Source organism: Oncorhynchus keta, chromosome 11 (genome assembly GCF_023373465.1).
Source record: "Oncorhynchus keta strain PuntledgeMale-10-30-2019 chromosome 11, Oket_V2, whole genome shotgun sequence".
Taxonomy (NCBI): Eukaryota; Metazoa; Chordata; class Actinopteri; order Salmoniformes; family Salmonidae; genus Oncorhynchus; species Oncorhynchus keta.
Window position 1 is genome coordinate 34,228,066 of NC_068431.1, and position 119,795 is coordinate 34,347,860.

A 119,795-nucleotide genomic window follows, 5' to 3' on the forward strand; every position below is an offset into this window, starting at 1 on the left:
TACTTGAGAGTCTAATTGCGGCGAGCTATACACTGCTCCAGCTGATGCTTGGTATTGTGCATGGTGATATTAGGCGTGGTGCGGCTGCTCGGCCATAGAAACCCATTTCATTAAGCTCCTGAAGAACAGTTATTGCGCTGACATAGCTTCCAGAGGCAGTTTGGAACTCATTAGTGAGTGCAGCAACCGAGGAAGGACGATTTTTCTGTGCTCTGCGCTTAATAAGCACTCAACGGTTACATTCTGGGAGTTTGTGTGGCCTACCACTTCCCAGCTGAGCTGTTGTTGCTCCTAGCCGTTTTCACTTCACAATAACAGCACTTACAGTTGACCAGTGAAGCTCTGGCAGGGCAAAATTTGGTGGCATCCAATGACGGTGCCACGTCACTGAGCTCTTTAGGAAACCATTCTACTGCCAATATTTGTCTATGGAGATTGCATGGCGGTGTGCTCAATTTTATACACCTGTCAGCAAAGGGTGTGACTGAAATAGCTGGATCCACCAATTTGAAGTGGTGTCCACATACTTTTGTATATATAGTATGTAAATATTGTGAGACATGCATGTTTAAAATTCACAAATGATTCAATAGCATACTTTTGTTTATGTTGATAAGTCAACCTGTGCAGTTTTGACCAAAGAAACAATGCAGCAAAATCATTTTAACTGTACATCCATCTCTGTAAACAGCTTCCTCTATGTTTAGTTTTTTTTACACTTAAAGAAAGGAACAACTAATGTTGACGTAAGACAAAGTGGCTCTTGGTTCTTGTAAATGCTATCATCCTCCATCAATGTGCTCTTGTTCCAGGGATGTATTTTGGGGAAAATGTAACATAGGCATTTCGGTGACAGCGTTCAAGGTCTCTAGTCCACATAGGCCTTCATAATAAGAATCGGCATACCATGTGTGTAGACTATCCACTATCCTTCACCACCAGGACTGTGAGGTGATCAGCACCTCCCCTCTCCAGTCTTGTAGCTGAACATATGCTGTATTGTGTTGGCCTGGTGACCTGGAACCCCTCAGCTTGCGTGACGGGCCTCCAGGCCAAGGTGGGTGCTTCCAGGAGTTGGCCCTGGATTGGGTTGACAAAGGTGGTCAAGTTGATGAAGTGGGCGACCGACTGTGGCCCAGTTCCATCACCACCTGGCTCCACCGTCTCGGCTGTGAGCTCGGTGGGCCGGTCGTGTAGCATTGCGGAGCCAGTGACTGCGTCAAAGGTGACAGTGAGGATGGAGCTGTCTAGGGTGAGGGGCCGGTGGTCACTTGCCGTCAGGTGGCTGGGCTGCAGGCTGGTGAACTGGGAAGGGGCATGGGAGGTGATGGGGGTCACTGTGATGTTGGTACAGGAGGCTGAGGACACCAGTCACATTGGGTCAGATCATACACTACTAACAGTATGATAGGCTCACACAATCTACACATGTTGTTGTGGATAACATGGAAAATTCAAAAACTCCACTTATCCACGACCAAAATACTATAAGACATTTATCACAGACAGGTGGACCCAATTGTAATGAGTAGAATCTCTAACCTCATATAACTGCTAACATTGATGATCAGACTAACACATGTCCAGTGTGGCCCACCCACCTGTTGGATACTCTGCACAGCAGAGCTGGTCTCATCTCCAACTATGGTGGTGGTGTACTCTACTCTTTTGCCTGTGAAGTCAGCGTACTCGTCAGAATCAGGCAGCTCCGGGTCCTCCAGCTGTTTCTGCGTCTTCCTGGGCAGCCGGGGGGTCTGCTGGGGCCTCTCCCCAGAAAGTGCCTCCTTCTCTAGGCGTCGAGTGGGCTGCAAAGGAGGGTATGAGAACCAACAGTATTGAAGGTTCAATGCAGCCGTTTGTATCGCAATGTCAAATCAATACTGGGTAACAATAAAGTACCTTACTGTGATTGTTTTCAACTAAAAGTGTCAAAGGGAGTAGATCAGCTTTAATAGTGCAGATAGATTGTAGTTTCCATCAATGTAATTGTCTGCATCATTTCCAATCCCCATATATTAAAAAAAAAAAAAAAACAATATCTCTACATATATATATATATATATATATATATATATACACACTGCTCAAAAAAATAAAGGGAACACTAAAATAACACATCCTAGATCTGAATGAATGAAATATTATTTTTAAATACTTTTTTCTTTACATAGTTAAATGTGCTGACAACAAAATCACACAAAAATTATCAATGGAAATCACATGTATCAACCCATGGAGGTTTGGATTTGGAGTCACACTCCAAAAAATAACTAATGGCAGTCAGGCTACCTCTGGCGAGCACATGGAGGGCTGTGCGGCCCCCCAAAGAAATGCCACCCCACACCATGACTGACCCACCGCCAAACCGGTCATGCTGGAGGATGTTGCAGGCAGCAGAACATTCTCCACGGTGTCTCCAGACTGTCACATGTGCAGAACCTGCTTTCATCTGTGAAGAGCACAGTGCGCCAGTGGCGAATTTGCCAATCTTGGTGTTCTCTTTCAAATGAAAAACGTCCTGCACGGTGTTGGGCTGTAAGCACAACCCCCACCTGTGGATGTCGGGCCCTCATACCACCCTCATGGAGTCTGTTTCTGACCGTTTGAGCAGACACATGCACATTTGTGGCCTGCTGGAGGTCATTTTGCAGGGCTCTGGCAGTGCTCCTCCTGCTCCTCCTTGCACAAAGGCGGAGGTATCGGTCCTGCTGCTGGGTTGTTGCCCTCCTACGGCCTCCTCCACGTCTCCTGGTAGCGCCTCCATGCTCTGGACACTCCGCTGACAGACACAGCAAACCTTCTTGCCACAGCTCGCATTGATGTGCCATCCTGGATGAGCTGCACTACCTAGCCACTTGTGTGGGTTGTAGACTCCGTCTCATGCTAAAACTAGAGTGAAACTACCGCCAGCATTCAAAAGTGACCAAAACATCAGCCAGGAAGCATAGGAACTGAGAAGTGGTCTGTGGTCCCCACCTGCAGAACCACTCCTTTATTGGGGGTGTCTTGCTAATTGCCTATAATTTCCACCTGTTGTCTATTCCATTTGCACAATAGCATGTGAAATGTATTGTCAATCAGTGTTGCTTCCTAAGTGGACAGTTTGATTGACTTGGAGTTACATTGTGTTGTTTAAGTGTTCCCTTTATTTTTTTTGAGTAGTATATATATATATATATATATATACATATATATACATATATATATACCCCCACACACACACAGTTAAAGTCATATGTTTACAAAAACTAGTTTTTCAACCACTCCACAAATTTCTTGTTAACAAATTATAGTTTTGGCAAGTCGGTTAAGACATCTACTTTGTGCACAAGACAAGTCATTTTTCCAACAATTGTTTATAGACAGATTATTTCACAATTCCAATGGGTCAGAGGTTTACATACACTAAGTTGACTGTGCCTTTAAACAGCTTGGAAATTCCAGAAAATTATGTCATGGCTTTAGAAGCTTCTGATAGGCTAATTGACATCATTTCAGTGTATTGGAGGTGTACCTGTGGATATATTTCAAGGCCTACCTTCAAACTCAGTGCCTCTTTGCTTGTCATCATGGGAAAGTCAAAAGAAATCAGCCAAGACCTCAGAAAAAAACATTGTAGACCTCCACAAGTCTGGTTCATCCTTGGGAGCAATTTCGAAACACCTGATGGTACCACATTCATCTGTACAAACAATAGTACGCAAGTATAAACACCATGGGACCGCAAGTATAAACACCAGGAGACACGTTGTCTCCTAGAGATGAACGTACTTTGGTGCGAAAAGTGCAATTCAATCCCAGAACAAGAGCAAAGGACCCTGTGAAGATGCTGGAGGAAACAGGTACAAAAGTATCTATATCCACAGTAAAAACGAGTCCCATATCGACATAACCTGAAAGGCCACTCAGCAAGGAAGAAGCCACTGCTCCAAAACCACCATAAAAAAGCCAGACTACGGTTAGCAACTGCACATGGGGACAAAGACGGTACTTTTTGGAGAAATGTCCTCTGGTCTGATGAAACAAAAATAGAACTGTTTGGCCATAATGACCATCGTTATGTTGGCATCATGAGGTAGGATAATTATGTGGATATATTGAAGCAACATCTCAAGACGTCAGTCTTAAAGTTTGGTCGCAAATGGGTCTTCCAAATGGACAATGACCCCAAGCATACTTCCAAAGTTGTGGTAAAATGGCTTAAGGACCACAAAGTCAAGGTATTGGAGTGGCCATCACAAAGCCCTGACCTCAAACCTATTGAACATTTGTGGGCAGACCTGAAAAAGCGTGTGCGAGCAAGGAGGCCTACAAACCTGACTCAGTTACTCCAGGTCTGTCATGAGGAAGGACCAAAATTCACCCAACTTATTGTGGGAAGCTCGTGGAAGGCTACCCGAAACTTTTGACCCAAGTTACACAATTTAAAGGCAATGCTACCAAATACTGATTGAGTGTATGTACACTTCTGACCCACTGGGAATGTGATGAAAGAAATAAAAGTTGAAATAAATAATTCTCTACTATTATCCTGTCATTTCACATTCTTAAAATGAACTGACCTAAGACAGGGAATTGTTACTAGGATTAAATGTCAGGAATTGTGAAAAACTGAGTTTAAATGTAGTTGGCTAAGGTGTATGTAAACTTCGACTTCAACTGTAGATGTGATCTCCATATAAACACTGCATTACATAAGCATTTAATTGCATAAAATAGGTGTGGCCCCAACTTTAATACATAACCTTTTTTTAATAGGGCTAACAAGCATTTTTTCACAGCTTGAAAGAGAACAGCACACTTCGGTGGTTATTCAGACAATATTTATTGCTCAAAATGATAAACCTGATATGTCAATAATTCATTAGTCATAATCCCTGCATGGCATTGACTGACATTCAATATAATCAGTCAACCAGGTTCTGTGCATTTCACAGAGCCAATGCCAATATTAAATGGCAGGAAGCAGTTTGATCAAACACAGGCCCACTGCCGAGTGAAATGCATAATCTTGCACTTGTCAGTAGCCATGTTATAGGCTGAGAAACAAGTTAGCATGGTTAAAACTTCCCACATTCTTTTTACATGGTTTTTAGAGGACTTCGGGCATCAGCAAACGCCTCAATCTGCAAGATCGCTCTAAAAGGGCACTTATTTACTAAAACAGGGAGCAGTCAGGCCATTGGAAACTCTACCAGCAGCCCATGTCAATATTTGACCCACAACTTTTCAAACAGCAAGAGATTGGTACCAGACATCAGCCTAGGCATTTAACACACCTGCCCATTTTGTTCAATGCCCATCCTGGGCAATTTCTTTCCCTCATTAGGGAAAGGCCCTCATTACTAGCTAACTAACAATTTTGCACTACATTTTGACAGGCCCAATTGGCAAAAAAACAGACCAGGCCATCTGGCATTTGCCCAAACTGCCCTATGGTCCACCACTTCAAATATAACCCATACAGTACATACAGGAGATAACTTCATTAATGTGGTTGTTCTAGATCAACATAAATGGCATGCATGTTTTTCCAGGAACCAGATGCCCCAGTGTAATCAGTCAGTCATACATGGATATGATTTTTTATTTTATTTTTAAATCAGGGCTCCTTGATTATTCTGTTTTCATATGGGTTGTTGAGAGGCTGAAATCGAACTGGCCCCTCTCTCATCTCAAAGCCTTTCAAGCCATATAGCAACATTCACAAGTCCTCTGAAAACACCAGCTGATAGGCATAGAAAGCACAGCCAGGGATAGCAAGGCCAGGGTCACACAGGCCCCAGGTCATTCTAAGACTGTTCATACCTGAAAAATGGACCATTTCCAAGAGGTTAACCCTACCACTACAATTTGTCTCTGCTACACTAGTAGAAGAGCTGTTCTCCTGTCTTTTCAAAAGTATTTTAAACAGTAGGGCATCTGACTACTACGTCCATCTTGAGTACTGCCATCATGTCGGTAAGAGTATAGCAGTCCTCTCAGGAGGTTCATTTGCTGAGAAGAAAAACAGTAGTTAACAAAGGGAATTCATCTCGAAGACAACATTCATTTAATTTACCGGTTTAAGAAAAATAACAGTACAATCATTAGCTAAGTAAAAGCCCAAAGCAGTGAAACCATTCAGATTTCCCAAACTTTCCTCATCACCCTTTTCAGTTAAGATAATGTTTAAAGCTCCGATACATGTCATTTTTAAAACAAAAAACAGCAAAAACAAGTAATTCAGTGGAAATGCATGTGTGCATCAACACTGCATTTTAGTGAACACTGCAATAAGTATGCCTTGGGGTAGTATCACTTTCTTTCCCTCGCTCAGCATATGAGATCATTGGGGTTCTAGTTACCACTTCACCAACCCCAGACAGTTGTTGTGTAAAGAGGGCATCTTTAGGTCAGAAGACCACAGGAAACAGCATATCATTTTAAAACACTGCAATAGCTTATAAAAGAAAAGTGATAATACAAAAAATTCAAAAATGTTAATATATAAAAAATAAATTCATCTTCTCCATGATGTCGCTGCACTGTTTTGAAATAGTGTTTATAGTGGACAATACAAAACTCAATGAACTATATATTAAAAATTAATTTTGATCTTCCCAAAATTGTTTCAGTGTCAGATAACGGATGAATGACATTTACCTCTTTCGATGTGTTATTTACAGAACTGTCATAACTGTTATGTCTGAAATATTTAGTCTAGCATATGATTTTCACAGTAGCTCTGAGGTTTGTATGTGAATTTATTTTAGATAAGATGTCTTGTATTACAATGTTAGGCTTTATCATCTCCCACTAGTATCAACCTTACAGTGGAACAGACTGGTTCCCTTGACAACACATCAAACACCTATCTCAATCACATAGGGCCTACAGTACACAAGCTGCTTCTATACACTGACTGAAGAAACAATAGGAATGTGCTCTTTCTATGACAGACTGACCTGGTGAATCAAGTTGAAAGCTATGAACCCTTATTTCTATCACTTGTTCAATCTAATTCAATCAGTTTAGATGAAGAAGCAGAGACCAGTTAAAGAAGGATTTTTAAGCTTTGAGACAATTGAGACATGCATTGTGTATGTGTGCCATTCAGAAGGTGAATGGGCAAGACGAAAAACTTAAGTGCCTTTGAACAGGGTATCGTAGTAGGTGCCATACGCACCGGTTTGTGTCAAGAACTGCAACGCTGCTGGGTGTTTCTTGTTCAAAAGTTTCCTGTGTGTATCAAAAATGCTCAACCACCCAAAGAACATCCAGCCAACTTGACAACTGTGGGAAGCAATGGAGTAAACACGGGCCAGCATCCCTGTGGAACGCTTTCGACACCTTGCAGAGTCCATGTCCCGACGAATTGAGGCTGTTCTGAGTGCAAAAAATATGATATTGGTGGAGTTGTCAACACCATTCTTCACTCCTTTGGTCCACCTTCCATTAGATCCCATCAGGTTGCCCTTACTACCCTCTGATTGGACAAGGGTCCAGGTTGGCCACCAGTAGTTCTTCTCGTGGTTTAGAAGGCCATACATACAGAATGTTTCAATAATGATGTAAACAAACGGTAAACTTAAATCAAACAAAAAAATGATCTCATGAAACGGCATGAAGGTGAAAGTTATTCAAATTAGCATCACCCAAACAGATAAACTTCCTGTCAAATATGTCTGCTTCAAAAAAAGGTGAGGGTGAAGGAAGAGCAGGAGGAAGGGAGATAAAGATAAAGTTTTCCCAACCAGTAGTGTATGATTCACGGATCGGGAAGTGGGATCTCTCAGTCAGTGCAAGGTGGTAGGGGTGGAGGCGGCATGGGGAGCTGGAGGACTAGAGGGGAAGAAGCGAGTGGTAGGGGTGGTGGAGTGGGGGGCTGGAGGACTAGAGGGGAAGAAGCAGGTGTTAAGGGTGTTGGAGTGGGGGGCTGGAGGACTAGATGAGGAGATGAAGCGGGTTGGGGGTGGTAGAGGGGGCTGGAGGAAGAAGCAGGTGGTAAGGGTGGTGGAGTGGGGGGCTGGAGGACTAGAGGAGGGGAAGAAGCTGGTGGTAAGGGTGTTGAGTGGGGGGCTGGAGGACTAGAGGAGGGGAAGAAGCGGGTTGTAGGGGTGGTGGAGTGGGGTGTTGGAGGACTAGAGGAGGGGAAGAAGCAGGTGGTAAGGGTGGTGGAGTGGGGGGCTGGAGGACTAGAGGGGAAGAAGCAGGTGGTAAGGGTGGTGGAGTGGGGGGCTGGAGGACTAGAGGAGGGGAAGAAGCAGGTGGTAAGGGTGGTGGAGTGGGGGGCTGGAGGACTAGAGGAGGGGAAGAGGCAGGTGGTAAGGGTGTTGGAGTGGGGGGCTGGAGGACTAGAGGAGGGGAAGAGGCGGGTTGTAGGGGTGGTGGAGTGGGGTGTTGGAGGACTAGAGGAGGGGAAGAAGCAGGTGGTAAGGGTGGTGGAGTGGGGGGCTGGAGGACTAGAGGGGAAGAAGCGGGTGGTGGAGTAGGGGGCTGGAGACCTAGAGGAGGGGAAGAGGCAGGTGGTAAGGGTGGTGGAGTGGGGGCTGGAGGACTAGATGAGGAGAAGAAGCGGGTTGTAGGGGTGGTGGAGTGGGGTGCTGGAGGACTAGAGGAGGGGAAGAAGCAGGTGGTAAGGGTGGTGGAGTGGGGGCTGGAGGACAAGAGGGGGAAGAAGCAGGTGGTGGAGTGGGGGGCTGGAGACCTAGAGGAGGGGAAGAGGCAGGTGGTAAGGGTGGTGGAGTGGGGGGGGGCTGGAGGTGGTGGAGTGGGGGGCTAGGACTAGAGGAGGGGAAGAGGAGGTGGGTGGGGGCTGGAGGACTAGAGGAGGGGAAGAGGCAGGTGGTAAGGGTGGTGGAGTGGGGGCTGGAGGACTAGAGGAGGGGAAGAGGCAGGTGGTAAGGGTGGTGGGTGGGGGCTGGAGGACTAGAGGAGGGGAAGAGGCAGGTGGTAAGGGTGGTGGAGTGGGGGGCTGGAGGACTAGAGGAGGGGAAGAGGCAGGTGGTAAGGGTGGTGGAGTGGGGGCTGGAGGACTAGAGGAGGGGAAGAGGCAGGTGGTAGGGGTGGTGGAGTGGGGGCTGGAGGACTAGAGGAGGGGAAGAAGCTGGTGGTAAGGGGGTGTTGGAGTGGGGGGCTGGAGGACTAGATGAGGAGAAGAAGCGGGTTGTAGGGGTGGTGGAGTGGGGGGCTGGAGGACTAGAGGAGGGGAAGAAGCAGGTGGTAAGGGTGGTGGAGTGGGGGGCTGGAGGACTAGAGGAGGGGAAGAGGCAGGTGGTAAGGGTGGTGGAGTGGGGGGCTGGAGGACTAGAGGAGGGGAAGAGGCAGGTGGTAAGGGTGGTGGAGTGGGGGGCTGGAGGACTAGAGGAGGGGAAGAGGCAGGTGGTAAGGGTGGTGGAGTGGGGGGCTGGAGGACTAGAGGAGGGGAAGAGGCAGGTGGTAAGGGTGGTGGAGTGGGGTGCTGGAGGACTAGATGAGGGGAAGAAGTGGGTGGTAGGGGTGTTGGAGTGGGGGGCTGGAGGACTAAAGAAGGGATTAGAGGTGGTAGGAGTGGCGGCGTGGGGGGCTGGAGGACTAAAGAAGGGGTTAGAGGTGGCGTGGGGTGCTCCAGAACTATTGGAGGGAGAGTCAGGCTGGGTGTTGTTCCTCCAGGGTGGGAGTGGATGTCTGGGTTGTGGAGCCGTTGGCTTTGCTCTTGCTCTTGGGCAGCAGCTTGCGGTTCAACATCCGGCTGAATGTGGCTGTGCGTTTCTCTCGGTCCACCGTCACAGGTTGCTCCAGGTACACCAAGTCGTTGTGCGACTGGCTCATACCCGGGTCCTTGCACTGGCGGCGCCGGCGGAAGAACAGCTTGGCACTCTTTTGTAGGAAGCCGCCTCCTGGTGGGAGGAAGAGGAGAAAACAAGACGAGGTTGTCGTAAATTAATATAATTCAACAATAACTGAAATTGTGTCATCTACATGGCCGCGGGAAGTAGTTTGGGGATGGGGTTGCTGTGTTTTGGGGGTGGCAAAGTGGGGTGTAGAAATACATCCACCAGTTGAAGCTCATTTACTGTACTTCGCCAAATAACATTTTAGAGTTTTAAAATTGTGTAGAAGAGCAAAAACAAAATGTCTCCCAGACATTACCACCCCAATATGAGCTTTATATTTGGTTTCAAGGTCTGCGGAATAGCCTGTACAACGTACTACTCAAACTCATCATACATGCTGTAGCCTACATTGACTCATTCATCCTACTTGTGGAGCAGTGCATACACTGCAAAATGACAGATGCAAAATACACGCTATCAATGCCCACTAAATACCGACATCAATGTGAAAGTAACCAGAGCATAAAACAGCTGACGCGAATGCAAACTAAGCCAGATAAATCCTATACATGCACTGAAATAAAAGGCACACATAGGAATGACTTAGCCTACAACCGGGAAGGACAAACAGACAAACAAACTCGACCAAGGAATGAAGAAAAATCTACACAGTAAGGACGTGCCTGTGATTCAGCACCGCTGAATGGACAGCGCCTCGGTATAGGTAGGTATAGTGGAGCTCCATGGGGTGTGGCTGAACGGACAGTGTCTCTGTCTAGTACCCAGCTAGAATAAGGCTATTCAGTTTGTGGGCAGTTAGACATTAACTGGGCACAGTCGAGTAGCCTACAATGCTTATATGAAAACCATCAGAGTGACAGGTGGAAATGCATTATACCAGAGGCAGGCAGGCTAAAGGTAGGGATGCAGGCAAAGGATGATGATGTTGGTCTACATCAAGAAGAAAATAAGTTAGCCCAACTAGGTAATCATTAATTATTTACAATTCCTCAATTATCGTTCTGTCACTGCAAGACAATGCAGATTTGTTATAGCCTACAAGTGTTAATGTCTTTGAAGCCAAAAAGACATACAATGCATTCGGAAAGTATTCAGACCGCTGGACTTTTTCCACATTTTGTTATGTTACAACCTTCTTCTAAAATTGATTAAAATGGTTGTTTCCCCCTTCATAAATCTACAAACAATACCCCATAATTACAAAGCAAAAACTGGTTTAAACATTTTTGGAAATGTATTAAGAATAAAAAGGCTTCAAACATTTCAGGCTTCAAACAAAGATATAAAACTGTATTTTTTTGTGAATAATCAACAACAAGTGGGACACAATCATGAAGTGGAACGACATTTATTGGATATTTCTAACTTTTTTAACAAATCAAAAACTGAAAAATTGGGCGTGCAAAATTATTCAGCCCCTTTACTTTCACTTTGCAGCAAACTTTTGCTCTACAGAAGTTCAGTGAGGATCTCTGAATGATCCAATGTTGACCTAAATTACTAATGATGATAAATACAATCCACCTGTGTGTAATCAAGTCTCCCATAAATGCACCTGCACTGTGATAGTCTCAGAGGTCCGTTAAAGGCGATGGAGCATTTGAAGAACAAGAACACACCAGTTCTTTCCGAGATTCTGTTGGATTCAGGTTTGGACTTTGATTTGGATACTAAACCTGGATTTCCCAAGCTTTAAACATCCCAAGGAGCACTTTGCTTTATGATTTTGAAATGGATTGTCTCAGACCACTGCAAAGACAAGACCTGGCCGTCCCTCTCAAACTTTGCAGACTCCATACAAGGAAGACTTCAGAATGGTCCAAGAGGCCCATGATCTTCTGGATGAACTGCAGAGATCTACAGCTGAGGTGGGAGACTCTGTCCATAGGACAACAATCAGTCGTATATTACACAAATCTGGCCTTTATGGAAGAGTGGCAAGAAGAAAGCCATTTCTTAAAGATATCCAAAAAAGTGTTGTTTAAAGTTTGCCACAAGTTCCATTTTGGTTTCACACCAAACATGTGGAAGAAGGTGCTTTGGTCAGATGAAACCAAAATTGAACTTTTTGGCAACAATGCAAAACGTTATTTTGGCGTAAAAGAAATCTCATCACCCTGAACACACTCTCCCCACTGTCAAACATGGTGGTGGCAGCATCATGGTTTGGGACTACTTTTCTTCAGCAGGGACAGGGAAGATGGTTAAAATTGATGGGAAGATGGATGGGCCAAATCAGGACCATTCTGGAAGAAAACCTGATGGAGTCTGAAAAGACCTGAGACTGGGATTTGGAGATTTGTCTTCCACCAAGACAATGATCCAAAACATAAAGCAAAATCTCCAATGGAATGGTTCAAAAATAAACATATCCAGGTGTTAGAATGGCCAAGTCAAAGTCCAGACCGAATCAAATCAGAATCTGTGGAAAGAACTGGTGTGTTCCTTGTTCTTCAAATGCTCTCCATCCAACCTCACTGAGCTCTGAGCTGTTTTGCAGGAGGAATGGGAAAAATTTCAGTCTTTATTTATCATCAAAATTTGGTAGACATATCATTCAGAGACTTCAGCTGTAATCTGGAGCAAAAGTTTGCGCTACAAAGTATTAACTTATGGGGGCTGAATAATTTTGCACGCCCATTTTTTCAGTTTTTGATTTGTTAAAAAAGTTTGAAATATCCAATAAATGTCGTTCCACTTCATGATTGTGTCCCACTTGTTGTTGATTCTTCACAAAAAAATACAGTTTTATATCTTTATGTTTGAAGCCTGAAATGTGGCAAAAGGTCGCAAAGTTCAAGGGGGCCGAATACTTTCGCAAGGCACTGTACATAAGTATTCAGACCCGATTACCGCCTCGATTCTTCTTGGGTTTGACGCTACAAGCTTGGCAAACCTGTATTTGGGGAATTTCTCCCAATCTTCTCAAGCTCTGTCAGGGTGGATGGGGAGCGTTGCTTCACAGCTATTTTCAGGTCTCTCCAGAGATGTTTGATCGGGTTCAAGTCCGGGCTCTGGCTGGGCCACTCATGGACATTCAGAGACTTGTCCTGAATCCACTCCTGCGTGGTCTAGGCTGTATGCTTAGGGTTGTTGTCTTGTTGGAAGGCGAAACTTCGTCTCAGTCTGAGGTCCTGAGCAGGTTTCCAAGGATTTCTTTGTACTTTGCTCTGTTCATCTTTCGCTCGATCCTGACTCGTCTCCCAGTCCTTGAAAAACATCCCCACAGCAAGTTGCTGCCACCATCATGCTTCACCGTAGGGATGGTGCCACATTTCCTCCAGACGTGCCGCTTAGCATTCAGGACAAAAAGTTCAATCTTGGTTTCATCAGACCAGAGAATCTTGTTTTCATGGTCTGAGAGTCTGAAGGTGACTTTTGGCAAACTCCAAGCAGGCTGTCACGGGCCTTTTCCTGAGGAGTGGCTTCCGTCTGGCCATTCTATCATAAAGGCCTGATTGGTGGAGTGCTGCAGAGATGGGAGAACCTTCCAGAAGGACAACCATCTCCACATAGGAACTCTGGAGCTCTGTCAGAGGGACCATCTGATTCTTGGCCACCTCCCTGACCAAGGACCTTATCCCTCGATTGCTAAGTTAAGCCGGGTGGCCAGCTCTAGGAAGAGTCTCATCGTCACTCAATGCCCAAGTTAACCTCCACTGTACTCACATCCTACCATACCCTTGTCTGTATATTAGGACTTGAATCTATTCTTCCACGCCCAGAAACCTGCTCCTTTTACTCTCTGTTCCGAACATACTAGACGACCAGTTCTTATAGTCTTTAGCCGTACCCTTATCCTACTTCTCCTCTGTTCCTCTGGTTATGTAGAGGTTAACCCAGGCCCTGCAGCACCTAGCTCCACTCCCATTCCCCAGGTGATCTAATTTGTTGACTTCTGTAACTGTAAAAGCCTTGGTATCATGCATGTTAACACTAAGCCTCCTCCCCAAGTTTGTTTTATTCACTGCTTTAGCACTCTCTGCCAACCCAGATGTCCTAGCCATGCTTGAATCCTGGCTTAGGAAGGCCATGAAAAATCCTGAAATTTCCATCCCTAACAATAACATTTTCCAACAAGATAGAACTGCCAAATGGGGCGGAGTTGCAATCTACTGCAGAGATAGCTTGCAGAGTCCTGTCATACTATCCAGGTCTATGCCCAAACAATTCGAGCTTCTACTTTTAAAAAATTCACCTTTCCAGAAACAAGTCTCTCACCGTTGCCGCTTGTTAAAGACCACCTTCAGCCCTCAGCTTTGCCCTGGACACCATATGTGAATTGACTGCCCCCCATCCATCTTCAGAGTTCGTACTGTGATGAGACAAACTGGGACATGCTTAACACCCCGGCCGACCTACAATCTAAGCTAGATGCCCTCAATCTCACACAAATCATCAAGGAACCTATCAGGTACAACCCTAAATCCGTAACCATGAGCACCCTTGTTAGATATCATCCTGACCAACTTGCCTTCTAAATACACCTCTGCTGTCTTCAACCAGGATCTTTGTGATCCTTGCCTGTGTGTGTAATGGGTCCGCGGTCAAACAACCACCCCTCATCACTGTCAAACACTCCCTAAAATATTTCAGCAAACAGGCCTTTCTAATCGACCTGGCCCAGGTATCCTGGAAGGATACTGACCTCATCCTGTCAGTAGAGGATGCCTGGTTGCTTTTTAAAAGTGATTTCCTCTCCATCTTAAATAAGCATGCCCCATTCAAAAAAATGTAGAACTAAGAACAGATATAGCCTTTCGTTCACCCCAGACTTGACAGCCCTTGACCAGCACAATATCATCCTGTGGTGTTCTGCATTAGCATCGAATAGCACACGCAATATGCAACTTTTCAGGGAAGTCAGGAACCAATATACTCAGTCAGTTAGGAAAGCTAAGGCTAGCTTTTCAAACAGAAATTTTCAACCTGTAGCACAAATTTCAAAAGGATTTGGGACACTGTAAAGTCCATGGAGAATAAGAGCACCTCCTCCCAGCTGCCCACTGCACTGAGGATAGGAAACATTGTCACCACCGATAAATCTACAATAATTGATCATTTCATTAAGCGTTTTTCTATGGCTGGCCATGGCTACCCATACCCCGGCCAACATCTCAGCACCCCCCTGTAGCAACTTGCACAACCCAGCACCACCGCTTCTCCTTCATCCAAATCCTGACAGCTGATGTTCTGAAAAAGCTATAACACCTGGATCCCTACCAAATCAGCTGGGCTAGACAATCTGGACCCTCTCTTTCAAAAATTATCCGCTAAAATTGTTGCAACCCTTATTACTAGCCTGTTCAACCTCTCATATCGTCTGAGATCCCCAAAGATTGGAAAACTGGGAGAGACACTCTTGACCTAAACTGTTATAGACCTATATCCATCCTGCCCTGCCAGTCAAGTTAACAAACAGATCACCTACTATTTCGAATCCCACCGCAACTTCTCCACTATGCAATCTGGTTTCCGAGCTGGTCATGGGTGCACCTTGAAAATAAAAGAGTCGCACACTCTTGGAGCTCAGATGCAAAAAATGTAATACCAACGTTTCGACAGCCAAGCTGTCTTCATCAGGGTATAATCACAAACACTGCGGGATGACTCGTTTATATAGTGTCAAAAGACACAGGTGTCTGTAATCATGGCCAGGAGTGGGCTAATATCATTGGTTAATAATCAAATATTAAAATGTCATTCAAAGAACAGCATACAAACAAATGGATAGCATACGATCATAGATTAATTTGACTATACAAGTTTACACACAAAATTACAATGGCAAAGTCACAATAATCACAAGAATGGCTTCAGATCAAAGTCTACGTTGAGACCGAAGAGCGCAAAGGTCTTTAAATTAAAGATCCAGGCAGCCTCTCGTTTTAACAATAAATTATCAAGGTCACCCCCTCTCCCAGGGAGGGTGACATGTTCGATGCCAATATAACGCAGAGACGAAATCGAGTGGCCTGCCTCCAAGAATGGGTGCACCTCAGCCACGCTCAAGGTCCTAAACGATGTCATAACCACCATCGATAAAAGACAGTACTGTGCAGCCGTCTTCATCGACCTGGCCAAGGCTTTCGAATCTGTCAATCATCACATTCTTATTGGCAGAATCAATAGCATTGGCTCTCAAATGACTGCCTCGCCTGGTTCAACAACTACGTCTCAGAGTTCAGTGTGTCAAATCGGAGGGCCTGTTGTCCGGACCTCTGGCAGTCTATGGGGGTGCCACAGGGTTCAATTCTCTGGCCGACTCTTTTCTCTGTATATATCAATGATGTCGCTCTTGCTGCTGGTGATTAGCTGAGCCACCTCTACGCAGACGACACCATTCTGTATACATCTGGACCTTCTTTGGACACTATGCTAACAAACCTCCAAACGAGCTTCAATGCCATACAACACTCCTTTCGAGGCCTCCGACTGCTTTAAAAATGCAAGTAAAACTAAGTGCAAGCTCTTCAACCGATTGCTGCCCGCACTCTCCCGCCCGACTAGCATCACTACTCTGGACGGTTCTGAATATGTGGACAGCTACAAATACCTAGGTGTCTGGTTACACTGTAAACTCTCCTTCCAGACTGATATCAAGCATCTCAAATCCAAAATTAAATCTAGAATTGTCTTATTTCGCAAACAAAGTCTCCTTCACTCATGCTGCCAAACATTCCCTCGTAAAACTGACTATCCTACCCATCCTTGACTTCGGTGATGTCATTTACAAAATAGCCTACAACACTACTCAGTAAATTGGATGCAGTCTATCACAGTGCCACCCATTTTGTTACTAAAGCCCCATATACTACCCACCACTGCGACCTGTACGCTCTCGTTGGCTGGCCCTCAATACATATTCATCGCAAAACCCACTGGCTCCAGGACATCTATAGGTCTATGCTAGGTAATGCCCCGCCTTATCTCAGCTCACTGGTCACCATAGCAACACCCACCCATAGTACGAGCTCCAGCAGGTATATTTCACTGGTCATCCCCAAAGCCAACACTTCCTTTGGCCGCCTTTCCTTCCACTTCTCTGCTGCCAATGACTGGAACAGATTGCAAAAATCACTGAAGCTGGAGTCTTATATCTCCCTTTCTAACTTTAAGCATCAGCTGTCAGAGCAGCTTACTGATCACTGTACCTGTACACAGCCAATCTGTAATTAGCACACCCAACTACCTCATCCCCATATTATTACTCACACTCTTGTGGGGGAGGAGCTGTAAGTTACTGTGAGCGAGTTGTGACGGCCCTGAATTTTTCTGAACCGTCTCAGTGCAGCTCCTTCCAATAGGGCGCTTTCCCTTTAATTCCCAATTAAATAGCCAGCATCAGCTGCGCAAAAGTGGGGTTGTGATGGAGACGTGAATGCGGATGTGTTCAACCCTCAGTTCCGAAGCTTCTCTATTCCGTTGTTTTGTTGCCGTTTAAACGTGTGTTTAGAGTTTACCAGGATCGGATCCACTCTTTGCGTCCCTGGACTACACCTCTCTGTTCTTCGTGGCCTTTTCCGCTGGAGATTTATTGGCGGATTGGATTGTCTGACTGACCGACTGACTAAAACCTTTTTGTATACGGTATTTCATTTGTTTTGATGTCATGTATAAGGTGATGATTTATGTAGTTAGTTGTAGTTGAGGACTTAGAGTTGATATGCGTTAAAAGTTCTGTGGTAAAATAATTGTTATATTGATTGTATGATTAATACTGGGTTTACGCTACACTTGAATGAACGGACAAACATTGCGTGACAAAAGTCACTTGAGTTCACTGAACTCCTTTACCGGGCTGGACTCTTTTTAGGCCCGAGGTACAGGACATTTCTGGAGGAACCAGAACTCATTGTGATATTATTATATGTGTGTGTGTAATCATTGGTGTTGCTAATACAACCCACGCAAAAGAATATAGTTGTTTTTGAAGTTCTTTCCAATGTTTTAAAGGTTTATGAAAAGTTTATTTCCATCCTGACTTTTACAAGTCCTTTGTATTGGTGTAGACTTGACGGACCAGATGGGACTCATTCCACCCAAACTAAAAGGAGAAACCAATGTTTTCTCTGGTAGGCACAACCTACCTGGCACCCCTATAAATAATAACCTCAAGTCAAAACCGTTACAGAGTGAAACGGGAAGAAGTGAGGAGGGAGAGGAACCAACCAAGCAAGCCAACTTGTGTTAAAGTAGACTAATAGCTGCCATAGCGAGGTTATTTATCATCAAATATGATTACATAGCACCCGTCTTGACTGCATCATACCGGGAGACGCTAATTAAGCTCCCTCTCTCTCCTTTTTCAACATTTTGTTACGATACAGACTTATTCTAAAATGGATTGTTTTTTAAATGGTCATCAATCTACACACAATACCCCATAATGACAAAGTGAAAAAAGGTTTAGAAATGTTGCTAATTGATAAAAAAATAAAAATACCTTGTGAAAATAAGTACGGTATTTAGACCCTTTGCTATGAGAGTCTAAATTGAGCTCAGGTGCATCCTATTTCCATTAATCATCCTTGAGATGTTTCTACAACTTGGAGTCCACCTGTGGTACAATCAATTGATTGGACATGATATGGAAAGGCACACACCTGTCTATATAAGTCCCACATGCATGTCAGAGCAAAAACCAAGCAATGAGGCCGAAGGAATTGTCTGTTGAGCTCCGAGACAGGATTGTGTCAAGGCACAGATCTGGACAAGGGTATCCAAAATGTCTGCAGCATTGAAGGTCCCCAAGAATACAGTGGCCTCCATCATTCTTAAATTGAAGTTTGGAACCACCAAGACTCTGCTGGCCACCCAGCAAAACTGAGCAATCAGGGAAGAAGGGCCTTGGTCAGGGAGGTGACCAAGAACCTGATGGTCACTGACAGAGCGCCAGAGTTCCTCGGTAGATATGGGAGAACCTTCCAGAAGGACAACCATCTCTGCATCACTCCACCAAACAGACAGAAGCCACTCCTCGGGAAAAGGCACATGACAGCCCACATGGAGTTTGCCAAAAGGCACCTAAAGGACTCTCAGACCATGAGAAATAAGAATCTCTGGTCTGATGAAACCAAGGTTGACCTCTTTGGCCTGAATGCCAAGTGTCACATCTGGAGGAAACCTGGCACCATCCCTACAGTAAAGCATGGTGGTGGCAGCATCAAACTGTGGAGATCTTTTTCCGTGGCATGAACTGGAAGACTAGTCAGGCTCGAGATAAAGATGAACAGAGCAAAGTACAGAGAGATCCTTGATGACTGGGGCGAAGTTTCACCTTCCAACAGGACAACGATCCTAAACACATAGCCAAGACAGCGCAGGAGTGGCTTCGGGACAAGTCTCTGAATGTCCATGAGTGGCCCAGTCAGAGCCCGGACTTGAACCTGATCTAATATCTCTGGAGTGACCTGAAAATAGTTGTACAGCGATGCTCCCCATCAAACCTGACAGAGTTTGAGAGGATCTGCAGAGAATGGGAGTAACTTCCCAAATACAGGTTTGCCAAGCTTGTAGTGTCATACCCAAAAAGAATTGAGGCTGTATTGCTACCAAAGGTCTGAATACTTACACAAATGTGCTATTTTATTTATTTACTTTTTATGCGAAAAAAATAAAAAGCTGTGTTTGCTTTGTCATTGTGTGTAGATTTATGAAAGAAAAAAAGATTTAACTTTTTATGGCTGCAGGGGCAGTATTGAGTAGCTTGGATGAAAAGGTGCCCATTGTAAACGGCCAGCTCCTCAGTCTCAGTTGCTAATATATGCATATTATTATTAGTATTGGATAGAAAACACTTAAGTTTCTAAAACTGTTTGAATTATGTCTGTGAGTATAACAGAACTCATATTGCAGGCAAAAACCTGAGAAATTCCACTTCCTGTTTGTATTTTTTCTGGGGGTGGCAGATTTTCAACCAAGCTCTCATTTAAATTACAGCGAGATATGGATGAGTTTTCACTTCCTACGCCTTCCACTAGATGTCAACAGTCAATAGAACGTTGTCTGATGACTAATGTGAAGGGGGGTCGAATGAGACAGGAAATAGTCACCACTGCCACGATTTGACCATGCTTTCACCATGCGCGTTCACAGAGGAAGGACCTGCATTCCACCGGTCATCTGAAGTCATTCTAATTCTCCTGTTGGAATGTTATTCAAGATATATGTAAACAACATTCTAAAGATTGATTGAGTACACCGTTTTACATGTTTCTACTGACTGTTACGGAACTTTTGGACATTTCGTCACATTATAGTGGACGCGCTTTCTGACTTTGGAATTGTTTACCAAACGCGCTAACCAAAGTAGCTAATTGGACATAAATAACAGACATTTTTGAACAAATCAAGCATTTATTGTGGACCTGGGATTCCTAGGACTGCATTCTGATGAAGTTCATCAAAGGTAAGGAAACATTTATCATGTATTTTACTCCAACATGGCGGCTAATTTGGCTACTGTTCTGAGCTCCGTCTCAGATTATTGCATGGGTTGCTTTTTCCGTAAACTTTTTTTTAAATCTGACACAGCGGTTGCATTAAGGAGAGGTATATCTATAATTCCATGTGTATAACTTGTATTATCATCTACATTTATGATGAGTATTTCTGTTGAAACGATGTGGCTATGCAAAATCACTTGATGTTTTTGGAACTAGTGAATCTAATACACCAATGTAAACTGATTTTTGATATAAATATGAACTTTATCAAACAAAACATGCATGTATTGTGTAACATGAAGTCCCATGAGTGTCATCTGATGAAGATAATTCAAGGTTAGTGATTCATTTTCTCTCTATTTCTGCTTTTTGTGAATGCTATATTTCGCTGGAAAATGGCTGTGCTTGTGGTTTGGTGGAGACCTAACATAATCGTTTGTGGTGCTTTTGCTGAAAAGCATATTTGAAATCGGACACTTTGGTGGGATTAACAACAAGATTAACTTTAAAATGATATAAGACATGTATGTTTTAGGAATTGTAATTATGAGATTTCTGTGGTTTGAATTTGGCGCCCTCTATTTTCACTGGTAGTTGTCATATCGATCCCGTTAGCGGGATTGCAGCCATAACAAGTTAATACATTTTTAAATAAGGCTGTAACGTAACAAAATGTGGAACAGGTCAAGGGGTCTGAATACTTTCTGAATGCACTGTAGTTCCAAGTTGGCTAGACTTGAAATATAAATATTAGCGTGAATGTGCATTATGCACGGTTCTGGTTAAATTTGTAACAAAAAAACACATTTTAATAGACAGACTTGAAAGCCAAATCAGTGATTATTGCAAAAAAAGGATATAATTTCACAAACCGGAAATTCTTTAGATCATTGAAAATGCAGTGTATTTGACCTTTAATTGTACAACAAAGCTTATTTAGAGAAAACATTATTTTTTTAAGTGATATATTGTGAATCGTTAAGATATGTATTTTAGGCCATATTGCCTAGCCCCAACTCTGGTCTTGAAAAATAGCACCGACCTTGATCGAAGTGCACCTAAAACTGCTCCTACAATGCAGCTTGGAGCTGTTGCAGCCTAAAAGATGTTATACCATCTGAAAGAAAATGTGAATGTCACATTTCATAGATGGATAGCATGCTAGTCTAGTCACTACTGTACCAAGCTACTAACAGCTGCTTGTGAGGTAACTTACTCTTCAGGAAAACATTTCTGGTTAGCAATGGTATCCTCTTTAAGATGGCAAAGAATAAAGAGACAAGGGAAGGGTGGAGATAGGAGGAAGGAAAAATGAGAAGACTGGAGTGGTGACCAGGATCATAAGGACTTGAGTGATATGCCCGGTACAATATTTTAGGAGAGAATAAGGCTAAAAATAGACAACAATAAGATCTTAAAGATTTGCCACAGTGCCGGCATAGGGCACCATCCCATAAACTCTCACCTCTGCTCTTTTTGGAGCCTGACTCTGAGATGCAGATGGACATGGAGGTTTTATCTGCATCTCTGTCTGTGTCCTCTTCTGCTTGGCTCTCCCAGTCCTCCGGGGCCTGCTGGGCTTGAGCCTGGACAACTCCACTGGGGCCCTCCTGGGGTTCTGACCACGCCTCCGGGAGGTTGCTACTGGCTCCTACTACTGAAGCAGTCGCCACAGAAATCTCCTGAGAACCCTGCTCCGACATGGAGGCATCCATCGCAGCAGCGTAGCCCACCATCAATGCCATCTCATCATCCTGAGAAAGAGGGGTCTAGGAAATGGAGTACAGAATAGAAAACCCACTCTTAACATTTCAAAAAGAAGAGCTGAAGAGCCTCTAAGAGGTAGAGAGTAGCCTAGCGGTTAGAGCTTTGGGCCAGTAACCAAAAGGTTGCTAGTCTGAAACCCCGAACCAACGTGAAAAAAAAATGTTGCTCTGCCCTTGAGCAAGGCACTTAACTAATTGCTCCAGGGTCACCATCAATAATGGCTGATCCCTGATTGTGACCACAATCTTTGTGGATATGCAAAAAACATTTGCATTCCACACTTGTGCAGGTTACCCACTTGCTAATGCAGTGAAAATGGGCAAATATAAGCATCCCCTATTTGACCTTTGGAGTGTACTGCCGAGCTGCTCCGTATGGTATGCCTTTGAGTTCAAATGTCTTTGGGTTTCAGAAAATCCCGAACCAAATCTTACGTATTATTATGGTACCTTGGCCACTCCTGAGATGATGATGGTGCTCTTCTTGACCGGGGACTTGAGCTTCTGCTTGGCTGACTCGTGGAGCTGGCGGATGGCGGCCTCTGCCACGGGATCGGACCCATTGAGCATAAGCAGCTCTGTGTCGGAGGAGGACAGGGCCTTACTCCCCATCGTCCCCAGCATGGATGGCTGCTCTGACACCCTCCGAGACGACAGCTTGGACTTGGTGCCGCTGGGAGGCTTCAAGGGGGTCTCTGAAAACATACAAGATCACTTGGATAAGATCCTTATCATTTTATTGACATTAATACCGGTAATTGCATTCTATACATTTTATTTAAAATAAGCTGAGTCAAAATAAGCTGAGCCCATCTCCTGTAAGCAACATCTCATAGTAATGCCTAGACAAGAGGCAGTCATGTGTTGAAAAAAAAGTCCAAAAGCCTCAACATCAAAGCCCCAGAGAATAGTTGTCGATAGTATGTGGACAAGGAGGACTATATTACCTCCAAATTATTGCCATACATTTACATTTTAGTCATTTAGCAGACCCTCTTAGACAGAGCGACTTACAGGAGCAATTCAGGTTAAGTGCCTTGCTCAAGGGCACATGAACAGATTTTCCATCTAGTTGGCCCAGGATTCGAACCAGCGACCTTTCAGTAATTGGCCCAAAGCTCTTAACCTCTAGGCTACCTGCTGTCATACTTTTGGGGTTCCATCTTAAACGTTAATTGTATTGTTAAAGACTCAATACGTACGCTGGGTGGGATTTTTGCTCAGTCCAGGCAGTAGTGGTCGAGCTGGTTTACTCTTTACTGCAGTGATTGTGGTGACCACAGTACCGCAGGGCATGACCGTGCGGTCCATTTCCACTCTCTTAGTGAGGGCTGGAGTAGGGGGCTGCCACGACCGCACCTCGCTAGGTTCCAAGTAGGTAAACTTGGGGACGAGAGAAAGGATGGAATGACATGATTCATTGTGTAAAACGGTAAGGTATTGGATATGAATTAAGAAGTTAAAATGTCCAAAGCAGATATTGATATTTCTATATCAAATCATTTCTGGGTAACAATTAAGTAACTTACTATGAATCTTTTCAATAAAATGGCCAAACACAAACAAAAATAGCTTTTTAGCTAAGAACAATTTGACTAGCAAGAATTTTGCTAAAACGGTCTGGGAGTGAGGAGCGGAAAACTAGCTGTTACTGGCAGAGAGGTTTGGAACGCTTTCTTATTGGTCTGTTAACCAACTTACCACCTGGTGATGTCACCAGGCAGGTCAAAACTCCATCCTACCAAAACAGGCTGACATTTCAGGTGGTCTTTTTCACAGCTCTTACAGTAAAAGGGCATTATCATAATTGTCACAATATTATTCCTACCGCAGTGTGAATATATATATAAAAAACACACTAGGCCTTAAAAAAGGTAGTTATCTTGCCTCAGCAGTAAGTGACCCAGTCACTTGGTCTTTGGATATGAGGGGAAATGTTTGCTGTCCTTTGGGTTGCTTCTTCACCAGATGAAAAGGCACAGACACTTGACCCATTAAGGAGTCTGTCAGGAAGACAACACATCCCAATCAGTTTGCTATAACAAGACTTCATACACACAGTTGAAGTCGGAAGTTTACATACACTTAGGTTGGAGTCATTAAAACTTGTTTTTCAACCACTCCAAATTTCTTGTTAACAAACTAATGTTTTGTCAAGTCGTTTAGGACATCTACTTTGTGCACAAGACACAAGTAATGTTTCCAACAATTGTTTACAGACATTTCACTTACAATTCACTGTATCACAATTCCAGTGGGTCAGAAGTTTACATACACTAAGTTGACTGTGCCTTTAAACAGCTTGGAAAATTCCAGAAAATTATGTCATGGCTTTAGAAGCTTCTGATTGACATCATTTGAGTCAATTGGAGGTGTACCTGTGGATGTATTTCAAGGTCTACCTTCAAACTCAGTGCCTCTTTGCTTGACATCATAGGAAAATCAAAAGAAATCAGCCAAGACCTCAGAAAATTGCTAGCCAGCTAGCCCCCGAATAGCAGCACTGTAGAAACTATTACACTCAACGGAACGACTTGATTAGTGTAGTGTCAACAACGCAGCCACTGCCAGCTAGTCTACAAAGTCAACAACGCAGCCACTGCCAGCTAGCCTACTTCAGCAGTACTGTATCATTTTAATCATTTTAGTCAATAAGATTCTTGCTACGTAAGCTTAACTTTCTGAACATTCGAGACGTGTAGTCCACTTGTCATTCCAATCTCCTTGCATTAGCGTAGCCTCTTCTGTAGCCTGTCAACTATGTGTCTGTCTATCCCTGTTCTCTCCTCTCTGCACAGACCATACAAACGCTCCACACCGCGTGGCCGCGGCCACCTAATCTGGTGGTCCCAGCGCGCACGACCCACGTGGAGTTCCAGGTCTCCGGTAGCCTCTGGAACTGCCGATCTGCGGCCAACAAGGCAGAGTTCATCTCAGCCTATGCCTCCCTCCAGTCCCTCGACTTCTTGGCACTGACGGAAACATGGATCACCACAGATAACACTGCTACTCCTACTGCTCTCTCTTCGTCCGCCCACGTGTTCTCGCACACCCCGAGAGCTTCTGGTCAGCAGGGTGGTGGCACCGGGATCCTCATCTCTCCCAAGTGGTCATTCTCTCTTTCTCCCTTACCCATCTGTCTATCGCCTCCTTTGAATTCCATGCTGTCAGTTACCAGCCCTTTCAAGCTTAACATCCTTATCATTTATCGCCCTCCAGGTCCCCTCGGAGAGTTCATCAATGAGCTTGATGCCTTGATAAGCTCCTTTCCTGAGGACGGCTCACCTCTCACAGTTCTGGGCGACTTTAACCTCCCCACGTCTACCTTTGACTCATTCCTCTCTGCCTCCTTCTTTCCACTCCTCTCCTCTTTTGACCTCACCCTCTCACCTTCCCCCTACTCACAAGGCAGGCAATACGCTCGACCTCATCTTTACTAGATGCTGTTCTTCCACTAACCTCATTGCAACTCCCCTCCAAGTCTCCGACCACTACCTTGTATCCTTTTCCCTCTCGCTCTCATCCAACACTTCCCACACTGCCCCTACTCGGATGGTATCGCGCCGTCCCAACCTTCGCTCTCTCTCCCCCGCTACCCTCTCCTCTTCCATCCTATCATCTCTTCCCTCTGCTCAAACCTTCTCCAACCTATCTCCTGATTCTGCCTCCTCAACCCTCCTCTCCTCCCTTTCTGCATCCTTTGACTCTCTATGTCCCCTATCCTCCAGGCCGGCTCGGTCCTCCCCTCCCGCTCCGTGGCTCGACGACTCATTGCGAGCTCACAGAACAGGGCTCCGGGCAGCCGAGCGGAAATGGAGGAAAACTCGCCTCCCTGCGGACCTGGCATCCTTTCGCTCCCTCCTCTCTACATTTTCCTCCTCTGTCTCTGCTGATAAAGCCACTTTCTACCACTCTAAATTCCAAGCATCTGCCTCTAACCCTAGGAAGCTCTTTGCCACCTTCTCCTCCCTCCTGAATCCTCCCCCCCCCTCCCTCTCTGCAGATGACTTACATTTACATTTAAGTCATTTAGCAGACGCTCTTATCCAGAGCGACTTACAAATTGGTGCATTCACCTTATGATATCCAGTGGAACAGCCACTTTACAATAGTGCATCTAAATATTTTAGGGGGGTGAGAAGGATTACTTATCCTATCCTAGGTATTCCTTAAAGAGGTGGGGTTTCAGGTGTCTCCGGAAGGTGGTGATTGACTACTCTGTCCTGGCGTCGTGAGGGAGTTTGTTCCACCATTGGGGGGCCAGAGCAGCGAACAGTTTTGACTGGGCTGAGCGGGAACTGTACTTCCTCAGTGGTAGGGAGGCGAGCAGGCCAGAGGTGGATGAACGCAGTGCCCTTGTTTGGGTGTAGGGCCTGATCAGAGCCTGGAGGTACTGAGGTGCCGTTCCCCTCACAGCTCCGTAGGCAAGCACTTCGTCAACCATTTTGAAAAGAAGGTCGACGACATCCGATCCTCGTTTGCTAAGTCAAACGACACCGCTGGTTCTGCTCACACTGCCCTACCCTATGCTCTGACCTCTTTCTCCCCTCTCTCTCCAGATGAAATCTCGCGTCTTGTGACGGCCGGCCGCCCAACAACCTGCCCGCTTGACCCTATCCCCTCCTCTCTTCTCCAGACCATTTCCGGAGACCTTCTCCCTTACCTCACCTCGCTCATCAACTCATCCCTGACTGCTGGCTACGTCCCTTCCGTCTTCAAGAGAGCGAGAGTTGCACCCCTTCTGAAAAAACCTACACTCGTTCCCTCCGATGTCAACAACTACAGACCAGTATCCCTTCTTTCTTTTCTCTCCAAAACTCTTGAACGTGCCGTCCTTGGCCAGCTCTCCCGCTACCTCTCTCAGAATGACCTTCTTGATCCAAATCAGTCAGGTTTCAAGACTAGTCATTCAACTGAGACTGCTCTTTTCTGTATCACGGAGGCGCTCCGCACTGCTAAAGCTAACTCTCTCTCCTCTGCTCTCATCCTTCTAGACCTATCGGCTGCCTTCGATACTGTGAACCATCAGATCCTCCTCTCCACCCTCTCCGAGTTGGGCATCTCCGGCGCGGCCCACGCTTGGATTGCGTCCTACCTGACAGGTCGCTCCTACCAGGTGGCGTGGCGAGAATCTGTCTCCTCACCACGCGCTCTCACCACTGGTGTCCCCCAGGGCTCTGTTCTAGGCCCTCTCCTATTCTCGCTATACACCAAGTCACTTGGCTCTGTCATAACCTCACATGGCCTCTCCTATCATTGCTATGCAGACGACACACAATTAATCTTCTCCTTTCCCCCTTCTGATGACCAGGTGGCGAATCGCATCTCTGCATGTCTGGCAGACATATCAGTGTGGATGACGGATCACCACCTCAAGCTGAACCTCGGCAAGACGGAGCTGCTCTTCCTCCCGGGGAAGGACTGCCCATTCCATGATCTCGCCATCACGGTTGACAACTCCATTGTGTCCTCCTCCCAGAGCGCTAAGAACCTTGGCGTGATCCTGGACAACACCCTGTCGTTCTCAACTAACATCAAGGCGGTGGCCCGTTCCTGTAGGTTCATGCTCTACAACATCCGCAGAGTACGACCCTGCCTCACACAGGAAGCGGCGCAGGTCCTAATCCAGGCACTTGTCATCTCCCGTCTGGATTACTGCAACTCGCTGTTGGCTGGGCTCCCTGCCTGTGCCATTAAACCCCTACAACTCATCCAGAACGCCGCAGCCCGTCTGGTGTTCAACCTTCCCAAGTTCTCTCACGTCACCCCGCTCCTCCGCTCTCTCCACTGGCTTCCAGTTGAAGCTCGCATCCGCTACAAGACCATGGTGCTTGCCTACGGAGCTGTGAGGGGAACGGCACCTCAGTACCTCCAGGCTCTGATCAGGCCCTACACCCAAACAAGGGCACTGCGTTCATCCACCTCTGGCCTGCTCGCCTCCCTACCACTGAGGACACCATCCCAATCGTGAAGCATGGGGGTGGCAGCATCATGTTGTGGGGGTGCTTTGCTGCAGGAGGGACTTGTGCACTTCACAAAATAGATAGCATACTTCCAAAGTTGTGGCAAAATAGCTTAAGTACAACAAAGTCAAGGTATTGGAGTGGCCATCACAAAGCCCTGACCTCAATTCTATAGAAAATTTGTGGAAGGAACTGAAAATGCTACCAAATACTAATTGAGCATATGCAAACTTCTGACCCAGTGGGAATGTGATGAAAGAAATAAAAGCTGAAATAAATAATTATCTCTACTATTATTCTGACATTTCACATTCTTAAAATAAAGTGGTGATCTAACTGACCTAAGACAGGGAATTTTTACTAGGATTAAATGTCAGTAATTGTGAAAAACTGAGTTTAAATGTATGTAAACTTCCGACTTCAACTGTATAATTTCTCACAAACAACAATTAAGTCAGTGTATGAGTAAAATAACAACATTTTAAGGCTCAGACATATTTTTATGTTGATAAAAAGCTTCAATTGTTCTTAAATTCAAATATTGTGGGTGTGCATCAGATATACTATTAGTATCCTGCCCCTGTGACTAAATTTAGAGATACAAAACAAATATATACTTACTCTCCTGAGGTTTCCCATCATCCAGCAGCTGAATATTGAGCTCTTTTGATCGTCCATTCAGCTCACTTGGTGAGAAAAAGAGGAACATTTACAAAACTGAGGACGAGCAACAGGAAGACTGAGGGAGGGAGAGGGACTGTGGGTTGGATATTATGCGACTGAGTGGCAAGTGTTTACTAAGAGATTGAGCTCACATGACACTATAATGTCTACTAGCTTCATTTTTTATTTCCATATAAAAAGGGCTCTGTAAAGACTCTCTGGCAGCAGCAGTAGCAGTGGATCTCGAGTCTGGACTCACAAGATGAAGGGCTGGTCCCAGGCTGGGCTGGCTGTGTTTTGTAGGACTGAAGTGGAGAGTTTCTGTGGAGGGTCGTCTAGCTGCAGCACACACAGGGGATTCATACTGCCTGCGAAGTGCAAACAACAGAAGAGGAGTTCAACAGAAATGCACAGCCCCATACAAATCAAACATTGGGGTTGATTGGTACAGTACACTGACAACCCAAGTCATGAGCATTATAATGTTTGAACATTAGATTAAGTTGACGTTCAAGTAATTGTTGGAAAACTAAATAAAATTGTTTATTTTACCTTTAATTAACTAGGCAAGTCAGTTAAGAACAAATTCTTATTTTCAATGACGGCCTAGGAACAGTGGGTGAACTGCCTTGTTCGCGTTGAGAGAATGCCAAGACTGTGCAAAGCTGTCATCAAGACAAAGGGTGGCTACTTTGAAGAATCTGTCATGTAAAATATATTTTTATTTGTTTAACACTTTTTTGGTTACAACATTATTCCATAGTGTTGAGGTCTTCACTATGATTCTACAATTTAGAAAATTGTACAAATAAAGAAAAAACCTTGAATGAGTAGGTGTGTCCAAACTTTTGACTGGTACTGTATATATTTTGGGACATGTATTCAACCCCATATGTTAGGCACTAAACTATATCCATACATATACACTTCCATGAATTTTTTAAAAACTGGTCTTGTTCCCAGTCGTGAAAATTTCCATAGGGTCATAATGGTTTGTAGGCCAAACCGTATGGACACTACAGATGTTTTCGTGAGAAGACCGATTTTCGGGATGTCTCATGGTCTGAAAAACAGATTTAGCTCTGCCACCTTTCACCGCAGATGCGGAAGGGAGATATTGGTGGGTGAGGTAGATTGAGAAGCACCAAAAAACAGATCTCTCTGGCTGAAACAGATGGACTGATGTTTTTTTATTGTGATGTAAATTAGATTTTCTCAGGGCTGCCAGAAATTGCAGAAGGGTTAATAGCAAGATAGTTACTTGTAGTGACAGTACATTTACATTGAGTGTACAAAACATTAGGAACACTTGCTCTTTCCATGATAGACTGGCCAGGTGAATCCAGGTGAAAGCTAAGATACCTTATTGATGTCACTTAAAAATCCACTTCAAATCAATCAATTAAAGAGGAGACAAGTTAGAGGGATTTTTAAACCTGGAAACAATTGAAACATGGATTGCGTACATGTGCCATTCAGAGGGTGAATGGGCATGACAAAATATTTAAGTGCCTTTGAACAGGGTATGGTAGTAGGTACCAGGCAGGTTTGAATGCGTCAAGAACGGCAACGCTGCTGGGTTTATCCAGCCAACTTGACACAACTGTGGGAAGAATTCAAATCAACATCATCCATGTGGAACGCTTTTGACACCTTGTAGAGTCCATGCACGGACGAATTGAGGCTGTTCTAATGAAAAAGCAGGGTGAAACTTAATATTAGAAATATCAGTGTACATGTCAATGGCTGAGATAAAGTCAGTCTGGCTATCAGGCTTGTAACTGAATGAATAATGTATCAACTGGTGGAGACACAAGTTGCCCTGGCTATTGCATAGCTGCTGCCTCCTTGGCTTTATGCCACACTGCACATTTCAACAATAAACCCTATCAGCATAGTTGTCCTCTTAGCTTTAATGAAAAAGAAGCAACCGGGGAGAGAAGTGCTGAACACTACACATCTAATTATCAACAGTAATGTATACAGGGAGAGACGCTCTTCTCTCTCCCTGCTGTGGATGATGATCTGCAGCTCTGACAGCCCTGCTACTGTAGGCGAGTTTGGAACCACATTGAGTAGGCTTCAATGGGTTCAACTGATGTCAGAAAATAACAAGTCTCAGAGGCTCCTTGAGGTCCATGCTACTGTTATCTCTGCTGGCAGCCACCTCAACATGAGGCACATGTTGCGCTGTAGCAACACTTCATTGTTTTGCCCATGTTTTCATGGTTGAACCAGGTTATGATCCAGTTGTGTCCCTCACCTGCAGCACCGTCCTCCTGCTCCTTACATGTCACCCGGATATTCTTCACCAGCAGCTTCCAGTCGTGAGCGCGGGGGGGCTTGGGCGGTGATGTCACCTGCTTACAGGCCCCCTAGAGAAGCGGACAGAGAACATGCCGATATTAGGCAATACCATATATATTGGAGAGAAGTGTAGAGCTACAGGGTGTGCATGCTTTTGTTCCAGCCCAGCATTAATACACCTGACTAAGGAACGCATGGTGTGGAGACTAAGCAACCTAACTATGTTGATATACAGCACTTCTGCATATCAGGCAATCTATCAATAGAGAGGTATAGAAATGGCCAACAGGTGACAGGAGCACAATGTGCTGACAGGGTGCATTTGTTGTTGTAGGTCTTCGACAGGATGACACAGGAGGGAAAATGTATTCATGTCCAGTCTTGTCAAAATGTTCCCGTACTGTCCTGATTCTGCAAAAGTTCTATAAACCCGGAACTTTCCTGCCCCCTCCCGATAAAAATCCCTCCCTCCCGAACTTGTTCTCAACTGGCCTACCTGGTTAAATAAAGGTGAAATTAAAAAAATGGGTCTTCCAAATGGACAATGACCCCAAGCATACTTCCAATGATGTGGCAAAATGGCGTAAGAACAACAAAGTCAAGGTATTGGAGTGGCAATCACAAAGCCCTGACCTCAATCCCATAGAAAATGTGTGGTTTGCGAGCAAGGAGGCATACAAACCTGACTCCGAAACACAAGCTCTGTCAGAAGGAATGGGCCAAAATTCACCCAACTTATTGTGGGAAGCTTGTGGAAGGCTACCTGAAACGTTTGACCCAAGTTAAACCATTTAAAGGCCATGCTTCCATATACTAATTGAGTGTATGTAAACTTCTGACCCATTGGGAATGTGATGAAAGAAATAAAAGCTGAAATAAATCACTCTACTATTATTCTGACATTTCACATTCTTAAAAGAAAGTGGTGATCCTGACTGACCCAAGACAGAGAATTTTTACTAGAACTAAATGTCAGGAATTGTGAAAAACTGTGTGTAAATGTATTTGGCTACGGTGTGTAAACTTCCGACTTCAACTGTACATAGACATGGAACATTAGTTACTTTAATAATGTTTACTCATTTCATATGTATATACTGTATTATATTATTTTTTCATATTATATATAATGCCACTCCGACATTGCTGGCTACAACTGGAATGGGTTGATGGAAGGGGAAAATGACCATAGATTTTACATTTCATTTTTATTAAGTAAACTATAATAGTTTTTTTCTTTTCCATTTTCACACATTGCATATTTCTACCCCCTAAAAAAAAAAAAAAACAGTTTATAACTATTCCTGTACTGCCTGTTCCTTTGGTCTGTCGATCCTGTCCTGACCCACGGGAGTCCTGTTCCAGTGTCAAACTGTAATGTCTTCCTCTCACCTTGACCTCTGTGGCCTGAGCAGGCCTGCAACTCAGCATCACGGAGGGATGCGCCGCACACAGCAGCTGTCTCAGCACGTCCTTTACTGCAGCCACACTTGGGCCTGTGGCATTGTCCTGACAGACAAATGGATCAACACTCCACCATCACATCACTAGCAATCATCTCCATTACAGTTTGACTTGTCAGGACTGATCATTTTTGGAAAGATCATAAAAAACATGTTGAGGTTTGCAGTTTACCCTCAGGAAGTATTGAAGATCTCAGTTTTTCAAATGTTTGCCTTATATATATTTTATACCACAGACTGTGGGTTATGGGCCATACCTGTGTGAAGCTGGGGCTGAGCTGCAGGTCCCATGTCTCCAGATGGGACACCCCCCAGCCCACCCAGACCTCTCCTTCAGCCTCCCTTATCTGCAAATCCAACTGGGGAACAGAGGGCAACAGAAAGGCCATGAGCAACAACACAGTTGTTATATTATCCCAAATACACGCTTCACCCCGGCAGAGTGAAAGCCAAAACAATGAGCTGTAATTGAGCAGTCCACCATAGAGAGAAAAAGAGAGTAAGGGAGAGAGAAGGAGAGTGAGCGAATGTGGGAGAGAGACAGACAGAGGGCTATGTGCTAGTGGGAGAGAGGACTGTGTGCTAGTGACTGGGCCATCCTGTCCCAGCATGCCTAGAATCCACTCTGACTGTACAGCCAACTCATTTTCATCAGTAAAAATAGGTTTTGGTCATACTGGAAAAAGTGTAGGCCTTAGTGTTACATAAAGCACAGTACAAATGGAGTCAAGTAATGGTGAGTAAAATACAGCAACCATATTTTGCCAGAAGCACTACTATTTCCATGGGAGATGTATCATCCATGTGTGGGAAAATGTTAACAAACACAGTATCATTATAGTAATGGGAAATGAATATAGCCTAGTGTCTTATGGTTTAGGAAAAAATACCTGAGAACAAAAGGATTCCATTTATAGTAGCCCATCACGTCAGTCACATGAAATGCCCCACTGCAATGATACTACAGTTGTGTTACAACTGTGTGGTTACACATAGCCAAAGTGCACTAAGCTGCAAAACCACAGAGCGTGTGAGTGAGGCAGAAAGAGAAACACACTGGCTCAATATACTGTTCAAATACATCTTTCACAATCACTCATAACAAGAACAGGGACCATTCTAGTGTCAGTCAGTCGCAATGTGAAAAAGGATGAACATATTTCAAAAGGCCTGCCCCAGGACTTTTCCAGAACAAACTGAAGGAGGGAGTATGAAAAAAAAAATAACAATAGCCTCCCTCTACCCCTCCCAAAAACAACAACCAATCCAAAACCCTAACAAAAGGTGTCCTGACCAAACCAAACCTTGTCCTGGCTTTAGATTTTTTTCCTCTCACTGGACTTGTATTTATGACAGGATCAGGCCCACAATGAGGCCACCAGATTTTATTTAAAAAAATAGCTTTAATTTAATTGGGTTAACTTCAACAGCCACTTACTAGCCGTGCATTTGCAACCGCTTAACAACTAGCTCAATAACTTAAGACGGGATGGAAGCTTATAGAGCTTTATGTAATATACCCACAACACACACTCCGGTTGTCTTTCTCACTTTCATGATGTTCAATATGAAATCACAAGTAGTACTAGGCTACAGCAAGCAACCTAGAGTGAATAACCAGCAGAGGGAAAGGCTAGATCGCTAAACATTATGGGTGAGCCCGAGTCGGAGATTTGACTTTAAATCGTGCCCAGTTTCAGGCGATGCTAATAAAATGGATGTATCAAGCCATCTATCTCTACCTTGTTTAACATGAAAGAGGGAACATTTCTCAACATCACTTTTTAGGTGAGAAATTATTCTTACTTTCTCTCTTCTCCAATGACAAAAGTGGAGGTAGTAGAAAAAATGGGGCACCTTTACCAAGAATTTTCTCCTATACCTCCTCCAGTATTTTACATTAGACAGACAGTGATTTAAATAAGGTATCCAGGACATCTAGGCCCTCGCCATTTAATCCGATTCTCATAGCAGCAGCAAAGCTACACTGAAGTGTGTCATGTTCAATAAATCACAGAGCTTCCTCCATTAAGACAACACAGGGAGAGAACCAGGAGCCCCCCTCTCTTCCTCACTCTACCTTTGTTTGTCTAAAGCATCACCCCAATAGAGATGGGATGGGAAAGATGTTAGCTGCAGATGTAGTGGACATAACTGTTGTGTTCCTTTACCTGCAGTTCAAGTGCCGATATCTTCACGCTGTACCTACAGGGCTCTCCTGGAGACATAGCTGATGTTGATGCACTGAGGGAGAACTGAAGTTTGTCCCCGACAACCTTGCATTGTGCAGCCTTGGGGAAGACAAGACAGCATACAGTTACAATAGTACCGTACAATAATCAAGGTTACACAAAAAATACTATTTGAGGTAAAAAAGGTGCTTGATGCTAAACATGCCCAACCATAATTGTGGTATTCTTGCAAAGTACATACATGGTTCACATTCAGACTTTTTACCTGGTTTTCCTCAATGTGTGCGTGTTCATTTTTTATTACTAGTTCAGTGTGTGACAACAATCAACTTGAAAGCTACAAACATGAAGTATGTCATCATACTACCCATTTCTCCCAGCAGGACCCTCCTCATCATCACTTACCTCATCTCCTTAGTGTTGATCTGTACTGGGCTGGCTATAAGGAGACAGCTACTAAGCTTCTTACTGCACACTCACTAATGCAGGCAGGTCAAGGATAAGCCTTTGTTTACCAAAGTCTCTAAAAACAAAGAAGCAGCATCTGGATCTTGCATATTACAGAAAATCCTAAACAAAAAAATTGACCAGGTATTTAAAGGTGCAATGTGTAGAAATCCCTTTGACATTTCCTGGTTGCTAAAATTCTAATAGCTCTCAGAATTTCAGTTTTTGACAAAACAAACAAGTGCAGAGAATGATTGTACCATCTAAACCGCTGTGAAATATGTTTTCAATAACCAAAAATATTGTATTTTCAGTCGTTTGATATGGGTGAACAAAACCGAAAATGTAAAAGCTGCAAAAACCAAACGTAACAATGGTAATCATAGAAATAGCACACACAGAACAGATATACTGCATTTTAGACTTGCTTTCAATGAAAAGGACAGATCTATAACTCACGTCTAGGTGAATTTGGTCAGGTCGCCAATTGCAGCATATTGCAGCTTAAATAACAGACTAGTCCATCTGAAAAACCCTGCTTTGCTTTCCTTTTCCATACAAAATCTGCTAATGGTGAAAATATTATTGATTTACTGAGAATGTATAAAAAGTGAGAATTCTCTTCACCTTTTTAGAAGAGGCGCTGGTTATATGAGGATCCCATAAACTTGGAGCTGGAGAGGAGGTCATAAAAATGTGCTATTGGCTCTGGCCAGACAATTTAAGGAGAGGAGGAAAATGTCTGGAAGTGCCAGTGAAGCTAATGGACATTGTGTGAATCAGAATATTGGCCACTGCGGACCTGAAATGAAGTTAAAAGGCTGCAGCACCAATAGAGCACTGCCATTTACATTGAATTACAGTGGAAGATTCGATTGACTATAGAGGCCGGTTATGACATTAGGGCACATTGATTAGGAAATGGCAACAGCATAAATGCTTTCTTTACTAACTGTAGTTAGTGTTTAAGAGGCCTCCACTGTCAAACTAAAAACAACTGCAAAACTATTTCAGTGGCTGTAGGCGGAGGACGACGCTGCACTGGGTTCAACAATGACCCAATTGATCCAAATTCCTCCTCTTACCTCAAACTTGATTTTAAATCAGGAAAATAAGCATTTAGAAACAACAATGAACATATCTGAACTATACGGAATCATGTACTGAGCTTTTCATTCTGTGTGCAATTTGTTGCTAGCCATTCGATGAGAGCCAGTCTGAGACACATGGATTTTATCTTACCTTCTGACCAGCAGATTTTTTAAAGCTGGACACTTGGCCAACCACCAGCTCTGATGACTGAAGACTCTCCTCTTCAAATGTTAGTTGCACTGGGCTCTGTGTGAGTTAGGAGTACCTGGGTCAGGTGGTGGTCAGCAAAAAACTATACCCCAACAACTAACATTATCTCAACATTAAAAGAGTCACAGAACAGGTTACAAATGGATCATGTTTACAATTTGGTATGAGATGAAAAGGTTACGAGGAACAGTAGCAAGGTACAGGAATCAAGATTGTTGACACTGGATTCTGTGAAGGTGATTTCTTCTACTACGAGGCTCATCTGTGTGCTCAGGTCTTGTTTCATTTAATGCAGATCCTGTATTCATATGTTGTTTGTTCTGGTATAGAGGATTATTTCTAACGTCTGTCACTGCCTTTCCTATTCATTTATTTAGCTACAGGCAACTTGTGTAAATCCATAGTAATTTGGAAAGTTAAATAAACTAGTGTATGGGTCATGGGACTCACCCCAGACTTCCTCGATTCGTCATTCAACGCTCTGCACCAAGCAACTCTCCATTGACTTTTCCAGCTTTTCAGTGACAGCGCCCATCCCAACAGAGCGTCCGCTTCCTCCGAAACCGCATTGTTTTGCTCAGGCTTCTGTATCCGTAGATCGTCGTAAAAATACTGTATTAGATACAGTATCAATGTAATGCTGGATGCAATGAACAGTGTTACCATGCAAAGCCACTGCAAGTCTCCCAAAACAGAATTTGAAAGGGGACTTTCTGGGTCAGTCATCCTCAGCAACTGACTTAAATAGCTAGCTAGCTATTTATTTAACTAATGACAATTGTCTCTTAAAAGTAAGACCAGCACAAAAACATGGTCTGATGCGCTTTTGAATTAAGTCCCCGTCATTCAAGACAATTAAGTTAGCTAACGTTTGCCATCTAACTGAGTTATGTATCCAGCAATATTAGCAATGAGAGCAAGTCTTGTCAACAAGTTCAACCACTGAACAAGAAACTCTATGCTATGTTAGCCTCTTATCTGGTCAATAATATCGTGGTTACTGATGGAGGCTCAACATCCAACTAAAATATCCCAAGATGAGTAACTATAGACTTCAAGGAAGTAGTTCATCCTTGCTAACGTTAGCTATCTTGTTTGAAAACTGCAGTAGAAAGCTAGGTAGCTAACAAGAAAACAATATAAATGGTTTCCTTAAAGTTAATGCAAGTAACTTAGCTACCTACTAAATAACGGAGCATTTTGAGTAAGTTAGACCAAGCAAGTTCGAGCAAGCTCCACTCATCTCTAACGTTAGCTGCACACCATTGTATGTCTGTGTTTGCTAGCTAGCCCCTAGCATTGCTAGCCAACAACAGTAAGTCAGCTAACTACACATAACGACAAGATTTTCATAAAAATTGGCTAGGTAGCATCAGACCTTTCTCTCATTTAGATTACAAGTCAACGGGAGCTAATTTAGCAAGTTATCTCGCTAGCTAATATCACGTAGTCCCAAATGTAATGTCAATTAATCGTTTCTGGCGTCCATGGCGTAAAGCCAAGTGAAAGTTATTCGTGGCTTCAAACGACGAAACACATTTATTATTTTGTGAAGTCCTTATCTATAAAGCCCCATCACACGCTTGAAGACCATCTCCGATACCGTCAATGACCGAAATCGAAAAATTGCAAATGTCATGTGATGTGGCATGAACTGCTATTCCCAGAGTGCATAGCGATATCTTAAAGTGTCAATGTGCGCATTGCTTTCATCAATACTCTAGTGGGTTTTCCCAAACTTTCAATTTTATCTTCAAATACATTTTAATTTCTAAGAAAATCCGCGTTTTTTGTGTAGAAATAACTGCAATTACATAGCTTTTATTGTATCTTATACACGTGTTGTTACATTGCTGGGGTATAAGAAAGGATACACGGTTCGGATTGGTCCACAGTTTTCCCAACGTGTTTACAGAAGTAGTTCCTCCCCTTTTTAGTAGGACAACGAAATTGCAGTTTGTGTGTCAGCATGTTGTTATTAATAAATACTTATAAAGAACATAGCTTGCAACAACACATTTTCTACACGTTGCAATATTCAACAAGTCAGTCTAAAAGTAACGTGTTCTCTTGTTAACCATCGAGCTTGCCACAGGAAACTAACGTTTGTTGCGTTAGTAGCTAGTTAGCTACTTACAATAACTAGCAATAACGTTAGCTAGTTAGCTTGTGTTGATGTTTAGCCCAGTTTTATGGAACGTGAACAACAGTTGAAGGGTGTGCTGGAATAGCGAATTCCCCCATATATTCCATCTGCCTCTGGGGAAGCAGATCACCATGAACTGCCGTTCGGAGGCTCTAGAAGTGTCGGTGGAGGGAAGACAGGTGGACGAGGCCATGTTGGCTCTGTTGCACACTATCTTACTGCATCGCAGCACTGGGAAATTTCACTACAAGAAAGAGGGCACCTACTCCATTGGTACTGTTGGCACACAGGACATTGACTGCGACTTTATTGATTTCAGTTTTGTTCGTGTTTCTTCCGATGAGCTTGATAGGGCCATCAGGAAAGCAGTAGGAGAATTCAAGGTAGGCCTATATGATGACGGATTGTTTGTTGAAATGTATAGATATTATCCACTAAAACGTATAGCTAAATATATGAGTTATGTATAACTATACTTGTAATTTATTGGTTTCCATTGACCTCTGGAATCTATATTGTGCTTTACAGGATGCCATGGGCAATGGGACGGATGGAATGGGACAAATCTCACTGGAGTTCTACCAGAAAAAAAAGTCCCGCTGGCCTTTCTCTGATGAGTGTATTCCCTGGGAGGTCTGGAGCATCAAGGTCAATGTCGTCAACCTGGCCAACGAGCAGGAGAGACAGATCTGCCGGGAGAAAGTGGGTGAGAAGCTGGGTGAGAAGGTGATCAACATCGTGGAGGTGATCAACCGGCACGAGTACCTACCCAAGATGCCCACCCAGTCGGAAGTGGACAATGTGTTCGACACCAGCCTCAAAGATGTCCAGCCTTACCTGTACAAAATCACTTTTCAGATCACTGATACGCTGGGCACCTCAGTGAGCACCACCATGAGAAGGCTAATAAAAGACACCTTAGCACTGTGAAGTCACCTCAAAATGATGTGCATCTTAAAACATGGCTGTGGGTAGCCTGGTTCCAAATCGTTTGGGCTGCCTTGTCAACTCTTATGGTTGTGACCATAGGATGACCATAGAAGTTGGCAAGAAAACACAGACAGATCTGGGACCAGGCTAAATTGTGGGCTTTATTGACTATGGGATGTAATTGCTTCATTGACATGGGCATTTGCAGGCCCTTGGGACTTAACTATTTTTTTAGTACGCATGAAGTACAACCACCCAATGTCTAATCAGAAAGTAAAATCAGTTTATTTTTTATTGTTTTTTATTTTACCTTTATTTAACCAGGTAGGCTAGTTGAGAACAAATTCTCATTTACAACTGTGACCTGGCCAAGATAAAGCAAAGCAGTGCGACACAAACAACATGATTACACATGGAATAAACAAACACAGTCAACACAATAGAAAAAGTCTATACAGTGTGTGCAAATGAGGTAAGCAGTGTGTGCACATTTGTAAGCAGTCATTTTACAATCCTGGTTATAAATGCCTACTCTTTCTCTAAATGCCTTTGTCAACACTGAAACATGACCTTTCACATCCGATAGTACAGAATATAACATTGTCAAGTATCATTTTTGCATTTAGGTTTTTTGTATGAACAAAGTGCTACAAGTAACATGTCTGTCTGAAACAGGTTTTCATTTAATAACTGCTTCATGGAAGTTTTAATTATCTTTTCAAGTAATTGTAAAGTAATTTTCTGATTTATGTTTGACATTTGCTTCTAAGAAAATGATGTGAAGAAAGATGTTTCACTTTTGAAAATAAAATGTATCACCTGAATTAATTTCACATTCCTAATTGTTATTTTAGAAAACCACCTGCTACTGTGCTTACTGATGTTAAGGACAAGACATCGGTCGTTCGTGGTGGGTTGCCATCCTATTGCCTCTGACCACAGAACCTCGTTAATCATTTTATGTTAATTTCCTGACTACACGTTGAATCGCCACACTTTATTGACACCCAGCAGGTGATTTTAAACACATACCAACTTCTCCTGAAAACCTTCACATGATTCAAGGGTGTTAGTTTCTTATTAACGCAATCCAAACAGTATACACACTCAATACCAAGGCAGCTACCGCAATATCACTCTTTATTACAGAAAGAATTCAAGCACAAAAACTGTAGAAAAAAACACAAAATGGCTGCCTTTTATGTAAAGCAACAATAATGCAACCCATACAAATATGCATTATTGCAGAAATAGCAGAATAATACTAAAGATATGTATTTTCATAAACAAACTAATTATAGAAACAAAATTAAAGGTTATACAAACACTCCCATATACACAAAATTATATTCAATTTCTTTGAACTCAATTTATTTTTTTAAGATCTTCCAGAAAAATTCTGAGCACAAATATAAATAGATTGTTTTAACCTAACCACAGAAGTTAAACATCACAAAGTTATATCTTTCAAATCTGAATATCAATATGTGGTTATTGCGGTATCAGTGTACAAATGATAAAAACATTTATCATCAATAATTAAATCCTCTTTTCCAGATGTACTGTAATTAACAAGCCATCACAATCACAGCAACCCAAAAACATTGGACTGTTATAAAGGAACTATTTTCCAAATCCCACTTTTTCCCCTAGGGCAAGTCTTGCTTTCACGTTCTTACATTTTTTAAACCTTTATTGGCTCTTGGTTGTAAATCATTCAAAATATCCAAGTAAAAAAAAGTTGTTAATCTGCAACGATTTATTGTGCTTAGTTTTAACAGAACATTTGTCAATTGTCTCAGGATGCATATGCTAAGACCATGCTATCAATTCACACGATTACTTATGTAATTATCATACAAACTATTTCAGACTTCATCATACTGGTATTGAGCTGTCACAGAGCAGTGATACAATACCCATGTCTTTGGTCATTCAAATTAATTCTTCTGTATGTATTACTATACAAGTTTCTTTTGTATTTTTGTACCAAATTAATCATTTAAAAAACTACAACAAAATCTATCATACATCACGCCCAGAAAGTAAACAAAACTCCTTTCCCAATAAAGTACATATTTTCCTTGTTTTTTTACACAATAATCCATTCATGATGATCTGTAATTTATTTTGTGATATTTAAAATTAAAATAGAAATAAAGATTATTTATTTTCGCAGAATCTACAAAAAGTGTCAGTTAAAATACTGCATGTTTTTCCAGTTCTTATCCCCTTGCTAATCTATCTCCTCTTTGGTTTTGTTTACTTGTATAATCTACACAAAATATCACTAAGGCAATGACAAAATCTGAATAAAGAAGAATTAATATGAATAGTCAATATGAAAACCATAGTTTTATGGTACAAAACAGATTATAGCTGAAATGTTAATGGGATGCAGAGGATCTAAAATAAAGATTCATATAACAATGATTCATCGATGTAATTTGACCAATATGCGCAACGTTAATAGTGAACAGAATTGCAAAGTGCATATCAATAAACATGATGCCTGAGGCCACTAATATCATATTCATATATCATATTCATAATCGTCACGCATCAATCAACACAAATTCACAATGTAAGCAAAAGCACTTAACTGATCTTTAATTGTATAGTACAGCAATTCCTAAATCAAAAGAGTTTTAATAGGTAAGGATGAGTCAAAGGTGGTTATCTGAAATATATTTATGCAGTACTAACGATGTCAAAAGCCAAGTAACATTTGTAAGGAGCTGATGACGATGCAAATAGCAATTCATTGCACACATTCACTTTCACACCTTTACACCAACACACATGGCCACTGGAAAATATAACATGAAGGAAAGCAAACTACCAACAGCAATAGATACATTCAAAATCTCTCGTGTAGACAGAGTTGTATTTGATATTTTACGATGCTGTGAGCATAAAGTATCATCTCAGAGGCTCAAAACAGAGCACTGGTGTCCTAGTGAGACACATTCAAATGTGGCTATGGCTCTGCTCATGGCTCCAAAGACTAAAGGCAGTTTTGAATGTCCTGTGGCAGAGCTTACACATGTACTGCCTCTTAAACGTGAGGGCAGAGAGAGTGGGAGCATGGTAAAAAAAGGTTTCTGATTCCTGAGGGGTGAGAGGATTATCCACACTATCCGTCTTGGGTAGGGGGCTACTGTATGATCTGTCCATCTCCGGCCTCTTGGTCCTGGGCATTGACGACGAACTTACAGGCTTCTCCTCCTCCTTAGTTACCACAGATTTAGTTACCACAGATTTAGCTACCACTGGCTCTGCCTCCATTGGTTTAGGTGGAGAAACTTGTGGGGCAGGACGTCCAGTTGCTTGTGTGACCGCAAGTGGTGGTGAGGGGGAGGGAGACGAAGGGCGCCTATCATCGACCTCTCTCACTCCAGGTTCATCGGAGGTGGACATGTGGGACTGGAAGTGGCTCCAAAGACGAAAGTTGGTCCTGAAGGCCTTATTGCAGATGTGACAGATGAAGGGTTTGATGTGGCACAGCAGCTCCTGGTGGCGCTCCAGGTCTTTGTGGCCACCGAAGAGCTTGCCACATTTTTCACATGGCCAAACACCTGGCTCCTCGGGCTCAATGGAGGCCCCAGATGTCATGTCCTCCCTCTCGCTCACAGGCTCCTCAATGGGCTCCTCCTTCACTGTCAGCTCGCCATGATGGTCGTTCTTATGCTGGCTAACGCTCAAGTCCTCTGGCACGAATGATGAAGAATCCTCTGAGTCGAACATAGGCGGACCTGAAGAGTCACTGTAGATGATGTCCTCTCTGAAGCTCCCCGCTCCCACAGACTCCTGTGTATGGAGCGGCCTTCCGAGGTGGTCAGATACTTCTCCATTGATCTCCTCCTGGTGGCTCAGCTGTTCCTTAACAGTCATAATGTTGTGGTTATGAACCTCCACCTGGTGTCTCCATATGCTAAAGGAGGACTTGAAGGTCCGCATGCACTCCAGGCAGGTCAGTTTCTTGTACTTGCAGTGTGCTTCGTGCTCTTTTTTAACCGCTGGGCTGGAGAATCGGAGGCCACAGTACGGGCACACGGTTGCATGTCGACAGCCCCTCTCATGGTCTCCCTGCTCAAAGTGAGAGGACAGCTTCTCATTGCAGAGCCTGCAGGAGTAAACCTCTGTGTCTGTGTTCTCTCTCTGACCGGGCTGGTCCTGGTCCTTTTGGTAGAGACTGCTCTCTCTCTCAGTCTCTTGGTTGGCTCTCTCTGCAGGGTGTGTCTTCAAATGCTGCTTGAACTGAGACAGAAACAAAAATGTTTTCCCACAGTAAGGGCATATCATATTTGACCTGGACCTCAGGCCACCTTTTTTGGCAAACACCTGAGACTGTGAACCCTGCTTATTCCTCCTCAGCTTCATGAGCAAGGCTTTCTTTATTTCTCTCTCTCGCACAATATCAATCAGCTTCCTCTGAAACTTTTCATCCAGCTGGAACGAGCTGGAGGATGCAGGGTTTTGTACCACTCCATGCTGGGTTTGGCAGTGGGTCCAGACTTTGAAGTTGGTGTGGAAGCGTTTGTGGCAGATGTCACAAGCATATGGCTTATCTGGGTTGTGATACATGTTAACATGGCGGTGCAGTCCAGCTTTGGATCTGAACACTTTTAAACAGTTCCAGCATTTAAACATCTTGCTCTGCCTGGGCTCATCAGTCCAGTCTCCATCATTGTCGTCCATGTTGGAGTTGTGAGGTACAGATTCTGACATGTTATTTTCATCTTCACGTGGGAAATCATGTTTGTTCACACCTTTGGACTTTTTGAATGGGTACCTTCTGTTGTCTCTTCTCACCTTTCTCTTTCCAGGGAGATTATAACATGGCTTAGTAGGGCCTTGGTCAAAATTAATTTCAATGTCTTTTAGGTTTACTGGTAGAGAATCCCCTACTGTGATTCTAATGATCTCTGAGGGGTCAGACAGTGGGCTGCTAGGTTCTGTCTTCACATGGAACACCTCTCCCTGAGTTTCTTCTTCATCATCATACCTACTGTGGTGCCTTGACCTGAGAAGAAGTGGCGGAACCACTTTCACACTGTGTTTGTGCTCACTCTGAGTCCCTTCCTCTGTCTTTGCCACCATCTTAACAACAGACTGTTCTCGGCCTTGCAGCTTATTGAGCTCCAGAGTTGGGGAGAAGACTGGGACGGGACTGTCCATGGATAATGACCTGCGCAGCAGGCTTTTTATGAGTGGGCCACTCCTGTCAATGGTCTGGCTAGGCTCCCCTGCCGAGCCCTGAAAATTTGATGTGGGTCTGTAGAGCTTCTGCTCCTCCTCCTCTTCTTTAGTGCTTAGATCAGACTCAGTCTGTAACATGACTGTTGGAGATTCACTGAAGGAGACTGAGGTGGTGAGCTGGGGCCTTACTGATGACCCTGTGCGTGATGATGTCTTCCCCTTTAAGATGGAGGCATATGAACTGATGGACTTGCTATCAGAACCCTCACTAGTTACTTCAGCTGATTTTCTGGGATTGGATGCAGTGTTCCTGGATGATTCATTTGGATTCCTCTGTCCTGAGGGCTCTCCTTGATAATTTGAACTGTAGCGACTGGGGCCGGGAGAATCACCACCTCGGTTCTGGCGCATAATGACACTCCTCGGCTGGCTGTCGTGGTCATCTTCCTCTGAGAAGGACAACCTTTTTCTGGAGACGCAGTAGGACACATGCGGCCTTGTTGACATGATGTTGGTTAGAAAGGGGATTCCTAGACTGTATCCCATCTCCTGGATGGCTGCCAGGCTGCCTCTGTCCACGAAGAGGGAGGATGAGTATATGTAATTCAGCACTACCTCAAAGGCCTCAGGCTCACAGAAGTCCAACTGTATCACTTTGTGGGTGTCAGACAGCCTCCGTGTGAACAGGGATTGGAAATACTCACTGCTGGCAGCTAGCACACTCCTGTGGGCTTGGTACCTCTGATCCCCAACAACCAAGACTGTGTCACAGAGCTGCCCCTTCAGGCGCTGCTCATTAAGCATCCCCAGGATTGAGAGGCCATGGGAGGGATTACTATAGTGCACCAGACTCTCCATTCTGACTGAAAGGCAAGAAAAAAATTAGGATTTTAATTTTAAGACCCTTAGTTTGACTAACATTTTTCATGTTGCCAGTGGTTTGCAAATGTTTGCACCTAATGGTGAATCTGTGCCAAATCTTTGGCAGCATTAATATTTATTGCCACAAGTGGTAAAGAGTTCGCCAGAATTTTTTTTCTGGTAGACAATTCTCTCAAGATTCAATTTGAATCTATGGCATAACTTGTTGCAAAAAGTTCCAAGACCAGTAACCGTCGATTACATAATCAACGGGATTAGAAACATCTGTTGAAAAATGGAAACCAAGCCATCTTAGCTAGCTACCAAAGTTGTCCTGTGAGTGTCTAACTTATTAATTAAACTTCCTAGTGAATAAACTTCAACATTTTATTTGGTAAAATGACACCTACTTAGCAATGCCATGTTTTATGGGATAGAGTGAAACACATTTTGTTGATACGAGTTTCAATCTCAGTGCCACTGACTGGCTAGTGCTGAGCTAGCTAACGTTAGCTATCCTATTTTTGCACAATTAATGTGATAGGTAGCTAAACTATCTAACTAATGATTTGCCTAAACATTTATATTTTGGGGTGTCTTAATACCAATATGCATGCCAATATGCTAGTGTCACAGTTCAGTAGCATGTTAGTTAGCACAACTGCTAAGGTAGCAACAATATGAGTTGATTTGACAATAATGCAACATTTACTTTTGCAGATGGATACCCTCTCCTGACCAGTAGTGTTGTAGAGGCAGAGAGGAGGATGCATCAACACCCTGGGAATATGTTTGCAGTGCAATCACTCATAACACTTTTTTGAGTGATAAATTAGTATTGTCTTTAAGATTGATAAGGTAAGCAAATGCATGTATTCCCAAATGTAGCCCATACATTAATTCTTTGTAACAATCAGATCTTTCATTGCTTCAAACTAGCTGAAGGTAACTCATCTTGATCATGCTGTTCCTTCTCCTGTTCTAGAAACAATCAGTTACAAGGCAAAAATACAGATTGAGGCCTTCAATCAAACTGAGGACAGAGAAATATTTGTGCACCAGACAGGCCAAGACTTCTTGCATGCATGACTTTGAGATGTTAGTTACACTTTACAAAATGCTGGGTTGTTTGGATGACTCAATTGCTGGGTTGCAGGCATTGGGTCAATAGTTGGGTTGTTTTCTGTAAAAACAGCAAGGTTGGGTCGTTGGTACTGGGTTATTAAGGTTGGGTTATGGCAGTGCTGATTTTAGCATGTAAATCTTGGTGGGGCAAACTCAACCAATTTTTTTAGATGCATGTCAGCAAATCCCCTGTGCAATGCAACACTAAAAAAATACATTATAGATAGTTGACCCAGCCAGTGGGATAAGTCCAGCATAATGTGAGCAAGTGTCAAGACGTGGCAACTAACAAGTCCTCTAGTGCGACTTCGTGAGTGGAAAACGGCTAATGTTATTTAGACAAACTAAGGGTGTTTTGGCAGAGTGAACTGTGAAAACGATAAGTAACAAGCGTTACAAATTATGAATTTGATGGTTAAATTTGAGTGTTGTCGCAGAATATAGCTAAATGTGCGTTCATTGAATCAGATTCATTACAAAACCCTCTGAAAATTCCAACAACCTTAATGATGAATGATTGTTAGATGTTTTCTGATTGTTTCAGTACATGCATTCAACAAGCTTTGGACGAAGAACTTCCACAAAGCCGCCATCTCCAAAGTTCACTCAAAAAGGCAATAGTCCTGAACAGGGTATGATTTAGTTTTGTTTTAATTATTTAGATTTTGTTAATGATTTTTGAAACTTCCATTGGTTAAAATCTATTGCTCAGTTATCACTTGGCTCATGTAAATAATTCTGTTGTTGCCCCTTTAAACATCCTAAGGTCAACATCCTCACCCATAGTGTTCACATTTCTCTCATGCATGTGTTGTAGCTACATAAAATATTAAATAAACAATTTATTTGGCAAATTATCTAATTTGCATATTCATACTGAGTTTGCAGCAATCAGAAAGTTCATCACAAGTTTCACAGAATTGATCGCCAGAAGTTAACAAATTGCCGCAAATTTACCGTAACAGTCTGCCACAAAACCCATTGCTGCAATTTTGCGACAATTTGGCCAAAGACTTGACACAACTGTTTGCCAGAAGCCTGATTTTATTTTTTTCGGTAAGAGGTATTTTGCTATGCAGTCTGTGCCAACAATTTATTAGTGAACATTTGCCTAGTTTTGTGAATCCTTCATTTTCAATTTTAGAATACCAAAACACGTATTCTGTAAATCATGAAGAGTACTGAATTAGACTATCCAATCTTTTTTAGATCAGCAACTGGTAGGTTAGTGTATCTTTCTGTGCTATGAGCGCAAATAACATGACGCATGCGCATTTATAGGTTCTATTTAGATTACATCATGTCTTTAATCAGAAGACATGGCGGGGGGCATATTTAGAAGGAACGCAGCCAGCGTTCATTCCATTGCACACAGCTATCAATTCCATATGATTACACAAACATGTTTGGTACATTCCATGCCAGAAAAGTTCAGAACGCTGCGCCCATAGAATGTGTCTGAGGAAAAGCCAGGGGGAGCAAGCATTAGATAATAAGCGAGACGTGGCTAAAATTCCTGATGACACAAATATTCAGCCGAAACTGGTTTAAGAACTCTGCCAAGTATCCTCTCCGTGATGGACTAAATAGGTTAATTACATCTAAAACAATGACGCGGTATATGGTCTGTTTGTTACCGTTGCTGGTGGTGAAATCACGTAATCACTTTGTGTTAATGTTTCCGAAAGAGAAACGTAAAGAAACAGAATAAAACCACAGTGCTCGAGAAACGAGTGTGTGGTCACTGTGTGCGCACACACCCACTACTGTATTTTCTCCCTGGTTAGTTAAAGCGCAGACGCAGCATCTACAGGAGCAGACACAGAGCAGTTACTCGTGGGGTTTAGAAAAGACGAAGAAACCACCTCAGAGTTACGTCAGGAAAAAAAGCTTTTCTCCAAACAAGAGTCCAATGTGGAGCACTAGCGCAAGACAATCTCAACCAAAGTAGTTTCATGGCTTTCTAAACTTACCCCTATGTATTCGTTCTGTTTCCACGCAGCACACTAAAGACTTTATATCAGAATTATGTTGAGTGTGTGGTAGTCGTGATTCCATCCATCTTGAATTTGACGTCATCCCACTCCAGGGATGAGGTCATCGCATAGAACGCTCGTCACGTGCGCTGTGAGCTGATAGGCTGCTTTATACCATGTAGGCGGGAGTGTTGGATATGACAGGCAGATTTAACCATCTTAAAGTGACAGGCCATATTTTCGTTCTTGGCCATATGAACATGCCCTTGGGAAGCAACACCAATTCACATTCAATAAAAAAAACATTCATATTGCTATCAGGTCAACATCGTTGTCTCAGTTGCAAAATATCAATATTCTGTTCTTTAAAACATAGGTGGATACTGTTAAATTACAGAATTAAATGCAGAATGTATTTTTCTCTTATTGTTAATATTATTTTTTATGTTGTATCTAAATGAAGACAATCGAAGCACGGGGTAATATCTGCATTTGACATTGGTGGATGAATGCGTTTCTCTGAAACCAGATCCACTGTCCCACTGAAACTAATTAAAGACATGTGATTAAAAATGTAATTATGGCACCTCTGCTCTCTCTCATTACAGATACCCAGAGGACGCCTGTTGCTCTGTTTGTCCGACCACATCCTGGAAAGTCTTCATTTAGTACCGTACCTCACAAGCGGATAATCCAAGGAACGTGTGGCACTGCTATTGCCTCATTTTAACATGTATGTACAATCTGTGTGTATATGCGAAGACTTTAAGGTATGCAAATAAACTGGATAGAACAAGCTGCACCTGAGTGGGGGGACACTATGATTGTGGTTCTGCAGTTAGGGCCAGTCCCATAATCTGTGGAACTAAGTGATGTGATGACACCTGTTAATGGTTGTTGTGTCACTCAGGTTGAGCCACCCCTCTTCTTTGAGAGCACCCTCCCTCCCTCACCTCCCTCCAGCACAGCCTGTATGAAAAGAAGAGTTTCTGGGTGAAATTGGATCTGTTATATTCCTGTGAAATTTGAGGTGCATGGTTGTGGGTGGGAATTTCCCAATGCTAGTGTGCAGACTCCTGTAGAGATCCACGCATCCCAGAACACTTGCGTGATACAGGAATTTCTGGGATAGTAAAATCCCAATTATGCATTAGTACAGTTCAGGAAATTTCCGGGTGGTGCACATCATGTAAATTCTTAAATGCCACAGGCGCATGCCTTTCTACCTCATGTGTTGCAAGTGAAGCACAGTGAAAAGAAGCCATATCTCTGTGGCTACTTATTTATCCTGTTTTTAGGTTTGTATCAATTTATAAGCATGGTTTCTATAGATAGCATGTTTATCTAAACTGATGAGTTTTTCTGGTTATTTTGATGTATAATTTAAGTGTTTTGACCAAGTGAAAAACAAGTGAGATTTTCTCATTCATGAGTGTAGCCAAGCTAGCTAACTTTGTCTATAAATCAGTGAGAACAAGATCCTGTCTCAGATTATTTTTATTTCTGTTGGAACGTTTGTACATATGAACAACACTAATGATATGTACAGTTGACGTCGGAAGTTTACATACACTTAGGATGGAGTCATTAAAACTCGTTTTTCAACCACTCCACAACTTTCTTGTTAACAAACTATAGTTTTGGCAAGTTGGTTAGGACATCTACTTTGTGCATGACACAAGTCCTTTTTCCAACAATTGTTTACAGACAGATTATTTCACTTATAATTCACTGTATCACAATTCCAGTGGGTCAGAAGTTTACATATACTTAGTTGGCTGTGCCTTTTAAACAGCTTAGAAAGTTCCATAAAATGATGTCATGGCTTTAGAAGCTTCTGATAGGCTAATTGACATAATTTGAGTCAATTGGAGGTGTACCTGTGGATGTATTTCAAGGTCTACCTTCAAACTCAGTGCCTCTGCTTGACATCATGGGAAAAGAAAAGAAAGAAAGAAAGAAAGCCGGCTAAAAATGTTTCGACCTCCACAAGTCTGTTTCATCCGGATCGCCCGAACAGGGAGAGGAACGGTGGACACTCTCTCCATCTGCCCATTACTCTCGGGGTGAAAACCCGAGGTAAGGCTGACCGAGACCCCCAAATGTTCCATGAACGCCTTCCACACCCTGGACGTGAACTGGGGACCCCGATCAGAAACAATGTCCTCAGGCACCCTGTAGTGCCGGAAGACGTGAGTAAACAAGGTTCTGCAGTCTGTAGGGCCGTAGGGAGACCAGGCAAAGGGAGGAGACGACAGGGCTTAGAAAACCGATCCACAACGACCAGGATCGTGGTGTTTCCCTGTGATGGAGTCAGATCGGTCAGGAAGTCAACAGACAGGTGTGACCAAGGCCGCTGTGGAACGAGAAGGGATTGTAACTTCCCTCTGGGCAGGTGCCTAGCACTGAGCACACACCGAGCAGGAGGACACATAAACCCTCACGTCCTTGGCCAAAGTGAACCACCAGTACTTCCCACTAAGACATCGCGCCGTCCTACCGATGCCCGGATGACTAGAGGAGGGGAACGTGTGAGCCCACCAGATCAGTCTGTCCCGAACCTCCAGCAGAACGTACACCCGTCCAGCTGGACACTGTGGTGGAGTAGGCTCTACACGTGATGCTCGCTCGATGTCTGAGTCCACCTCCCACCTCACCGGTGCCACCAGACAAGAGGCCGGAAGGATGGGAGTAGGATCGATGGACCGCTCTTCAGTATCATACAGTCAGGGCAGTGCGTCTGCCTTAGTGTTCTGGGAACCTGGTCTATAGGAGATAGTAAACCTAAATCGTGTGAAAAACATAGCCCACCTTGCCTGACGAGGGTTCAGGCTCCTTGCCGCCCGGATGTACTCCAGATTACAGTAGTCAGTCCAGATGAGGAAAGGGTGTTGAGCCCCCTCAAGCCAATGTCTCCACACCTTCAGAGCTCTGATGACAGCCAACAACTTCCAATCCCCCACGTCATAGTTTCGTTCCGCCGAGCTGAGCTTCCTCGAAAAGAAAGCAGGGGGGCGGAGCTTCGGTGGCGTACCCAAGCGCTGAGAGCACGGCTCCAATCCCAGCCTCGGACGTGTCCACCTCCACTATGAATGCCAAAGAGGGATCCGGATGCTCCATCACGGGAGCCGAGGTAAACAGAGCCTTCAGGCGACCAAAAGCACTGTCTGCCTCAGCCGACCACCCCAGACGCACCGCCCCCCCTTCAGCAGTGATGTAATGGGAGCAGCCACCTGCCCAAAACCCTGGATAAACCTCCAGTAGTAGTTGGCAAACCCTAAAAACCGCTGCACCTGCTTTACCATGGTTGGAGTAAGCCAATTACGCACGGCTGCAATGCGGTCACACTCTATCACCAACCCTGATGTGGAAATGCGATACCCAAGGAAGGAGATGGCCTGTTTGAAGAACAAGCATTTCTCAGCCTTGACGTACAGGTCATGCTCCAACAGTCGCCCAAGGTCCTTGCATACGCGGCACGTGTAGCGGAATAGACCAGAATGTCATTGATATAAACCACCACACCCTGCCCGTGCAGGTCCCTGAGAATCTCGTCTACCAAGGATTGGAAAACTGCTGGAGCATTTTTCAACCCGTACCGCATGACGATGTACTCATGGATGTGGTACTAAACTCTGTCTTCCACTCATCTCCCTCCCGGATACGCACCAAGTTATACACGCTCCTGAGAGCCAGTTTTGTGAAAAAGCGTGCCCCGTGAAATGACTCAATCGCCGTGGCAATGAGAGGTAGCGGGTAACTGTACCCCACCGTGATGGAATTTAGACCTCTATAGTTAATGCACGGACACAGACCTTCTTCTTCACAAAAAAGAAACTCGTGGAGGCAGGTGATGTGGAGGGCCAAATGTACCCCTGCCCCAGAGATTCAGAGAATATGTCTCCATAGCCACCGTCTCCTCCTGTGACAGGGGATAAACGTGACTCCTGGGAAGTGCAGCGTCTACCAGGAGATTTATCGCACAATCCCCTCGTCGATGAGGTGGTAATTGGGTCCCCTTCTTTTTACAGACATATTCTGAGGGAATGCGCACGGTGGAGATTTGGTCTGGACTTTCCACCTTCGTTGCACCAATGGAAACCCCTAGACACATGCCTGAGCACTCCTCTGACCACCCCTTTAGAGCCCTCTGTTGCCACGAAATCTTGGGGTTGTGAAGGGCCAACCAGGGGATCCCCAGCACTACCGGAAACGCAGGAGAATCAATGAGGAAGAGACTAATTCTCTCTTCATGACCCTCCTGCGTAACCATGCCCAGTGGAGCCATGGCCTCCCTGACTAGCCCTGAGCCTAATGGTCGGCTGTCTAAGGCGTGCACTGGGAAGGGTTTATCAATCTGAACAAGGGGATCCCTAAACTATGCGCAAAACCGCAGTCAATAAAATTTCCTGCTACGCCTGAATCTACTAGCGCCTTATGCTGGGAATGAGGGGAAAATTCAGGAAAATAAATAAACGCATACATGTGACCAACAGGGGGCTCTGGGTGAGCCTGGTGCCGACTCACCTGGGGTGTCCGAGCAGTGCTCATCCTGGCGTCTCGACTCCCCGAAGGACCCCTCCAGCACCGGTCAGCAGTTTGCCCTCTACAACCACAGCTGGTACAGGAAAGGGCTCCTCCTCCGGTCGCCCTCGCTGCAGCACCACCTAGCTCCATGGGCGTTGGTGTGGAGGGGCTTGGGGGATGAAACTGACAGGACCCGATCCGGATGTCCGCGGGTCGCCAGCAAGTTGTCCAATTGAATGGACATGTCTATCAGCTGGTCCAAGGAGAGGGTGGTGTCTCTACAGGCTAGCTCCCTATGGACGTCCTCGCGCAAACTGCACCTATAGTGATCGATCAGGGCCCTGTCGTTCCATCCCGTGCCAGCGGCCAAGGTCCGGAACTTTAGGGCGAAGTCCTGTGCTCTCCTCTTCTCCTGCCTTAGATGGAAATGCCGTTCACCGCCTCTCGGCCCTCAGGTGTGGGTCGAACATGGCCCAAAAGCGGCGGGTGAACTTTGGGTAGTGGTCCCTCGCCGAGTCTGGATCGTTCCATACCACGTTGGCCCAATCAAGGGCTTTGCCTAAGAGGCAGGAGACGAAGGCATTCACGCTCTCACCTCCTGAAGGAGCCGGGTGAACGGTTGCCAGGTATAACTCCATCTGGAGTAAGAACCCATGGCACCAGGCCGCTGTCCCATCTTACTCCCTCCGGAGTGTGAGTCGAATACTACTGGGACCGGGCAATGAAGGAGAGGGTTGTGTGGCTGGTGGAGGTGTAGGAAGGCCACTACTCTCCCATCTTTCCATCGTCGCCATCACCTGATCCATAGCGGTCCCCAGCCGGAACTCCTGCTGACTCCATCGATCTGGTGCAGGATTCTGTGACAAAGTTGCGTTAGGAGGTAGGTGAAGGAGTTACGCGCAGGAGAGCAGAGATGTCTGAGAAGCGTACTTTTAACAGGTAAGTCCATCAAATTCAGGTATGGCACAATCCAAAAGTCAAAAGCCCTCGACAACAGAGACACCCGTTACTCACGCAAGAAGGAACAAACAAAGCTCCTAATTAACACACTCTTATTAAATGCGTGAAACAAAATAATTGGACACAACCTCACCAAGCTATATCACAAAATAAAACAATCCTGCACAAACCTAGGCAGGCAACAGGGTAAATATATACACACAGAAATGAAGGCAATTGAAATCAGGTGTGGAAGAACCAAAGACTAAACAAACAGAAAAGGAAACATGGATCGGTGATGGCTAGTAGTCCGGCGACGCCCGAGCGCCTCCTGAACAGGGAGAGGAATTACCTTCCGTGGAAGTCGTGACACATACAAAGAAGTATTTTTGGAGAAGTGGTTTCTGTGTAACACTAGGTTTATTACTCCTGGTCCTTGGAAAACAAAGTGCATATATGGCCCTATTACATGTTTCTAGTTATATATTTGAGTCTAGAAAAGTAGAATGAAAACAGACATTGAATTCCACCCACCTGGTCTAGAGTGGCTGCTATAGCCCTCGTAGTTCCGTTAATCACTGATTGCTGTACTTTGTTGGAACAGTAATTGTTTCTGCGGTTGACTGTTTTATTGAAAATAACAGTAACCATGAGCTTAGTTATTGACTGTTTTGACTGTTTTACTGAAAATAACAGTAACCATGAGCTTGGTACACACTTTGGCAAACATTCTGTTTCCTACTTTAGTCCTCATGCCTGTAGCTACAGTGGGTGAACAGGGAGTACAGGAGAGGGCTCAGAACGCACCTTTGTGGGGCCCCAGTGTTGAGGATCAGCGGGGTGGAGATGTTGTTACCTACCCTCACCACCTGGGGGCGGCCCGTCAGGAAGTCCAGTACCCAGTTGCACAGGGCGGGGTCGAGACCCAGGGTCTCGAGCTTGATGACGAGTTTGGAGGGTACTATGGTGTTAAATGCTGAGCTGTAGTTGATGAACAGCATTCTCACATAGGTATTCCTCTTGTCCAGATGGCTTAGGGCAGTGTGCAGTGTGCAGTGTGGTTGCGATTGCGTCGTCTGTGGACCTATTGGGGCGGTAAGCAAATTGGAATGGGTCTAGGGTGTCAGGTAGGGTGGAGGTGATATGGTCCTTGACTAGTCTCTCAAAGCACTTCATGATGACGGAAGTGAGTGCTACGGGGCGGTAGTCGTTTAGCTCAGTTACCTTAGCTTTCTTGGGAACAAGGACAATGGTGGCCCTCTTGAAGCATGTGGGACCAGCAGACTGGGATAAGGATTGATTGAATATGTCCGTAAACACACCAGCCAGCTGGTCTGTGCATGCTCTAAGGATGCGGCTGGGGATGCCGTCTGGGCCTACAGCCTTGCGAGGGTTAACACGTTTAAATGTTTTACTCATGTCGGCTGCAGTGAAGGAGAGTCCGCAGGTTTTGGTAGCGGGCCATGTAAGTGGCACTGTATTGTCCTCAAAGCGAGTAAAGAAGTTATTTAGTCTGTCTGGGAGCAAGACATTCTGGTCCGCGATGGGGCTGGTTTTTGTTTTGTAATCCGTGATTGACTGTAGACCCTGCCACATACCTCTTGTGTCTGAGCCGTTGAATTGCGACTCTACTTTGTCTCTATACTGATGCTTAGCTTGTTTGATTGCCTTGCAGAGGGAATAGCTACACTGTTTGTATTCGGTCATGTTTCCGGTCACCTTGCCCTGGTTAAAAGAGTAAACATATACGGCTGTGATTATAATCAAAGACAATTCCCTTGGTAGATAATGCGGTCGACATTTGATTGTGAGGAATTCTAAATCAGGTGAACAGAAGGACTTGAGTTCCTGTATGTTGTTATGATCACACCACGTCTCATTAATCATAAGGCATACCCCCCCGCACCCTTCTTACCAGAAAGATGCTTCTTTCTGTCGGCGCGATGCGTGAAGAAACCAGCTGGCTGCACCGACTCCGATAGAGTCTCTCGAGTGAGCCATGCTTCTGTGAAGCAAAGATCGTTGCAGTCTCTGTCTCTCTGGAATGCTACCCTTGCTCGGATTTCATCAACTTTGTTGTCAAGAGACTGGACATTGGCGAGTAGTATGCTAGGGAGTGGTACGCGATGTGCCCGTCTCCGGAGCCTGACCAGAAGACCACTTCGTTTGCCCCTTTTACAGCGTCGATATTTTGGGTCGCCGGCTGGGATCCGATCCATTGTCCTGGGTGGAAGGCAAAACACAGGATCCACTTCGGGAAAGTCATATTCCTGGTCGTAATGATGGTGAGTTGACGTTGCTCTTATATTCAGTAGTTCCTCCCGACTGTATGTAATGAAACCTAAGATTACCTGGGGTACCAATGTAAGAAATAACACGTAAAAAAAACTAAATACTGCATAGTTTCCTAGGAACGCGAAGCGAGACGGCCATCTCTGTCGGCGCCGGAAGTTAGCAAGTGCACGGCCATTTACTGACATTCATGGGAGAGACGTGGGCAGATGTGGAAGGAGATGTGTTGCAACTGACGTCAAAGGAGTGCACTGGAATTTCAAGATGTATCCTGGTATGTGGGTGGACATGTGTGGTAGTTTCTGGGGATTTTACTGTTTCCGGACATATTGTATACACGTCCGTGCATGTCTGCGCACAAAAGTGGTCCGTTATTTGAGATTTACGGGATGTGTGCAGGGCCAAACACTGCTGGAGAAGTGCACACAAACATTTCCAGAAACTATACCCTTTCGGACATGTGCACTGGAGCGTACGGCCTGTAAATGTGCCTTTGATGCAGTGATATGCCCCAGTGCCTCAGAGTATCATAATTGATTCAGTCATATTACTGAGGCTAGGTTTAATTGTTTAATATGTTTAATAGTTCATTTTCACATCGCATTAGAATTAGTTGTGATGAGTGAACCTTTAAAATTCCAGAGGTTATAGAGATCTTTTTATGGAAGGATGGCGCATGTATTTTTTGTTACAGTCTGAGGGAAAAGTGACACAATTTCTAAAGTAACTACTTTTCCTAGAGAGCTTAGTTATCAAATCAAATTAGCATTATAACCAGCAGAAGATATTCATATTTCATGAATAGCTGCTACTCTTTGTTTATCATATATGCATTGTAACTTTAACTAGACATTCATGTACATACTACCTCAATTGGGCCGACCAACCAGTGCTCCCGCATGTTGGCTAACCGGGCTATCTGCATTGTGTCCCACCCACCGCCCGCCAACCCCTCTTTTACGCTACTGCTACTCTCTGTTCTAGAGGTCGACCCATTATGTTTTTTCAAAACCGATAATTGGAGGACTAAAAAAGCTGATACCGATTAATCGGCCGATTTCATTTATTTATTTGTAATAATGACAATTACAACAATACTGAATGAACACTTATTTTACCTTAATATAATTCATAATGAAAATCAATTTAGCCTCAAATAAATAATGAAACATGTTCAATTTGGTTTAAATAATGCAAAAACAAAGTGTTGGAGAAGAAAGTAAAAGTGCAATATGTGCCATGTAAGAAAGCTAACGTTTCAGTTCCTTGCTCAGAACATGAGAACATATGAAAGCTGATGATTGCTTTTAACATGAGTCTTCAATATTCCCAGGTAAGAAGTTTTAGGTTGTAGTTATTATAGGAATTATAGGACTATTTCCCTCTATACCATTTGTATTCCATTAAACTTTGACTATTGGATGTTCTTATAGGCACTTTAGTATTGCCAGTGTAACAGTATAGCTTCCGTCCCTCTCCTCCCTGGGCTCGAACCAGGAACACAACGACAACAGCCACCCTCAAAGCAGCGTTACCCATGCAGAGCAAGTGGCGTTTGAAATGCTATTTGCACGTGCTAACTAGCTAGCCTTTTCACTTCGGTTACACCAGCCTCATCTCGGGAGATGATAGTCTTGAAGTCATAAACAGCGCAATGCTTGACCCACAACGAAGAGCTGCTGGCAAAACGCACAAAAGTGCTGTTTGAATGAATGTTTACACGCCTGTTTCTGCCTACCACTGCTCAGTCAGATACTTAGATACTGGTATGTATGTACAGTGCCTTGCGAAAGTATTCGGCCCCCTTGAACTTTGTGACCTTTTGCCACATTTCAGGCTTCAAACATAAAGATATAAAACTGTATTTTTTTGTGAAGAATCAACAACAAGTGGGACACAATCATGAAGTGGAACGACATTTATTGGATATTTCAAACTTTTTTTAACAAATCAAAAACTGAAAAATTGGGCGTACAAAATTATTCAGCCCCTTTGCTTTCGGTGCAGCAAACTCTCTCCAGAAGTTCAGTGAGGATCTCTGAATGATCCAATGTTGACCTAAATTACTAATGATTATAAATACAATCCACCTGTGTGTAATCAAGTCTCTGTATAAATGCACCTGCACTGTGATAGTCTCAGAGGTCCGTTAAAAGCGCAGAGAGCATCATGAAGAACAAGGAACACACCAGGCAGGTCCGAGATACTGTTGTGAAGAAGTTTAAAGCCGGATTTGGATACAAAAAGATTTCCCAAGCTTTAAACATCCCAAGGAGCACTGTGCAAGCGATAATATTGAAATGGAAGGAGTATCAGACCACTGCAAATCTACCAAGACCTGGCCGTCCCTCTAAACTTTCAGCTCATACAAGGAGAAGACTGATCAGAGATGCAGCCAAGAGGCCCATGATCACTCTGGATGAACTGCAGAGATCTACAGCTGAGGTGTGAGACTCTGTCCATAGGACAACAATCAGTCGTATATTGCACAAATCTGGCCTTTATGGAAGAGTGGCAAGAAGAAAGCCATTTCTTAAAGATATCCATAAAAAGTGTTGTTTAAAGTTTGCCACAAGCCACCTGGGAGACACACCAAACATGTGGAAGAAGGTGCTCTGGTCAGATGAAACCAAAATTGAACTTTTTGGCAACAATACAAAACGTTATGTTTGGCGTAAAAGCAACACAGCGCATCACCCTGAACACAACATCCCCACTGTCAAACATGGTGGTGGCAGCATCATGGTTTGGGCCTGCTTTTCTTCAGCAGGGACAGGGAAGATGGTTAAAATTGATGGGAAGATGGATGGAGCCAAATACAGGACCATTCTGGAAGAAAACCTGATGGAGTCTGCAAAAGACCTGAGACTGGGACGGAGATTTGTCTTCCAACAAGACAATGATCCAAAACATAAAGCAAAATCTCCAATGGAATGGTTCAAAAATAAACATATCCAGGTGTTAGAATGGCCAAGTCAAAGTCCAGACCTGAATCCAATCGAGAATCTGTGGAAAGAACTGAAAACTGCTGTTCACAAATCTCCATCCAACCTCACTGAGCTCGAGCTGTTTTGCAAGGAGGAATGGGAAAAAATGTCTGTCTCTTAATGTGCAAAACTGATAGACATACCCCAAGCGACTTACAGCTGTAATCGCAGCAAAAGGTGGCGCTACAAAGTATTAACTTAAGGGGGCTGAATAATTTTGCACGCCCAATTTTTCAGTTTTTGATTTGTTAAAAAAGTTTGAAATATCCAATAAATGTCGTTCCACTTCATGATTGTGTCCCACTTGTTGTTGATTCTTCACAAAAAAATACAGTTTTATATCTTTATGTTTGAAGCCTGAAATGTGGCAAAAGGTTGCAAAGTTCAAGGGGGCCGAATACTTTCGCAAGGCACTGTATGTATGCTCAGTCAGATTATATGCAACGCAGGACATGCTAGATAATATCTAGTAATATCATCAACCATGTGTAGTTATTTTAACTAGTGATTATGATTGATTGATTTTTTTTTTATAAGATAAGCTTAATGCTAGCTAGCAACTTACCTTGGCTTACTGCATTCGCCTAACAGTCTCCTTGTGGAGTGCACAAGGACTCGTTAACTTTAAGGTTGCAAGATTGGATCCCCCGAGCTGACAATGTGAAAATCTGTCATTCTGCCCCTGAAATGAGGCAGTTAACCCACCGCTCCTAGGCCGCAGTTCACCCACCGTTCCTAGGCCGTCATTGAAAATAAGAACGTGTTCTTAACTGACTTGCCTAGTTAAATAAAGATTAAAGATGTCTTTTAAAATAAAATAAAAAAAGGCAAAATCGTTGTCCAAAAATACCGATTTCCGATTGCTATGAAAACTTGAAATCGGCCCTAATTCATCGGACATTTCGATTAATCGGTCGACCTCTACTCTGTTCATCATATATGCATAGTCACTTTAACCATATCTACATTTACATACTACCTCAATCAGCCTGACTAACCGGTGTCTGTATGTAGCCTCGCTACTTTTATAACCTCGCTACTGTATATAGCCTATCTTTTCACTGTTGTTTTATTTCTTTACCTACCTTTTGTTCACCTAATACATTTTTTGCACTATTGGTTAGAGCCTGTAAGTAAGCACTTCACTGTAAGGTACCTGTTGTATTCGGCACAAGTGAAAAATAAACTTTGATTTGAGTCTGTTTCCCTAGGCAAAACTAGTGAAACAGTAGGTAGCACAGTATTTTAGTGACTGCATTACCTCTCCTGATTCTCCAGTCTGCCTGCCTGCCGGAGGCAGTAGGTAAGGAAATGAGTGAGAGCAAACACTGCCATGGTTACTTGAGTGGAAACCAAGTCACCTGGGACAGTCACTGCTGTTCTCTTTTCATAGCCACCATCTCTTCCCCTCTAGCATCACAAACATGTTGTTTGCCATGGCAGGTCATAACATATACTATATATACAAAAGTATGTGGCCAACCCTTCAAATTAGTGGATTCGCACAGCCATACAATCTCCATAGACAAACATTGGCAGTAAAATGGCCTTACTGAAGAGCTCAGTGACTTTCAACATGGCACTGTCGTTGGATGCCATCTTTCCAACAAGTCAGTTCGTCAAATTTATGCCCTACTAGAGCTGCCCCGGTCAACTCTAAGTGCTGTTATTGTGAAGTGGAAATGTCTTGGAACAACAACGGCTCAGCCGCGAAGTTGGTAGGCCACACAAGCTCACAGAACGGGACCGCCAAGTGTTGAAGCGTGTAGCGCGTAAACATTGTCTGTCCTCGGTTACAACACTCCCTCTGAGTTCCAAACCTCATAAAATGGGTTTCCGTGGCCGAGCAGCCACACACAAGCCTAAGATCACAATGTGCAATGCCAAGCGTCGGCTGGAGTGGTGTAAAGCTCGCCACCACTGGACTCGGGAGCAGTGGAAACACGTTCTCTGGAGTAATGAATCACACTTCACCATCGGGCAGTTTGACTGACGAATTTGGGGTTGGCGGATGCCAAAAGAACACTACTTGCCCGAACGCATAGTGCCAACTGTAAAGTTTGGTGGAGGAGGAATCATGGTCTGCGGCTGTATTTCATGGTTCTGGCTAGGCCCCTTAGTCCCAGTAAAGGGAAATCTTGATTCTGTGCTTCCAACTTTGTGACAACAGTTTGGGGAAGGCCCTTTCCTGTTTCAGCATGACAATGCCTCTGTGCACAAAGCAAGGTCCATACAGAAATGGTTTGTTGAGATCAGTGTGGAAGAACTTTACTGGCCTGCAAAGTGCCCTGACCTCAACCCCATCGGACACCTTTGGGATGAATTGGAAAGCCGACTTCGAGCCAGGCCTAATCGCCCAACATCAGTGCCCGACCTCACTAATGCTCTTGTGCGTAAATGGAAGCATGTCCCCATAGCAATGTTCCAACTAGTGGAAGGCCTTCCCAGAAGAGTGGAGGCTGTTATACCAGCAAAGGGGGGACCAACTCCATATTAACGCCCATGATTTTGGAATGAGATGTTCGACGAGCAGGTGTCCACATAGTTTTGTTCATGTAGTGTATGTGCAAAGCCTTATGTTTGTCCCGGCCACGCTTAACTGGTTGGGATGATAAGCACACACTCAACAGTTAGGGATGAACAGTACTTTTAAATACAGGAAACATATAGGAACAAACAAAGGGATCAATTTGATTCCAGAAATGTCACTTCAACCAAATGTGAATGGATACACCATCTCCATACAGCTGTATGCACTCTCCATCTAGATATTGCCATGCAGTATGTTACACTGGGGACTGTGGGAGCAAGGGTGGAGGATATCAGGGGGTGTGGACGACGAGGGAAAAGAAACTCTGTTACCAAAAGCTCAGCTCTGAAAATGGTAGTGCAGCATGGTCCTTGAATACGTGGCGTATTTCATTTATTCAAGATGAGTTGGATGTACTCTCTCAGTATGGCCGTGGCTCTTCTGGACCTCTGTAGGGGACACAGCACTTTGTTTAAAGGTAGGACAATAAGTTATGACACAATCAATAATATGATCATGTGTATGCTTTACTGTTTATTGCCATGTTCCATGATATCTTTGTTAATATGTTTTCTATGTACAGGTTGAGACAGGTGGCTTATATCTGCTAATCAGTTTTGATTCCGTTTCTAAAACCAGGTGTAACCATAAAATGTTGCATACTGTACGTGCGTTTATATTGTGGGCACTCCTTGGCCCTATATGAATGCTGGCTGTTGTGGAAATTAAAACCTTTTTATGTGTTTGTGTTCATATATCCTGTTATTTATGCAACATTGATCTGTAAATACTTATTTTCCAATATTATGTATTGAATTCCCTTCCCATTTGTCTTACATTCTGCAAACATAAAGAACAGCATTGTCTCCATTAGATACTATATAACTTAAGTATTTCTTTATTTCAGGATATGACCTGTCTGTGTCCAGCTACCACCTGTGTACTGGACATGAGAGCACGGTGGTGAGTAAAATGTGGTCCTATAAGACCTCCTACAGGGACCGGAGGTCGTGTGGCGGATGGCTACCCTGGAAGATGTGTGTGGTCACTCTTTACAAAACAGCCTATTGGATTGAGTACATGAATGTCACCGAGGAGGTTATGAGGTGCTGTGACGGCTATGAACAAGTGGGCAGCTACTGTGCTTTACGTGAGTGTTCCAGCTTAAATTTTTAGGACTTGTTCATCATGAAAACAAAGTATATTTAGGAGCACACAGAAGTATCTATGTGTAAAGAACATATTTAACCGTTTTCTAATTTTCACAATTTACATCAGCACCCTGCCCTACAACAATCAGGACCTGTAGTCATGGAGACCCCTTTTTATGAAGTATCTAACAAAGATCAATAGATGGGGCTGTCGACCAAGAATACAGTTCGTAGTTTGCTATTTACAGTGCTCTTTGTAAACATTTGATATGATACTCTCTCTATTTCTGTTTCTCTCATTGATTAAGCTATGAACAGAAGTGGAGAGTTCACTGCCAAACCAGGCTCCTGCCCCAAGGGTGTAGTGGACGCACCCAGGAATACAGGGTGTGAATGGGACTCAGACTGTCCAGGGTGGCAAAAGTGCTGCCAGAGAGAGGGACTCTCTTTTTGCACCAACCCTCAACATACAGGTGAGAACAGATCCTAGATCAACTTTATTGTTGAAGTGATTCAAGATGTATGTTTTAAATTGTATAATAACTGCAATTGTGTAAACATCACGGCACATAAAATCATATTGCAAACCGTTATTCATTATTATTTCACTCAGGCAATAGAGGCTGTTGCTTCAACGTCACTGTGACAGTGAAGACAGATTACCAGCAGCTGATATCCATGGACGGGGGAATCATGAACCACACAAGGCTTTTGCACTCTGTGGTAGGCTACTGTATCTCTCCCTATGTTTTTCTCATGATGGTCCATTATATTGTCCCTACATTTCTCACTGTGTGTGCCCAGTATAGGCCTTGACCATTCTGTATTGCCTTATAGGTGACCGGAGCCCTGGACTCCCCTGACATCTCTGTATACTACATCAGATCCTGGCCTATAGGGCCATTCAGAACCGCTTCATCTATGCTGATTGGTTCCCCTGAAACTCTGTCCTTGTCCAACATGACCACAAAACTGCACCTTCTTCTCAAACACATTGAAGAAGTCACCTCTGTGTCAGTTGAAGGTAAGAGGATACAGTACTGCACTGTGGGGTGTAAATACACAGGCTTTTGTAGTGTGTAACATCCAGGGCCATAAATATCTCTAGATAATGTAAGTGAGCACCATATACCAGAAATACTGTAACAGCTGTCTGTCGACTTTGTTGTGTTTTCTGGTGGCTATGATTATGTAGTCTGTGTTGGAGTTATACTCGTGTTACTGAGAACACTGTGCTGACTCAGTAACACCACGGTGTCCCACTCTGCTTCCATTTCCCCTTCACACTCATATGTGACATGTTTCCTCTGGAAATTAAAAACATGTGTCATTGACACACACTCAGAAAAACACACACCACAACAGTGGAAACACACAATCATACACTCACAAAAACACACAGATGTGCACAGAAGCACACATACTCGCAAATATGAACACACACATGAACATGCATGCGCACAATCATGCACACACGCACGCACACACATTCATTCAAGGGAATATACACTGCTCAAAAAAATAAAGGGAACACTAAAATAACATTCTAGATCTGAATGAATGAAATATCCTTATTAAATACTTTTTTCTTTACATAGTTGAATGGGCTGACAACAAAATCACACAAATTATGAATGGAAATCAAATTTATCAACCCATGGAGGTCTGGATTTGGAGTCACACTCAAAATTAAAGTGGAAAACCACACTACAGGCTGATCCAACTTTGATGTAATGTCCTTAAAACAAGTCAAAATGAGGCTCAGTAGTGTGTGTGGCCTAAACGTGCCTGTATGACCTCCCTACAATGCCTGGGCATGCTCCTGATGAGGTGGCAGATGGTCTCCTGAGGGATCTCCTCCCAGACCTGGACTAAAGCTTCCGCCAACTCCTGGACAGTCTGTGGTGCAACGTGGCGTTGGTGGATGGAGCGAGACATGATGTCCCAGATGTGCTCAATTGGATTCGGGTCTGGGGAACGGGCGGGCCAGTCCATAGCATCAATGCCTTCCTCTTGCAGGAACTGCTGACAAACTCCAGCCACATGAGGTCTAGCATTGTCTTGCATTAGAAGGAACCCAGGGCCAACCGCACCAGCATATGGTCTCACAAGGGGTCTGAGGATCTCATCTCGGTACCTAATGGCAGTCAGGCTACCTCTGGCGAGCACATGGAGGGCTGTGCGGCCCCCCAAAGAAATGCCACCCCACACCATGACTGACCCACCGCCAAACCGGTCATGCTGGAGGATGTTGCAGGCAACATAACGTTCTCCACGGTGTCTACAGACTCTGTCACGTCTGTTACGTGCTCAGTGTGAACCTGCTTTCATCTGTGAAGAGCACAGGGCGCCAGTGGCGAATTTGCCAATCTTGGTGTTCTCTGGCAAATGCCCAACGGTGTTGGGCTGTAAGCACAACCCCCACCTGTGGACGTCGGGCCCTCATACCTACCACCCTCATGGAGTCTGTTTCTGACCGTTTGAGCTGACACATGCACATTTGTGGCCTGCTGGAGGTCATTTTGCAGGGCTCTGGCAGTGCTCCTCCTGCTCCTCCATGCACAAATGCGGAGGTAGCGGTCCTGCTGCTGGGTTGTTGCCCTCCTACGGCCTCCTCCACGTCTCCTGATGTACTGGCCTGTCTCCTGGTAGCGCCTCCATGCTCTGGACACTACGCTGACAGACACAGCAAACCTTCTTGCCACAGCTCGCATTGATGTGCCATCTTGGATGAGCTCCACTACCTGAGCCACTTGTGTGGGTTGTAGACTCCGTCTCATGCTACCACTAGAGTGAAAGCACCGCCAGCATTCAAAAGTGACCAAAACATCAGCCAGGAAGCATAGGAACTGAGAAGTGGTCTTTGGTCACCACCTGCAGAACCACTCCTTTATTGGGGGTGTCTTGCTAATTGCCTATAATTTCCACCTGTTTTCTATTCCATTTGCACAACAGCATGTGAAATGTATTGTCAATGAGTGTTGCTTCCTAAGTGGACAGTTTGATTTCACAGAAGTGTGATTGACTTGGAGTTACATTGTGTTGTTTAAGTGTTCCCTTTATTTTTTTGCGCAGTGTATTATATATCCTGTAGATATACAGTGTCTACATAAACTCAGCAAAAAAAGAAACGTCCCTTTTTCAGGACCCTGTCTTTCAAAGATAATTTGTAAAAATCCAAAGAACTTCACATATCTTAATTGTAAAGGGTTTAAACACTGTTTTCCATGCTTGTTCAATGAACCATAAACAATTACAGTTTTTAACAATCACTTTGGCACTTTTTCAAAACTCTAGACACAAAACTCAAAACGGTCATCAATTGTAACACAGGCTATCCAAAGTTCAAAACATTGCATTGTGCATTCATATCGTTCAAGAAACCTTGCACTTGCAGAATCATTGGTTCAAATAACTAATTTATCATGAAATACCATAGGAACATTCATTTAGATCACCCACACACGAGATACCGATAGTTTCACTGTGTAGTTGTTTGTACAATCATTAAATATTGTAGTACAAAATATGTGATACATGTTTCATTATGCTACTACTACACATAAATACATCACTGTAAAAGGACTAGTAGAGAGAATACTACAGACACAGTGGAATCATTGAACAAAATATGAAATTTATTGATGAAATACAATAAAATCACAACAGGTTTCTTTGAATCAAAGCAAAAATAATTAGCTACAAAAAAATAAAAAACAGTTAAAGGTCATAGTGTTTAGCTACTGTAAAAAAAAATAAAAAACCTGGCTTACTGTTACTGCAGTGTTCCTCACCTGGGTCATCTGTTCCTCAGCTTACTGTAAAACATTGCAGTGTTCCTCACTTACTGTAAAACATCACTGCAGTGTTTACTGTAAAACATCACTGCAGTGTTCCTCACCTGGCAGTGTTTATTGTCAAAACGTCACTGCAGTGTTCCTCACCTGGCTTACTGTAAAACATCACTGCAGTGTTCCTCACCTGGCTTACTGTAAAACATCACTGCAGTGTTCCTCACCTGGCTTACTGTAAAACATCACTGCAGTGTTCCTCACCTGGCTTACTGTAAAACATCACTGCAGTGTTCCTCACCTGGCTTACGGTAAAACATCACTGCAGTGTTCCTCACCTGGCTTACGGTAAAACATCACTGCAGTGTTCCTCACCTGGCTTACGGTAAAAAGCAAAACAAAATATTGATTACTGTACTTCTATATTTCCATCAACCCTGTCTTGGGGATTTGGCCACAGGTTCTCATCCACATCACAATGGATGTTTTCATTAGCCAAACATCTTGGGAAGAATCTTCGGGCATGGCGAATTCAGGCCTGACACTGGTCTGCCGTGATGTCATTGCATGCGTCATCCATGGCCTGGAGAAGGGCGGCTTGTTCGTGAGGGCACCTGTCATATACCTTCCACCTCCATGTGGAGAAAAATTCCTCAATCGGGTTAAGGAAAGGAGAGTATGGGGGTAAGCACAGGGTGGTAAATTGTGGATGGGCCTGAAACCATGCTTGCACCATTTGAGCATGGTGGAACCTGACAGTATTCCACACAATGACATGAGTCATGCCATCAGCTCTACAGACCTGATTTAGCTCATCAAGGACAGTTAGAGTCGAACAGCAAATCATGTGGCTGCCTGCAACTCAATATATAGAGTATATAGAGTAGAGAGCTTATGATGTTGTTTGACCAAATTTTAGAACGGGCAAGATGCGTAATCTAAGCAACTTTGACCGTGGTATGATTGTTGATGCCACACATGGTGATTCCAGCATCTCAGAAACAGCTGACTTACAGGGATTTTTACGCACTACAGTTTCTAGAGTTTACAGAGAATGGTGTAATAAACAAAACACATTCAGTGAGCTGCAGCTCTGTGGGCAAAACCACCTTGTTAATGAGAGAAAAGGATGTCCAGACTCATTCAAGCTAACAAAAAGGCCACAAATGCTCAAATAACAGCTGTTTAAAACAGTGGTGTGCAGAAGGGCATCTCTTAACGTACAACACAGTGAATAATTCAGGCTGTTGTGGAGGCAAAAGAGGGTCCTACCCAGTACTAGATAGGTGCACCTAATAAAGTGTAGTGAGTGTACAGTAATGTCAAATCTGAAAACATGGTCTGGAAAATTGATACATGGGACCATAGAAACAGTGTCTGATAAAGAATGATGATGAAATATTACATCCATAGATAATGTAGTCCAATTGGTTCATGTTCCACGGTAATTGGTGTCAATGGATCTCGTTATCCTGAAACTTTCATGATCTTAACATGGAATATTGTTAGTCAGTTTCCATAAAACTATGCATTAAGAGTAACGCAACAGTTACTTATCATTTTGAGCAGTTGTATCAATTGATAGTTAGATCATTGTAATGAAATGAATACACAGTCAACTCATAATGTGTGAATTGCATTTTGAAATGGTAATACTTTGATGTTAGGTGGTGTCATTTTGAAATGGTAATACTTTGATGTTAGGTGGTGTCATTTTGAAATGGTAATACTTTGATGTTAGGTGGTGTCATTTTGAACAGGTGATTTTAGTTCAATGAACAAATGATCTTAGCTTTTTGTGTATTGTATCCAAGCAATTGGAAAAAGTTTTAGAGTTTTGAAAAATTTGCATTTTGATCATTGGTTGTGAGTTTTGTGTCTAGAGTTTTGAAAAATGACATCAAGGTTCCGAAATTAGTGCCAAAGTGATTGTAAAAAACTGTAATGAACAAGCACCTGTGGAACGGTCGTTAAGACACTAACAGTTTACAGGCGGTAGGCAATTGAGGTCACAGTTATGAAAACCTAGAACACTAAAGAGGCCTTTCTACTGATTCTGAAAAACACCAAAAGAAAGATTCCCAGGGTCCCTGCTCATCTGCGTGAATGTGCCTTAGGCATGCCGCAAGGAGGCATGAGGACTGCAGATGTGGTCAGGGCAATAAATTGTCATGTCTGTACTGTAAGACAGTGCTACAGGGAGACAGGATGGACAGCTGATTGTCCTCGCAGTGGCAGACCACGTGTAGCAACACCTGCACAGGATCGGTACATCCGAACATCACACCTGCGGGACACGTCAGGATGGCAACAACGACTGCCCGAGTTACACCAGGAACGCACAATCTCTCCATCAGTGCTCAGACTGTCCGCAATAGGCTGAGAGAGGTTGGACTGAGGGCTCGTAGACCTGTTGTAAGGCAGGTCCTCACCAAACATCACAAGCAACAACGTCGCCTATGGGCACAAACCCACTGTCGCTGGACCAGCCAGGACTGACAAAAAGTGCTCTTCACTGACGAGTCGCGGTTTTGTCTCACCAGGGGTGATGGTCGGATTCGCGTTTATTGTCGAAGGAATGAGGGTTAGACTGATGCCTGTACTCTGGAGCGGGATTGATTGGTCTGGGGCTGTGTGTCACAGCATCATCGGAATGAGCTTGTTGTCATTGCAGGCAATCTCAACACTGTGCGTTACAGGGAAGATACAGTGCTTTGCGAAAGTATTCGGCCCCCTTGAACTTTGCGACCTTTTTCCACATTTCAGGCTTCAAACATAAAGATATAAAACTGTATTTTTTTGTGAAGAATCAACAAGTGGGACACAATCATGAAGTGTAACGACATTTATTGGATATTTCAAACTTTTTTAACAAATCAAAAACTGAAAAATTGGGCGTGCAAAATTATTCAGCCCCCTTAAGTTAATACTTTGTAGCGCCACCTTTTGCTGCGATTACAGCTGTAAGTCGCTTGGGGTATGTCTCTATCAGTTTTGCACATCGAGAGATTGAAATGTTTTCCCATTCCTCCTTGCAAAACAGCTCGAGCTCAGTGAGGTTGGATGGAGAGCATTTGTGAACAGCAGTTTTCAGTTCTTTCCACAGATTCTTGATTGGATTCAGGTCTGGACTTTGACTTGGTCATTCTAACACCTGGATATGTTTATTTTTGAACCATTCCATTGTAGATTTTGCTTTATGTTTTGGATCATTGTCTTATTGGAAGAGAAATCTCCGTCCTAGTCTCAGGTCTTTTGCGGACTCCATCAGGTTTTCTTCCAGAATGGTCCTGTATTTGGCTCCATCCATCTTCCCATCAATTTTAACCATCTTCCCTGTCCCTGCTGAAGAAAAGCAGGCCCAAACCATGATGCTGCCACCACCATGTTTGACAGTGGGGATGTTGTGTTCAGGGTGATGCGCTGTGTTGCTTTTACGCCAAACATAACGTTTTGCATTGTTGCCAAAAAGACCAGAGCACCTTCTTCCGCATGTTTGGTGTGTCTCCCAGGTGGCTTGTGGCAAACTTTAAACAACACTTTTTATGGATATCTTTAAGAAATGGCTTTCTTCTTGCCACTCTTCCATAAAGGCCAGATTTGTGCAATATACGACTGATTGTTGTCCTATGGACAGTCTCCCACCTCAGCTGTAGATCTCTGCAGTTCATCCAGAGTGATCATGGGCCTCTTGGCTGCATCTCTGATCAGTCTTCTCCTTGTATGAGCTGAAAGTTTAGAGGGACGGCCAGGTCTTGGTAGATTTGTAGTGGTCTGATACTCCTTCCATTTCAATATTATCGCTTGCACAGTGCTCCTTGGGATGTTTAAAGCTTGGGAAATCTTTTTGTATCCAAATCCTGCTTTAAACTTCTTCACAACAGTATCTCGGACCTGCCTGGTGTGTTCCTTGTTCTTCATGATGCTCTCTGCGCTTTTAACGGACCTCTGAGACTATCACAGTGCAGGTGCATTTATACAGAGACTTGATTACACACAGGTGGATTGTATTTATCATCATTAGTAATTTAGGTCAACATTGGATCATTCAGAGATCCTCACTGAACTTCTGGAGAGAGTTTGCTGCACTGAAAGTAAAGGGGCTGAATAATTTTGCACGCCCAATTTTTCAGTTTTTGATTTGTTAAAAAAGTTTGAAATATCCAATAAATGTCGTTCCACTTCATGATTGTGTCCCACTTGTTGTTGATTCTTCACAAAAAAATACAGTTTTATATCTTTATGTTTGAAGCGTGAAATGTGGCAAAAGGTTGCAAAGTTCAAGGGGGCCGAATACTTTCGCAAGGCACTGTATCCTCCTCCCTCATGTGGTACCCTTCCTGCAGGCTCATCCTGACATGACCCTCCAGCATGACAATGCCACCAGCCATGTTCTGCCATGGCCTGCGAAGAGCCCGGATCTCAATCCCATTGACCACATCTGGGGCCTGTTGGATTGGAGGGTGAGGGCTAGGGCCATTCCCCCAAGAAATGTCTGGGAACTTGCAGGTGCCTTGGTGGAAGAGTGGGGTAACATCTCACAGCAAGAACTGGCAAATCTGGTACAGTCCATGAGGAGGAGATTCACTGCAGTACATAATGCAGCTGGTGGCCACACCAGATACTGAATGGTACTTTTGATTTTGACCCCCCTTTGTTCAGGGACATATTTTTCAATTTCTGTTAGTCACATGTCTGTGGAACTTGTTCAGTTTATGTCTCAGTTGTTGAATCTTATGTTCATACAAATATTTACACATGTTAAGTTTGCTGAAAATAAACGCAGTTGACAGTGAGAGGACGTTTATTTTTTTGCTGAGTTTATAACACACATTATGCTGCTGTCCTTTCAGATATAGATGAGTGTACCTATGCCGCTCTCAGCAGCTGCTCACGTCAGGCAGACTGTGCCAACACAGAGGGCTCCTACAGCTGCACCTGTCATCCTGGATTCACTGATCTGAACCCCAACAACACTGGGGTAGACTGCCAAGGTAAGAACAGAGAGTGGTGTATACTAACTCTGGGTTATATTAAATTAATGTCAAAATCAAAATGTTTAACTCAAACTCTCAACCTATTTGTTCTCCTTTCAGCTTCTGACCTTGTGACCTCAGCCCTGCCCAGTAATGCCACTCATATGTTTTGGTGGGCCAATGCAACAGAGTTGCCACCCAACAGCACCAGTTATCAGTCATGGGACTCCAGCTTTATTGATAACCCAGCAGCCGTAGCTACAACCACAGACAGGGGCATGATGCTGAGCTCCACCCATATGCCTGTTACCACACATGACCTAGCTATAGCCAGCTCCAACAGGTCTGAGACTAGACCAGCTCTCACATCCTGGAGTAGTCCCACCTCACTGCAGTATACCACTAACACCAACACTCCTACCCTGCCCCTCTCCACCTCTATGCCCCAAACCAGCATGGGACCTACTGTGGAGGACATGTACCTGAGTGTATCCTCACTATCACCATCCACATGCCGTATGTAAATCAATAAAACTCTCTTTATACAGTGTATAACAGTGACAATTTTTTGTCTCCAATATCAGTTTCCCCCAATGACTCCCCTGCTGTTTCTCGAAGCCCTTGAGGCTGTTTGGATAATATTTTCCAAAGTGCTCCACTTTAATCTAATAGTTTTAAGAAATTGAACACTTAACAAAATCACAACTAAATTCAAAGCAGCTCAGATGCTGTAATATTTCATAGAAGGTGAGATTGACTACTGATTCCCTTCTCCCCTCTCCCCCAGACCCAACCCCCACCACCAACTTGCAGGCCTCCAACGTTACTGGCTTCTCTTTCTGCCTGTCCTGGACTGGCCAATCCCAGAGCGGGCTCAGCTTCCTCGTGGTGTTGAAGGAGGGGTCAGAGGTCAAGGGACGCTGGGAGACAAAGCTGTCAGTCTGGGAGGTGACAGGGCTGCAACCTGGGGTTCTCTACAACGTCACTGTCACTCCTTGTGCCTGTGGGAGCCATTGGGCCAGCCTGCTGGTGCTGGTTAAGACTGGTTAGTACCATGTGCAGGATGTTCGACAAATCAACTAACTGTAATGGGCTCAAACTTGAATTGTTATGAGGGTTGTGTTCTCCTAACTGATGCTGTGCACTTTATTCATTACACACTGGCACAGCAAAAATGCTGACTCCTATAGCAGATATTCAACTTTTCTACAGTGGTGGGAAAACTACCCAAATGTCATACTTGAGTAAAAGTAAAGAAACCTTAATAGAAAATGACTCAAGTAAGAGTGAAAGTCCCCCAGTAAAATACTTGTTGAGTAAGAGTCTAAAGTTATTTGGTTTTAAATATACTTAAGTATCAAAAGTACATGCAATTGCTAAAACATACTTAAGTATCAAAAGTAAAAGTATAAATTATTTCAAATTCCTTATATTAAGCAAACCAGACGGCACCATTGTCTTGTTTTTTTATTTAAGGATAGCCAGCGGCACACTCCAACACTCAGACAGTCCGCCAGATCGTAGGCAGTAGGGATGATCAGGGATGCTGTCACGCTCTGACCTGAGTATTCTTTGTTTTCTTTATATATTTTGGTTAGGTCAGGGTGTGACATGGGTGATGTATGTGTTTGTGTACTGTCTAGGGTTTTTTGTAGGTTTATGGGGTTGTTTACCATCTAGGTGTTTATGTATGTCTATGGTTGCCTAGATTGGTTCTCAATTAGAGGCAACTGTTTATCGTTGTCTCTGATTGGGAACCATATTTAGGCAGCCATCTGCTTTGGGTGTTTCGTGGGTTATTGTCTATGTGTAGTTGTCTCATTCTTGTCATAGCAGCACGTTCGTTGTGTTTTTGTTTAAGTGTTCTTCGTGTTCTTCATTCATTAAAATAAGAATGTATTCTAATCACGCTGCGCGTTGGTCTCCTCTTTACAACGATCGTGACAGATGCTCTCTTGATAGATGTGTGAATTGGACCCTGTCCTGCTAAGAATTCAAAATGTAATGGGTACTTTTGGGTGTCAGGGAAAATGTATGGAGTAAAAAGTACATCATTTTATTTTGGAATATAGTGAAGTAAAAATAAAAACCCAAAAAACTACTTAAGGAGTACTTTAATGTATTTTTATTGAAGTATTTTACACCATTGCTTTTCTAGTTACTGCAGTGCATTGACTGGATGAATGTATCCCATCCACAGCTGCACAGACACTTCGAGCAACCGTTCGCCTGACCAACCTGCAGTTCACTGATGCCTTGCTGTACCCCACTAGCCAGGAGTATCAGAATCTCAGGCGTAGTTTTGAGGAAGAGGTACAAGGCAACGGATGCTTTGATAAATGTTTTTTGAATGTTGTCATTGTCCTCACTAATAGTAGAAGCATGGAATACATTAGTGATGTAAAGACACCTACACATGTTTTGTAGTTCCTACATGTTGTTGTTGTAGTTCATACATGTGGTACGGTTGTAGTTTCTATCAAACAACACTGACACAAAAACCCTGTCTCTGCTAACTGTCTCATAGATCCTCCAGTCTCTCCCTCCTTATATCCTGGCCCTGGTGAACTCAGGAGATGTGAGGGTTCAGATCAGAGGCCTGACTCCTGGCAGTGTAGTAGTGAACTTCATCATCATCTTCACACCCAGTCAGTCCCAGGACATCCTGAAGGTGTCCTCTTCTCTGATGCAGGCCCTACAGAACAGCTCCAGATACACTGTTGACAGCAACAACACCCGTATAGATGGTAACACTGTCTTAACATTTTACATTTGTAAGAATACTTTGCTTTTGATAAAAGGAATGTGCACAAGATAATGTGCTAGGTCTTAAATTGGCCTTATTGAAAACTATTATTTGTATCAATAGAACTTCCTGATAAAATATACTGTAGGTTAAATATGAAAGAAGGTAACTCTCTGTGAGTATTAGATGGAGGGCACATTGATTTTCAATGTCAGTTCTATTTTTGTTTTTGTCTCTAACAGATGATGATGAGTGCAGTACAGGGGACATGGACTGCTCCCCATGGGCCCAGTGCACTAACACCTGGGGCTCCTACAGCTGTCTCTGTCTGGACGGATTCACTGACTCCAACCCCTCCAGGCCAGGACGGAGCTGTTCAGGTAGACAATAGAGAATCCTTTCTTTCACTTTAGTTTGATAGTCTTAATTCATAGGTATTTGGAGATACTAGAGTACTTTGGGCTTCATTGCCTAATCAGTTCACTACAGTTCAACCTGTAATTTTCATGTTTTTGCCTTGCAGCACCTTTGACCACAACCATACCTACAATGCCCATCACGACACCTGTCCAGACGACCACAGCTCCAGCTACAATCACAACCACAACCAACACTCTGGTTACAACCAACAATACAGTTTCAACCACTACAACCTACCATCTAACCTCAATCACATCCAACAATAAAAGTACAACTAAAATCAACACACAAGTTACAACCAACAATGCCGTTAGAATCAACAACACTGTTTCAACCGCTACTCCAATTCTAATCACAACCATGACCCCAGTTACAACCACCACTGACGTTCCTACAGCAATGACCACCACTGTGACCAGCGGTCTCATCACAACGAGTCTGCAGCCTAAGACTCCTACATCTCCGGCTATTCTGGTTTCTTATACGAGGGGCATATCTGTGGAGTGCAGGGCCAGCTATATCATCGTGACAGTTGCGAAGGACTTCCTGGAGGCGAGGCACATTGGGGACTCTTCCCTCTACCTGGGGAGACAGGAGTGTGGCGTGAACGAAGCGAACAGCAGCCATGTGCAGCTGACGGTGGCTTGGGACCAGTGTAACACACAGCTCTTATATGTGAGTCAGTACATTTGTGAGTCAGTGGCTAGAGGATGCTAACTGTTGCCACTTTGTGTCACAACGAGCATAGTCTCTGGTGTGTTTTGGGTAAATTAAAGGCTATTCTGTAATGTACAGTACATAACAGACCTGGATTTTACAGGTTTAAATGTCCTTATTTAGTCTAAACATGCAACAACAACAAAAAATGTGCCTGTGAACAGCCTATGAACATGGTCTCTTGTAGGTGCAGATGTTTGATGACCAAACTAGATTAAACTGTCCTCATGGTCTGTTAGAAAGTAAAATAACTTTCCCATACCCATGTTAACTTTTGTATTTCAGAATAGCACTCATTACACTGCTCAGACGACTCTGTTCAATTCCATGGATCTCCAGAGCCTGCCCGACAGCAAAACGAGAGTTCCTACAGTACGACTGGAGGTCCCCATCATGTGTACCTTTGGGAGGAGCATCCTCATCTCTGCGGGTTATGACCCCACAGGGTACGCTGTGCCAGGCGCCATGGTGACTTTTTATCTACCGTCACTATGGTCACCACCATTTTACGCCCACAAGTCACTGCTCAGCTAGACTGAAACTGATTACACATAACTCTACTCAATAAAGGCTTGAAATGTCTCTCTGATTGACATACGTATAGTAATGCAGTATCTATGAACTATGACATATTCAGCATGCTGTTACAAAATATCTTATTCATGACATATTTTGTTGACAGGTATGACATGATTAAAGATGTCGTCATGGGCTCAGGGACTTTCCATGTGACGGTTCAGCTCCTGAATGGAATGTCCCCTCTCCCTCAGAACTACAGCCTATCTCCCGAGGAGGAAGTTGTGGTCGAGGTCAGCGTCAACTCCACAGTTGACCAGATAAAAGTAGTCATCAACAAGTGTTGGGCCACCCAGAGCAGCAACCCTTTGGAACCAACAATTTACTTGTTTGTGGAAAACAGGTCTGTTCTACAATTTATTTTTATGTTGCCCTATCATAGTTAGTTTAGATGCTAGGTTTTCATTAAGTGGCATGGAATAGAACAGAAGAGAATGGAAATGTTCCTGAAGATTCAGATGTGTTTAGGTACTAAGCTTTCTGCTAGTAATCTGTCTCTCTTTTCTCATCAGCTGTCCCCTCGTCAACACATACACCACAGTCTTGGAGAACGGCAACTCCAGCAAGTCTCGCCTGTCCCTTCGCATCTTCTCCTACGTCAACCTCAATGTCATCTACTTGCACTGCCAGATTCATATCTGTATTGAGACTGGCTCAGCTACCTGCCAGCCTGTGAGTATCTGTCCATTGTTATTCATACTGTACTATTCAAGTATACAGTATGTATATTGATGTCTAGATTTACTGTTCAACCAGGGGTTCAATTGGGAACTGGGGAAGTCCTGGCGGGTTGAATATAAGGGTTATGCCAAAATTAGGGTTAGAGTTAGGCTTACTGCTGTGAGTACAATGTATTACTATTCTAGGGTTAGGATTAATACACAGCTCAAAAAAATAAAGGGAACACTAAAATAACACATCCTAGATCTGAATTAATGAAATATTCGTATTAAATACTTTTTTTCTTTTCAATGGAAATCAAATTTATCAACCCATGGAGGTCTGGATTTGGAGTCACACTAAAAATGAAAGTGGAAAACCACACTACTGTTATGGTTCTCTTCTTCCTCCTCCTCTGAAGAGGAGGTGTAGCAAGGATCGGACCAAAATGCGGCGTAGTTGGTGTTCATGTTCTTTAATAAAGAAAACTCAAACATGAACATAATACAAAAAAATAAACCTGAAAAACGAAACAGTCCTCTCTGGTGCAACAAACACAAAGACAGGAACAATCACCCACGAAACACTCAAAGAATATGGCTGCCTAAATATGGTTCCCAATCAGAGACAACGATAAACACCTGCCTCTGATTGAGAACCACTCCAGGCAGCTATAGACTATTCTAAACAACCCCACTAACCACAATCCCATGACCTACAAAAACCCCAAGACAAAACACACCACATAAATAACCCATGTCACACCCTGGCCTGACCAAAATAATAAAGAAAACACAAAATACTAAGACCAGGGCGTGACAACTACAGGCTGATCCAACTTTGATGTAATGTTCTTAAAACAAGTCAAAATGAGGCTCAGTAGTGTGTGTGGCCTCCACGTGCCTGACCTCCGTACAATGCCTGGGCATGCTCCTGATGAGGTGGCGGATGGTCTCCTGAGGAATCTCCTCCCAGACTTGGACTAAAGCATCCGCCAACTCCTGGACAGTCTGTGGTGCAACGTGGCGTTGGTGGATGGAGTGAGACATGATGTCCCAGATGTGCTCAATTGGATTCAGGTCTGGGGAACGGGCGGGCCAGTCCATAGCATCAATGCCTTCCTCTTGCAGGAACTGCTGACACACTCCAGCCACATGAGGTCTAGCATTGTTTTGCATGAGGAGGAACCCAGGGCCAACCGCACCAGCATATGGTCTCACAAGCGGTCTGAGGATCTCATCTCAGTACCTAATGGCAGTCAGGCTACCTCTGGCGAGCACATGGAGGGCTGTGCGGCCCCCCAAAGAAATGCCACCCCACACCATGACTGACTCACCGCCAAACCGGTCATGCTGGAGGATGTTGCAGGCAGCAGAACGTTCTCCACGGCGTCTCCAGACTCTGTCACGTCTGTCACATGTGCTCAATGTGAACCTGCTTTCATCTGTGAAGAGCACAGGGCGCCAGTGGCGAATTTGCCAATCTTGGTGTTCTCTGGCAAATGCCAAATGTCCTGCACCGTGTTGGGCTGTAAGCACCACCCCCACCATGGAGTCTGTTTCTGACCGTTTGTGCAGACACATGCACATTTGTGGCCTGCTGGAGGTCATTTTGCAGGGCTCTGGCAGTGCTCCTCCTTGCACAAAGGCGGAGGTAGCGGTCCTGCTGCTGGGTTGTTGCCCTCCTAAGGCCTCCTCCACGTCTCCTGATGTACTGGCCTGTCTCTTGGTAGCGCCTCCATGCTCTGGACACTACGCTGACAGACACAGCAAACCTTCTTGCCACAGCTCGCATTGATGTGCCATGCTGGATGAGCTGCACTACCCGAGCCACTTGTGTGGGTTGTAGACTCCGTCTCATGCTACCACTAGAGTGAAAGCACCGCCAGCATTCAAAAGTGACCAAAACATCAGCCAGGAAGCATAGGAACTGAGAAGTGGTCTTTGGTCACCACCTGCAGAACCACTCCTTTATTGGGGGTGTCTTGCTAATTGCCTATAATTTCCACCTGTTTTCTATTCCATTTGCACAACAGCATGTGAAATGTATTGTCAATGAGTGTTGCTTCCTAAGTGGACAGTTTGATTTCACAGAAGTGTGATTGACTTAGTTACATTGTGTTGTTTCAGTGTTCCCTTTATTTTTTGAGCAGTGTACTTTATCCTACTCTTTTTTGAACCCGTATGGTGCTGGAGCTCAGCTCTACCTGGCTCTGCCTTTAACCATTTTTTCAACCTTCATTTAACTAGGCATGTCAGTTAAGAAGAAATTCTTGTTTCAATGACGGCCTGGGAACAGTGGGTTAACTGCCTTCTTCGGGGGCAGAATGACAGATTTGAACCTTGTCAGCTCAGGGATTCGATCTTGCAACCTTCCGGTTGGGGATTCGAGCTCGGGGATTCGATTTTGCAACCTTTCGGTTGGGGATTCGAGCTCGTGGATTCGATTTTGCAACCTTTCGGTTACTACTACTCTAACCACTAGGCTACCTTCCACCCCTAATAGGTGCTGGAGTCCGGCTCCGGGTATTTACAGTTTAATTTCAGCCACTGTGTTCAAACATTTTGGTATGACTACCCTAGAGGCTTTTGAAAACTTCTGTACTAGGAGAAGAAGTTTAATCTTAGGGAGGCTGCGAATTTTCGCAGCTTTTTGTTAAAAATCGCGCAACATTTCAGCGCCCTGCTACTCATGCCAAGAATATAGTATATGCATATGATTAGTATGTGTGGATAGAAAACACTCAGACGTTTCTAAAACTGGTTAAATCACGGCTGTGACTATAACAACGTGCGTTTCATTGAAAAGTGCAGGAAAATCTGATCACTGAAAATGGAAAAATATATCCATGCGCCACTTCAACCCATTGTTAAACGTGACCCAGATTAAATGGGGCCGAGGTTGCAATACCTACAGCTTCCACACGATGTCAACAGTCTTGTCATTTGCCTAGGCTTTGTTTCTTGGTCAAACAAACAAGAGACAGCCCATTTCTTCAGGTCTCCGACCGGATATTTTGGTTGAGATTTACCCGGACATTATTTCCAGACGTACAGCTATAGAATATACACCGCCTCGTGATCAATTTGATCGCTTATTAACGTTTACTAATACCTAAAGTTGCATTACAAAAGTATTTCGAAGTGTTTTGTGAAAGTTTATCGTCAACTTTTTTAATTTTAAAAAATGAGGTTAACGTTATAAAACGCTATTTTTTTCGTTGATCACACAGTCTTCATAGATCGATATCTAGGCTATATATGGACCGATTTAATCGAAAAAAGACCCAAAATGATGTTTATGGGACATCTAGGAGTGCCAAGAAAGAAGCTCGTCAAAGGTAATGAATGTTTTATATTTTATTTCTGCGTTTGGGTAGCGCCGGCTACCGCAAAATCTGTCGTTTTAGATGAAGTTCCAGTACTTTGGGGTGCATGCTATCAGATAATAGCTTCTCATGCTTTCGCCGAAAAGCATTTTACAAATCTGACTCGGTAGCTAGATTCACAACGAGTGTAGCTTTAATTCAGTACCTTGTATGTGTATTTTAATTAAAGTTTGAGTTTTATCAAAAACTATAGGTGGCGCACTTGAAATTTCTGCTGATTTGATCCCCACAGCGGGAGCTAGTCCCTAACTTAACTAGTTCAATGCTATTCTCTTTCCATATATTTAATTTTTGTTAGGATTGTATTGAACGGACAGAAAGATTCTCTAATCTAATCGGAACGGGAAAAGCAACCTGTGGACCATTCCTTCGATCACACAAAGGTAAATGCTCTTCAAAGTGTGACTGCATCAAATAATGACTAGGCTACTGATAATATCCAACATATCCAGAATGTCCTACTTATAGCCCATAACATACAGTATATGATGATGATCAGATGTACATATTGGGGAGTTAATATATTCTGACATGTTTTCTGGCAGTGTCCGTCAAAGAGAGTTCTGTTACTCTTCGTCTGGTAGGCTACATCTTACTGGGAATAGGACTGTTCCTCCTCTTCGTCGGGAGTCTCTCGTCCTTGTTCTTCTGCTACAGGAAGCGAATTGGAACCTACAACTTCAGTCTTAAACCCAAGCAAGAGAACTTTACCTATCATGTTTTTGATGCTTAGCACTGGAATGCTTTTAGGGTAGTTTTAGAAAACTTAAAGAGATATTAAAGTTGGGATTCAAGCTGCAATGCCTGTTGTGTAGTAGTCAGTGTAATGAAAGTGTCAATATACTGTAGATAGTTTAATTGAAATAAATATATATTATTCGAAAATTGTATCAAAAGCCACAGCTCATTATTCATTTGAATAACATCAACGTCACTTCAATTATTTCAACATTGATACATTTAAATACGTACATACCGTATACAAGGCACCATTTGCCAGATTTGTAACAGTCTAGTTAAGATCAGATTTGTATAGGAGATTGTATTTATCAAATATATATATATATATACTACAATCACTTTATTTTATTTTTAACAGATGTTTTCCTATAAATGAGAAAATCTACCGTTTTTAATTATGGAAATTGCATTTATTTTATCAGCATATCCTGAAGTCCTCTTATTTCAATAGCTAACACGTCCTGGAATATTGACCTGATGAAATGTGAAATATGTGAATAAAAACCATAGAAATAAAAAGGAATGAATTCTATACTGGATTATTTGTAGCAGAGGAAGAGAGTATTTCCCCAGACGCTATTTATGAGGTGAAATAGAATTAGTACTTATGTTGAATTTTGCGATCCAATCTTAGAACTGTACTGTAATGATCCATACACTAGAGGACACTGTTGGGTCATTGCATGAAACCACTGTAAAAAAACGACAACAAAAGCATGGCCCCTTTTCATATAGGTAGGACACAGATGTGATTTCACAGTGTTATGACAATATTAATTACATATGGTTACATTCATAAATCACCACTTTACTCTATCAAATCCCTTTTAGTTCAGTTCAAACCGCTGAGCCTTCTGCTAATGAGTGCTGATAATCCTGGTAGGTAGGTCGTTTGTGACACACGTATTTCTCTCTCTGAGAGGCGAGTCCTGTGGAGGGATACATGGTAACCAAGAGGCTGGCTTCTTTGAGAGGCGTACCCTGGAGACCTGGGGGGTGGGTGGGGGGGGGGTAACATCTGTGTTGAGGTGGGCTCTTATAAACCCCACCCCCAATTAACCCATACAGCCGCCCGCCATTACTGGCAACCCGTTTCCATGGAAACACCTCTGGCGCAGCCTCAGTGTGCACGGGGGTGTTTGTTACAGTTATACCCACATTGTAAGCTGAGTAAACTGTAGATTCAGCACCCACCAGAATAATATCCTCCTTCAATCAAATTCATTGAATGATTGTCAGTGCCATAGGTTTGATTCCCAATGATCCACCTCTGCAATTTTGTTATATGCATTCTTCCCCTGATCTAATGACCTAATTAGAGATTCCTTTAGCAATTACTCTGACTTTAAACACATTCGATTACCTTGTTAGGGATATCAGGACAGGTTTTTTTTAAATGGTGGGCAGATGTGTTGGTTCATCCATAACATTCAGAGTGAATAAGAAAAGAAGGGAAATATTAATGCTACAGCATACAATGACATTCCAAATGATTCTATGCTTCCAACTTTGTGGTAACAGTTTGAGGAAGGCCCTTTCCTGTATCAGCATGACAATGCCGCCGTGCACAAAGCGAGGTCCATACAGAAACCGTTTATCAAGATTGGTGTGGAAGAAATTGACTGGCCTGCACAGATCCCTGACCTCAACCCCAATGAACTGCTTTGTGATGAATTGAACACTGACTTCGAGCCGGGTCTAATCACCCAACATCACTGCCCAACCTCACTAATGCTCTTGTGGCTGAATGGAAGCAAGTCCCGGCAGCAGTGTTTCAGCATCTAGTGGAAAGCCTTTCCAGAAGAGTGGAAGCTGTTCTAGCAGCAAAGGGGGAACCGACTCCATATTAATGCCCATGATTTTGGAATGTGTATGTTGGAGCTAAGCACAGCCAAAGTCCTAGAGGAAAACCTGGTTCAGTCTACCTTCCAACAGACACTGGGAGATGAAGAATTTTGAAAATAATAATGGGCAAATGTTGCACAATCCCGGTGTGGAAAGCTCTTAGATACTTACCCAGAAAGACTCACAGCTGTAATCACTGCCAAAGGTGTTTCTACAAATTATTGACTCAGGGGTGTGAATAGTTATGTAAACGAGATATTTCTGTATTTCATTTTCAATACATTTTAACATTTCCAAAAATATTTTTTCACTTTGTCATGAAGGGCTATTGTGTGTAGATGGGTGAGAAAGAAAAAAACATATCTCTCCTCTGTCCATGTCCCTGTTATAGACAACAGCTTTATATGGACAATTACTGAAATATCCTCTAATTTATAACCGACAATAACTTTGCAACATGATTCTAGTTGGACTGTTTGTAGGCTATGATTTCCTATTAATTGTAATAGCTATGTTTACTGGTAGTAGGAGGAGACTTGTGTGTGATGAGACACAGTCTATAGAAGAAGAATCATCCTCAGAGATACGAGTCCTCCAATCCTGATGAGCAACTCAAGTCCTTGTAGCATCATGTGAAGATGTGAAGGCTTCACATCAAAGTCTTGTGTGCATGCATGTGTGTGTACTCCTCTGGGGTGGCACATTGAGGAGGAGGCAGCAGAGCACATCTGTACAGTCAGATGTCTCGGTGCCTACACTGATTATTCTTATTATTTAGTACTAACTCTTTCCTCATCTTTTACTGCATAATCAAAGAAAGGGGAGAGGGGTACAATGAAGAGTATTATGAAGAGTGACAGAGAAACAGCTGTTCCAGCCAATAACTAAAAACCCCTTTATAAGCATTATCACACAAATATTCACTAGACTAAAATGAAACTCATACAGTAAATAAAAAATGAATGTGTCCTAAAGCATTTCTGCTTCACAAAAGGGTGGCCTGAGAACCTTGATATTCATTTTGAAGTGCGTTTACACACTTCACACACCAGTAAAAATGCAACACAGATGAGCAAATCCACAAGTTATATATATTTATTTGCATTTGAATTGATCAATATATAGTACAGTACCGTTTCATTTTTTTCAATAAGCACTTTATGGTTTGGCATTTCTAATATCATTACCAATGAAACAACATTATTTTCAGACATGAGCATGTCACAGAAATTCTATTCATAGCATCTTTTGCATTTGCAATTGCTCAAACAGCTATGACCATTACGCTGTTTCAAACACACTACGTGTATGTGGGTTTACCTCACTCAGAGGAGTTCTTAATGGGGTATTTCTCTTCATGAATAGAACTCAGTTGAAAATACTAGATATGTACAGTACAGAACAGATCAGAACAATAGTCCCTCCCTGTATACCACAGGCCTACAGTGTAGATCTAGTGGATCTACTTCTACTTTACATCTGGGGAAAAGCGCACGACTCCGCCGCTCCTCCGTGGTTCGGGTCTTTCCTCCAGTGGTTCTGGTTCTCCTCCAACGGCACCCTGGGAATGATGATCACCGGGTCGGAGAACCTCGCCATTAGGCTCTCTAGGAGGTGAGGCAGCACATAGTTGAAATACAAATTAAAAGGCACAAACAAAGAGACACAAGATGAGGCATTTCTCAAAGGCCAATCAAAAAGCATTTTGATGAGTTGAGCACCCTGTGGCTACTCATATCAGTGTACAACATCAGACTGATGCTGTGGGGGCATGAAGCTCAGTCTCAGGCAAAGCTACTCTTGGTTTCTTGTCACTAAATCTAATGTTGCTCAAAACGACTGTTGGTGGACTTAAAACAATTCATATTTTCTTTCCTAATCTTCATTCTGGAACAGACTGTTGGCATTTATAAAGAAAACACATACCTTCCCCAAATCCGAACAAAAGTTGGCATTGTTCTTCAATCAGAGTGAGGATTTGATCAATTTCTGTTGAGGGATTTTTGTTACTAAGTTCATGTCAATAAATAACCACTGCTCTCCGAGTTTGAATCCAATCTGTCACCTGAAACCTTTTCAGACTAAAAGCTAGAGCACACTAATGGGAATAATGAGAGTCTAATGAGAGGTCCAGGGTGTTCAAGGATACACAGCCACAGGACATTCAGAAATAATCTAACCTAAAATGAGCTAGAAACTTGAGACTAAAACATGCACTTATAATCTTCTCTAGTAGCAGAATTTTCTCTCTTTACAGCTAGAGTTTCAGTATACCCACCCTATTCAAACCCATCCCAATACACATTCAATATACATTTAAGAAAATAATTCGTTACGTTATATTTAGTATCACATTTGGTACTACAGTATAAGACTTGGATTGCCGATCTAACTCAAACAACATAACATCATTACATCAAATGATCAACAATGATACAACAAAAAAGTTAAGATGTATAACTATGTGTTAATATAAACATCTGTAAGGTGTGTTATCCAACATGTTTATTAAGGCACCATACCTACAGTATAGGATGTGACAGCCAACTTTCAAGCACTCACTCACTGACAGACTGACTGACTGACTCCCCTACTCGTTTCCATATGGAAGAGGAATCTGACCTGGTGGGAACTGTAACCTAGTACAGAGAGATTCATGGTGGGTCACTTTCAAAACAAAACTGTGCCACTATCAAATATCGAAGAAATCATGACTTTGAATGACATTTTATGAGCACATATGCATGATAATGAGAGATTTATGGCTTGTGGCGGCTGTGTGTGTTTCTAGGTTACCTTGGAATGGGTAGTGCACAGCCCCACAGGTGTTGCTTTAGCGTCTGCACCCAGCCTGTATCACGGATTGGCTGACAGAGCTGTATGTAGTGGTACTGTTTTAGCACAACCCTTCAAATGAATCAGAATGTCACTCGTTAGATTTTCTAGACGTAGGATTTCACATCCTCAAAAAGCTACTCATGATACCAGATAAAGCTGAAAAATATAGTAATTACATGATTAAAATGGTTTCAGAAAATATATCCAAATGTCTCACACATTCTCACAGCCAAACAAAATAACCTTTCATAAATCATTACATTGTGTAAATTTGTACAGTTTGTTGGCCCAGTGTATTTACATGACATCTAATTCTGTAATAATGTTCCACCCATCCTTAAATTGTACATTGCTGTATAATTTAGGCTTTGAATATATTGGGACACATGATGCAAAATAACATAACTGTAGCAACAATATTCAAGCTCTTGAAAGGATGTCAGAACTCATGCCAGAATGTCTTTGATGAGCTTTGAAAAGCGCTAAAGAAAATCTGAAGAGAATTTTTTTTTCTTCCATGTGGATTCACTCTCTCAAAATCATCTCATGTCTCACAAAGACAAAGACACAAAAACATTTAAACAAATACCTGCAACCACTGTTCTTTCACCGTCCTCCATACGTTTCAACACAAAGAACCAAGAGGACACTGCTTTTTCTGCTTTTGCATTTATTTATATTTCAGTAAATAGGAGCAAGCAGAGAGAAACACAAGCACTTCACAGTAAAATATATTGGCCCAACACTTCTTTGTTCCATTATTACTTTCAATTTTTAGCTTTTGTTTCGAATGCTTGGATTCAAAATCGATATCACTGGGTGGGTTGTGTCAGCACTTTACATGTAAGACCCCCCGACCCCCCCTTCCTGTGTTACGAGAGAAAGCATCCCCCTTCCTGTGTTACGAGAGAAAGCATCCCCCTTCCTATGTTACGAGAGAAAGCATCCCCCTTCATGTGTTACGAGAGAAAGCATCCCCCTTCCCCAACCAAAGGCTGCAAAATGCTAATAAGATGGCCCTCTATCTCTGCTCCGTGGGCGCATGCTCAGTCTGAGTGGAATACGGTGTGGTGATTCATTGTGACATACTAACCAAGACACCACCATGGCAAATGGAGAGACAACACACTCCATTACTCAAAACTGAGGGGAGGGAGGGAGTCAGGGGACACTGACTAGCACAATAGATTACAACAACACAAGAAAGAGACTGGGGAGTGTGAGGAGGTGGGGGTTGACCCATGACAAGACAAGTGCTGCACAACGCACTGCTCTGTTGAGGCCTATCCTATCCCAGGAGTCTGAGACGCTGTTCTGGTCTTTACTACTGTCTGCTAAGACATAAGCAGACGTCTAGTAACATGCTATTACTTACAGCAAATAGAGCTCCACTGGCACTATACAGCCAATACAAAGGGGACAAGTCTAACTTGATTCATTTTGACATAATTAGGTATTCATTTGTAAAACAGATCATTTTCCTTGCTCACTCATTTTTATCCCATTCAAGAAACTGCAAACATATGCAGAAGTATAACAGAAATGTAAACCAAATATAGAATCGAGTTTCGCTGCTTATCCTAATTCAATGAAATCACAGGGGAGAAATATCAAGTTGGTCTACATTGTTAGCCTATGCCTACAATATTTAGATTGCCATGGAAGGCAGCAGAGAGAGATTGATTTGAAGTTGAATGTGTTGAATATAATCTTGACATCTACACGTAATCTTGTCAACCTAATCAAATCCACACACTTAAACACACACCTGGTTGTGGAAGAGGCCAGTTCTTTGAGGCCTGTGTTAGACAGACACATACAGATAATAATTTGAGAAAAAGAAGCATTCCAAACAGCCAGCATTCAACTTACCATCACATCACAGTCGCATTATTATTCAATAAAGAGAGGTATTAGCAGAGGTGGTAATCAGTGTTTCATACACAAACAAATAGATTAATAATAAAACATAAATAACATATAATTCCAAAACCTTAACCATGAGTCTGCTCCTACTAGTGTGGACTAATATCACATCCAGCCAGGCACCTCTTTAGACCTCTGGGATGTGATAGTGTTGCTGGGGTCCCATCTGCTAGTCCCATGGGGGCCTAATCACATCGGTTACAGTCCACCATGGCTCTGTGTGTGTGTCTGAGAGGAGGGGAGGGGCTGTAGGCGGGGGTGTGTGAGGTTATAGGTTAGGCTGCTCTATGTAGGATTAGAAAGTGATCCTGCCACTCCACTGAGCTTTATCTATACAGAGTCTGCATGGTCTGGGGGAAAGCATAGCTAACGACCACAGAGCCACAATATCAATTTCCTATCGTGACTCAGTGACATGTAATGTAGTTATGCAAATGGATAATGTAATTATAATTTCATGATAGTAACATTTAATTTATCTGCTGTGCAAATAACTGGTCTAGTAATGCATCATCAGGTTACTGTAACCCAGATGGCTCCTGGTTTGGCAACAAGGTTGATGAAATAAGATATCCTTGTCTGACCTTTAAAATAACTTGATTAACTCATTTTCCTGTGAATAGAGAGAACACTTTGAATGAGACAGTATGAGATTTTAAATGTTTACCTGACAATTCATTGCTCAAAACCATTCCCACATCATCCACAATCAACAGTTATTAGGTTTACAAAATGAGATTTCATTCAGGAATGATGGCAAAGTTTAACAAAGCATCTTAGTAATGGCAATCTGATTATAGACAGACTTGGAGGCCCGTGTGCACTGGAAGACAGCATTCAGGACCTACAGAGCAGGCACACACTCAGCCATGGACCAATACACTCTAGAAATACCAAGCTGCACATTTATCAAAGATTTTCAGACCATAATTCTAGATGAGTATCTATCTTTGGATACATTTAGCAAGTTACAGCTATAAAGATCAAGTCCATTCAGTGAGCCAATTTACATGGTTTTCTCTTTCCCAAAAATCCTTGATAAACTCAACAAAGCAATCTGTTCAGTTGGAAGATGGAAGCCAACCACACAGGATTGCTAGTCGGTGAGCTCATGCAACAATAGCACACGCCATTCATTGGTAGCCATGGCAACCTTGAGATGGAGACGGAGAGAGGGGGGTGGTCGGTGGCATCAGGAAGCAGAGGAAGCGGATGCACACATCCCCTCGTTAGTACGGTGATCTAATGTAATGTGAGGCAGGGAAAAAACGACATGTCATGTCCCAACTCTGACATTTACTGTAACTACTACTAACTTAGCCAATTGGCAGAGAGAAGAGTGAAAGAGAGAAAGAGCAGAAAGAGGAGAGATAGAAAAGAGAGACAACTTAAAAAGGGGATGAGAACCTCTAATTATGCAGCCTTTGTGTTCTTTCCCTCAAAGAAGAATAAAAGGTAGAAGTGATGAATTTTACTCTTTTGCCTCAGCCAGTTTGTTGTTCATCTCTTTACTTTTCTCCTTGTCCATCTCCGCAGGCCTGGACTCAGTGGGCTGGTTCTCCAATGTCTTCTTCTTGGTGCCCCGCAGTGCTGTGCTGCCCTGCAGCTTCTGCTCTTTTGCCTTCTTCACAGGTTTGTCCCCTTGGCTCGCTAACCTGGTGCCCGCCTTTTTGGGTTTGGATCGGGGAGCACTGTTAGACCTCTCAACCTAGGCACAGGTGATGGGGAAGATTGGGATTCTTTATATAGTCTATCACCCAAGAAATTAGCAACAGGAGTAAATCACTGTGAAAAAAAGCTGCAGCAGTCCTCGGTTTGATGTTGTGTTTGTTTCATTATTACAATTAGATGTGTTTTGCCATCACGAAATACACAGTAAACAGAACAGCAAGAGAAATATTCTGTCATTCACAAAGACAGTGGGTTTGAAAATGTACTCTAGGTGGCTGTGGTTCTGAATAGGAGATTATCTCCCTAGTCAGAAAATCCTATAGGATAAGTGATTTTTCCAATAGAATCCTAGAGGATTCTCACCAACCTATGGGATTATGTGTCACCTCTATCAGAATCCTATTGGACTACTTGGTTTGCTATTGGAAATGAAAAGTAATCCTATTGGATGCAATAGGATTCTCACAGTCCTATTGGATTTTGTGTCACCTGTATCAGAATCCTATTGGAATTATACTGGACTGTTTCTTTCCTATTGGACCCTATATGATTCTCACAATTCTATCAAACTCCTATTGGAATTCTATTGGACTAGATTTTACTTATTGGAAATCAAAAGTAATCTGATTGGATCTTATTCATTTTTGATAAACCTTTTTTGTCACCCCAATCCGAATCTGAAAGTGAAGGTGGAGGTAGGGGATGATTGACCAAGGAGGTGCGTGTGCATGGACGGAGGATCTGGCTGCGGAGATCGCCAGGGCATTGGATCACAGAGGCCGCTTGATGGAGACCGCTAGAATGGTGGTGGCTGAAGCGGGCATGAGTGCTTCATCGACCGTGCTTCGCACAGATTCTAATGGGCGGACCGAAGGTGTGACGTCAACGCTGCGGGACGAGGAATCTGAGGCTCAGGATGTAAACGAACATGGCAGCGTCCAGTTCCCGATTGCGTCCGTATCTGCTAAGACTCCGAAGTACTCCGGTAAGGCGGATTGGGAAGCTTGTCATGCTCAGGTAGAACTGTTAGCTCATTTAGGGGGGTGGCCGAATGAAGTTGCAGGGAGACAGACCCACTGTCTGAGCTGGTGGGCAGAGCAGTCCAGAGCCGGAAAAGCCTGCATGAGTGGCTGAAATGACTGAACTCATTCATGCTGTGTCGCTACAGGCAGCACGAAACACACGCCCTGGTCCCAGGGTCTGCTGGGGGTGTGGCCAGCCATCGCCCCAAGACTCCCAGAGCTCAGGGAAACGGCTTGTGGTCCGCATAGACGGGGTAGTGCGGACCCCTGGCTCTCTTTCCCAACCCCCACCATCTTCAGGAGGAGCCCACTGACGAGGATGGGGGAGCAAGGCTCCATGTCCCCTAGAAGCAGACAAGGGTGCTCCCCTGAACCACCTGCTGCCGAAGGACAAGGCCTTCACTTGGATAGTGGAATGCAAGGAGGCCTTCAGCACCCTCAAAGTGCACTGATCAAGGCCCCTGTGCTTGCCCCCCTGACCTCACATTTCCCTTTATCCTGGACACAGAAGCAAGCAATATGGGCATGGGTGGGGTGCTGGCCCAGGTGGGGCCAGAGGGGGAGAGAGTGGTGGCGTACTTCAGCAAAACATTCAACAAACATGAGCGCCGCTACTGTGTCACCCGGCGGGAGCTCCTTGCTGTTGTGGCTTCCATCAAACACTTCAAGTATTACCTGGGTGGCCTGCCCTTTACTGTAAGGACTGACCACTTTGCTCTACAGTGGCTCATGTCTTTCAGGTGGGCAGGTGGCACGCTAGTTGGAGGAGCTTCAGCCGTACCACTTCACAGTGGTGCACAGGGCAGGGACACGCCACTCCAACGCCGACGCCGACGCCATGTCCCATCAGCCCTGTACTGCAGACGGCTGCCGCCACTGTGAGCGGAGACAGGGCTGTGAGAGAGAGCTGTGTCTCCAGAGCACTCATGGGGTGGTGGAGACTGGACACTTTGGGGTCACAAAAACACTGCGGCCTCCGTCAAGGCTTTTTTGGGGGCAGCACAAGAGGGATGTGGAGGACTTTTGCCGGCCTCCAGGCCTCTCTCATGCTCAGCTCCAACAGTTCACAGTTGGGGCTCCCATGGAGAGGGTGGGAGTGGATGAAGTTGGGCCGTTCCCCACCACAGACAGCGGAAACCGATGGGTGCTCACGACCATGGACTATTTCACAAAATGGCCCGAGGCCTATGCTCTGCCTGACCAGAAGGCAGAGACCATCGTCGATGTTCAGCAGGTTTGGAGCTGCGGAGTCCATCCACAATGACCAAGGCAGACACTTTGAGTCCTGTGTGTTCACCATCATGTGTGAGAGGCTGGGTATTGCACAAGTCCCGCACTACTCCTCTCTATCCTCAAAGTGATGGCCTTGTGGAGCGCTTCAACAAATCGCTTGGACAGCAGATGGCCATCCTGCCAAACACCAGCGTGACTGGGACAAGCATGCCTATGCTCCTCATGGCATGCCGCTCCACTGTCCAAGCCTCCACTTCCTGCACGCCTGCCCTCCTCATGCTGGGGAGAGAGATCCGCACCCCTGCAGAGATGGCGTTTGGTGTGCCCCTGGATAGCCCTCCTGTTCCCCTGGGACGGAGTATGCCCGGAGACTCCAGGACCGCCTGGAGACAGCCCACACCTTCACCAGAGAGCAGCTGGTGAATGCAGGTGTGAGGCAGATGAGGAACTATGATGTGCACACCCGGGGAAGGCACTTTGTAGCTGGGGAGCTAGTCTGGGTCTATAGCCCCCTGAGAAAGAAAGGCGGATGCCCCAAGTTGGACAGGCACTGGGTGGAGCCCTGCAGAGGGTAGGGGAGGTTGTTTCCCAGGTGCAGCTTTTTGTTGTTGTTATGGGACAAGTCAACCCCACACAGAGGGGCCTCTTCTCCCCAAACCCCAGGGACCCCACAATTCTCCTCTCTGGCAATGACATTCACCAGCCTCCCCCTCGGCACCGCAAACAAGGCTCCAGACAGCCCACTCCTCCAGTCTCCAACCCTGTTTCACCGCGTGGTTCCCCAGAGCTACGGACTGTATACCCTGTTCCCTCATCCTTGTCCCCCATGTCCCTGCCTTCATCCCATGGGCCTCAGATGGGCAGCCCCCTGCCACGGAATGAGCTCCCTGTTTCAAATCTGCACACTCTGCAACCATCACGGCCACGCAGGCAAAGGAGACCTCTGGGTCGCTTCAGAGACTTTGTTTGTTCCGTAGGGGACGAGGGACTTTGTGGTTGGGGGGCTGTGTAGCGACCCGCACAGACAGCTGAGTGTTATGTGTTATGCTGTTAGTTGGTTGTGTTGTACTTACCAGTACCAGTGTTCGCGGGGTCTGACATACCAATCAACCTGCTATCTGCCAATCACGGGAATGCCTGGAATGTTCTGGTTGGTGGAGTGACACGGGTTGGCAGGGGGTGGAGCATTGCATGTTTAAGCCCATGTTTTAGGCAATGTTCTCTCGCTTTTATGTCTGGTCTTTACGAGAGAAGGTCATGGTTGTTTTATACGGGTATCTTTCATTTATTTGGCGTGGGCTACAGCTAAACAGTAACCTGTACAGAGTTAGGAATAAACCGTGAATTTGTAAACTCATTCCTCTGTCTGGACAATTGTTCCTTTATGATCTAGCCATTACATATACTATTGAAAATTGATTTTGAAAGTTCCATTTATATTCCTAAAACATACATTGAAAATTATGCTGTTGCTGCTTCCCATTGTCAATAACTTTTGATAAATAGCCCAATGTCAAACCCCTGTTTTGAAGTGTCCAAATCAATAATTAATAAACAGTTTGTGATATATTGAAAACCTAAACATAAAATGCACTACCTACACATACATGTACCATAATAGCGATCATATTACTTATAAACTTTTGACAAGTGGCAATTGATCACTCATATTGATTAGGGGAGAAATCTGTATGTGCAGGAAATTAGCGCAATATAAAATAATTGAGGATATAAAAATAAATCAACATTTCAATTTCTCACTAGCTTAACAATTTACAGAGTAAAAAAATGCTCTTCTGCACAATTTAACAGGCCTGCTCTGGAAAGAGCTCCCATAGTGACGGTGCAGTTCATTCGCCCTGCATACTTATTATAACCTGTCAAGCCATAATATTGATATTATTCTATTCATTTTTATTTCAGATCACATTGTATGGACACTAGAATGACCTAAATACAGCTTTATGAGAAAATGTGGGTAGCAGTAACCGAAAGGTCGCTGGCTTGAATCCCGGAGACGACTAGGTGAGGAGAATTGTTTGTCAGTGTGCCTTTGAGCAAGGCACTTAACCCTAATTGATCCTGTAAGTCACTGGATAAGAACGTCTGCTAAAATGTAAATCTCACAGCTAAATATGGAACAGAAACCTGAACATTTATGTTTACCTGCAATCAAGATTAAAGATCAGTAAACTGAGGAACATCATCTCCCCCGTGTCTCTGAAGCACAATCTCCATATCTTTGCCTATTCATACCACAGAAAAAAATCCTGAGGTTCTCAACCTCTTCATCACATCATCACAATATAGGATAAAATCATATAGGATAGGTTCCAAAGTCTGATTGCAATTTCTATTGGAATTTGTTTTTGGGAATCCTATCAGATTTCTTTTACTATGGCTGCATTATTGCTGTACCATTGGTGTAGTCAATAGGACATGGCCTGCATGGTTTAAAGGAGCTGAAACGTTCTCACCTTGGTCTCTTGTAGCCCTTTGTAGGGCTCATTGTACAGGCTGCGTATCCTCCTCCTGTCCACAGCCTTGTTGTCATTGGGCTGCTTCTTGCCCTGCTCTCCCCTGTAGGTGGCACTATAGCTGGTCTCCAGGCTGGTCTTCTCATCAGGGGGAAGGAACTGGGACTTGGCTCGGATCAGCTTCGCTGGCTTCACATCCCTGTGGGCCTTGAACTCAGTCCTACGAGAAGAATCCGTATCAAATACGGTCACGGAAGAAACTGGGATACAGTAGTGTGATGAAAAAAGCTCTCCTCACATTTCACCTACAATCTATTTAGGGACATTAAAGAAGACTAGATCTGTATTGTCCCAAAGGGCAATTTGTGTTGCAGCATGTAGGCATTTAAATACTCATGAACAATGAAGCAGTCACATACCAATAAGTATATTGACATAGAGCAGGCAGTGGTACTCAAAGTTGCCTACTGTTTGGATATAGAAATATATTTAGTGGAATGACTGGGTCTCTCCCATAGTATGGGTGAATACGTGGGTGTATGGGAGCAGTGACTGCAGGTATTTAGTATAGTCCAGACACAGCAGTTCTTCAGAAGGTCAGCTTGACCTCCAGTCTCATAGAGAGGGTTCTGTACAGGACGAGCCAACCTCCAGATTATCATCAAATTGAGATTTGTTCACTATCAACTCTTTTTTAGCAGGTCTATGAATGAACATGTTGCTAATCATTTGAGTTTTAGATTGAACTGCCTTTCATAGATCAAGTTGATTTCAAGAGTTGTAATGGATTTTGAACTCATAAAAGCGGACCTAATTTTCCAGAAATGACTACATGATGGCCTTCTCAGTGATGAGCAGCTTGAGGCTGGGACATGGCATATTAACTCTAGTATTGGGAGGTCAGGTGGAAACATATTCATTCATTAATTATCCATAACTTCAATATTCCTTTCCCACTGCTCCTTCGTACTATCGAACCAAATTACATTGTTCATGCATCTAAGGTGTCAAACACCAAATGAAAACAGAAGATTCCCTCCCTGGTCCCTGGAAATGAAAAAACTACTCTTCAAGGCTCCCCAGTGACCTCACTCTGTGCCGCAGCAGACCCCAAGCCCCAACCCCTCCCCCCATAACAGCATAATGCACACGCCTTCCCTTATAGCCACACTATAGCCACACTGAAAAACACAGCATAGACCCGACACAGAGAAAAATATCACAGTGAAAAACTCAATGTTCCCGATGTGCACTACAGCAGTGAAGGGAAGGAGGGAGGGAGTGTTTATTGATTAGGTAACACTATTACTAGCTAACGCTATTACTAGCTAACGCTATTACTATCTGGATGTAGAAGGCAGCCCAGACAGGCCAGGCAGCCCAAGCAGGCTCAAGTACTCCAGGCCCATTATAACAATTAGGCTGCTGCTGAAGATCACATAAAAAGACATGATATCAATCACACTACAGCTCAACCCATGGAAACCAAGGCAGCTACTGTAGCATGGCCATGGACTGATGACGAGAAGGCTTAAGTAACTGCCATCCATGAAGTAATACACTGTCCTATGTGTGGTACAAATGTGGCCTTCATTTTAATAAAATAGAAGAGTTGGTAACACTTTATTTGGATAGTCCTAAGTGGATGGTTCAGTAGATGTTCAATAACTGCCAACAACATTTCAACTAACTATCCACTAAGCCTAACCCTAAACTTAACCCTAACATAACCCTAATCCTAACCCTTATGCTCACCCTAACCCATATTCTACACATAACCCTAAACTTAACCTTAGCAAGCAGTTTCTTATCAACATATCATTTGTTGATAGTATGACCATCTGTAGATCATCTACAGGTAACTGCCAAAATAATGGAAACACTTGAGTAAACGAGGGATACAAAGTATATTGAAAGCAGGTGGTTCCACACAGGGTGTGAGTCCTGAGTTAATTAAGCAATTAACATCCAATCATTAGGGTCATGTGCTGTATAAAAATGCTGGACAGGCCATTATTTTGGCTAATATGGCTATGACTCCATAGGATGACAATTCCCCCATCCACAGGGCATGAGTGGTCACGGAGTGGTTTGATGAGTATGAAAACGGTGCAAACCAAATGCCATTGCTGTCTCATTCACCAGATCAACTCAATTGAACACTTATGGGAGATTCTGGAGCGGAGCCTGAGACAGCGTTTTCCACCACCATTAAACACAACATCAAATGATGGAATTTCACAACACTTGTAGAATCTATGACAAGGTGCATTGATGCTGATCTGGCTCGTGGTGGCCCAGCACCCCATTAAGACACTTTATGTTGGTGTTTCCTTTACGTAGGCAGTTACCTGTATATGGGACTATCCAAATAAAGTGTAACCCAATAGTTTCAGAATTCCCCAGATCTGTGCCTCGACACAATCCTGTCTCTGAGCTCTACGGACAATTCCTTCGACCTCATGGCTTTTTTTTGCTCCGACATGCACTGTCAACTGTTGGACCGGTATAGACAGGTGTATGCCTTTTGTTACGGATACAGTTATCCTGTGTCTGTGTGTGTGTTTCTTTTCTCTCCTTCTCCCCTCACAGGTGAAAACCATCACTCCCCAATCAGTCAACATTCAATCATCAATCAGAAGACACACCTCCTCCTATTTCCTGACCTATCACAGTTCCTTCCCCATGGTTTAAAAACCCCATCATTTGTTTGTTCTAGAGCTCAGCTCAATCTCTCTGTAATGCCATGTCTGTAGGTCTCTGTGTTTCACTCTCGCTGTGTGTCTTAACCTCTCTTTTGTTTAAAGCACTTCATAGCACTTTGTCATCACCTGTGAGTATTGTTTTTGGTTATGGTGTTTGTTTGTTTGCTGGTGGGAAAAGGGGGAAACCAAGACAAGTCGCCCATGGGCATACACTACCCGTAGGTGAACTTTGTTAAATACACTAGTTAGAACTGGGCGGACCACCCACTGTATTTTTGGTTGGTTAGTTAGCTGTTGTTAAAGTAGGCTAGTCTAGTTTAGGGGTGTGTTTTTGTATACTTATTGTTTCTTTCCTTGGGTCCAGCTCAGCCCCTTTTCCTGCTTCCCCCCCCCATTACCGTGTGTTTATAAATAAACCTAGAGTTTGACGGTAGATTTCTGTTGTCGTGGTTATTTTGTTCACACTTTGTCACAATAATAATTTGCATGAGTTATGTTACGGTCTCATTACCATCCCCCCCTAGACCGTTGGGCCAAAAGGGATTCGTAACACCTTTCCATATCATGTCCAATAAATTTAATTTAACGCTGGTGGACTCCAACCAAATTGTAGAAACATCTCAATGATAATCAATGGAAACAGGATGCACCTGAGTGTCATGGGCCTCCCGAGTGGCGCAGTGGTCTAAGGCTGTGCCACTAGAGATAAGAGATTCTGGTTTCGAGTACAGGCACTGTCACAGCCTTCTGTGACCGGGAGGCCCATAGGGTGGGGCACAATTGGCCCAGCGTCGTCCGGGATAGGGAGGATTTGGCCGGCAGGGATATCCTTGTCTCATCGTTGTGACGACCCTCTCACTCTGTCTGCCGTATTCTCTCTGTTCTTGTTTCCTTATTAGGATGCCGGTGGGCGGAGTTGGGAGGGTCGTCAGCTACATGGGAAACACCTGGGACAGGTGTCTCCCAGGATAAATAGACCTCTTCCACATTCATGGAGGAGACTCTCTCCATGCAGACACCTTTTGTAGATTGTGTTGTGGTTCTTGGTGGCCGTTTGTTTGCTTTGGCACCTTTCCTCACCCTGCATTATCACATGCATGCAAAACACTCACTTACACTACTGATGACTGATTACACACACCATTGTATATTATACTTAGTTGCTTTAGTTAATAAATACATATTTTGCTACTCCTTATCTCCACGTTGTCTCCCTTTGTTACGGGCTTTGAGCCGGTTCGTGACATCGTGCACTAGTGACTCCTGTGGCGGGTTGGGCACAGTGCACACTGACACGGTCGCCAGGTGTATGGTGTTTCCTCTGACACATTGGTGCGGCTGGCTTCCGGGTTGGATGGGCATTGTGTCAAGAAGCAGTGCGGCTTGGTTGTGTTTCGGAGGACGCATGGCTCTTAACCTTCGCCTCTCCCGAGTCCGTACGGGAGTTGCAGCGACGAGACAAGACTATAACTACTACCAGTTGGATGTGAAGAAATTAGGGGTAAAAAATGTAAAGGAATTTGAGTCTTATAGCAAACGGTTTGAATATTTATATAAATCAGGTATTTCTGTCTTATTTTTTTATACATTTGCAAAATTTCAAAAAACCTGTTTATACTTTGTCATTATGGGGTATTGTGTCTAAATCAATGAGAAAAAAATAAATAATTTATTCAATTTTAGTTAAAAGTCAAGGGGTCTGAATACTTTCTGAATGCACTGTATGTAAGAATGCTGTTTGACTACAGCTCAGTGTTCAACACCATAGTGCCCTTCAAGCTCATCACTAAGCTCAGGACCCTGGGACTGAACACCTCTCTCTGCAACTACGATCCTGGACATTCTGACTGGCCACCCCCAGGTGGTGAGAGTAGGCAACAACACATCCACCACACTGACCCTCAACACGGAGGCCTCTCAGGGATGTGTGCTTAGTCCCCTCCTGTACTCCCTGTTCACCCACGACTGCGCGCACAACTCCAACACCATCATTATGTTTGCTGATGACACGACAGTGGTAGGCCGGATTACCGACGACGATGAGACAGGCTTTAGGGAGGAGGTCAGTGACCTGGCAGTGTGGTGCCAGGATAACCTATCCCTCAACGTCAGTATGACAAAAGAGCTGATCGTGGATTCCAGGAAACAGAGGGCCGAGCACGTCGCCATCCACATCGACGGGGTTGAGAGCTTCAAGTTCCTTGGTGACCACATCACTAAGGAATTAACATGGTCCACACACACCAACAAAGTCGTGAAGAAGGCACGACAATACCTCTTCCCCATCAGGAGGCTGAAAAGATTTGGCATGGGCCCTTAGATTCTCAAAAAGTTCTACAGCTGCACCATTGATAGCATCTTGACTGGCTGCATCACGGCTTGGTATGGAAACTGCTTGGCATCCGACTGCAAGGCGCTACAGTGAGTGGTGCGGACAGCCCAGTACCTCACTGGGGCTGAGCTCACTGCCATCCAGGACCTTTTCGGTTCTGACTATGCACACTCGGACTCCACACACACACACACTCTACATATACGCTCACATACACAACACACACACATACACATAGACACACTTTTTCACGTATGCTGCTGCTACTCCGTCAATGATCTATACTGATTGTCTACTCACTTTTACCCCTACCTATATGTACATATTACCTCAATTACCTCGTACCCCTGCGTATTGACTCGGTAACGGTACTCCTTGTATAGCCTCGTTATTGATATCTATTGTGTGACTACTTTATTTTTGCAAATGTTTTTATTTATTCGTAAGTAAGCATTTCACGGTAGTCTACACCTGTTGTATTTGGCACGTGACAAATAACATTTGATTTGATTTAAATTGACCCACAACATTTGATTTTCTCATGAAGTAAACTGTCCATGATCTCTATGATGTGACATGGTGAGTAGAGTGGTGGTTAAAATAAGTACAAAGCAGATTACACAAAGACAGATTATACAATGTTCTGGGCCAAAGGCACAGAGTGCTACCCGCAACAGGGCACTAGTGACGGAGGGTAGTGGTAGGACTGGCAGAGAGAGAGAGAGAGAGAGAGAGAGAGTCAAACACAAGTCTATACTGTACATAACTAGCTGGACAACGTCATGCTCATATGACTGGTAACAATCAAGCTAGTGTCTTTCAGGTCAGTGTGTGCTTGGTACCTACTCTCCTTCCAGCTGATCAGTGTACATTTCTTTCAAAACAGGTCTTTGACAGGATTAGGTACGTATGACAAGATTAGGTACATTTCTTAAAAATTCCTGCACACCTGTTACACACACTTCTAACTCTACAACTGAACATGTCTAATTTCCCTTTACTCCCTCTATTATGTGGTACTACAAACAAAATCTTCCCCCAAAAACAAGCTGTTATTTGATGAGGTAAAGCTAACATATGTATTTCTTACTGTGTGGCCATGTAGAAAAACAAGTGTTGCCAAGCTAACAAACTGGCTAATGGTTCTTCCTGCTTCTTGGAGCTGACCCTGCTGACCCTGCGGGAGAGATGGGATGTCTTGTGAATAGCTCTGTCACTATGACGATGTGACACTGGCACTGACAAGGGGGTGTATATGTGTATGTGTCTTTTGTAACATGGCACGGCCAGGCAACGGTCCGGCAGAGAGGGAACATTCTGGCACTCCTCTCTTAGAGACTATGAAAGGGCAGAGAACAGGAACAAAGGGCCATGGACACGACACTTCTAACGTTATGGCCAGTCTAACTCTAAACACATGTATTCCCAAGTCAAATCGTGCACTCTCCTTAAACATGTCATGTCAGTTAGGCTACATCCATTCATGAGAGAAAATGAAAGAAATCCAATTGATTGCAGCATTTACATTGGACTGTGTTTCATACAGTGTTTTATATTAAAAATCATTATCATCAGTTTGACTGGACAGTCGGTCTATTTGACTGTAAGTTTACCTTCCTGTATCAAATCAAATTCTATTGGTTGCTTACCCATATTTTGCAGATGTTATCGCAGGTGCAACAAATTGCTTATGTTCCCAGCTCCAACAGTGTAGTAATACCTAACAATACACACAAATCCCCAAAATAAAAAGATAAAAACATCCCACTTTGACAGCAAAAGAGCTCAGCACAGAATTTCTAATCTGAAGCCCATCCAACTGTCCCAGAGTTTCAAATAAGAAGCACGATTTACTACCGGGCAGAATCAATGTTAATTCGATAGCATACACAATACATAACAGAGGACGTTCTCTCACATTTGATTCAAAGTAAGGTGAATCAATCAACCCCAGTGTACAGTAAATCAGTCCTCATGCTTCCCGTCCGAAACAGTTCTGAACAGTTCATGCACAGGACTATATTATGATTACATTTTGTGATGTTTTTGTTCATTTTGGCCTTCGGCAAGGTTTTTTTCAGCTGCTCATGCACACAAAATGGTTTCTTGAGGCAAGCTGAAGTTCGGTAGATGAAGTCTACACCCTTTTGTCCGTGATTGGTCAAAGGTAGGGATTCTTTAATTAAGTGTTTGTTGTCATTCAATGAGAGACAAATCATTTGCATGCAAATCTTTTCACTTGAGAAATACTGCACCAAACATCTTAGTTAGATGCAAAATTGCAAAAATGTTACCTCAATAAATCTGTCATTCATTTTCTCTTAGATGAATTCTGACTATTTTGAGGAAGTGTACAGTATACTGGCTATGGCGTCTCTAGATGGACAAACAGCACTATTGCTGCTTTTTAAGAGCGTATTGGGAGCACACTAGTTCGGTTCACATAGTAGAGTTTGGCTAGGCGCCAGCAACACCGAAGCATGCGGAAGGCTTAACAGTACCTTGATTATCTTTCTGTGTCAGTCAGCCATGACATGTAGCCAACGCCTGATGGTTCCTGATCAATACTCTCTCCTCCCTCAGGGATGAGCTTGCCTCTGGCTGTTATGGGAGCTGTCGCTGAATCTGTAACCTTTCAAGACAGCCCATGCAGTCAGATGGCTATTGGCTACAGTGTGACATAGTGCAACTCAGTGAAATCCCCACAGAGGGTATTGTACCTTCTGATGCATGGCTAAACCTCGGATATATCCACACCTTTAATCAAGTTTGATGCGTCAAGTATTTCAAACAATATATGTCATTTAGAAGAAACTTTTATCAAGCGACTAAGAGTCACGCGTGCATACATTTTACGTATGGGTAGCTTCGTGAATCAGAACACACAATCCTGGCTTTGCAAGCGCCATGCTCATCATGGTACACACAAGAATTTGACACAAAATAAATCACTATTGAGTTAACATTTTGTGTGACATGAGAAAGAGCGGCATAGTCACGAAACAAATGTTTTGGCTTTATATAGTACATTATGTTGTGCATAGACACACTAACTGAATACTGAAGGACAATTAAGCACCATAATCCAAAAATTAATGTTTAACACTTCAATTCAACAATCCTCTCTTCAGACTATGCTGTAATGCCACACTGCTGATCCTAACCGGCCTGCATCTGAAGGGAGTTACTGGAAGCTAAGCTTTGTATGAGAAGGAGAGACTGAGCAGCATGTCCTGCCCTCCCGCTCTCTCTCTCCATCCATCCCTCTCTTTATCTCTCCTCAGTCAGAGCCCGTGTGGTTAGATTCAGTGATTCAACACGCACTGCCTGCCTGTCGATAGAAACACCAGGCTTTACAGGCCTTCTAAGAGGATCACTTTTAAATCCACCAAAATCTGTTGGCCTCTTTACAATATTTCAGCCACTACTGCTGCTCTGCTCGTATGGATGGCACACCAACAGTCCAGTGCAACATTCATTCATTCATTCATTCACTGCAGGCAGGGCAGGGGTGAATTTAGGATAAAACTAGGCACTCTCATCTGCAATGATTTGTGAACACCCTGTGCAGAGCAGAGGTCCCTATGGCCAGTGAATGACTAGACAGCTGTCTATCTAACCATGATGAGAGAGTAATGTGGGTATAAAATGAGTCAATGGCATGAAATAAAATTCAATTCCATTATAAATAAATGACTGAAATACATTAATCAATGTTGGATTTAGCAGCAAAGACCAGATTCCACACTCTGCTGGCATGAAAATGTGCTGTGATGCAACCTGAGACGATCTGAAAAAACAAATAATGTAAAGTAAACAAAACTCAACTACCTCTCTTTCTTAAAGCAGTGCAACATGCTACTTATTCATCATCCACATGGTATGAGGTTATTACACATAATGCAATAGAGGAAGAACAAATAATTGCCTCAAACTGAAACTGTTTTCTAATTAGATTTCAACAATGGAAAATAAGCCTATTTAATGGGATGACAAGAAGAGCTGTCTGTGCTGTGGCTCATTGTGTTCATCACCTTGGTCTGATTTCACCATCAGGAAACGGCTGGTGGTCGGTGGGGATAATGTGGAGTAAACAATGCCTAATAACAGCAGGTGAGGCCTGACCCTAGGGGTATTCTCATGTAAAAGTGACATTCAAAGCGTAAACATGGCACAAAGTAGGGAGGCAGCTGAGCTGAGGGATCTTAACCCCTGCTCTGCCTGAAGTGGCAGCAGGTTCCCAAGTCAGAGAATAGAGCTCAGGGATAAAGCTCTGCTACCCGACATGACCCCGACGATACATCAATAACTAGGATACGGTTAGGACTCGGGTATCACTAAATTGATATCCCTCTAGTGGTGTGGGGGCTGTGCTTTGGCAAAGTGGGTGGGGTTATATCCTTCCTGTTTGGCCCTGTCCGGGGGTCTCATCGGATGGGGCCACAGTGTCTCCTGACCCCTCCTGTCTCAGCCTCCAGTATTTATGCTGCAGTAGTTTATGTGTCGGGGGCAAGGGTCAGTTTGTTATATCTGGAGTACTTCTCCTGTCTTATCCGGGGTCCTGTGTGAATTTAAGTATGCTCTCTCTAATTCTCTCTTTCTTTCTCTCTCTTGGAGGACCTGAAACCTAGGACAATGCTTCAGGACTACCTGGCATGATGACTCCTTGCTGTCCCCAGTCCACCTGGCCGTGCTGCTGCTCCAGTTTCAACTGTTCTGCCTGCGGCTATGGAATCCTGACCTGTTCACCGGACGTGCTACCTGTCCCAGACCTGCTGTTTTCAACTCTCTAGAGACAGCAGGAGTGGTAGAGATACCACGGCTATGAAAAGCCAACTGACATTTACTCCTGAGGTGCTGACTTGCTGCACCCTCGACAACTACTGTGATTATTATTATTTGACCATGCTGGTCATTTATGAACATTTGAACATCTTGGCCATGTTCTGTTATAATCTCCACCCAGCACAGCCAGAAGAGGACTGGCCACCCTTCATAGCCTGGTTCCTCCATAGGTTTCTTCCTAGGTTTTGGCCTTTCTCGGGAGTTTTTCCTAGCCACCGTGCTTCTACCCCTGCATTGCTTGCTGTTTGGGGTTTTAGGCTGGGTTTCTGTACAGCACTTTGAGATATCAGCTGATGTACGAAGGGCTATATAAATACATTTGATCTGATTTGATCACTAACATTTTGAAGCAGAGCCATTTGCTTGTGCTCTGCTGCACAGTACTGTCATATCTGACTAAGATCATAACATGGTTTCGGAAGTGTTTCAACCTTGTCAGCAGTCTAAGGCACTGCATCGCAGTGCTTGAGGCGGCACGACAGACACAGGATCCATCTCGGGCTGTGTCGCAGCCAGCTGTGTTTCCTCTGACACATTGGTGCGGCTGGCTTCCGGGTTAAGTGAGCAGTGTGTCAAGAAGCCGTGCGGCTTGGCAAGGTCATGTTTCGGAGGATGCATGGCTCTCGACCTTCGCCTCTTCTGAGTCCGTACAGGAGTTTCAGCGATGGGACAAGACTAACTACCAATTGGATATCACGAAAAAAGGGTACAAAATGTACAACTCTCATGTCTAGTCATTGAGCAGAGCAGCCCGAGCCAAGCAGAGCTGTTGTTATGGATACTCAAAGTGCAAAGAGTGCATGCAGAGCGAGCTGTCTGTGTTCAGGGAGCGAGTGACAGACAGATAGGAGCAGCTAATGGATTTACTAATAGAGGAAGTTATTTTCTGATTTCGGGCACGGCCAGGCTTTACATTTGGCAGAAGCAATCGGGTGGGTAGGGTAGGGCCTGAAATGTCGCAGAAATGTGTAGGGCTTGGGCTTAAAATTCATGCCGTGCCGGGCTCCACCTCACACAGCTAAGACAAGTCATTGAAGTCTACACAATGGTGGTAGAAGATAGGCTTTGATGGAGACAAAGAGATGTCCTTGATCACATCTGTCACAGTTCGCACCATCCACAGTTCAACATGTCATGCACACACGTTATTATGAAATCAAAAGAAAAAGGTGAGAAATCAGGAATGACTGAAACCTGACATAAAACCAAGGCATTCATCATAAATGCTACTTCATGTTTTCCTATTCGATTGATAAAGAAGCTGTGAATCACGCCGGAAGGGATGACTGCCGTTTTAAGGGCACCTAACCAACTGTATTTGTTTGTTTTTTCGCATTCTTTGTAACTCTTTTTGTACATAATGTTGCTGCTACCGTCTCTTATGACCGAAAAGAGCTTCTGGACATCCGAACAGCAATTACTCACCTCAAAAACTGGACAAAGATTTTTTATTTATTGAGTCCGACGCGAAGCATATACTGCCTTGTCGAGACAAGGCCCAAATCCTTGTCAACAGCGTGAAGAAAAGACTGAGAAAAAGGGGGAGGAGGGCGGGGTGCCTTGTAAGAATTTGTGTCTCATGTCTAATATTAAAGAAGTCTTGAGGTATTACTTGCCTGAGGTAGAATACCTCATAATAAGCTGTAGACCACACTATCTACCAAGAGAGTTCCCATCTACATTATTCAAAGCTGTCTATTTACCACCGCAAACCGATGCTGGCAATAAGACTGCACTCAACGAGCTGTATAAGGCCATAAGCAAACACGAAAATGTGCATCAAGAAGCGGCGATCCTAATGGCCGGGGACTTCAAATCTGTTTTACCTCATTTCTACCAGCATGTCACGTGCAACCAGAGGAAAAACACTCTAGACCACCTTTACTCCACACACAGAGACGCATACAAAGCTCTCCCTCGCCCTCCATTTGGTAAATCTGACCATAATTCTATCCTCCAGTTTCCTGCAGGAAGTACCAGTGACTCGCTTCATACGGAAATGGTCAGATGACGTGGATGCTTCAGGATTATTTTGCTAGCACAGACTGGAATATGTTCCCGGGATTCATCCAAAGGCATTAAGGAGTGTATCACCTCAGTCACAGGCTTCAATAAAGAAATGCATCAATGACGTCATCCCCACAGTGACCGTACATACATATCCCAACCAGAAGCGATGGATTCCAGGCAACATCCGCACCAAGCTAATGGCTAGAGCTACCGCTTTCAAGAAATCACGATATGCCCTCAGACTAAACATCAAACAGGCAAAGAATCAATACAGGACTAAGATTGAATCCTACTACACCGGCTCTGACGCTCATCGGATGTGGCAGGGCTTGAAAACTATTAAGGACTACAAAGGGAAACCCAGCAGCGAGCTAAATGCCTCAAGCCTACCAGCTAAATGACGCAAGCCTACCAGACAAGCTAAATGCCTTTTATGCTCGCTTTGAGGCAAGTAACACTGAAGCATGCATGAGCGACAAGCTGTTCCGGACGACTGTTTGATCACACCCTCCGTAGCCAATGTGAGCAAGTCTTTTAAACAGGTCAACATTCACAAAGCCGCGGGGCTTTGGATGTGTACTCAACCAGGATGTGTACTCAAAGCATGCACGGACCAACTGGCAAGTTTCTTCACCAACATTTTCAGTGTCTCCCTGACTGAGTCTATAATACCAACATGTTTATAACATACCACCATAGTCCCTGTGCCCAAGAAAGCAAAGGTAATCTGCCTAAATGATTACCACCCCATAGCACTCACGCTGGTAACTATGAAGTGCTTTGAAATTCTGCTTATGGCTGACATCAACACCATCATGCCAGAAACACTAGACCCACTCCAATTCGCATTCCACACAATCTTAATTGCACTCCACACTGCCCTTTCCCACCTGGACAAAAGGAACACCTGTGTGAGAATGCTGTTCATTGACTACAGGACAGCGGTCAACACCATATCACCCACAAAGCTCATCATTAAGCTAAGGACCTAAACTAAACACCTCCCTCTGCAACTGGATCCTGGACTTCCTGACGGGCCAATCCCAGGTGGTAAGGATAGGTAACAACACATCTGCCACGCTAATCCTCAGGGGTGTGTATTTAGTCCCCTCATGTACTCCCTGTTCACCCACAACTGCGTGGCCAAGCACGACTCTAACACCATCATTAAGAATTGCTGACGACAGTGGTAGACGTGATCACTGACAATGACGAGACATCCTATAAGGAGGTCAGAGATCTGGCATTGTGGTACCAGGACAACAACCTCTCCCTTAATGTGAAAAAGACAAAGGAGCTGAACATGGACCACAGGAAAAGGAGGGCTTAACAGGACCATGTTAACATCGACGGGGCTGAAGTCGAGAGCGGGTCGAGAGTTTCAAGTGTCCACAAGAACACCAAGGAATTATTAGATTATTTTGTAAATATTTTCTTAAACCTATTTATTGAACATCATTGTTGTTAAAGGGCTTGTACGTAAGCATTTCATACAATCTTAATTGCACTCCACACTGCCCTTTCCCACCTGGACAATATAAAAATGTGTTCTGAGATAGGATGAACGTCCCTGTTAAAATAAATCTACACCTTTTGTATTTGGCACATGCGACAAATAACATTTGATTTGATTTTTTCATCTTTGGGGTGCATTGTTGGGACATGCAGGCTGCACAGAATCATTTCACATTGTCTAGATTTTAAAAGGACTGCTACAGTCTAAGCATAGCTCTTGGTTCAGCTTCAGTACTTTTGTTTTTGTACAGTGAGGGCAGTTCTATGTACTTTATGGTGTCTTAAAAAATATCCTCTGACAGTCACTGGCTGAACACAAATAGTGATGTGGTCCAGCTATCCAGTCAGGTTCCATCTGTAATTTGTAATCAAGAAGCTTCATATCGTATTTCTAGGAGAGCATGGATAAAAATACTGTTTTTCTGAATAGGCTTCATTTACATATTGTACATAGGTCCAAGAGGATAATTGCATTAACTGAAGCAAATAGTTGTTACTTGGCTGAATTCGGAGAACCAACAACACTGCAAATCTCATTCACATCCTTCATTCTAATGAATAACACTTCCCTCTCCAACCATGCAGGCATTCAGAGACAAGGTTTTGTCATGACTGTCCTGACCAGGTCAGGTTACAGGAGACCACAACCCTACAGATTATCTCTCAACCCCAACAGAGGAGGAGAGATCTAGGGGTCTCAAGATGTGGGGGGGTTTATGACCCCTCACGCCCCTGGTAAATCTCAGACCACAGACAAGACACAGACAATAGATGGAATATGAAAATGTATGTCATTTTTGTTTTGTTATTAAAGGTTAATAGATGACGTTATTACAAAAACATTGTAACATGAAGAGTTTTCCTAGTAGATGTTTGATGATTATACATTGTACGTTGTATGGAAAATATCAAAATCAAAGACAATGTTTTGGGGAAGATGAAATGTTAAGTTAGTTGTCTAAAATCGGATTTGAATAAAATCTAGACCTTGCCTCATTAACTTGGTACGCCCAGAGAATTGCCCTAAAGGCGGTTATGCCCACTTCTGACCCAAGGGTATAAAACCTGCGAGTATAGAATTTACAGGAAGACTACGTGACCCAAGCTGCAGCAAGGTCTAAAAAGTCAACGAACCCAGAACGCAACGCAAGTTTGAAGACAAAGAAATCGTTTTCTACCCAAGCTACAGATGAGCTGTGTCTAAGCGGGTGAATTCAAGTCGAACCACCTAGCCTCCATCTCCCATCGAATCGTGGTATCTAAAGGGTTTCATTCCTATGCTGTGAGATCTGAGCTACAGAGCTGTCTGTCCTTAGAAGACCCCTTCCAGAGCAAAGGGTGAGGGAACAGACTCCTAAGCCAAAAGGACACTGACATCGGGAGGACGGTCAGAGAGATGCGCCGGAGTAGTGCGTCATGGAGCAGGCTGGATGGTCCATGCAGAGAATCCTCTGAGATCATCCCCACGTAATTACATCATTATATTCTGACCGGCAGTTTGGGGCAAGGCTTGGGTTAGAATAGCATAGCTGACAAATTCACCCAAATGTATATTTCTCTCGTGTACTTTCTTTTTTATCTCTCTCTTTGAAATCCCCATTGTGGGTAACACGCGCCATAGTGTGTTGGCCCATTATACTAAGTTCTAATCAATAGCCTATAATGTGTGTTGTCTATGTGTATCTTTTATCTGTCACGCCTTGGTCTTAGTATTTTGTGTTTTCGGTCCGACTCTCTTTCTACAATTGAAGAACGCTGTTACATTATCGTAATTTCAGCTTTTTAGTAAATAAATATTCAACTAAGATTGGTGTGGTACGAACTCATTGGTGACACCCGGGTCCGTGCAGATTCACGGGCTATACGACGTTCAGAACGAGATTGGTAGAGGCAACTGGTTAATTAGCGGCTGTTGTAAAATCGATATTCTGATATTCTTTGAGTTAATTTGGGAAATAGAAACTCAATAAAAACTAGTTTTCCCATGGTGCCCCAGGTTAATGAGTTAATAATTGCTTGATTCAGTTAATCACGCAATTAGAAACTTTAATCATTCGATGAACAACAGTCGTCACATTAACTAATACAACGTCACGACAGTTTCGTCATACACAAATTAGAGACAGACCAGAGGCTTTAGCATCACATGAAAGCAGGCTGAATGAAGCCGCTTTGAGCAGTTCACCTTCAGCACGTGTGTGTGTGTGTGTGTGTGTGTGTGTGTGTGTGTGTGTGTGTGTGTGTGTGTGTGTGTGTGTGTGTGTGTGTGTGTGTGTGTGTGTGTGTGTGTGTGTGTGTGTGTGTGTGTGCAAATATATGTGTGTGTTGGAGATGAACCCATAGCTGACCTGCTTCTTTCTATCTCAGGCATGCTTGTCACAGTGCAACCATTTCATGCCATGTAAGGAGGACTGAGTAGGTCTCTCTCTGCCCTGAGCTGGTCCCTAATGGCTGCAGAACAATACCAACACAGCACAGCAGCAGTGTGACCAGCTGCCAGACGTGTTGCTCTCTTCTCACACCACCTCCTCCTATCAGGTGATGTTCAGAGAGTCTATTCTCAGCCCTAAGGGTTACTCATGTCTGCTTTGTTAGTAACTCCAGTAAGGAAGTAATTCTAATATTATTCACAGCTGTCTGATGATTTTCTCTTCTTCTATTTACCAGACCAGAGGTACTGTGTTTTGCAGTAAGGCTTGGACATAACAACAATGGAGTAGGATCTGTTAGTCATGGGATGGTACTTTTTCTGAATTCAGCAGTGTAATGTTGCAGAGAGGACTGAAAACAGACAAGCAATAACGGTGGTACTGATGCAGCTGAAACAAGAAAGGCAAAACACCCTCAAGGTGTAATTCAAACACTCAAATTATCTGTGGCACTCACTCCGTAAAGAACTCTAATGGGATGTGGCAAATGACTAAACAAGCTACCCACCATCTTTGTTCACATGGCATAACTACTGAATAAACCCCCCAAAAACATTGCACTGCCTCTGCCCCAAGCCATGTAAACGGCATGTCTCTGGCAGGGGCCTCCTTGGTGCTCGGCTCACTGAGCCAGACAGAGATAAGGCAGGTCTCCATCATTACTCGTGCACAGGTCATAACACTGGGACAGAGTAACAGATTTATTTTAACAAGGACGTTCATCCTACCTCAGAACACATTTTTATATTGAAAATGATGTATAAGTGTAACATTATTTCTGTGCTCAGTGCTGTTATATCCATGGTACTTTATTGAGGCACATGATTCAACATTTTGAATAGAAAACAGTGGTTAGAATTCCTTGGTAAGAATATATTTGATGTCTGATGATACTGAATGATAGCCTACATCAAGAATATTTTACTTACTTCTCTCATCAATATACAACTACCTCCTCACAGGATTAAGAAATAAACGGCACCGGGGCTTTGTTTTTTTGTTTAAAAAAATCCAAGCATAAAGAAGCAATTCGGTGCATGGTAAATGTACATTATTTTATAATAAAGCCATAACATTTATTATGTGGTATAGACTACAGTTGAGCAGTGTCGTTTTTAGGATTTCCACACGTCATAAATCCACACTGCAGAGTGTGTCCACACTCTCCCTGTCCTCTGTCTAGCCTTGGTTGTATTGCTGTTGATGATATCTGGAAATGTGCATGTATACCCTAGCCTATCTACAGTTGCAAGCCCCAAATCTGACTTGTGCTCTGATATCTGTTTCTGTCATGCCCTGACCATAGAGAGCCCTCAGGTTCTCTATGGTGCTTTAGGTCAGGGTGTGACTCGGGGGTGTTCTAGTCTTTAATTTATGCCCGGAGCCTTCCTCTGCGCCGATGCCGATGTCCAGGCACGGTGTCCAGTCCCGCTCCATGGCAGGAGCCTTCCTCTGTGCCGATGCCCAGTCCAGGCACGGTGTCCAGTCCCGCTCCATGGCAGGAGCCTTCCTCTGCGCCGGTGCCCAGTCCTGGCACGGCGTCCAGTCCTGCTTCATAGCAGGAGCCAACCTCTGCTCCGGTGCCGAGTTCGGGCACGGCATTCAGCCCGGCTCCATGGCCGAAGTCTTCCTCTGCTCCGGTCGGTGCCCATTTGGTGAAAGGCTTGGCACAGGCAATGAGGCTCTCGTTCAGGCACATGAGAAATAAGTGCACTCAAGCTATCCGAAAGGCCAAAGTTAGTTACTTTAAGGAGCAGTTCCCTCTCTGTGGGTCTAACCCCAAAAAGTTCTGGAAAACGGTTAAAGACCTGGAGAATAAACCCTCCTCCTCACAGCTGCCTGTCCCTTAAAGTTGATGTGGTTGTTACTGACAAGAAGCACATGGCTGAGCTTTTTTTATTTTTTTACCCCCTTTTTCTCCCCAATTTCGTAGTGTCCAATTGTTGTAGTAGTTACTATCTTGTCTCATCGCTACAACTCCCGTACGGGCTCGGGAGAGATGAAGGTCGAAAGTCATGCGTCCTCCGATACACAACCCAACCTAGCCGCACTGCTTCTTAACACAGCGCACATCCAACCCGGAAGCCAGCCGTACCAATGTGTCGGAGGAAACACTGTGCACCTGGCAACCTTGGTTAGCATGCACTGCGCCCTGCCCGCCACAGGAGTCGCTGGTGTGCGATGAGACAAGGACATCCCTACCGACCAAGCCCTCCTTAACCCGGATGACGCTAGGCCAATTGTGCGTCGCCCAACGGACCTCCCAGTCGCGGCCGGTTACGACAGAGCCTGGGCGCGAACCCAGTACTGTATGCAGTACAGCGCCGTTAACCACTGCGCCACCCAGGAGGCCCCTTTGGCTGAGCTTTTTAATCACCACTTCATTAAGTCAGGATTCCTATTTGACTCAGCCATGCCTCATTGCCCGTCCAACATTTCCTCATCTCCCACCCCTTCTAATGCGACTATCCCCGATGCTCCTTCATTTTTCCCTGTCCCGTTACAAAGTTTCTCCCTGCAGGCAGTCACTGAGTCCGAGGTGCTAAAGGATCTCCTTAAACTTGACCCGAAAAAACATTGGGGTCAGATGGTTTAGACCCTTTCTTCTTTAAGGTTGCTGCCCCTATAATCGCCAAGCCTATCTCTGACATTTTTAACCTGTCTCTCCTCTCTGGGGAGATTCCCATTGATTGGAAGGCAGCCATGGTTCATCCTTCATTTAAAGGGGAAGATCAAGCGGATCCTAATTGTTATAGGACTATTTCTATTTTGCCCTGTTTAACAAAAGTGGTGGAAAAACTGTGGTCAATAATCAACTGACTGGCTTTCTTGATGTCTATAGTATTCTCTCTGGTATGGAATCCTCAATGATGCCACCATTGCCCTTAATTCTAAGCAATATTGTGCTGCTATTTTTATTGACTTGACCAAAGCTTTTGGTACTGTAGACCATTCTATTCTTGTGGGCCGGCTAAGGAGTATTGGTGTCTCTGAGGGGTCTTTGGCCTGGTTTGCTAACTACCTCTCTCAAAGAGTGCAGTGTATAAAATCAGAACATCGGCTGTCTCAGCCACTGCCTGTCACCAAGGGTGTACCCCAAGGCTCGATCCCAGGCCACACGCTATTCTCAATTTACATCAATAACATAGCTCAGGCAGTAGGATACAGAGAATAAGTTCATATTCATGTTTAAACAACACAATAGTAATGTTTTAACTTAGGAAGAAATCAATATTTGGAGGAACAACCCTGATTTTCAAGCACAGCTTTCATCTGTCTTGGCATGCCCTCCACCAGTCTCTCACATTGATGTTGGGTGACTTTATGCCACTCCTGGAGCAAAAATGTAAGCAGCTCGGCTTTGTTTGATGGCTTGTGACCATCCATCTTCCTCTTCATCACATTCCAAAGGTTTTCAATGGGGTTCAGGTCTGGAGATTGGGCTGGCCATGACAGGGTCTTGATCTGGTGGTCCTCCATCCACACCTTGATTGACCTGGCTGTGTGGCATGGAGCATTGTCCTACTGGAAAAACCAACCGAGTTGGGGAACATTGTCAGAGCAGAAGGAAGCAAGTTTTCTTCCAGGACAACCTTGTACGTGGCTTGATTCATGTGTCCTTCACAAAGACAAATCTGCCCAATTCCAGCCTTGCTGAAGCACCCCCAGATCATCACAGATCCTCCACCAAATTTCACAATGGGTGCGAGACACGGAGGCTTGTTGGCCTCTCCAATTTGGTGGAGGATCGCATGAAAGCTGTGATTGAAAATGAAGGTTATTTCACCAAATATTGATTTTTGAACTCTTCCTAAGTTGAAACATTAGTATTGTGTTGTTCAAAAATGTATATGAACTTATTTTCTTTGCATTATTCGAGGTCTGACAACACTGCATCTATTTTGTTATTTTGACCAGTTGTCACTTTCTGCAAATAAATGCTCTAAATTATAAATTATAATATTTTTATTTGGAATTTGGGAGACATGTTGTCAGTAGTTTATAGAATTAAACAAAAATGTTAATTTTACCCAAACACCTATAAATAGTAAAACCAGAGAAACTGATAATTTTGTAGTGGTCTTCTAATTTTTTTCAGAGCTGTATATACAGTACAAGTCAAAAGTTTGGACACTCCTACTCATTCCATGTTTTTTCTTAGTTTTTTCTATTTTCTACATTGTAGAATAATAGTGAAGACATCAAAACTATGAAATAACACATATGGAATCATGTAGTAACCAAAAAAGTGTTAAACAAATCAAGTCTTAAAGTAATGATGGACTGTCGATTATCTTTGCTTATTTGAGCTGTTATTGCCATAATATGGACTTGTTCTTTTACCAAATATGGATACCAACCATGTAACAACACAACTGATTGGCTCAAACGCATTAAGAAGGAAAGAAAATCCACAAATGAACTTTTAACAAGGCACACCTGTTAATTTAAATGGATTACACGTGACTACCTCATGAAGCTGGTTGAGAGAATGCCAGGAGTGTGCAAAGCTGTGATCAAGGCAAAGAGTGGCTACTTTGAAGAATCTCAAATATAAAATATATTTTGATATGTTACACACATTTTTACTTCTTACATGATTCCATATGTTATTTCACAGTTGTGATGTTTTCACTATTATTCTACAATGTAGAAAATAGTACAAATAAAGAAAAACCCTTGAATGAGTAGGTGTGTCCACACTTTTGACTGGTACTGATATATATATATATATTATAGGCTACAGTAGGCTACTACAATAAATAAACTTTCCAGTGACACACTGACTCACCAAATGATGATGATGAAGCCATGGGCTACTCACCGGTGATGGCTGATGTGCTCGTCGTTGATAATCTCAAGATTAGCTTTGTAAAACAGTGCTGCTGCTGTTCACTAAAAATTGGGAGTTGTTGAGAATGTATTTCTCTATTGGTTCTCTGTTTTCAGCAGTAGGCATTTGCTTTCCAAACTATATGTTTTTATTCACAATTGTATTTAGAAATTTGAAAAAGGCAAACTGACAGCCGCAACCAACTAAAGTAAAATAATTAAAGTCAGGACTGGCAGCCATCACTAGTGTACCCATTAACAGTTAAATTGACGGCAAGAGGTTCCAAAAACCATTCTATGGATTATGTCTATGGCCACAACACATTTGGTGCACATAGGAATACCGGTAACTGACAAAATTAAGACAACACTTAAGTAAATGAGGGATACAAATGATATATTTTGGTGTGGAGTAAATTTTCCTGGCATTGTTTAGGTCCACTTGTAGAATCTATGACAAGGCACATTGAAGCTGTTCTGGCAGCTTGGTGACCCAACACCCTTTAAGACACTTTATGTTAGTGTTTTCTTTATTTTGGTAGTTAGGCCTACTTGTATGTGCTTGTGATAAAACATACTCTTTGGCTAAATTATGTTCTCTGGTGTACTTTGAACATTGAGAGTGGGCCCTAGTGCCTCATCATCTTAAAGTTGATCTCACTAAGTGTGTACATGATACCAGTGGTGTAAAGTACTTGTAAAGTAAAAAATACTTTAAAGTACTACTTAAGTAGTTTTGGGGGGTATCTGTACTTCACTATTTACATTTTTGACAACTTTTACTTTTACTCCACTATATTCCTAAAGAAAATAATATACTTTTTACACCGTACATTTTCCCTGACACACAAAAGTACACGTTACATTTTGAATTAGCAGGACAGGAAAATGGTCCAATTCACACACCTATCAAGAGAGCATCCCTGGTCAACCATAATGTCTTGGTCATCCCTACTGCCTTGGTCATCCCTACTTCCCCTGATCTGGTGGACTCACTAAACACAAATGCTTTGTTTGTAAATTATGTCTTTGTAGTGTGCCCCGGGTTGGCAGTAAAAATAAATGTAATGCCATTGTGCCATCTGGTTTGCTTAAATTAAGGAATGTGAAATGATTTATACTTTTACTTTTGATACTAAGTATATTTTATCAATAACATTTACTTTTAATAATTAAGTATATTTAAAACCAAATACTTTTAGACTTTTACTCAAGTAGTATTTTACTGGGTGACTTTCACTTTTACTTGAGTCATTTTATATTAAGGTATCTTTACTTTTACTCAAGTATGACAATTGGGTACTTTTTCCTCCAGTGCATGATATAATGTATGGTTCCGTGTTTAATCTGTCAATAGAATTTACAACTTACTTGTATGAGCTGCCAATTGTAACTTCCTGTTTTAACTGCCTGTTTAGCGCATCTAACGCCGCCCTGCTTCTGGCCCCTGCCGCGTCTTCTCGCTCCACTTTGATGCTAACTTTCTTTTCACCATCCTTCTCTGCAGTTGGATTATTTTTACTCCCTTCCATAATTTCTTTCTCTTGCACTTTGTCAGCAATTTCGCTTTTCTCAACCCCACTGTCAATTTCCGCGTGTGCATGGTAGTGTTTGGACCTATCCTGGACACCGTCACCGCCGATGGAGATGGAGGGATTGGGTTTGGCAATCCAAGGATGGTCGTCCCTTTTCGGAATGGGCCATGGCTTGAAATCCTTCTGATATTGTGTCTTGTTGTTAAAAGGGGTCTCGGGAGTGTGATATTCATGCTTAGGTTTACAGCTTGGCTCAGGGCGCACTTTCCAGTGCTTAAAGTCTTGGCGCATTACAGAACCACATGCGCGCTCCTCAGACACAGCAGTTCCCGTTGCGGGGTGCTCACAAGCCGCTACCGCCTTGTCCTCGTGAGCGGGTAGAGTTTCTATGGCGACCGCGCTTGCCTGTGCCTGGTGATGCGGCTGTTTTTGTTGGTGCTGCAGTTGAAGATGCTGCATCTCCGAGACGTCGTATCTGGTGAAAACCAATGGCACCGAAATGTCCCCCTTGTCCAGCTGGTTCCAGAAGCGGGCCATACAACACGCCCTGGTGATGCAGGGCCACGCCATGATGTCGGCTTTTGCTCAGTTCCTGCGCGCGATACAATGGCACTCTCTGTCTCTCCTAGGCTCTTGATGGGCACCAGTGTTCTGTTAAAAGGAACAAAATGAGGAACAAAATGTCCGAGTTGTTGAATGGTGCAAGATACGATGTTTAGCGAAAATAGAGGAATTATACATCCATGATGCAAATATTACGAATACAGAGATTGGATGCTTAATTAGCGTTATTACAACCTCCCCTTTCGCTGATGTTTTCCCTTTGCCCTGCTCTCAGCTCTGCTCGTTCTGTCCTGTCATGCACATTGCTCTATGATAGTGCACTGCAAGGAAAATCGGTCCCGCCTGCGCGCTCAGCATCCTCCCATGAGACGATGATTAGAATTGGAGCAGAGAAATATCACCTGGCATCGTCATCATCCATCATGCAACGTCTGCAATGGGAGGAGAGACGTTTTGGTGCCTCAACCTATTCCATTATAGTTTTATGTCGCCATACTTCTTTCTATACGATCCCGTGTTTATGTATTGCTAGCATTTAATAAAACATGAGAGGTTGATGGTTTGCTTAATAGCATATCAAATAGGAAATCAACTGAACATTGGCCAATACTGCAACTGGATCTAGAAAGGTTTCGAGCAGAAATCAGAAATGCAGACATATTTCATGTGGTGTATGTGTCATTGTATGGAGGCGTTGGAGTAAGTGATAGCAGAGAAGTTGTCTTTGTGATCTGGGGTCTTACCTCTGTTTAACAACAGAGGACAAATGGTGATTTCTCCTCTGAAGTAGACAATGCCTACTCATTATACACAATCAAGAGTAGCACCACACTGAGCATCTGAAAACATTTGCACGTGAATGATGGGAAACGCTAATTACTAATTCCGTATTCGTTTTCACTCTGTTATTACTGTAATTCCAGATGCATAAAACAAGTTATTTTAAGGTAAAGCTGCAAGATCATTCATTCATTGCCCAGCAAAAATCCTGGAATCATTGATTAAGACTCCGTTTAGATTCCCCATTGATCTTATAAATATCTGGGCATCTGGAATGACGATCTTTTAAAAAGCATGTTGACGAGTTAGTCAAAAAATAATAATAATTAAGTTTGGCTTCTTCTGTAGGAATAGGGCTTGCCTTTCATGAAATAGTAGAAAACAGATCATTCAGTCTACATTTTTCCTGTTATAGATTATGGAGATATTATATACATGAATGCAGCTACCAGTGTTTTGAAGCCTTTGGACATAATTTATCATAGCGCACTTCGTTTACATTTTTTTTTGGATTGCTTACACACTAAAATTAAAAGTAGTACACTATTAGCAAAACCTTACACGCAAGAAGCAAAACATCAGCCCATATTTGCACAACTATAAGCACATTGTCAACCTCACATTTGTTGCAAAATTCTACACACAGTGATTTGCAAAACACTAAACACACTTAACATACATTACACACAAACATCTATCATGAAGTCACGTCCTTGCAATACCAAAGCACTGACTGTCAAATTACAACACCCTCCAACCAATTTGTTCAACACAGTCATCAGCTGTGCAAACACTCGTTTGCTTAATTGTAGACACACCAATCAGGTGTATAAGCACTATAAAAAGCAGCAGGTGAGTTCATCGGTCTTCAATCACAATGGAAAGAGTCAGAGAAAGAGTAAGACGAGGAGAACGAGGAGGAAGACAAGAAGGTGCTCAAAGAGGACCGAATCTGACAAATGAGATCCGCGCAACATTGGTTGACCACGTTGTCAACCACGGCCTGACGCTGAGGGAGGCTGGACTGCGAGTACAGCCAAATCTAAGCCGATATAAAGTGGCAAGTGTGATGAGAACATTTAGACTGGAAAATAGGTATTGTAAAAAATATCATCACATCAAAAACATATGCACGGTTTCAGTAACTGCTTACAGTACTGTATTCTATGGACTATCAGCACTTCTGTTACCTTTTCCTGTGAAATTACTGTACTATTGTATACTGATTTTTCTTTCTACATAGGATTGAGGGTCAGGAACGACAAGGGGGAAGGCCTCCTATGTTCACAGAACAGCAAGAGAGGGAGATAGTGAACATGGTTTTGGCCAACAATGCTATAACACTCAAGCAGCTCCAAGCTAACATAGTCAATAACCATGCCATTTTCAACGACATCCATCAGGTCTCAACATCAACACTGGCACGCATCCTAAAAAAAAAACATATTCAAATTAAGCAAATTTATCGAGTGCCTTTCGAGCGCAATTCCGAAAGGGTGAAACGACTGAGGCATGATTATGCAGAGGTATGTATTCACTTTAGCAATGTGATCTTGCATACTGTCTCATAATATTTTACTGTACTGTAATATGTATACTAGATCTACACAATTTTGCCTGACACTGTTTTTCATTGTTTTACGAATGGATCGAGAGGAGATCCAGCATGACTGGGTTCAACCTGACGAAAACACTGAGGGGAAGAAACATCATTGGCCACAGGGCTATAGTCAATGTCCCAGGGCAATGTGGGGGTAATATAACACTCTGTGCAGCCATTACACAGAATGGGGTCCTCCACCGCCATGCCCATATGGGCCCTTTACAACACAGCACTCATACTTACATTCTTGGACCAATTGCACAACATAACAGCAGCAAAGTAAATCGATCATATGCAATACATTGTTGTCTGGGACAATGTGTCTTTCCACCGCTCTGCTCTGGTTCAGAATTGGTTTCAGAAACATCCACATTTCACCGTCCTATATCTTCCACCATACTCTCCATTCCTCAACCCGATAGAAGAGTTTTTCTCGGCATGGCGGTGGAAGGTATATGATCTCCGTCTCCTGGCTGAGGTACCCCTCATCCAAGCCATGGAGGAGGCCTGTGACCAGATGGAGGTAGCAGCAATGCAAGGATGGTTTTGTCATTCAAGACGTTTCTTTCCAAGGTGTCTTGC

At 43.6% G+C, this 119,795-nt stretch overlaps 5 protein-coding genes and 1 long non-coding RNA gene across 18 annotated transcripts; 3 read left to right on the plus strand and 3 right to left on the minus strand.

The window, feature by feature from the left end:
• The first annotated feature begins 7,808 nt into the window (after nt 1-7,808).
• On the plus strand, nt 7,809-9,351 carry LOC127906165 (uncharacterized). 8 transcript variants are annotated; one of them, XR_008060497.1, is made up of 5 exons: nt 7,809-7,947; nt 8,196-8,462; nt 8,508-8,614; nt 8,932-8,985; nt 9,202-9,351. It is a non-coding gene; the product is annotated as an uncharacterized LOC127906165 (long non-coding RNA). The 8 variants fall into 8 exon arrangements; XR_008060496.1 differs by lacking the exon at nt 8,508-8,614 and adding an exon at nt 8,666-8,710; XR_008060498.1 differs by lacking the exon at nt 8,508-8,614 and having other exon boundaries at nt 8,196-8,357; nt 8,412-8,507.
• LOC118390094 (C2 domain-containing protein 2-like) lies at nt 9,086-38,013 on the minus strand. Its single transcript, XM_035780315.2, has 13 exons — nt 36,820-38,013; nt 36,310-36,405; nt 34,600-34,719; nt 32,686-32,787; nt 32,358-32,474; nt 30,922-31,033; nt 28,918-29,026; nt 28,617-28,681; nt 23,920-24,035; nt 23,235-23,415; nt 22,483-22,727; nt 21,732-22,035; nt 9,086-9,860 (listed from the first exon to the last, which is right to left on the minus strand). The coding sequence occupies exons 1-13, from the start codon at nt 37,093-37,095 to the stop codon at nt 9,610-9,612; spliced, it is 2,094 nt and encodes a 697-aa protein (XP_035636208.1). The 5' UTR covers nt 37,096-38,013; the 3' UTR covers nt 9,086-9,609.
• Nucleotides 38,014-38,275: 262 nt separating this feature from the next.
• Nucleotides 38,276-40,269, plus strand: LOC118390096 (autophagy-related protein 101-like). The gene is made up of 2 exons (XM_035780316.2): nt 38,276-38,898; nt 39,044-40,269. Exons 1-2 carry the CDS (start codon nt 38,647-38,649, stop codon nt 39,443-39,445), a joined length of 654 nt encoding a protein of 217 aa, XP_035636209.1. The 5' UTR covers nt 38,276-38,646; the 3' UTR covers nt 39,446-40,269.
• A 299-nt stretch (nt 40,270-40,568) lies between these two features.
• Nucleotides 40,569-48,747, minus strand: LOC118390093 (zinc finger and BTB domain-containing protein 21-like). Of its 3 annotated transcripts, XM_035780314.2 has the most exons (3): nt 48,607-48,747; nt 45,352-45,510; nt 40,569-45,218 (listed from the first exon to the last, which is right to left on the minus strand). In XM_035780314.2, the coding sequence occupies exon 3, from the start codon at nt 45,191-45,193 to the stop codon at nt 42,416-42,418; it is 2,778 nt and encodes a 925-aa protein (XP_035636207.1). In that variant the 5' UTR covers nt 45,194-45,218; nt 45,352-45,510; nt 48,607-48,747; the 3' UTR covers nt 40,569-42,415. The 3 variants fall into 3 exon arrangements, with proteins under 3 accessions (XP_035636207.1, XP_035636205.1, XP_035636206.1); XM_035780312.2 differs by having other exon boundaries at nt 40,569-45,510; XM_035780313.2 differs by having other exon boundaries at nt 40,569-45,506; nt 48,607-48,738.
• Nucleotides 45,720-81,573, plus strand: umodl1 (uromodulin-like 1). 4 transcript variants are annotated; one of them, XM_035780311.2, is made up of 21 exons: nt 45,720-45,844; nt 46,229-46,366; nt 46,494-46,606; nt 47,178-47,265; nt 49,218-49,342; nt 62,792-63,034; nt 63,344-63,508; nt 63,649-63,758; nt 63,873-64,059; nt 71,680-71,820; nt 71,923-72,318; nt 72,590-72,847; nt 74,003-74,115; nt 74,330-74,549; nt 74,791-74,928; nt 75,072-75,643; nt 75,971-76,131; nt 76,368-76,604; nt 76,774-76,933; nt 80,608-80,692; nt 80,855-81,573. In XM_035780311.2, exons 6-21 carry the CDS (start codon nt 62,857-62,859, stop codon nt 81,040-81,042), a joined length of 3,309 nt encoding a protein of 1,102 aa, XP_035636204.1. In that variant the 5' UTR covers nt 45,720-45,844; nt 46,229-46,366; nt 46,494-46,606; nt 47,178-47,265; nt 49,218-49,342; nt 62,792-62,856; the 3' UTR covers nt 81,043-81,573. The 4 variants fall into 4 exon arrangements, with proteins under 4 accessions (XP_035636204.1, XP_035636202.1, XP_035636203.1 ...); XM_035780309.2 differs by lacking the exon at nt 46,494-46,606; XM_035780310.2 differs by lacking the exons at nt 45,720-45,844; nt 46,494-46,606 and adding an exon at nt 45,906-46,052.
• Nucleotides 81,574-83,999: 2,426 nt separating this feature from the next.
• On the minus strand, nt 84,000-117,192 carry LOC118390097 (microtubule-associated protein 6 homolog). The gene is made up of 6 exons (XM_035780318.1): nt 117,065-117,192; nt 116,103-116,917; nt 94,063-94,282; nt 89,135-89,367; nt 85,692-85,802; nt 84,000-84,502 (listed from the first exon to the last, which is right to left on the minus strand). Exons 2-6 carry the CDS (start codon nt 116,834-116,836, stop codon nt 84,364-84,366), a joined length of 1,437 nt encoding a protein of 478 aa, XP_035636211.1. The 5' UTR covers nt 116,837-116,917; nt 117,065-117,192; the 3' UTR covers nt 84,000-84,363.
• Nucleotides 117,193-119,795: the final 2,603 nt, after the last annotated feature.

Excerpts from the sequence above, each read along its gene's own strand:
- LOC118390094 (XM_035780315.2), bottom strand. The coding sequence starts at position 37,095 with ATGACTGACCCAGAAAGTCCCCTTTCAAATTCTGTTTTGGGAGACTTG. Across the intron at positions 32,788-34,599 it reads TATCGGCACTTGAACTGCAG|TTGGATTTGCAGATAAGGGA; the intron begins GTAAAGGAACAC and ends TCTGTTCCCCAG. Across the intron at positions 9,861-21,731 it reads AGGCTCCAAAAAGAGCAGAG|GAGGCGGCTTCCTACAAAAG; the intron begins GTGAGAGTTTAT and ends TCCTCCCACCAG.
- LOC118390096 (XM_035780316.2), top strand. The coding sequence starts at position 38,647 with ATGAACTGCCGTTCGGAGGCTCTAGAAGTGTCGGTGGAGGGAAGACAG. Across the intron at positions 38,899-39,043 it reads AAGCAGTAGGAGAATTCAAG|GATGCCATGGGCAATGGGAC; the intron begins GTAGGCCTATAT and ends TGTGCTTTACAG.
- LOC118390093 (XM_035780312.2), bottom strand. The coding sequence starts at position 48,712 with ATGACGTCAAATTCAAGATGGATGGAATCACGACTACCACACACTCAA. Across the intron at positions 45,511-48,606 it reads AACAGAACGAATACATAGGG|TCAGAATGGAGAGTCTGGTG; the intron begins GTAAGTTTAGAA and ends CTTGCCTTTCAG.
- umodl1 (XM_035780308.2), top strand. The coding sequence starts at position 62,287 with ATGAGTTGGATGTACTCTCTCAGTATGGCCGTGGCTCTTCTGGACCTC. Across the intron at positions 63,509-63,648 it reads CACCAACCCTCAACATACAG|GCAATAGAGGCTGTTGCTTC; the intron begins GTGAGAACAGAT and ends TATTTCACTCAG. Across the intron at positions 76,934-80,607 it reads GCTCAGCTACCTGCCAGCCT|GATTGTATTGAACGGACAGA; the intron begins GTGAGTATCTGT and ends AATTTTTGTTAG.
- LOC118390097 (XM_035780318.1), bottom strand. The coding sequence starts at position 116,836 with ATGGCGTGGCCCTGCATCACCAGGGCGTGTTGTATGGCCCGCTTCTGG. Across the intron at positions 94,283-116,102 it reads ACAATTGGCAGCTCATACAA|GACTGAGTTCAAGGCCCACA; the intron begins GTAAGTTGTAAA and ends TTCTTCTCGTAG. Across the intron at positions 89,368-94,062 it reads AAGGGCTACAAGAGACCAAG|GTTGAGAGGTCTAACAGTGC; the intron begins GTGAGAACGTTT and ends ACCTGTGCCTAG.